Source organism: Pelobates fuscus, chromosome 2 (genome assembly GCF_036172605.1).
Source record: "Pelobates fuscus isolate aPelFus1 chromosome 2, aPelFus1.pri, whole genome shotgun sequence".
Classification (NCBI taxonomy): domain Eukaryota; kingdom Metazoa; phylum Chordata; class Amphibia; order Anura; family Pelobatidae; genus Pelobates; species Pelobates fuscus.
The window spans coordinates 97,734,571-97,878,749 of record NC_086318.1 but is presented as its reverse complement, the minus strand read 5'-3'; the positions used below and the strand labels follow the sequence as shown (position 1 = coordinate 97,878,749).

At 42.4% G+C, this 144,179-nt stretch overlaps 1 protein-coding gene and 1 pseudogene across 1 annotated transcript; both read right to left on the bottom strand.

The window, feature by feature from the left end:
- Positions 1-23,365: 23,365 nt before the first annotated feature.
- On the bottom strand, positions 23,366-23,894 carry LOC134585565 (small ribosomal subunit protein eS24-like; annotated as a pseudogene).
- Positions 23,895-60,298: 36,404 nt separating this feature from the next.
- LOC134585564 (phospholipid scramblase family member 5-like) lies at positions 60,299-124,609 on the bottom strand. Its single transcript, XM_063441002.1, has 7 exons — positions 124,542-124,609; positions 115,944-116,105; positions 114,642-114,684; positions 110,684-110,904; positions 109,522-109,683; positions 64,641-64,802; positions 60,299-60,441 (listed from the first exon to the last, which is right to left on the bottom strand). Exons 2-7 carry the CDS (start codon positions 116,082-116,084, stop codon positions 60,403-60,405), a joined length of 768 nt encoding a protein of 255 aa, XP_063297072.1. The 5' UTR covers positions 116,085-116,105; positions 124,542-124,609; the 3' UTR covers positions 60,299-60,402.
- Between the last annotated feature and the right edge of the window lie 19,570 nt (positions 124,610-144,179).

Here is a 144,179-nt window from a genome sequence, read left to right as displayed (position 1 = left end):
GATAGTGGTATGTTGAATCTTTCTAACGTTCTCCATAAATATCCCCAATGTATCCTGTCAAACGCCTTCTCTGCATCTAGAGATAGAAGCAATGAAGGCGTTTTGGTCATATTGATGTGCTGAATCAAGTTTATGAATCTTCTAGTCCCATCGGGCGCCTGTCTATCCTTTACAAAACCCACTTGATCCTTATTTATTAGCAATGGGATTAATTTGGTTAATCTATTTGCGAGAACTTTAGAATAAATCTTTGAGTCATTATTGATTAGAGAAATGGGTCTAAAATTGTGGCATCTATCAGGAGTTTTTCCTGGTTTTGGCAAGGTGACTATTCGTGCGCACAAGGACTCCTCTGGCATCGTTCCCCCGGACTTATAGGAATTGAATATTTTGGTCATGTGGGGAATCAAAATTTCTTGAAAAGTTTTATAATATAAAATAGTGAATCCATCGGGACCAGGGGCTTTTCCGGACGGCATAAGTTTAATCGCCTCAGCTATCTCTTTTGCTGATATTTCACATTCTAAACTCTCCAAGTGTTCTGGAGACAACCGAGGCAATGTCACTCTGTCTAAGAATTTATCAATGGTTGTTGCAGAAGGCTGGGTAAGGTTCGAATCGCGTTCTAAATTATAAAGTTTACTATAATACTCTGCAAACATGTCACTTATTTTAGTAGGATGAAACACTTTTCGCCCCTGATCATCAAGTAAATACGCTATTTTGATTGTGCATTCACATGCCGGAGTTTGGATGCCAAAAGAGTAGAGGCCCTGTTGCCTTTTAAGTAAAACGTTTTCCTGAGACGTCTCACCATAAGAGATGTACGATCTAAATTAATTTTGTTAATTTTAGCCTTAATTTCTCCTATCATTGCTGATATGGAAGACGAGGGACCACATTTATTGGCCTGGTTCAAATTGTACAGTTCTTTTTCCAATGTTCTTAAATTATTGCTATTAAGTTTCTTCAGGTGAGACGCTCTAGAAATAAAATGACCTCTTAACACAGCCTTATGCGCATTCCAAGACACCTCGCCAGGAACCTCGGGTGAGGCATTTTCCAAAAAATAATCTCTCAAAGCTTTCTCCGTCAATGATCTGTTCACAACATCGTTTAATAAATAATCGCCTAATTTCCAGGATCTATTCGGGGCTGAAGAAACAGTTTCGTCAATATGCATTATGATTGGAGCATGGTCAGACCAGTTAATGTCTAAGATATCAGATTTCAAGATGTGCGGAATTAAAGCGTTCTGGACCATAAACCTGTCCAGCCTGGAATACATATTTTTAGAAACAGAATAATACGTAAAATCTCTTTCATTCTCATGCATCAGTCTCCAGGAATCATATAAACCACATTCAATCATGTATTTGGAACATTTGTTTGCCAATCTGTCGCTGTCCCCTCTATGTTGTTGATCATTGTCTTCTCTAGCGTTATCCAATTCACCGTCCATAACAAAATTCGTATCGCCACACATTACCAAGCTGCCTCTCACATTCTCATTCACTAAGTCCATCAATTTCCTGAAGAACTGCAACTGACCGGTGTTGGGAAAATACACGTTCACTATGGTATATTCAATAGTGTTAAGTGAACCTATCCATATTAAATACCTCCCTTCATCATCCGTCATGACTTTGTTCGTCAAACATGCTACATTCCTGTGGAAGAAAATCGATGTACCTCTAGACTTGGATTTATAAGTGCTATGATATTGGACTGGGAAAAGCTTTGACATAATCTTATGTGTTCTATCATTTTTTAAAATGCGTTTCCTGTACACAGATGACATCTGATTTGTTGGATTTTGCTTCTTTGAATAGTAAGTGTCTTTTGTGGGCGGTGTTCAGGCCTCTCACATTAAATGACATATATTTTAAAACCATAATTTATGGAACAGCAATGCTTGATAAAGAGTAAAAGGACATTCAACTTTGTGAGAGTCCGAACAACCGCCTTCCAATAAAGAAACATCCAACAATACCGTCACAACAAACTCAAGATGTGTACATGTGTGTACGGGAATAAATGAACGAATTTGTGCAAGTCGCTGATGCCACATAATATGCATTTTTGTATGAGGTATTTCTGTGATTCGTGGTCTGTAAACATTTCTACCAAATTTTAAAGGATGGATGGTCAAAGAAAATATAAAAATAAAAATATCAACGGGGTACAAAAAACTTGGGTATATACCCCTATCAGGGGAAATAAACAAACAGTGAAAAAGGGCCATGAGGGAGAGCAAAAAAAGTCTCTCCATCTCAGGGTATTAGGCCCAGGTTGGGGGGAGAGAAGGCTGCTGGATACAAGGGGAGCAATATTAATAAACAAAAAAAAATAAAAAAATAAAAAAATAAAACAAAGAGGCAGCTGTAAAATATGACATTTTGAAATGACAAAAATCACAGAACAATAAAAAAAAAATTAATAAAATGAAATATGTAATGATATACAAAAAAAACAAGGGACCATAAAATAATATTGATTGTAAAAGTTTGGAAAGTGGTCAAATCGGTTTCTGAAATAAACCGTTAAGTCTTATGTCAAATAGTCATTGGTGTGCAAACTCTAAGGACAGTCATAACCAGGAGTAACAAGACAAAATCAAAAGTAATCCCGCTAAAACTCCAGACTGGAGCAGGACTCGAAAGCCTGTTGCAGAGATAAAGTTTTCTCAGAACCAGGCCATAAAAATCAATAGAGAATAGAGAAAAATCATGAAGATAAACGTGTATATATAAAAATAAAAATAAATAAAAAATCCTTATTGAAAATAGGAAGAACACCTGAACTTGAAGTGTCGAACGATTTACAACTGTGGAAAATGGAGACTGTAGCCCTATGAACTGGAAACTCAGGAAGTGTCCGATTTGCTTCTCTTGCTGGCCTGCAGAGGAGTAGATGGCGACAGTCTATGAGGCGATACCTGACTCCTATTCATGGATTGGATGAGTTCCATTCCTTCCTCAGGCGACGTGATTATGAAATTCCTGCCATCCATGCGGAAAAGGACTTTAACCGGGAATCCCCATCTATATCTTATCCCTCTTCGTCTTAGTTCCGCGGTAAAAAGTTGAAATTCTCTGCGTCGCCTCATTGTTTGGGCAGAGAAGTCTTGGAAGACCTTCATGCCACTATAGTCCCCCGTGAGACCTGACGTGCGTACTGCACCCAGAAATTCCTCTTTAATGTGGTAATAGTGAAATCTCACTATCACATCTTTGGGTGCAGCTGCAGGTGCATTACCGGGTTTAGGCAATCTATGGATGCGGTCCAGTAGTAGATCCGTATTTTTAGCAGTTGGTAGAGCTGACTTCACCATTGCCTGGAAATAACTTTGTAATTCCAGAGAGTCTATATTTTCAGGGATCCCCCTGATCCTTAGGTTATTACGCCTACTTCTATCCTCGGCGTCCGCTAATTTTTCCGCCTGTTGGTATACTTGTTTCTGAAGCTCTTTTACAGTTTCAACCAGATCCAGGTGAGATTGCTCTTGAGAGTGCAATCTATTCTCTATTATCTCCGTCCGTTGATTAATGCCCTCCATGGCTCCATACAAAGTGTCAAAGTCTTTCTTAAAGTCGTTTTTCAGATCGACTCTCAAATCTTTAATGAGTTGTATTATCATGCCAGCCGATGGTGGCAGATCATCTGCCAGTTCAGGTGGCATATTAGGATTGTAAGTTGCTGCTATAAACGTAGTGGTAGCCATATTGGAGGTGGCAGTGGCCATCTTGGGAGTGGAATACACACTGTCTGGTCTGGCAGCCATCTTTGTTGTGGCATCATGACCTTTTCTCTGTGGTAGTGCAGAGAAAGTACTTGTTTGGAGCATTTCAGCTCCTATTTCCATATTTTGGTCCTCTGGGCTTTCCATAGCCCTTACTGTGCCTTTAAGAGTTTGGGGTCGGATAGCAGAGCCCCCCCCCACCGGGACCGACAACCTGGAGGCCGAGGATCCCGATGGGGAGCGAGACCTCACACTACCCTCCCCTTTACTTGCAGCCCGGTCACTTTTGTAAGTGAGTGACCGGGCTGCTCTATGCTGAGACCGCGAGCGGCTTGCTGGGTGGTCCTTGCCGCTCGCGGGAGACACAGCTTTGTGCTCCGAGCATGCTGAGTGCTCGGAGCACTCTGAGCCGCACACAGAGGTGTCGGCTAGTGCGGCCGCGGTCCCGCCGCTCTCTGGATGCCGCGAGCGGGTCGCGACCGCACAGGCATACGATTTGGCATGGGAGACCGGGAGGGAGGTGGGGAGGGATTTCCCCGGCGCCACCAACGATATTTTAAGCGGCGAAACAAGCCGCGAGACGGATTTTGAAGCAGGGGAGTGAGCCTGGGCACCCTTACTCACCACAGCAGCTCCTGCTCCCGTTTTCTTCGTGACAGGTGCGGATTTTTCAACCTTCTTAAGCTTCTCCATGTTAGGAATTGTATTAGTTATTAGTATTTATATGTAGAATTTCTTCATTGAAATTAAATAGGTGCTTTATGGACGAAATTGCCCCCCTTGTCCAGGAGCCTCTCTAAAACGTGGCCATCTAAGATGGTGGCCAAGACACGCCCCCCTCATTATTCTATTCTGTTAATTGTTCTCTTGTTCTTCAGCCCCAAGTAAAAATTCATAATTCCTGACACAACTAATGAAAAAAGCGCTAGGACCCCAAATTCAAGACTACCCTGTCTTACCTGTGAGTTTTGGGAAATATGCAATTTAGATGTGCATGCAGTGCACTGGCCATATTGGTGAGGGAATGCTATCTCCATGTATATACACATCTTTTAATCTAAACATCCTGTAGTGATTTTGCTGCAACAAAATACTTATTTAATTTGGATACCTAATCAGCTGTTTTGGTCATCCATATTTCTGTGTTAAATGATTCACAATAACATAGTAGTGCTTTTTAGATTAACAGATATATAACAAAAAGGGAGAAAGACCACGAAAAATCAAAATAGATAATTGTTTGTACAGATATATAGGTATATTGTGTAATGCAACACAAATACATTATCTTGCTTGGGCCACTGCAAACACATAGTGGGTTGGTCTGACATGTATGAAATACATTTAGACATTTAGAATGTGATCTGTACTCAGTTATAAAGGCCGTAAAGGTATTATGGCATCATTAAATTGTATTCAATGCAGGGTAATAATATTTTACAGTACTCTGTGGATGTGTGACAGGGCCTATCTCAAAGAACATGAACAACTGACCTCAGAAGGGTTAGCCCCCTAAAAAAGACGTGCTAAACCATCTTCAGTCCCCCATCAAGTATTTTTTTTTATGAGGGATTGAAGATGATTTAGCACCCCAAACAATAATTGCTACTATCTCCCATTACATGTTAGAACTAGAGGAAAAAAAAATATATATATATATACTTGGTCACATCTGATCTAACCAAGTTAATGATTTATTTATTTATTATTAATTAAATTAGGAGGAAGGTAACCTATCTGAGGTGATGGGGATCTGAATACTGTAAAACTCTAGAATCAAGACTCTCTTAAGTTCTGTTTATGGCTCCCACCACCATTAAAACCATGGGAGGATTAACCAGTCAGGCAGTTACTCAGTTATGGAGCCATGCCCAGTTTGCCACCGGATACAGGCCCCCTCCAAGCTGTCTGCCTACTTTCACGACAGGTGTCTATTTTGCCTAAATATACTGGCTGTGAAGGGAAGCGTGCAGCGTTCTCATTGTGCTCTTGCTACACAGCTCCCTGGTGAGCCAAGATGTGACATCACTTTGGCTTTGGTATTACTACAAGGTGCGCATGAGAGCTAGATTGTGCAGGAAGAGCGCAGTGATTCCAGCCATCAGGGAGAGGATACGATCCAGCCCTCCCAGGAAAAGCTAGATATATGTCAAGGGCTAGGGACGTAAATTGCTAGGGCTTGTGTGTTTGTGTGAATAAGAAGAAGGCTTGGCTGCTTGTATTTAGATATATGTCTGCTCGCTTTGTGAGTCTATATGTAGAAGTTGTGTGGATATATATATATATATATATATATATATATATGTGTGTGTGTGTGTATATATGAAAATAAATTGGATGCATAGACCCATAAAAAATATACGTACTGTATATAGTAACTGTTCCTCCCAATAACCATTCCTACTTACACAGGGATTGTGGTGGAATCTCGGTAAAAATAAATTTAGTAGGCCGAGATTACCACGTGGCATGTGTACGTGCATATGCTGACGTATCGATCAGTTGGTTGCACGAGGCAAGATACGATCAGTAGTGTACGGAGCATGTGCAAGAATACAGGATATAGTATTCCCCCTCCTCCATTGTGCTGGACAAGCCATGCGGTCAAACAGGAAGTTAATTCTTATTTGGGTTGATTGGTTAAGAGAATGTGCGGGTGGAGCTTAATATGGGAGGAGTTATATGCCTATATAAGGAGCCTGCACTATTGTCCGGGGCTCAGACTTTGCTGTATTTTGGTGACGCTAGTCCCTCTGAGTCCCGATCGGTGATCCAATAAAGAATCTCTTCCTTCCTGAAGAAACCTGTGTCCATCTCTCTGTGCTTCGCTTCCGTCAGTTTCTCCGGTATCATTTGGTGCATTGGCCGGGAAGCTCATCGTTCAACGGTAGCTGAGAGGCAGAGGCGTGAGACGGTCTATCTTTGCCCACGTTCTCTACGGCTGCACCCCTGAACTTCTGCGTGGACCTCCCTTCGTCTCGGCGCCACTGGGCCGTTGTCCAGGAGATCATCGGCCTCTACGTGAGAAGTGCTGGGGTGTCCCCGTCGATGAGTGTGAACTCAGGTTCAGGAACGAGGAGGTAAGACAACTGCTGTTTTAGACGGCAGGACCCACTAGGGGTATACCGATTGTGCGGTAGGCCCAAAGGGGTTTTGAATCTGTGTATCTGCCCCCTCTGTCGGAGGGAAGGAGCGAAGGCGCACCGCTCGATCGAACGCTCTTTAGTCAGACCGTTTGATTTGGTTAGTCAGGCGGGGCGCTCTGGTGTAAAATAAGCCCTAGCCGGACACCGGTGTCTTGTCTAGACTAGCGTTCTAGGGTGTATATTTTGTTCGCTAGGTCGGAGGGACCGGGAGACTAAGCGGCGTCTGTGTAAATCCGGTTCGCTAGTTCTCATCCTATCTGGGCTAAGTGGGAAGGCGTGTAAATTTGGAACCCACTAGACTTTTGATAGTACGACTAAGAGGCGTCTGTGTAAATTCGGTCCTCTAGCTCGTTGTATAGTGCGACTAAGAGGCGTCTGTGTAAATTCGGTTCTCTAGCTCGCTATATATGTGGTGATTGGGCAGTGTGGCTAACCAAAACGTATGTAGATTGTTTTTAGGTAGTCCATTCAAGGTACTGGCCAATAGTTTAGTTGGGAATTGTAAATGTGTTAGCGATTGTTTAGTAGCGTGTATATCTTGTTAGATAGCGCGAGCTCAGCCGTCTAGCGAGAGTGTTAATAGTGTGTTGCTGTATTATAGTGCACGGTACCATAACCCTGTATATTTACTGACATTGTATAATAAGTACTAATCATTGTCGTCCATTGCATGTTTAACACCATAACCACTAATAATTGTATTGTGACCTTAACTTGTGCTTTGACCTATGCTAACCGTACTGTAACCGCTATTTGTAAAAGACAATGTTACTGGGGTGTGTTATAGACGGGTAATTCGTATATAGAGAATTATAGCGTGGGTGACTGTATAGTTACGCCAAAGGGCATAATATTGATTATATAGTGACTGGTGTAACAGCTGTGTGTGTACGTGAATTCCCTGAGTGTTTATTGTTATTGTGTACGTTTCACTTGGTAACCGTACCACGTGGTGCTGTTGCCAGAGGAAACGGGTGTGACTGTTGAATAGTACGCGTGTATAGTATTCGTTGTCGACGACGTTCCATTGTTAAGTATGGGTGCGTCGCAGTCAACGATTCCGGATCCCTTAGGTTGTATGGTGAAGAATTTTAAAAAGGGATTCAAAACTTGTGATTTTGGGGTTAAGATGTCTCCTGTGCGTTTAGTTACTTTGTGTACTAGGGAGTGGCCTACTTTGGTTGCGGCATGGCCGCCACGTGGCAGTTTGGATCCAACTCTGGTACAGCGCTTACACGTGGCTGTATCAGGTAGGCCTGAACTTTACGGCCAGTTTCCTTATATTGACTGTTGGAGACAGGCCGTAAATGACTCGCCAAAATGGCTCCAGACATGCCACGAGGAGCAGTGTCGCCTCATGGTAGCTAGGACTTGTTCGTCCACTAGGACTGGTGTTAGGCCCATTTTGGACACGCCCCCTGAGTCCGAGATCCCTTTGCCGCCCCCTTACTTTCCGTTAAGAAGAAGTGACGCAAACGCAGGAAGTCCTGCACCCCTCCCCTCATTACCCTCATCCACTTCCGCTTCCTCCTCCAGTACAGGATCCACCCCCCCTCGTACTAAATCTCCCCTTCCGGAACCAGAACCCACCCCCATTAAAAACGAATATCCTGATTTGGCGCCACTTCAGACTTCCGGTCAAGCTTCATCTAGCTCGGCCCGAAGTGTTCTATTTACCACCTTTTCCCAAAACCAAACTCCCACATCCCCACACCCTATTTCTCCCCGACTGGAACCCATGACTGACGCCTCTCTACGTAGCCCTATCCAAACCCGACAGTTGACTGGTGCCCAACAATTAAAGCACTATCAGATGCCTCTTCGCCTAAATCCCGGGTCAGCTTATATCGATGCCGCAGGTCAAATGGCACACGCTGACCCAGTCTTCGTATATGTCCCATTTACCACTACCGACCTTTTAAACTGGAAGACCCATAATTCCTCGTATACTGAGAAACCACAAGCCATGACTGATCTGTTCACCTCAATAGTACAGACGCATAATCCGACATGGGCTGATTGCCAGCAGTTACTAATGACTTTATTTAACAATGAGGAAAGGACAAGAATAAATCAAGCAGCCATTAAAGCACTAGAGGATAGAGCCCGTGCTTTGAACCAAGCTAATCCAGCAGCATGGGCCGCAACACATTATCCCAACACTGATCCCGATTGGAACGTAAATGGTGCTGATATGGTTCAACTCAGAGCCTATAGAGACGCTATAATTGCTGGCATGAAAGCAGGAGGAAAGAAAGCCATTAACATGTCGAAGACAGTTGAGGTGATCCAGAAAAGCGATGAAGCGCCCAGTGTCTTTTATGACCGATTATTGGAGGCATACCGCTTGTATACCCCCTTTAATCCGGAAGACGCAGACAATTCCCGAATGGTTAACTCCGCCTTTGTCAGCCAAGCATACGGAGATATTAAGCGCAAGTTACAAAAGTTAGAAGGGTTTGCAGGTATGTCCATCACCCAACTAATGGAGGTAGCTAATAAGGTTTATATGAACAGGGATACAGAAAATAAGAAAGAGGAAGAGCGCAAGATGCGTAAAAAGGCTGATATGCTAGCGGTAGCGATCGCAGGCGTAGATAGACGGGGCCCAGATAGAGGCGATAGTAAGTGGAATGAGGAACCTCTAAGTAGGAATCAGTGCGCTTACTGTAGGGAAGAAGGGCATTGGAGAAATGAGTGTCCGCGAAGAGAACAGTCTGAGAGAGACAGACCTAGGTCAGGTTACGGAAACTTTAGAGGCAGAGCGAGAGGTAGAGGAGGCCCCGGAGGGAGTAATGGGTATAGAGGGAGTAATGGGAACAGAGGAAGTGTTAGGGAAGACAGGTATATTCCAGCAGCGCAAAGGTCCCGCGATAGAGAAGGTAGGGACTTCGTAGGATTGGCTGACACGGTCATGGAGGACTATTGATACCGACCGGGCTCCATCCCCCTTGGTCGAGCGGAGCCTATGGTCGATGTATCAATAGGGGGGAAAAGGAGTGCGTTCATGATCGACACTGGTGCTGAACATTCAGTGGTGACTAATCTAGTTGCTCCTCCATCTGGAAGGACTATTACTGTGATAGGAGCAACTGGAAGAAGTGCTGAAAAACCGGTTCTTAAAAGTCGACTCTGTACATTGGGAGGCCACGTAGTAAAACACCAATTCCTTTATATGCCTGAATGTCCAGTCCAATTGCTGGGACGTGATATGCTATCAAAATTACAAGCGCAGATTACGTTCCTACCAAATGGAACAACATCCTTAAAGTTTAATGGACCCTCAGGTATTATGACTTTATCCGTACCAAAAGAAGAAGAGTGGCGACTTTATACAGCGTTGACTAGCCAAAACCCTAGGAGTGATGAGACATTGTTTAACATACCAGGAGTTTGGGCAGAGAACAACCCACCAGGACTGGCCCGCAATATTCCACCTATAAAAATTGAACTGAAACTTGGGGTTTATCCAGTGAGCCTAAGACAATACCACATCCCACAGAAGGCTAAGAAGAACATCCAATCCTATCTGGATAAGTTCATACGGTATGGTATCCTAAAATTCTGTACTTCCCCCTGGAACACCCCATTGCTGCCTGTTCAAAAGCCCGGTACAGATGAGTATCGACCTGTGCAGGACTTAAGAGCAGTCAATGATGCGGTTGTTAGTATACATCCAGTTGTACCCAATCCATATAACCTGCTTGCTTTAATTCCGGGCGGGGCTACTTACTTCACAGTCTTAGATCTCAAAGATGCCTTCTTTTGCCTCCGAATTGCCGCAGAAAGTCAATGTATTTTCGCTTTCCAATGGGAGAATGCTGTAACGGGCTCAAAACGCCAAATGACTTGGACAAGACTACCCCAAGGGTTTAAAAATTCACCTACCCTATTTGGTTCAGCCCTAAGTCAAGATCTATTGGATTTCGAGTCCATCCCAGGAGAGTGTGTCTTGTTACAATATGTAGATGACTTGTTGATAGCAGCAGTTACAAAAGAAATCTGTCAGCAAGCAACGCACGATCTACTACACATTCTCTGGAAGGCAGGATACAAGGTGTCTAGAAAGAAGGCTCAGTTGTGTTTGCCAACTGTCAAGTATCTGGGATTCCATATCTCTGAAGGTCAAAGGATTATGGGGCCAGAGAGAAAAGAAGCTGTCTGCCAAATACCAATACCCAAGAATAGAAGACAAGTGCGAGAATTCTTGGGGGCAGCAGGCTTCTGTAGGATATGGATTCCCAGCTATGCGATACTAGCAAAACCTCTGTACGCAGCCATCAAAGGTACAGAGCACGACCCCTTCTTATGGACCCAAGAACAGCAAACGGCATTTGAAGATGTGAAGAAGGCTTTGATGAGTGCCCCAGCATTAGGTCTACCTGATCACACACGACCATTCTACTTATATGTACACGAGCAGAGAAGAATGGCTGTGGGAGTATTGACACAGTACTTGGGATCATGGCAAAGACCTGTTGCCTACATGTCTAAGCAACTGGATGCAGTGGCCAGCGGACTTCCACCTTGTCTAAGAGCCGTAGCTGCAGCCGCCCTGCTAGTAGCTGAAGCCGATAAACTCACTCTGGGTCAAGAACTTTATGTACGAGTCCCACATGCAGTACAGACGTTGTTGGATTACAAAGGAAATCATTGGTTTAGTAACAGCCGTATGACCAAGTATCAAGCAATGTTGTGTGAAAACCCAAGAGTGCATTTAGAGACTGTAAACACCTTAAATCCAGCTACCCTTTTGCCACAACCTACTGAAAGTCAACATGATTGTTTGGAAGTAATGGATGAAGTATTTTCAAGTAGACCAGATCTTCGTGATTTTCCCACCCCGATGTTCAATATTATACCGACGGCAGTAGTTATGTGAAAGAAGGGATCCGCTATGCAGGATATGCAGTGACAACAATAGACAAGGTGATAGAAGCTCGGCCACTGGCAAAAGGAACATCAGCACAAAAGGCAGAATTAATAGCACTAACACGAGCGTTACAATTGGCTGAAGGTTTAAGAGTAAATATCTATACGGACTCTAAGTATGCGTTTTTAACCACTCATGCCCACGGAGCTTTGTATAAAGAAAGAGGACTACTGAATTCAGAAGGCAAAGAAATCAAGTACGCAGCTGAAATCCTACAACTATTGGAAGCAGTGTGGGAGCCGAAAGAAGTCGGTATTATACATTGTCGAGCGCATCTGAGAGGAGATGGTGATGTAACCAAGGGAAATCGGATGGCAGATAGTGCAGCTAAGCGTGCTGCTGAATCAGGAAGACAGGAGTATGTGGGGCATATAGCTGCTCTTATACCAACTCCATTGTCCCAATGGACTCCAGTTTATACAGCTCAAGAAGAGGAGTGGTTAAAGACTGAACCGGGAAAGTATTTTGAGAACAAGTGGTATCAGCTAGAAGATGGAAGAATAGTCATACCAGCATCACTAGCAGTAGAAATTGTCCAAAATTATCATAACGGGACACATTCTGGGAGAGACAGTACTGAAGAATCTCTCAGGAAACATTTCTACATACCAAGATTGTCCAACTTGACTCAGGCCATTGTACGCAGATGTGTAACGTGTGCTAAGAATAATGCAAGACAAGGACCAGTAAAACCACCAGGAGTCCAGTTTATGGGGGGACTCCCCATGTCCGATCTACAAATAGACTTTACAGTGATGCCTAAATCGGGTGGACATCGTTACCTGCTGGTAATTGTGTGCACCTATTCAGGCTGGGTAGAAGCATGTCCTACTCGTACAGAGAAAGCAGGAGAAGTTGTGAGATTCCTGCTACGAGAAATAATACCCCGATATGGACTACCCTGTTCTATAGGATCGGACAATGGTCCAGCTTTTGTTCACCAGTGCCTACAACAACTGACTCATATGCTTGGTATAAAGTGGAGGCTTCATACTGCATATAGACCCCAGAGTTCTGGTAAGGTAGAGAGAATGAATAGAACTATAAAGAACCAGTTGGCTAAAATGTGTCAGGAAACCCAACTTAAGTGGAACGTTCTCTTACCTATAGCTCTATTGCGAATCCGCAGTACCCCTACCAGAAGGATGGGCCTCTCTCCTTTTGAAATTATGTATGGGCGACCACCTCCCGTACTTGGTAACTTAAGGGGGGATTTGAGTCAGTTGGGAGAAGGAATTACCCGGCAGCAGGTTGTAGAGTTGGGTAAGACTATGGAGGAGGTACAGAAATGGGTACAAGATAGATTACCTGTGAATATTTATCCCCCTGTTCATAGTTATCATCCAGGAGACCAAGTGTGGATTAAAGAGTGGAATAATGTACCGTTAGGGCCCAAGTGGAGAGGTCCTTATGTTGTTCTTTTGTCTACCCCTACAGCGATAAAAGTAGCAGAAGTGACTCCGTGGATACATCACTCCAGGGTTAAGCCAGCAGCAGTTGATTCTTGGCAAGTTACAGCAGATCCAGAGAATCCCTGCAAGATCCGGTTGAAACGCACTACTCAGTCGGAGTAACGAGGAATTATTGTGGATTACAAATTTTATTGTTACAGGTGTGAGTGAGAAGGCCATAATAAAGCCTGTCCGCTTACCATCACATAGTGTATAAGCCAGGAAAGTCTCGAAGGGACACCTGTGAAGACGAGCAGAACTCCATTCCCTGCAGCCCTCACATCCTGGAAGCTGAGGTTCCATCGCACGGACGAAGACTGAGGATGACGGCGAAAGATGTGCTTTTGATTGTGTTTATTTATATGTGTTTTTATATTCAGGAAGGTAGAGGTACCGACACTCCTAGCTGTGAGGTATGCATTAAGACTACGAGAACAGGTAACCATATTTCCCAAACCCTAATTTGGCATTCACAATACGAGTGTAAAGGAGATGTATCGAGATGTAGATACTTAAATATAGACTATAGTGTGTGCCATTTAGGAGTAGGAGAACCTAAGTGCTTCAGTCCAGAGTATCAACCTCGTACAATTTGGTTGACTCTCAGGAATGGAGATCCTCAGGGGACCCTAATTAATAAGACGGTGTTAGAATCCGTACATTCTTCGGGTGTTCTGCTATTTGATGCGTGTAAAGCGATATCGAGTGGTAGAAAGCCGTGGAATGTATGTGGGGATCTTAGATGGGAGAGGACGTATGGGTCTAACGATAAATACATTTGTCCCAGTAGCAAAAATAAATATGTGAGTCCTAGATGCCCAAATAAAGACTATAACTTTTGTCCATATTGGTCTTGTGTGGGGTGGGCGACTTGGGGACAGACAGTAGACAAAGACATGATAGTGACTAAGTTGCCGACTAGCCCTTATTGTAAGTCTATGGAATGCAACCCAGTCCATATACTCATTAATAACCCCGACAAGTTCTTAGATAAGTATGGAAATTTATTTGGGTTTCAGATATACGGGACGGGTTTAGATCCTGGGACATTATTGTTTATAGGAATAGAGACTGATACGGTATCCTCCCAGACTCATCAAGTATACCATTCCTTTTACGAAGAGATGAGTATAGATAATAAGATCCCCCATAATGCTAAAAACCTGTTTATCGATCTAGCTGAAAGTATTGCCGGTAGTCTTAATGTTACCAACTGCTATGTGTGTGGAGGTACTAACATGGGAGACCAATGGCCTTGGGAAGCAAAGGAGGTAATGTCCGGTTCTGAGGCAGTTGACCAATTAATATCTACACAAGCCGATTATCATATGAGTGTTAGAGGTAAATCTGAGTGGAGATTAAAGACCTCCATCATAGGTTATGTTTGCATAGCAAGGAAAGGAATAATGTATAACACTTCTGTAGGAGAATTAACTTGTCTAGGGCAAAAAGCTTATGATGATGATACAAAGAATACAACTTGGTGGTCGGCTTCAAATGTCTCAGAACCATCAAACCCGTTTGCTAGATACGCCAATTTAAAGGATGTGTGGTTTGATTTATCCATCACATCTACCTGGAGAGCCCCAGCAAATTTGTACTGGATCTGTGGTAAGAAAGCCTATTCGGAGCTGCCACAGGACTGGGAAGGGGCATGTGTGTTGGGTATGCTCAAACCATCCTTCTTCTTGTTACCGATTGAAACAGGTGAGACTTTAGGTGTTAAAGTGTATGATGTGAATCATAGGAAGAAAAGGGGACCCATAGAGATAGGCACCTGGGAAGATAATGAATGGCCTCCCCAGCGTATCATAGACTATTATGGGCCAGCCACGTGGGCTGAGGATGGTACCTTTGGTTATAGAACCCCTATTTATATGCTCAACCGTATTATAAGATTACAGGCGGTGGTTGAGATTATCACAAATGAGACATCACAAGCGCTCAATCTTCTAGCGAAGCATAACACCAGGATGAGGACAGCAGTCTACCAAAATAGATTAGCCTTGGATTACCTTTTGGCAGTAGAGGGAGGTGTATGTGGGAAGTTTAACCTAAGCAATTGCTGTCTTCAAATAGACGACGAAGGGCAAGCAATAGCTGAGCTTACTAGCCATATGGTTAAACTAGCGCATGTGCCTACTCAGGTATGGAAAGGGTACAATCCAAGTAGTTGGTTTGGTAGCTGGTATGAATGGTTTGGAGGGCTTAAGGCAGTGGTAGGTGGAGTCCTACTGATTTTACTGTTGTGTCTACTCCTACCGTGTCTTATACCCTTAGTAGTTAGGTCTGTGCAAAGCCTGATAGGAAGTATAGCAGAGAGGAAGGCTGCTGCACAGATAATGGCGATTTATAAGTATAAGGCTTTAGATCAAGGAGAATCAATGCAGGAAGATGAGTGTTAAAAGATTCACATCATAAGATAAGTCTGGTCTGGTTCAAGGTAACTTGCGGTGTAAGCAAACCAAGGTTAAGTGATGCCTCAAGTAATTGTAAAATATCAAGAGGCATCAAAGGGGGGAATGTGGTGGAATCTCGGTAAAAATAAATTTAGTAGGCCGAGATTACCACGTGGCATGTGTACGTGCATATGCTGACGTATCGATCAGTTGGTTGCACGAGGCAAGATACGATCAGTAGTGTACGGAGCATGTGCAAGAATACAGGATATAGTATTCCCCCTCCTCCATTGTGCTGGACAAGCCATGCGGTCAAACAGGAAGTTAATTCTTATTTGGGTTGATTGGTTAAGAGAATGTGCGGGTGGAGCTTAATATGGGAGGAGTTATATGCCTATATAAGGAGCCTGCACTATTGTCCGGGGCTCAGACTTTGCTGTATTTTGGTGACGCTAGTCCCTCTGAGTCCCGATCGGTGATCCAATAAAGAATCTCTTCCTTCCTGAAGAAACCTGTGTCCATCTCTCTGTGCTTCGCTTCCGTCAGTTTCTCCGGTATCAGGATAGCTCCTCCTGCTTTTGATGAAGATAACTTGAGCTGGGTTGATTTGTATCAATTTTCAGCTCTTCCCAGCCAGTGCAGGAGCAAGGTTGTTGCCTCTCTTTCCCTGCACAATCTCTATTCACCATTAGATTCCAGGGCAGAAGGAAAAGCAGGGAGAGGGAGGGTTTCAGGTGTAGCATGGCAGCCTGCACTATTTAATGACTGTGTATATGGGCTCCATGTGCCGCACTAGGACATAGTACAGGCAGACAGGCCTAGCATTGGTTGCTCAGTCTGTCCCATTTCAGATCTACTCCTTCTGCTGATCAGACGGAGGAAGAGAGGGTGGATCACCTGAGATAACGGTGATCAGGAAACATAGTAACCCCCATTCTGCTCTGCTGTGAGGGTCTGGGCTTGATGACACAGTCTGTACCTGTCCCTCATAGAAGAAGCATGTCCCCTGATAGAAATACATTTAAATTTTTTACATATACTTCATTAACAAATCTATTTCCTTTCAAAACTTGATGAAATTGTTATTACAAATAGTTTTGAGGTGCCTGTTGTCCTTTAACACATTCAGTTTTTGAAAATCTCCATGTTTAGCACCATCACTGACTGGACTCAGTATTTGATTGGCAGTGATTTCTGCTCATATGCCATGGGTCTCCAATGCTCTGCAAGAGGAGACAGTCATAGGTAAACTTACAGGTAAGTTTAAAGCAGTACTGTCACTTCACCTCAGTATTAAAACTCAGCTACTGGTTAAAGGACCACTATAGTGCCAGGAAAACACTTGTCGGGCTCTAGGGTGAGGAAGGGGTTAAATCACTTACCTTTTCTCCAGCGCTGGGCTCCCTCGGCGCTGGGGACTCTCCTCCTCCTTTCCCGTCATCGGCTGAATGCACATGCGCGGCATGACGCGCATTCAGCCAGTCTCATAGGAAATAATTCTCAATGCTTTCCTATGGACGGTGGCGTCGTGAGAAGAGACAGCCACTAGAGGCTGGATTAACCCATATGTAAACATAGCAGTTTCTCTGAAACTGCTATGTTTAAAGCAGAAAGGGTTAATCCTAGATGGACCTGGCACCCAAGTGGTTTGGGTGCCTATAGTGGTCCTTTAAGCTTACATACTTATATTCAGCTAACGCCTAGCAAAATATGTACAGTATTTAAGCTAACTCTTGCAGTGCCATACTCACTGCAAATGTGCATGTACAGCTCTGCTGCAGAGGCCTCTAAAAATGCAATACCTGCAAAAATAAGCCTCTTAAAAAGGAAATGCCACTTCCAAAGAAGTGTAAAGCAAAGAGAAAAGAAAACCCTTCACAACACCAGGAATTAGCCATGGTTGCTCATTTATTTAATTCACAAAGTAGACCAGGCAATGTTTTGACTTACGATGATGGTTTTGACCATTACAGGTCAAAACACCACCAGGCCCACTTCGTGGAATTCTAGTGTTGCAGAGCTCATTTCGTTTCTCCTTGCTTTACACTTCTTTTTAAGTGACAGCCTCTTTAAAAAACACCTTTTTGCAGTTAGTTTTTTCCTGTTTTTTTTTAAGGAAATCCCCATACTCTACAGCAGTAGAGTATCACTATAAGGTTAAAAATAAATATATTTATTTTCAGACAATGTTCTAACACACAACCATCACTATAAGGTTTTTACACCAAACTCTAAATTGTAGGTATATTTTGGTACTGATAATGCAGTCCTCCTTGGCACATAAGAAAGTACCCCTCAGAAACATATTAGCCAGACAAACTGTATAGCAGGCATCTCAAACTGCAGGTGTCGTTGAACTACAACTTCCTTGATTCTGTTGCCATCTATTGCATTCGAAGAATTCTGGGAGTTGTAGGCCATCAACATTCAGGATTTGGGGACAGAATGTGAGTTCCCTGTTTACAGTAGATCAATGAGTTTGGGTGTGCTCATGCAGTGATTTTCTAAAAATAAATGTTATTTATTAACAATAAAAAAAAATACCTGCAACATTTGTGTATAAACACTAGAGTTGAGCGAACCCGGACTGTAAAGTTCGGGTTCGTACCGAACATTAAGTTTTTTGGACCCCGGACCCGAACACGGACTTATCACTGTATGTTCGGGTTGGAGTTCAGTGTTCGGTGATTTAATGATGCATTTGAAAGGCTGCAGGGCAGCCAATCAACAACCGTTTGACTCGTTTGCCCTTAGAAGCCATCACAACCATGCCTACTAATAGCATGGCTGTGATTGGCCAGTGCAGCATGTGACACAGCCTCTATATAAGCTGGTTACGTAGTATTATTAAATTATGCCCCTACTCGCTATACCGCGAGTAGGGGCATGTCTATTAAACAGTGAGCAGCCTGTGGCATTTCTTTGGGGTCAACCGCACCAGCATATGGTCTCACAAGGGATCTGAGGATCTCATCTCGGTACCTAATGGCAGTCAGGCTACCTCTGGTGAGCACATGAAGGGCTGTGCGGCCCCCCAAAGAAATGCCACCGCACACCATTACTGACCCACTGCCAAACCGGTCATGCTGGAGGATGTTGCAGAACGTTCTCCACGGCGTCTCCAGACTCTGTCACGTCTGTCACATGTGCTCAGTGTGAACCTGCTTTCCTCTGTGAAGAGCACAGGGCGCCAGTGGCGAATTTGCCAATCTTGGTGTTCTCTGGCAAATGCCAAACATCCTGCACGGTGTTGGGCTGTAAGCACAACCCCCACCTGTGGACGTCGGGCCCTCATACCACCCTCATGGAGTCTGTTTCTGACCGTTTGAGCAGACACATGCACATTTGTGGCCTGCTGGAGGTCATTTTGCAGGGCTCTGGCAGTGCTCCTCCTGTTCCTCCTTGCACAAAGGCAGAGGTAGCGGTCCTGCTGCTGGGTTGTTGCCCTCCTACGGCCCCCTCCACGTCTCCTGATGTACTGGCCTGTCTCTTGGTAGTACCTCCATGCTCTGGAAACTACGCTGACAGACACAGCAAACCTTCTTGCCACAGCTTGCATTGATGTGCCATCCTGGATGAGCTGCACTACCTGAGCCACTTGTGTGGGTTGTAGACTCCGTCTCATGCTACCACTAGAGTGAAAGCACCGCCAGCATTCAGAAGTGACCAAAACATCAGCCAGGAAGCATAGGAAATGAGAAGTGGTCTGTGGTCACCACCTGCAGAACCACTCCTTTATTGGGGGTGTATTGCTAATTGGCTATAATTTCCACCTGTTGTCTATCCCATTTGCGCAACAGCATGTGAAATTGATTGTCACTCAGTGTTGCTTCCTAAGTGGACAGTTTGATTTCACAGAAGTGTGATTGACTTGGAGTTACATTGTGTTGTTTAAGTGTTCCCTTTATTTTTTTGACCTGTGTATATCTATATATATACACACACACATACATACATACATACATTACTCTGTGTGTGTGTGTGTGTGTGAGGGTGCTACTACTAGTGTGTTGTGTGTGTGAGGGTGCCGTGTGTGTGTGTGTGAGGGTGCTGTGTGTGAGGGTGCTGTGTGTGCATGTAAGAGTGCTGTGTGTGTGTATGTAAGGGTGCTGTGTGTGTGACGGTGCTGTGTGTGTGAATTTGTTTGGAGGGATCGTGTGTGGGTGTAGGGGGACAGATTAGGAAATAGCCCCCCTCCCTTCTTACCTTTTGCCCTGGAGGGGGGATCCTTGCTGCCATCCCTGTTCCCTGGTGGTCCTAGCGGTGAGTGAACTCTAGCCTGCAGGGCTGGAGTTCATTCTCGCAAGATCTGAGTATTGCCGCAGCAACGCTCCGACCTCGCGAGAGGAACCCCGGGGTGCTGTTGGCTAGAGCTCCCCATGTCCTCTCCTGCCTCCCCCTGCCTGTGGTCCAGCGAAGGAGATCTTTGATCTCCCTCACCGGCAAATGGAGGCAATCAGCGCGGGCTGCAGGGATTAAGGTTTGCACAGGCACACCCGGCACACCCCGTGCGCACGCCATGATTCCTCCATAGACAGAGCCCTCTCCCCTCTGTTGTCTCTAGTGATTGCTGAGGACTTGACAAGCCGTAACACATGGTATCACTGCTTTTTTTCAAGCTTATAAAATGTAGGAAAATATATGAGATAAAGTAGTACCTGGCTATCATGCTAAGCCACATAAAAGGCATCCAGATATTGTTTAACCCCTTAAAACCGGAGGGCGTACTATTACGCCCTATTCTAAGTGGCTCCAAACGCCGCAGGGCGTAATAGTACACCCTCCGTTTCTTTTTTACTTACCAGGTCGCCGGCCATCCCACCCCGGCGATCGCGGTTGGGGGGACTCCCAGGGAGCCCCCCGCGACACATCCGACGTCCTGCAGCCCCCCCCCCCCCGGTCATGTGAGAGTGAGGTCCTTGCGAGGACCTCACAATCACATGGCCGGGTTAGCTGCCTGCTGCATTGCCAGCAGGGGGACTGACTGTAATGACAGGTAGTCCCCCTACTGGCTGGAAATAAAATCAAATTAAATTAAATAAGTGTAAAAAAAATATAAATATATACTTAGATCATATATATATATATATATATAATATATATGATCTAAGTATATATATATATACATATACATACACACACATACACTGTCTAGGTGTATTTTACTATAAATATATTCATAATTATATATATTAATATCAAATTACACGTAGACTGATACTGATTAAATATATATATAATTATTGTTATATATATATTTATATATAAAATAAAAAAATATGTAAATACGTTAAAAAATAAAATAAAATAAAAATTAAAGGGGGCGGAGCCTGACCGCCAATCAGCACGGACGTGCGGGGAAAGAGCTCCCGCCGGGCGGACAGCAAAAAAGCCGATACCGGAGGCCACAGAGCTCATACACCCATCGGGGTGTGCCACCCGAGACGGGGGTGCACCATAGCACCGGAGGAGCCTTCTCCTGAGCCTGTCGGAGCTGGTGACCCGACACACGAATTGCGGCCTGCGGGAGTGGATGCCGGGGAGAGGCGGCCGCTCTCCTCGACGCCGGAACCCCCATAATAAATACCGGTCTCCTACCCCCCCCCTCTGGACCGGTGGGGGTCATCCCGGTCCATAGCAGAAAAGCGGACACAATTTGCAGCTGAGAAATAAGGCTAACTAGCCGACAAAGACAAAGGGTGCCTGAGCATGCCTAAAATGGCCGCCCAGCAAGAGCCAGAGCAGGAGCACGCAGACAGCTACCCACACTCACAGCACCTAGAAGCACTGGACCGACTTTGCTCAAAGTTCTACATGATGCTATGCAACAGAGGGGTGCTGTACCTTCAAGCGGCTAAGATGGTCTCCTCATGGATCCGTCCTGACACCCGCCGACGCCACTACGGAGCTCCACTGCGGGCCTTCGGAGGGGACAAGCAGACCAAAACGCAATGGCAGCGGACGAAAGTTCGGAGCACATTGGGTGCAGGCCACCACTCACACACAAGTAAGAGCAAAACAGCCAGGCAGCCACAAAGCCCCGGCACAGCACCTAGACATAGCACCTTAGACCAGCAAGCCACTACTCTGCAATCGTGGAATACAACCACCGACCAAGCCACAGCACAGCTAACTGCCGCACACGATCAAGCCAAAGAGGAACCCTGGCCCTCCCCAGCTGCAGAGACTGTCTATCCCAAATGGCCCATGTGCAGGGTCGGCTGATCTGGGACTGGTCCATATACATGCCAAGAGAACTGCATTAATGACCACCAGCAGGTTTATAATTAAGGCTATGCAACGCCAACACTGGGTTAGGTTAAGGTGGTTACACAATCTGGCATACTTGTTCTACTAGCCTTTGACTAATACCACAGTTTCTCCTGTTTAGCCACGTAGTTAACCCGGTGGGTGCCTGTCATTTAAAGCGAAATCATTTTATATGTTGTTTTTCCATAAGCTTCTACTTATAAATAAGCGGTTATATTTCGCATGCACTTCACCTAGACGCAGAAAGGCGTAAACCAACAATATAGAAGTGCAGTCTATTTTCTCGCATTGAAGCCTCTTAACATATGAAGCGTTTACCGTTTTTCTTGGTTTTGGTGTTAATCCTACACTTTTATGTCAAACGCGATCTTTACTAAATCACTATATGCCAGGCAAACTTCAAGGCGTATTCTCAGCATATTTTAAGCGACTTTAAGCATAACAAGCGCTGAAGCGCGATCTTCACTATATTACTATATGCCAGGCAAATTTCAAAGCGTATTTTAAGCATATTCTTTAAGCAACTTTAAGCATATAAAGCGTCTGAGCGCGATCTTTACTTTTGACACTGTTTTAAGTCTATGTACCTATCGAGCACTGTAAGCTTATACATTCTAATTACACGAGTTTGTTTCTTGTATGTCATTCAAAAAAAAAATGTGCCGTTTACGCTGCCACGTATATGTCAAACTATGCAAATGCCTGCAGATGCTGTCGTGGCTCTGCATGACTACTGTTATCTGATGCACAAATAAAATAAAGAATTTAAAATTGTAAAAAAAAAAAAAATTAAAATTAAAAAAATTTAAAAAATATATAGATGTGTGTTATTTAGTTCTAACTGTATTGTGCTATTAATATATATATATATATATATATATATATATATATATTTATATCAAAATACACGTAGAACGAAATAATATATATATCTATATACATAAAAATACGTATATATCACTATATATATACCTATATATAAATAAAAATCTTAACTTTTTTATATATATATATATATATATATACATATATATACACATACGTGTATATATATATATATATATATATATATATACATATATTAATTCTACATATATATTTATGTAATATGCCGAAAGTATAGGGAATTTAATTTGCTAGCACTATATTTAACCCTATAACTTTCTAAGACACCATAAAACCTGTACATGGGGGGTACTGTTTTACTCGGGAGACTTCGCTGAACACAAATATTAGTGTTTCAAAACAGTAAAATGTATTACAACGATAATATCGCCAGTAAAAGTGAAGTTTTTTGCATTTTTCACGCACAAACAGCACTTACACGGACAATATTATTGCTGTGATACTTTCTACTGTTTTGAAACACAAATATTTGTGTTTAGCGAAGTCTCCCAAGTACAACAGTACCCCTCATGTACAGGTTTTTTTTTTTTTCGGTTTTTATAAGTTTTTATTACAAGCCCCAAGATCAATGTACAATCTTCAGTTTCGTCATCCTGGTATCCTTTATTCTTTCTTTTTGCCAGCTCCCACAGCTGCTTTGGCTGTACCCCGGACTTTCTTCATTCTGTTCTTCTTTCTTGCGTTCTTTACGTTGTTTTCTGGAAGTCTTTTTCTTTTCATATAGGCCATGCCTTGCAAGTCTGTGTTTTGGCTCATTCTTCTTTGCATAGTCTAACGAGTCATAGATCATGCCAAAACCTGTGGTTTTGCCACCACCAAAGTGAGTTCTAAACCCGAAGACAAAGATGACATCTGGAGTAGTCTTGTACATCTTTGCCAACTTCTCCCTAATTTCTGTTTTAGGGACAGTGGCCTTCCCAGGGTGAAGGACATCAATGACCATCTGCTTACGCTGCAGAAGTCTGTTTGTCATGAACTTCCTAGTTCTAATGGTCACTGTGTCGTTCATCTTGGCTGCTGTCTCTCTAAGGGACGACGGAAAGTCATGTACAGGTTGTATGGTGTTTTCAAAAGTTACAGCGTCAAATATAAGGCTTGTGTTTCATTTTTTTTAAATTAAAATTTGCCAGATTGGTTACGTTGCCTTTGAGACCCTATGGTAGCCCAAGATCAAAAATTACGCCTATGATGGCATACCATACCATTTGCAATAGTAGACAACCCAAGGTATTGCAAATGGGGTATGTCCAGTCTTTTTTAGTAGCCACTTAGTCACAAACACTGGCCAAAATTGGCGTTTTTGCATTTTTCACACACAATCAAATACTAACGCTAACTTTGGCCAGTGTTTGTGACCAAATGACTACTAAAAAACACTGGACATACCCCATTTGCAATACCTCTACTATTGCAAATGGTATGCCATTATGGGTGTAAATGTAATTCCTGGGCTACTATACAGTCTCAAAGGCAACGTAACCAATCTGGCGAATTTCAATTTCAACTGTGACATGCTATATTTGACCCTGTAACTTCTCAAAACACCATAAAACCTGTACATAGGGGGTACTGTTTTACACGTGAGACTTTGCTGAATACAAATATGTGTATTTTATTGCAGTAAAAGCAAACAGTATTATGACATTGACAGTTAAAATGTCATGTAGAACTAAAAAAAATAACATTTCTTATTTTCTCCTATTTTTTTCATATTAAATTATGTTTCATAGCTAAATATTAGATATTAAATGAAAGCCCTTTTTCCCCTGAATAAAATTATATATAATAAGGGTGGGTGCATTTAATATGAAAGAGGTGAATTACGGTTGGATAGACATATAGCGCAAATGCCAGGTTTTGTTTGCGTTTTGTTTTGTTCACAACGTGTACATTTGGCTCAGTCCTTAAGGGGTTAAAGATGTCTAGTAAACATGCTATGCAAGCGCTCCAGGCAGAGAATCTCATATCTCACTCTCTGCTGTAGGTTACATTTTCTATCCTTAATTATTATTAGATGGTCTCCTGTCATTTGTATAGCTATGAACGAGCTGCTTATAAAGCTGTTTCACACTTTCACATTGGATTGGACAAGTTAAAGGCCAAAGGCCTGTATTTGTGGGAGGAGTTAGCGTTCCTATAAAAACGCTACTCCCCCTTCCTACCATTGCCGTAAACGCACGCTGTTCACCTCGTCTCCGTGACAACCGAACTTCCGGTCCGCCGCTCTTCCGGTCCCGGCGTCCTCTCGGCATATGTAGTTCTACCAACTGCGGATTGCTTCACATATGCTCCATATGCCTCGGGGCTCATATCAAAACCATCTGCCCATATATGTTATATCAAAGGTTATGAGTACAGAGGGAAATAAGCTTTGACGTTATACGTGAGTCACGTCCGCCCCCGCACTTGGTGGTTTAATCATCACACATGGGTTCCACACTGGGTTGGGGTCACTCCAGTAGGCACCCTAGATGTTCCACTCTCCTCTGCTAGACACGTATCATATACTGTAAACTACCAGCAATACTCTAATAAACAACATCTCATCATTGATCTGCCTGCTTCTCATTCAGTCGCAGCCTATGCCTTAACTCCCTCATATGATCCACATAATTCTCTCGCAGTCTTGATGTCATAAGTCCATACCAATTACGGTACCATGCAGTCAAGTCTCCTGAGGATAAGATTGTGTGCGTTCATGAAGACGAATAGGTCCCTTCAGCGGGGAACTTGTAATTGAAAGACCTGCAATCATTGCTGGGTTCTTGTACGGCACTATGTGCTCTATCCCGCTGGGCAGTTCATTCATTTACTGTTACACTCGTTACCAGGTCTGCCTGATGGAGATAGTATTATTAGATCCTTGGTCAAGGCAGACCTGGTCATGTGGTGGGAGTCATTAGAGCTCTGAACTGGGTTTCTGTGTTCATCCCGCCAGGATCTGACCAATTCCCAGTTCTTTTTACAGATGAAACCACTATCCTGGGTTGCAGCATCTACAAACCATTAGGGATTGCTGATCAAAGAGACACTCAGTCTCGTACCTCACCCAACTGCCAAAACACCCGACCATAAATCCGCATTTCAACATCCTCATCTGGTAGCCCGACTATTGGCACACAACAACAAGTTATCACCTATAGCCTTATTCGCTTTCACCAAGAGTACATATGACAGAGCCGTGACATTCTCCGAGGACTCTCAGTGAAATACAACATCCACAAGTATACCGTTCAAACTATGGTCCAATATGCCGCATTTTGCCACCTTTCATTCAAACTTTCTCACTATACCAATCAGACATACAACAACACATTCTGACAAACCTTTCAAACCATACCCCTTCTTCTTAAATGCTTACCATAAGGATATATTACATAGTTACATAGTTACATAGTTACATAGCTGAAAAGAGACTTGCGTACATCAAGTTCAGCCTTCCTCACATATGTTTGTTTTTGCTGTTGCTCCAAAAGAAGGCAAAAAACCCAGTCTGAAGCGCTTCCAATTTTGCAACAAACTAGGAAAAAATTCCTTCTTGACCCCAAAATAGCAGTCAGATGTCTCCTTGGATCAAGCAGCTATTACCCCACTAATTAGAAATTATATCCCTGTATCTTTTGTTTTTGCAAGTATTTTTCCAATTGCAGTTTAAACATCTGTATAGACTCTGACAAAACCACCTCTTCAGGCAAAGAATTCCATATGCTTATTGCTCTTACTGTAAAAAAACCTTTTCTTTGCCTTAGATGAAATCTCCTTTCTTCAAGCCTAAATGTGTGACCTTGTGTCCTATGTATAGCCCTGTTTATGAATAGATTTCCAGATAATGGTTTGTACTGGCCCCAAATATATTTGTATAATGCTTATCATATCCCCTCTCAGGCACCGTTTTTCCAAACTAAAGAGATTTAAATTTTTTAACCTTTCTTCATAACTAAAATGCTCCATTCCTTTTATCAATTTTGTAGCTCGTCTCTGCACTTTTTCTAGTGCCATGATATCTTTCTTTAGAACAGGTGCCCAAAATTGCACAGCATATTCAAGGTGTGGTCTTACCAGCGATTTATAAAGAGGCAAAATTATATTTTCATCTCGAGAATTTATGCCCCTATTTATACATGACAAAACCTTACTGGCCTTAGCAACGGCAGATTGACATTGCATATTGCTGCCTAATTTGTTGTCTATAACAATTCCCAAATCCTTCTTGTGTGTGGTTATCCCTAGTTCACTACCATTTAGGGTGTAAATTGCTTGTGCATTCTTAACCCCGAAGTGCATAACTTTGCATTTCTCTACATTAAATTTCATCTGCCATTTTAGTGCCCAGTCCCCCAATCTATCCAAATCCCTCTGCAGCAAGGCAATATCCTGCTCACATTTTATTACTTTACAAAGTTTTGTGTTATCTGCAAACACTGATACATGGCTTTCAATGCCCATTTCAAGATCATTTATAAATATGTTAAATAGAAGCAGTCCCAAAACAGAACCCTGAGGGACACCACTTACCACTTTTGTCCAGCTTGAGAATTTACCATTAATGACAACTCGTTGTACTCTATACTTAAGCCCAAGAACAAGAACATTCATCTAGACCAATTTCTTTTAGTTTGAAGACTAACCTATTGTGAGGAACCGTATCAAATGCCTTGGCAAAATCCAAGTAGATCACATCCACTGCAACATCCTGATCTATACTTCTACTTACTTCTTCGTAGAATGCAATTAGGTTAGTTTGACATGACCTATGTTTCATAAAACCATGCTGATTATTGCTAATAACACAGTTGTATTAAGGTATAAGTAATTGGTTCATCACTCCACAATAACATACACACATAGATGGGAAATCCAGGCATTAGCAGACTCCCTAGACAGCATCCGTACCACACAAACCCGGTCATAAACCTCTGTGCCTTTATCCTTCCAAGGATTCTGGAGCCCTAGAACTTCTCGATTACAGCTAATCAGATCACGATTACAGCTAACCAGGCTAATCATGTCTCCTTAAGGAAGACTTAAGAAGGTACAGACACCACCTCATGCCACACCGACATTCAAACCAGACAATTAAGACACTTGCTCTACTAAACAATCCCCTACTTCTTCTAAATGTGGTTCTACATTTGTACTCCTTGCATTAGATTAGGCTGGGACCCTGACACTTATTTAGGACATCAGTTCAATATAAGTACCGCATCCAGTAGCAGTACGTCGGTACACATGATAAATTAGGTTCACTGGAAATCAGCGATGCTATACAGAGACATTCCACAGGTAAGAGGTAAGGCAAGCGACTCTTATGTGATAATTATGTTGCAAATAAGTGTGTTTTTCTTGCATTTCCTTTTGCCCTCTTTTTACAGGCCTACTCCTACATCGGTTTCGGCACACCACACCAACTTAATTCCAATCACAAGGTACTTCACGGTAACGATATTAACCGACCACAAGTTAAAGGCCGAAGGCCTGTATTTGTGGGAGCAGTTAGCGTTCCTATAAAAACGCTACTCCCCCTTCCTACCTTTGCTGTAAACGCACGATGTTCACACTACCCACCTCGCCCTCTTAATTATACAATCCTTCGGGGGGCCCTCTTTTTACAGGCCTACTCCTACGTCGGTTTCGGCACACCACACCGACTTAATTCCAATCACAAGGTACTTCACGGTAACAATATTAACCGACCACAAATATGTTTTAAACCCATAGCTATATTGTTGCTATCAAAGGAAAGAATACACATAATTGATGACACCAGTTATACATGCTTTCTTCGAAATTGGATTTTTAAACATATTAACTTAAACTGCATTAAACTGATGTACCGGTATATACAATTTTATTTATTTTAACTAGCAAGCACTAATTGTAAAGTAATGGAATTCTAGGATTCACTTGGTAATAGTGGCATACAGTAGCACATGTGACAAAGTATTTTTTTGTCATCAGTTGCCACATGGGTGTAGCTGTAGGATAGGGGCAGTGGTCAAATTCCTACCAATGCATTTGAGTAGAAATGAGAATAGACTGAATTTTTCAGTCATGTTTATCTACCTGTTAAAAATGCATACTTTACTATTTCAACAAAGCAATGCAAAAATGCAAAATACATACGTGCATATGAACATGGAAATGCTTTCTCTCTAAGGAAAAGCACCAGAGAAGAGACAGAGGCACAATTGGACTGCACCCATCATAATGCTCTCCACCAGTCGGCTTTTAACTCGGTGGGGACACGTCCAACCTGGTACCCCTTAAGGTTCACCATAAGAGACAGGGGGAGGATGAGACCCATATTCATCAAACCTGCAAACCATCTCTCCTTTATTTGGCAAGGACATGCCCCGCCACAAACCCCGCTGTTTTAAGCCTAAAATCAGCAGGGGCCCCACCCAAACAAACCAGGGCCTGTTCCACCGCCTCCTGGATCACCAGATTAAAGAGGTCGAGCCCGACCTCCGTCAGATGCACCCCATCTGGTCGAAACAAATTCGCCGCATCCTTCTCAAAGAACTGATGCCAAATGGATATCCCCCCAACCCCCACAACAAACAATCCGCCTAATAAACTTTTTGCGGCAGTGCTCCAGCGCACTCTGGCTGTGGGCCTGCCACCAATAGTTCCTCACCACTACCTCCGACCAAATTAGGCAGATCTCAGGGAACAGGATCAAGATCTGGGACAAGTCCCTCCTGACCATGTCTGCCAAGCCCCCGACCGGCACGGTCCCCAGGTTGTTGCCCCCCAAATGGATGACCAACACAGACGGTGCCCCTAGCAAGCAAGAGATGCCACCACTACGCAGCCAATCCTCTTTGTCCTGAGGCAAACGGCACTCCATGGCCACCGAATCTATCTCAATACCCAAGAAGCTAAGGCACATCACCGGTTCCACTGTCTTATCATGCGCAAGGGGGACCCCAAAGTGCCCAAACACCCTTTCCACAGTGTTGAGCAAGCTCCTACAAGCCTGAGAATGTGCCTGGCCCACGCACAGAAAGTCGTCAAGATAGTGCAGCAGCGAGTCGATCCCCGACTCCTGCCGCACCACCCACTCCAGGAAAGTGCTGAAGCACTCGAAGTAAAAACAGGATATGGAGCAACCCATCGGAAGGCACATATCCACGTAATACTGGCCCTCGAAACTACAACCCTCGAAACGCCGATTCCACGTCCGCCTTTGCCAGCAATGCCCCAGGGCCCGCTGCCTTGACCATGTGAACGGCTGCATCAAATGAAGCACAAGACACCCGACACACCTCAGCAGATATATCATCATTCACTGAACCCCTGTGAGGGTACGACAAATGATGAATTAGGCGAAATATCCCCGCCTCCTTCTTGGGCACCACGCCCAAGGGAGACACCCGCAAATTGGGTAGCGGAGGGACATCAAACGGCTCCGCCACCCACCCCAGCGATACCTCGTTCCGGAGCTTGTCCAGGACCACTTGAGGAAAATCAAACACAGATTTCAAGTTCTGAACCGCCCCGGAGGGGGTGCGCACTGAGAAGGGAATCCAGAACCCATGGACAAACCTCTGCAGCAGCAACCCCGCCACCCGGCGGTTCCTATAACGGGGAAGCCATGGGTGCATCTCGTCCATGACCACCGGCATCTTCGCCCTTAGCCCCCATGTCCCCTTTGTCCCCTGACTTATCCCACTTATAGAAGCGCGATGCAGAGTGGGCAACCCCACAATGGGAGCATTCATGCTTAAAACGTCATGACACACCCCACCCCACAGAGCCGCCCTCCCTACCAGCCCCCCCAAGAAAGGAAGACGTCCCCCCTTGGTGTGCCGCTGGGCGAGTCATGATGGAAAGCCATAGGCCAATGTCCATCTGATCCCAAGAGATAGAGGGACGGACCGCAAGCCGTTGATTACATTTTTCCTCGTAGCGCCACCAACCCAGGCCACCATAGGTCTGACAAGCATTCCAAATGGTGTCCTAATAGCAAACCAGCGCTGAGCAATGCTGGAGAGCCTTCTTCCCAATCACGCTCGCCAACATGGAGAACACCAGAACCCAGTTCCCAAAAGTTTTCGGAATCTTCCTATAGCGAAACTTCTGCTTATCCTTGTCTGACTCCTTCCCATCTTTGTCCCCCCTCGTCTTACAAGGGCAACAGGGAAAACATCTCTACAAATTCCCCTTTCCAGAACTTTTCACTAATTTCGGGCTTCAGATGCAAGCCCAAGGGTCCCGACCAGCACTTATATGCTGCCCCCTTTGCCACGTTAGCGACACTTGCCGTACCATCCAGAACCCCTAGGTCGCTCCCCCCCCCATGATCGAGCAGGGAAAAGGATGCACAGCCAAAACACCACTAATCGCCGCGCCGGGAACAGAACTTGCCCCCCCTCCCATTGACGAACCCGCCATGGGAAGAGGAGGGGACCACACCAAACGCAGCTGACCATCCAACCCCTGGGACCCCTGCGCTAGCGCACCCCACTCCCACTGGGAAAGAAGATCCCGCAAACCCGACATGAACCCACCCAGCATGGACCCAGCAAGCACAGGAACAATGGACTCACCTGACACTGCCCCAGGACCAGTTGGCGGCACCAGAGCGGAAGCAGAAACCTGGGAAGTGGATTCCAGAGCTTGCACTGCAGTTTCCATATGCACAGGAGCTCCAGACGCCATCTGGTGGACAGATCCGGTAACTGCACCCAAAGCCTGAGTAAGCAGTGGAGAGATGGTGAGCCCGCGCCCCAGGACAGGAGGCTGCCAAGACAGGTAAGGATAGGGGGGAAGAGGGGACCCCAGGGACAGGTGAGGCCAAGTGGGCAGTGCAGGAGAGGAAAGGGGGGGAGCAGTGCAGGAGCGGAAAGGGAGGGGGAGGCAGAAAACACCGGGAGAGACTCCAGCCAACAAAACCCCAGAGGGGGACCTCAAAAACGCAGGGAGAAGGGCAGCTGGGGGGAGAGGAGAACAGACCCAGCCCATGGACGGATGGGAGGGAAAGGGGATGGGAGGGGAAGAGTGGAGGAAAGGGGGATGGCAGCAGGGGAGCCTAGAGGCCCAGGAACCCTGGAGGACACCCCCCACCCGACAGCCTGGGGACACACACCAGGCCCACGGACCCCCTAGGGGACAAAAAGGGTGGATGAGAGAAAGAGGGCAGGGAAGCAGGGGAGGCAAGTTTCCAAAAGAGGGGGATGAGGCTCTTAGCTGCATTAAGGATTCATTTTGTCAAGGGCTTTTTGTAGACTGAAGTCCGGGTTTTGGTGTGGTGGAGTAGCAACAATGCTGGGCTGAAGGAGAGTGGGGCATCAGTGAATTTTTAAATAATTTTATAGATCTTTTTCCAGAATGGTCGTATCCTGGCACAGCTTCAGCACAGGTGTAGGAGGGTGCCCACCTCCCTTCCGCACCTCCAGCAGCGCACATCAATGGATGGGATGATAGTATGTAGGACCTGTGGGCTTTTGTACCAGAGGGACAGTAGTTTATAGGTGGATTCTTGGATCCTGCTTGAGATCGCACAGTGGTGCATTAGATCACATATTTTTTGCCACTGCGAAGGGGTGAAGTTTTCCCCCTGGGCCGTCTCCCATTTTCCCATGAAACCAGGATGTGGTGGCCTCCTCTACGTCATGAGCAGTTTGTACAGGAGAGAGGCGATAGAGGGCATCACCCCCTCCCTCTCACATCACCCCCTCCCTCAACATCACCCCCACTCCCTCACCATCACCCCCACTTCCTCACCATCACCCCCCTACCTCACCATCACCCCCCCTCACTCACCATCACCCCCTCACTCACCATCAACCCCCCTGCCTCCACATCACCCCCCCTTACTCACCATCAACCCCCATAACTCAGCATCAACCCCCCTCCCTCAACATCACCCTCCCTCAACATCACCCCACCTCACCATCACCCCCCTCCCTCTTACATCAACCCCCTCCCTCTCACATCGCCTTCCTCCCTCACCATCACCCTCCCTCCCTCTCACATCACCCCTGTCCCTCACACCATCACCCCCTCCCTCTCACCATCACCCACCTCTCCCTCTTACCATCATCCCCCCACACCATCACCCCCACACCATCACCCCCTCCCTCTCACCATCACCCCCACACCATTAGCTCCTCTCCCTGTCACCATCACCCCCTCTCATCATCACCCCTCTCCCTCTCACCATCACACCCTCTCCCTCTCACCATCACCCGCTCTCCCCATCACTCCCCTCTCATCACCCCCTCTCCCTCTCACCATCACACCCCCTCTCTCTCACCATCACCCCCTCCCTCTCTCTCATCATCATGCCCCTTTCTCTCATCATCACCTCCCTCCCGCACACCATCACCCTTTCACACACAGTATCACCCCCTCACACACACAGCCTCCCCAGATACATTGTTAACATCCCCTCACACTGTCACCCCTCCCTTCACTGTCATCACCCCCCACACTGTCAGCCTCTTCATGCATCCACACTCACATTAACCACTCCTAATCCTGCTAATCTCACCCCCTCCAAACTCACCTGCCCTCACTCTGCCACACTCACCCTGTCACATTAAACCCCCTTAACCCTGTCACACTTGTCCCTCCTACCATGCCACAATTGCCCTGTTACACTCCCTCATCAAACCATGTCATAGTCCCTGTCCCTCATTCTCTCTCACAACCTCCCCTGTCCATTGTGAGGGGGGGTTGTGAGATTAAAGCCATGTCACACTTTCCCTGCCACTGGTACCCCTTTACTCACCTTGTCACAGTCACCAGCTGAAGACATTCATCATTCACACACAGTCAGGAAACATAGCTTTGCCATAAACACAATGCACAAAGGGTACAGGATACTCACACAGAACCCTAACACTCACACAGCACCCTAACTCACACAGCACCCTAACACACACAGCACCCTCACTCACACATCACCCTAACACACATAGCACCCTAACTCACACAGCACCCTAACACACACAGCACCGTAACACACACACAGCACCGTAACACACACACAGCACCGTAACACACACAGCACCCTAACTCACACAGCACCCTAACTCACACAGCACCCTAACACACACAGCACCCTAACTCTGGTATGAGGCCCTGGAGGACGTTCAGGTATGGTGGAGAGAGAAACTCCCAAGCCAAGAGCAGCATTTACAGGTACAAGTGGCTCTGCGGATGTCTTTCCTGGGAGAGCAACCCCTGAAGGAGTGGGTGACGGAACTTGAGGACCTAGTCTGGAAGGAACTGTGGCTGGACCAGGCTTACCGGGCGCTAGAGTGGTACACAGCCCGACTTACCAGCGGATGGCTGAGGATGATGTACCAGAGGGTGAGGACTTTAATGGCCCTGGTCTGTTATAAGAGGCCTTTGGGGATGGCATTGATTTTGGGAGTCCTGCAGAGTTTCGGCTCTGGGACATCCGCAGAACTAGGGAAGTCCTGATGGATCTTCATGGAGCTGACGACCTTGGGCCAGATCTGACCCATGTGGCCACACTGGAATGGGAACTGGAGCATGATTACCGACGACTGTTCAGCTCGATACAGCAACACGCCGTGAAAACAGATGATTTCCTGGACTTTACAACTATGGGAGAGGAGACAACCTGTCTCTCTCCTTAGCAGCAGGGTATGTTACAGGGAGTGGAGACAGTCAGTCTCACTCCCCAGCGGCAGTGTACCCTGCAGGATGTGGAGACAACTGATCCCTCTCCCCAACAGCAACAGGCATCACTGGGAGTGGGGACAACCGGTCTCATTCCCCAGCAGCAGCAGAGTATGTTCCAGGTAGTGGAGACAGTCAGTTTCCCTATCTAGCTGCAGTGTGCTCTGCAGGGAGAGAAGACAACCGGTCCCTCTCCCCAACCACAGCCAGAACTGGTCTCACTCCCCAGTGGCAAGAGACATCACTAGGAGTGGAGACAATCGGTCTGACTCCCAAGCAGCAGGCATCACTGGGAGTGGAGACAGCCAGTCTCAGTCCCCAGCAGAAGCAGGAGTCACGGTGGGAGTGGAGACAGCCAGTTGCAGTCTCAGTCCCCAGCACCAGCAGGAGTCACAGTGGGAGTGGAGACATCCAGTTGCACTCCTCAGCAGCAGCAGGCATCAATGGGAGTGGAGACAAGCGGTCTCACTCCCCAGTGGCAGTGCCTGTATCAGGAGACACCGGGGTTGCCAGATGTTGCACACACTGAAAAGTGAAACTACCAGGGCAGAGCATGGCACAGGAGGCTACCAGGTTAGCTGGGTGTTTTTGGGTGGGCTTCTCAACTAACTCAGGTACAGACCGACGGAAGGTCTGATACCTGGTTAGTCTTTCCTTGGGGGGAGATGTGTGGCAAAGGTGCCTATGCCACGAGCTCCTGGAGGAGCCTGCTTGCTAGCCTCCTGCCCAAGGACTATGGGCTGTATCCAAAGACCCTGTTTGGGAGTTAAACCTCCCCAGCCTCCATTAGCAGCTTTCCCTGGGTGCCCCTGGTTCAGCACTTTCCCTTCATTGGAATGGAACTAAACACTAGCTCCCTGGTGGCCGTGCGCATGAAGAAATCCACAAATTGTCCTCAGCGGTACTTAGCCACGATCGTCATGGAACTAAATTCGGCATCTCAGCGGGACTTAGCCGTGAATGTTATGGAACTGTTTTCAGCATGAGGTGACCGTGTGGCTTCCGGACAACTTAGTCCGGGATTTTTAACGGCTTTGCAACCCTCCAGGAGAGTGCTTTTTGGAGGGAAGGTCCCTGAGACTAAGGGGAAGAAACGCTACCTGAGAACCAGGCGGTCCTCCACAGACTGTGTTTGAATGTCACTGAAATGCCAACACAGTCAAGAGATATAGAGACAAAGTAGGAACTACTTTGTGTCTGTATTTCTTCTCTGCCTGCTTTTTCCTTGACACAACTCAGAGCTCAAGTGTCAATCCTTGCTGCCATCACCAGTATCTGCATGGGTCAGTGAGTGTCTGCATGGACGAATGTGTGTATGCATGGTCAGTGTGAGTGTGTCTGCATGGGTTAGTGTGTGTATTTGTCTGTGCATCTGTATGAGTCAGTGAGTCTTCAAAAAGGTCAAAGATTTCATTTTAAAAAAATCAATATTTTTAAATTGCGGTAGAGTATCATGCATGTTTAGATATGTAGGCATGTATATTAGTATATGTGTACTGTATGTATATATATATAATTTTATAAGCTGAATATAAAATTATTATAACACACATGCATTAATATACATGTATAAATGAAGAAACTGTGGGGGTAGTGGACGTATTGAAGAAACTGGCCTTGGGACAGCAAGGAGGGTAAATCCAGCCCTGTATACATGCTAACAAGCAAAGAAACCTTTGAATACTCAACATGGTTCTCAGCGGAGGTGATAGCGAAATGAGACCCTCTATTGACTGTATCTCATGATAACAAATAATCTAACGTCACTTTTACCTGGAGTGGTGAGATCTTGGGAGACTGCAACACTTTTACGTTTCTAGTTCTTGTTTAATGAGCTTCTAATCATTGGTTCACAAATTGATAACGTATCTCCAAGTTCTTATGTTCAGGCTTAACCATAGGGACACAGGGTACCAAATATCTTAGCAGAAAAGACCCTTTATCCTTGTTTAATATTGGGGGAACCTTCTCTCCCTGGCAGAGGCTGAGGCATTTGGATGGAGTAGCAGGCAATGGGTCAGTTGTTCAAAACAATGCATGTGTTTTTTTTGTTAGTTCCTTTGTGTTTCAAGGTTTTGTAAAACTGTAAAATGGATATGGAATGTCTATTGTCAAATTTTCCAACACACTTTGCCCTTGTTATAATTTATATATATATATATATATATATATATATATATATATATATATATATATACGTATATAAAATTGCATACATACCCTATGACTAATGAAACAATACTGCATAACTGAATACAACCCGAAAAAACAAACTTAACAATTAAAAAAAAAGTTGTTTTCATTTGAATGGAATGACTAGGAAAAACAACGGCCAAAGACCGAGTAGAAAAATAGGTTTTAAACACCGAAAGGTTTATCAAAATTTCTTAAAGAGCACTAGTTGCCTTAATGCAGCATTCTTTTTTAAGTTTTAGTTTTTTTAAGAATGTGTTAATAATTTTGTAGCTATTTGATATGAATATGATGTTCTTAGAATCAATGCATCTCTAATAGGAAAGTTCAGTGTCTGCACGCAGAGGGAGGAGACATTGAATAGCAGCGCTGCACATGCTCCCCAGGAAGCACCTCTAACAGCCATCTGAAGAGTGGCCAGTGAAATTATCACTAGGCTGTAATGTAAACACTGCATTTTCTCTGAAAAGACAATGTTTACTGCAAAACGTTCGAAGGGAATGATTATACCCACCAGAACAAATACAATACGATGTAGTTGTTCTGGTGACTATAGTGTCCCTTTAATGTTATTAACAATGCATTGGAGCCCGACTTTGCAAGGTAGCAAATAGAGCTCATTTATAAAAAATAATTTTCCGTACGTGGTCAAATAAATCTCCATACGTTCATTCATTGTACATGATATCATTGTAATTGGTTCATTATTGAAAAAGTTATTGACTCCTCAAACCCTACTCTGAATTTAGGCCCACCCTGTGCAAAGAACATGTGATAACTAAATAAACAGAAGAGACAGAAAAAATGCCACTCCTTTCAGGTTATTTCTACATTTAGAGGATGTAGCCTGTGTGTTTGCTTACAGAGAATCTAGTGTGTTTATGGGATCCAGAGTGTGTGTAGGTGTGCAGTGTGTGTGTGTGTAGGCGTGCAGTGTGTGTGTGTAGGGGTGCAGTGTGTGTGTGTGAGGGATGCAATGTGTGAGAGAAGGATGCAGTTGTCACGTCTAAACATTTGTTATGAAGGAACACAACTGCAGATTTCTTATAGTTTGAATATTTATTATAAAAAGTAAAAGGTATTGACGTTAAGTCCAATTTACAGGTACTGTAGCTTTAATTAGTAAACGATAACTGAAGTCCACAATTACAGGCACTGTAGCTTTAAGTAGTAAACGATAACTGAAGTCCACAATTACAGGCACTGTAGCTTTAAGTAGTAAACGATAACTGAAGTCCACAATTACAGGCACTGTAGCTTTAAGTAGTAAACGATAGCTGAAGTCCACAATTACAGGCACTGTAGCTTTAAGTAGTAAACGATAACTGAAGTCCACAATTACAGGCACTGTAGCTTTAAGTAGTAAACGATAACTGAAGTCCCCAATTACAGGCACTGTAGCTTAAGTAGTAAACGATAACTGAAGTCCACAATTACAGGCACTGTAGCTTAAGTAGTAAACGATAACAAAAGTCCACAATTACAGGCACTATAGCTTTAAGTAGTAAACGGTAGTAATTAGCAGGCACTGAATCAGAAAGAGTCTTTTAGTAGTATTAATGAATTAGGTGATAAGAAGTTACAATAGCTGTTCCATAGCATTTAACTGAAGCAAGACAGATGCAGCTAACTTATATAGAGTATGAGTTGAAGTTAGCTGTAACTGGTTTGTTTTATCGAAGGACCTTGGAGACAGGAAATAACGGCTTTGAGATGTAACGCTTATCACAGAGGTTTTACTTAGCTTCCGGCACATAGAACACTGGTTCCCGAGATCTCCTCAGAGGCGGTTATCATGAGTGAAGAGAGTTCAGCTTTAGTCGTGGATGAGGAGAGGTGAAGGGAACTTGAAGTCTTCCAGTCCGGTTCGATAACAGAGGGCTTTCACAACGAAGTTGTAGCCGGTTCGTGAGTACGGAACGTAGTTCAATAATCCAGCGTCGATCAGCTGGTGCGGTCGGATTAAATAAGGAGACCGTGTCATAAAGGGGTGTGGCTAGGCTCCATGGAACCAGGAAGTAAGAGGATACCATAGTTAAGGCATGACAGTACCCTCTCCTTAATGAGCAACCTCTGGGTGCTATTGACTTGGTTTAGAAGGGTAACGCTTGTGAAATTTGGAAATCAATTTGTCAGCATGAACGACAGAGGAGTTTTCCCATGTATCTTCATCAATTCCATATCCTTTCCATCTGATGAGGTATTGTAAAGAGCCACGATGGATCCTTGAATCCAGTATACTTTGAATTTCATATTCTTCTTCACCCTGGACCAATATGGGATCAGGAGAAGTAGTGACATTTCTTTGGAAAGGGTCAGGATGATGAGGTTTTAGCAAGGACACATGAAAAACAGGTTGTAGTTTCAGAGTAGGTGGAAGTTTCAATTTAACAACATTACGGTTGATAACCGATATTATTGGAAAAGGACCAAGAAAAAGGGAACTTAACTTCTTTGATGGACGGTTTGTAGAGATGTTCTTTGAGGAAAGCCAGACAAGATCACCGATTTCATAAGAGGGTGAAGGTTGTCTTTTTGTATCAAAAAACTTCTTTTGATTGGAGGAGGCCAATTCTAGATTTTCATGCAATTTCTTGAATAAAGAGGACATATGAGAGATTTGATTCGAATCGGAGAGGTTAGATGAAGAAACCGTCTGAGCAGGAAATGAGGAGGGATGAAATCCATAATTGGATAAAAATTGAGTCATTTTGCTGCTGGTATGAAAAGAGTTATTGTATGCGAATTCTGCCATGGGTAACCATGTTATCCAATCGTCTTGTAAGTGAGAACAATAACATCGTAGATATTGCTCTAAGCATTGGTTGACTCTTTCAGTTTGTCCATCTGTTTGAGGATGATATGCAGATGATAGTTTACGTTGGATATGAAGAGTAGCACATAATGCATTCCAGAATTTGGAGGTAAACTGAGTTCCTCGGTCTGAAATGATTTCGTCTGGCAGTCCATGAAGTTTAACTATGTTGTCAAGGAATATTTTTGAAAGTTCAGAGGATGAGGGCAACTTCTTTAAAGGAATAAAATGAGACATTTTCGTGAAGCGGTCTACTACCACTAAAATGGTGGTATGATGGTGAGAAGGAGGTAGTTCCACCAAGAAGTCCATAGAAATGGATTGCCAAGGTCGTTCAGGAATTGGTAAATTCAACAATTGACCGAATGGTTGATGATGGACATGTTTGGATCTTTGACATATAGAACAAGATTTGACATAAGATTCAATAGTTTGGTCTTGACGAGGCCACCAATAGTATCTCTTAGACAATTCAAGGGTCTTTTTTATACCTGGATGACCTGCCAGAGGAGAATCATGAATAAATTCAAGTACTTTAATTCTGAAAGAGGGAGGTACATAAATCCGGTCTTTAAAATAGTAGAGACCGTTTTTCTTGGATAATTTAATTGATTTAGGAAGTTCAAGAGCATCTTCACTGAGATCTTTAATGTCGTCAATAAGAGAAGATAAGATTCCAATGACTGTAGGCGGAGGAGGTTCAATTATAGTGTCTTTATGGATCCTGGAAAGGGCATCAGCCTTTTTGTTTCTAGACCCAGATCTAAAGACGATTTGGAAATTGAACCGGGAAAAAAAAAGATTCCATCTTACTTGTCGAGCAGACAGTGCTTTATTGGAGTGAAGATATTCGAGATTTTTATGGTCAGTATATACGATTAAAGGGGTCTGAGCACCTTCAAGAAGGTGTCTCCAGGTTTCTAAAGCCACTTTGATACTTAATAATTATTTTTCCCCTATAGGATAATTCTTTTCGGCAGGAGATAATGATCGTGAGAAGAAGGCGACTGGATGAAGAGGTTCCTGAGGAGTTTTATGTTGAGAAAGGACAGCTCCAATTGCAATTTCCGAAGCATCCGTTTCAAGGACATAAAGATATGAAGGATTTGGAAGTTGAAGAACAGGAGCTGTTATAAACTTTCTCTTTAATTCATTGAAGGCAGTTTGAGCCTTCTCGTTCCAATTGAAGGGATGTTTTTTACTGTTAAGTTGATTGAGTGGGTGAGCTATCTCAGAGTAGTTTTTAATAAATTTTCTGTAGAAGTTGGCGAACCCTAGAAATCGCTGCAATTCTTTTACTGTAGAGGGAACAGGCCAGTTGATGATACAATCGACTTTTGAATTATCCATACTTATTGAATGAGGGGAAATAACATAACCTAAGAAGGTTATTTCATTGACGTGAAAAATACATTTTTCGGGTTAAGCGAATAGTTTGTGAGTTCTGAGTCTGGATAACACCCATCTGACATGTTTTCTATGTTCATCAGGAGTGTTGGAGTATATGAGAATATCATCTAAATAAATGATAACACAGACGTCCAATAGGTCTCTAAAGATATCATTTATGAAATGTTGAAATGTTGCAGGGGCGTTGCAGAGTCCAAAAGGCATCACCAGATATTCGAAGAGGCCATATCTTGTTCGGAAAGCAGTTTTCCATTCATCATTAGCCTTTATCCTGATGAGATTATATGCCCCGCGAAGGTCAAGCTTAGTGTAGATGGTAGCAGTTTTTAATTGTTCAACCAGTTCATTGATGAGGGGAAGAGGATAACGATTTTTAACTGTTATTTTGTTTAAAGCTCTGTAATCAATGATAGGACGTATAGTCTGGTCTTTGTTTCTCACAAAAAACATACTTGAGGCAGCAGGTGAACTAGAGGGTCTAATGAACCCTTTCCGTAGGTTTTCATCCAGATATTCTTTGAGAATTTGCAATTCAGCCTCAGAGAGAGGGTAGATGTGCCCAAAAGGTACTGGGGCACCAGGTATGAGGTCTATAGGACAATCGTAGGAACGATGAGGTGGGAGCGTTTCAGCTTCTTTTTTTACTGAATACGTCTGAAAAGTCTGAATAACAAGAAGGTATAGTTGGTTCTTTGGAGATCTGAAGAATGGGAATTTGTTGTAAACATGTTTCTTTACAATAATGGGAGTTAAAGGTGAGAGAGAAAGGAGACCAAGAAATTTGAGGGTTGTGGTTCCTTAACCAGTTGATCCCTATTATAACGGGATAGAGAGGTGATGGAATAACATCAAATACTAGAAATTCAGTATGAATATGATTGGTGGTTACCTTTAGAGGGATGGTTTCATGAAGAATCGGTCCCGAGGAGATAAGGGAGCCGTCAATCACTCTAATAGGAACAGAAGTGTTTTTTCGAACACAAGGAATTTTATTCTTTGTTACAAAGGTTGAATCGATGAATACTCCATTTGCACCAGAATCGATGATAGCTTCAGTCATAATTCTCACCTTATTCCACTGTAGTATGAGAGATATAGGAGTGAACTGAGTGGTTGGTGTAGAAGGGAGTGCACTTAAGATAGCAGAGGCATAGGCTTGCCTACCGGCCTTTGTCCGTTTCAATAAGGGACAATCAGGAACCAAATGATCTTGAGAAGCACAATACATGCATAGGTTTAATTGACGTCTTCGGTTCTTCTCTTCAGGAGTGAGAGGACTTCTTATTACCCCTATTTCCATAGGTTCGCTTGGTAAGGAAGTCTTTTCAGGAGCTTTTGAGGGAGTGAAAGGTTTTCGGTCTTTAGAATGTAAGAGGGCTTTTTCGGCCTTTCTTTCTCTTAATCTTCTGTCAATGCTGATTGATAGGTGAATTAGAGCGTTCAAAGTAGTAGGGAGTTCTGTTCTAGATAGTTCATCTTTTACAGCTTCAGATAAACCAATTCGAAATTGGTTGCGCAATGTGATGTCATTCCGTTGCGTTTCTACTGCCCATCTTTTAAATTCAGCAATGTAATCTTCAACGGGTCTATGTCTTTGCTGTAGAGTTCTGATTGTTAAATCAGCTGTTGCTTGTTTGTTAAGATCTTCATAGAGAAGAGACATGGCTTCAAAAAATTCATCCAGTGAGTCTAAGATGGGGTCATCGTTTTCCAGAAAGGAATGGGCCCATGACATGGGTTCACCTCTTAAAAAGGAAATAACCGAACAAACCTTAGTTCTTTCTGTAGGATAAGATCTAGGTTTCAAAGCAATTAATAGTTTGCAAGAGTTAAGGAACTCCCTGTATTTAGAACGATCTCCAGAGAACTTTTCAGGGTTACATACAGCAGGATCACTAGCCGAGTGCAGAATAGTATGAGGAGTATGAGTTTGTAAATCTCTGACATAAGAGTGAATTATTTCGTTAGTAACTTGCAGGTCTTGCACACCTTGGGCTAGTGTATCAACTCTTTGATTCAGCGTAGTTATCGTAGAATCGAAATCTGCTGGATCCATTACAAGGGCTGGATTATTCTGTCACGTCTAAACATTTGTTATGAAGGAACACAACTGCAGATTTCTTATAGTTTGAATATTTATTATAAAAAGTAAAAGGTATTGACGTTAAGTCCAATTTACAGGTACTGTAGCTTTAATTAGTAAACGATAACTGAAGTCCACAATTACAGGCACTGTAGCTTTAAGTAGTAAACGATAACTGAAGTCCACAATTACAGGCACTGTAGCTTTAAGTAGTAAACGATAACTGAAGTCCACAATTACAGGCACTGTAGCTTTAAGTAGTAAACGATAACTGAAGTCCACAATTACAGGCACTGTAGCTTTAAGTAGTAAACGATAACTGAAGTCCACAATTACAGGCACTGTAGCTTTAAGTAGTAAACGATAACTGAAGTCCACAATTACAGGCACTGTAGCTTAAGTAGTAAACGATAACTGAAGTCCACAATTACAGGCACTGTAGCTTAAGTAGTAAACGATAACTGAAGTCCACAATTACAGGCACTGTAGCTTTAAGTAGTAAACGGTAGTAATTAGCAGACACTGAATCAGAAAGAGACTTTTAGTAGTATTAATGAATTAGGTGATAAGAAGTTACAATAGCTGTTCCATAGCATTTAACTGAAGCAAGACAGATGCAGCTAACTTATATAGAGTATGAGTTGAAGTTAGCTGTAACTGGTTTGTTTTATCGAAGGACCTTGGAGACAGGAAATAACGGCTTTGAGATGTAACGCTTATCACAGAGGTTTTACTTAGCTTCCGGCACATAGAACACTGGTTCCCGAGATCTCCTCAGAGGCGGTTATCATGAGTGAAGAGAGTTCAGCTTTAGTCGTGGATGAGGAGAGGTGAAGGGAACTTGAAGTCTTCCAGTCCGGTCCGATAACAGAGGGCTTTCACAACGAAGTTGTAGCCGGTTCGTGAGTACGGAACGTAGTTCAATAATCCAGCGTCGATCAGCTGGTGCGGTCGGATTAAATAAGGAGACCGTGTCATAAAGGGGTGTGGCTAGGCTCCGTGGAACCAGGAAGTAAGAGGATACCATAGTTAAGGCATGACAGCAGTGTGTGTGTGTGAGGGGTGGTATAAAGTCTATTATGTGATGGTGGGAAAGAAGCAATTATATTTCTATAGAAAAAAAAAAGAGAGAGTCAAAATAACTTTATATCCCCCCTTACAAGTCCTGGTGGTCCAGTGGTGTTGTGAGACACTTGCGAGCTCGGGCTATGTATATCCTTTTGCGAGCTCCATGGCCCATGCTTGTGAGAGCTCTGTTCAGCCTCTCCTCAAGAAGTGCCAGAGGACCACTGAGGCAGAGCTTTGATCTCCCCACCGACCCTAGAAGATAGGCTGGAGAGATACTGTCCAAACTGGGCATTGCCAATGGCCCGTCCGGGACTGGATATCTGTTTAACATGTTTCACTATCACGTGTTATATTTATATTTCTGGAAAATGTTATAGGCATTTCTTATTTCTGAAAAATCTGTGAATGGACCCAAAAAAATAAATATAACAAGATCATGTACTGCGACAGATTATGTACAGCAATTACGGCTATCATGGCTATGAAATCAGCAAATATCCAATTATTACATGAATTGAATTAGCTAATGTGCTTTTTGCTTTGACAGATCAGTTTCCACCTAATTCAGACATTTTCCGTTCACCTCAGTTCTAATTCTTCGATTCACTTTAGTTTGCTGCTGTATTTACACCCTTAACATAACAAAGCACTAATTATTTCTATTGTGTAACAGCCTAGGTTAGCCAGGCTTGTGATTTGTTATATTCACCATTGGTAATGAGGATGAGTCATAGAAAGATTGTTCTCGGAACTACTTTGAATAACAAGATTGTATTCCCAGGACAGATCATATTTTCAGTATATATATATATATATATATAGAATGTGTGTTCACTGCACTGACGAAACACATTATGCTCACGGCATCAACATGAGCGTTTCATCATATACCTAACTAACAATGTAAATACTTACATATAACACACACACCATTAGCGACAGATAACAAATACCACATATGATGTTTTACGCATGATTTTTATTTTACTCACAAAATAAGCTTTGCATGTACCATATTTCACAGCAAAGATTATAATAACATACCACAGGGCTCAACAAATCAGACTAGAAATTTCACCCTGGCGCCTGGGATTTGCCAGTTCTCTAGTTAGTGTGGCTGCCAAAGAAGCTTTGACGGTAGCCGTCACCAGGGCCGTCTTTCCGCGTGGGCACCCTGGGCACTTGTCCAGGTGCCCCACCAGCATAAGAGCCCACAGTGTTGCCCATGTGCTTCGGCCGACAGGGGAGAACCTTTGATCTCCCCTGCCGGCCCACAGAGAGCCTGCCCTGCTCCCTTGCTTTGGGCCCTCTTGGGCCGGTGGGGAGATCAAAGTACTCCCTCACTGGCCCAAAGGTCCTTCAGTAATGAGGTAGGTCCTGGGAGGCAATTTTTCCCTAGAGCATGCTGTCTGTGCACCCCTCACATACACACAGAGCACCCTTCACCCCTTTAGTGGTCCTCCCTCTCCCAAACCCCTTTGTAGACCTTCCCCTCCACCTCCCACCCCCTTAGTGGTAATCTCCCTCCCCTCAGTGGTCATTACCCTCCTCCCCTCTCTTTAGTGGTCCTCCCTCCTTACCCCCCTTTGGTGGTCCTTCCCCCCCTTAGTGGTTCTCCCTCTCCCAAACCCCTTAGTAGACCTCCCCGCCTCCTCCCACAGTGGTCCTCCCTCCTTACCACCCCTCCCCCCTTTTGGTGGTCCTCCCCTCTTCCCTGCCTTAGTGGTCCTCCCTTTGCCAAACTGCTTAGTGGACCTTCCCCCCTCCTCCCTCAAGGGTCCTTACCCCCCATGGTCCTTACTCCCCTCCCCCTCTCCCTCAGTGGTCCTTACTCCCCCCTCCCTCTCCCTCAGTGGTCCTTACTCCCCCCTCCCTCTCCCTCAGTGGTCCTTACTCCCCCCACCCCAGTGGTCTTTACTTCCCACCAGGAAACAGGAGGGTGACTAAAATATTTTGTGTGTGTTTGTATGTATGTCTTGTGTGTGTGTGTGTGTGTGTTTTTGTATGCATGTCTTGTATGTATGTGTCTGTATGTATGTGTGTGTATGTGTCTTTGTATGTATGTGTGTCTTATGTATGTGTGTGTCTTTGTATGTATGTCTTGTGTGTGTCTGTCTGTATGTATGTGTGTCTTGTCTTTGTATGTATGTGTTGTGTGTGTATGTGTCTTTTTATGTATGTGTGTCTTATGTATGTGTATTTGTATGTATGTGTGTCTGTCTGTATGTGTGTGTATGTGTATGTGTGCATGTCTGTGTGTGTCTGTATGTGTGCCTGTCTGTTTGTGTGTATGTATGTGTTGTGTGTGTGTCTGTCTGTTTGTATGTATGTGTCTTTGTATGTGTGTATGTGTGTCTTGTGTGTGTATGTGTGTCGTGTGTGTGTGTCTGTATGTATGTGTGCCTGTCTGTTATAGTGGGCTATAGTAAGTAATAGTAAGTAGGCTACCTAGCTCAGCCTTCCTACTGGGCATTGCTATAAGTAAGGTTAAAACATAGAAAAAAGGAAAAAAGGTGGAGAGGGGAATTGAGGAGGTAGAGGAGGGGAGCTGACGCATAGATGAGAAATCATATTATACGCAAACAGAGAAGTCATCTGAATATCACCGAAAGAGGACACCTTAGTTTGTTCCTTACGAAAATCGAACCAGATATCAAATATTTAGTCTCGCAGCATCAACCTCAAGGATCTCATTAATCACTAGTAAAGGTAATTTCAATTTACTTTATTGTTTTCTCATTAAACTTTATAAAGTTAAAAACATTATAAACATGGATTAAGTAGAAATAAAAAGATAAATGTACGTACATTTTTTTTTTTTTAAAACACCCTTCTTTCTAAAAAATATTCTGCACTTGCGCGAAAACTGGTGGGGGGGTAAGGAAATGTTTCCATCAAGAAAGATGCATTAGTGGGCGGTAGGTAGAAAAAGGTTGACTACCACTGATCTAGAACCTTTGACCCAGAGTTTGTGGAAGTAATTCTGTCTTTTTTTTTTTAGATGCTTTGCTAGTAATTTTCCGTTTCCCCCCATTTTACATCCATGCTCTCTAAGTTGGGACTACTTTCCCAATGCAGAATCATCAAGTTGTCAAAACCTAATGAAGGGCAGAGATTAAGTCAAGCGTAATTTTCTTTGGCAAGCCCGTTACCACAGCTCTGATTATTTTAAATAATGTCACCTCTTTGACTTCTCTCACAAGAATTTGACATTCATTGAACAACTGAATTTAGTGTTGCATTTGCACATACGTGCCTACTCATTGCATTTCATTGAGAGAGAAAGAGAGTTGGAGGAGAGTTAAAAGATGACACAGATATCACCATAAATGGCAAAAAAGCATGACAACAGAAACCGGTGTCTTGTCTAGACTAGCGTTCTAGGGTGTATATTACGTTCGCTAGGTCGGAGGGACCGGGAGACTAAGCGGCGCCTGTGTAAATTCGGTTCGCTAGTTCTCATCCTATCTGGGCTAAGTGGGAAGGCGTGTAAATTTGGAACCCACTAGACTTTTGATAGTGCGACTAAGAGGCGCCTGTGTAAATTCGGTTCTCTAGCTCGCTATATATGTGGTGATTGGGCAGTGTGGCTAACCAAAACGGGTGTATATAGTTTTAGGTAGTCCATTCAAGGTACTGGCCAATAGTTTAGTTGGGAATTGTAAATGTGTTAACGATTGTTTAGTAAAGTGTATATCTTGTTAGATAGCGCGAGCTCAGCCGTCTAGCGAGAGTGTTAATAGTGTGTTGCTGTATTATAGTGCACGGTACCATAACCCTGTATATTTACTGACACTGTATATAAGTACTAATCATTATCGTCCATTGCATGTTTAACACCATAACCACTAATAATTGTATTGTGACCTTAACTTGTGCTTTGACCTATGCTAACCGTACTGTAACCGCTAATTGTAAAAGACGATGTTACTGGGGTGTGTTATAGACGGGTCATTCGTATATAGAGAATTATAGCGTGGGTGACTGTATAGTTACGCCAAAGGGCATAATATTGATTATATAGTGACTGGTGTAACAGCTGTGTGTGTACGGGAATTCCCTGAGTGTTTATTGTTATTGTGTACGTTTCACTTGGTAACCGTACCACGTGGTGCTGTTGCCAGAGGAAACGGGTGTGACTGTTGAATAGTACGCGTGCATAGTATTCGTTGTCGACGACGTTCCATTGTTAAGTATGGGTGCGTCGCAGTCAACGATTCCGGATCCCTTAGGTTGTATGGTGAAGAATTTTAAAAAGGGATTCAAAACTTGTGATTTTGGGGTTAAAATGTCTCCTGTACGTTTAGTTACTTTGTGCACTAGGGAGTGGCCTACTTTGGTTGCGGCATGGCCGCCACGTGGCAGTTTGGATCTAACTCTGGTACAGCGCTTACACGTGGCTGTATCAGGTAGGCCTGAACTTTACGGCCAGTTTCCTTATATTGACTGTTGGAGACAGGCCGTAAATGACTCGCCAAAATGGCTCCAGACATGCCACGAGGAGCAGTGTCGCCTCATGGTAGCTAGGACTTGTTCGTCCACTAGGACTGGTGTTAGGCCCATTTTGGACACGCCCCCTGAGTCCGAGATCCCTTTGCCGCCCCCTTACTTTCCGTTAAGAAGAAGTGACGTAAACGCAGGAAGTCCTGCAGCCCTCCCCTCATTACCCCCATCCACTTCCGCTTCCTCCTCCAGTACAGGATCCACCCCCCCTCGTACTAAATCTCCCCTTCCGGAACCAGAACCCACCCCCATTAGAAACGAATATCCTGATTTGGCGCCACTTCAGACTTCCGGTCAAGCTTCATCTAGCTCGGCTCGAAGTGTTTTATTTACGACCTTTTCCCAAAACCAACCTCCCACATCCCCATACCCTATCTCTCCCCGACCGGAACCCATGACTGACGCCTCTCTACGTAGCCCCATCCAAACCCGACAGTTGACTGGTGCCCAACAATTAAAGCACTATCAGATGCCTCTTCGTCTGAATCCCGGGTCAGCTTATATCGATGCCGCAGGTCAAATGGCACACGCTGACCCAGTTTTCGTATATGTCCCATTTACCACAACCGATCTTTTAAACTGGAAGACCCATAATTCCTCGTATACTGAGAAACCACAAGCTATGACTGATCTGTTCACCTCAATAGTACAGACGCATAATCCGACATGGGCTGATTGCCAGCAGTTACTAATGACTTTATTTAACAATGAGGAAAGGACAAGAATAAATCAAGCAGCCATAAAAGCACTAGAGGATAGAGCCCGTGTTTTGAACCAAGCTAATCCAGCAGCATGGGCCGCAACACATTATCCCAACACTGATCCCGATTGGAACGTAAATGGTGCTGATATGGTTCAACTCAGGGCCTATAGAGACGCTATAATTGCTGGCATGAAAGCAGGAGGAAAGAAAGCCATTAACATGTCGAAGACAGTTGAGGTGATCCAGAAAAGCGATGAAGCGCCCAGTGTCTTTTATGACCGATTATTGGAGGCATACCGCTTGTATACCCCCTTTAATCCGGAAGACGCAGACAATTCCCGAATGGTTAACTCCGCCTTTGTCAGCCAAGCATACGGAGATATTAAGCGCAAGCTACAAAAGTTAGAAGGGTTTGCAGGTATGTCCATCACCCAACTAATGGAGGTAGCAAATAAGGTCTATATGAACAGGGATACAGAAAGTAAGAAAGAGGAAGAGCGCAAGATGCGTAAAAAGGCTGATATGCTAGCGGTAGCGATCGCAGGCGTAGATAAACGGGGCCCAGATAGAGGCAATAATAGATGGAGTAGAGAGCCTTTGAGTAGGGATCAATGCGCGTATTGCAAGGAAGAAGGGCATTGGAGGAACGAATGTCCGCAAAGAGAGCAGTACGAGAGAGACCTACCCAGGGCAGGCTACGGAAACTTTAGAGGCAGAGCGAGAGGTAGAGGAGGCCCCGGAGGGAGTAATGGTTATAGAGGGAGTAATGGAAACAGAGGAAGTGTTAGGGAAGACAGGTATATTCCAGCAGCGCAAAGGTCCCGCGATAGAGAAGGTAGGGACTTTGTAGGATTGGCTGACACGGTCATGGAGGACTATTGATACCGACCGGGCTCCATCCCCCTTGGTCGAGCGGAGCCTATGGTCGATGTATCAATAGGGGGAAAAAGGAGTGCGTTCATGATCGACACTGGTGCTGAACATTCAGTGGTGACTAATCTAGTTGCTCCTCCATCTGGAAGGACTATTACTGTGATAGGAGCAACTGGAAGAAGTGCTGAAAAACCGGTTCTTAAAAGTCGACTCTGTACATTGGGAGGCCACGTAGTAAAACACCAATTCCTTTATATGCCTGAATGTCCAGTCCAATTGCTGGGACGTGATATGCTATCAAAATTACAAGCGCAGATTACGTTCCTACCAAATGGAACAACATCCTTAAAGTTTAATGGACCTTCAGGTATTATGACTTTATCCGTACCAAAGGAAGAAGAGTGGCGACTTTATACAGTGTTGACTAGCCAAAACCCTAGGAGTGATGAGACATTGTTTAACATACCAGGAGTTTGGGCAGAGAACAACCCACCAGGACTGGCCCGCAATATTCCACCTATAAAAATTGAACTGAAACTTGGGGTTTATCCAGTAAGCCTAAGACAATACCACATCCCACAGAAGGCTAAGAAGAACATCCAATCCTATCTGGATAAGTTCATACGGTATGGTATCCTAAAATTCTGTACTTCCCCCTGGAACACCCCATTGCTGCCTGTTCAAAAGCCCGGTACAGATGAGTATCGACCTGTGCAGGACTTGAGAGCAGTCAATGATGCGGTTGTTAGTATACATCCAGTTGTACCCAATCCATATAACCTGCTTGCTTTAATTCCGGGCGGGGCTACTTACTTCACAGTCTTAGATCTCAAAGATGCCTTCTTTTGCCTCCGAATTGCCGCAGAAAGTCAATGTATTTTCGCTTTCCAATGGGAGAACGCTGTAACGGGCTCAAAACGCCAAATGACTTGGACAAGACTGCCCCAAGGGTTTAAAAATTCACCTACCCTATTTGGTTCAGCTCTAAGTCAAGATCTACTGGATTTCGAGTCTATCCCAGGAGAATGTGTATTGTTACAATATGTAGATGACTTGTTGATAGCAGCAGTTACAAAAGAAAAATGTCAGCAAGCAACGCACGATCTACTACATATTCTCTGGAAGGCAGGATACAAGGTGTCCAGGAAGAAGGCTCAGTTGTGTTTGCCAACTGTCAAGTATCTGGGATTCCATATCTCTGAAGGTCAAAGGATTATGGGGCCAGAGAGAAAAGAAGCTGTCTGCCAAATACCAATACCCAAGAATAGAAGACAAGTGCGAGAATTCTTGGGGGCAGCAGGCTTCTGTAGGATATGGATTCCCAGCTATGCGATACTGGCAAAACCTCTGTACGCAGCTATCAAAGGTACAGAGCACGACCCCTTCTTATGGACCCAAGAACAGCAAACGGCATTTGAAGATGTGAAGAAGGCTTTGATGAGTGCCCCAGCATTAGGTCTACCTGATCACACACGACCATTCTACTTATATGTACACGAGCAAAGAAGAATGGCTGTGGGAGTATTGACACAGTACTTGGGATCATGGCAAAGACCTGTTGCCTACATGTCTAAGCAACTGGATGCAGTGGCCAGCGGACTTCCACCTTGTCTAAGAGCCGTAGCTGCAGCCGCCCTGCTAGTAGCTGAAGCCGATAAACTCACTCTGGGTCAAGAACTTTATGTACGAGTCCCACATGCAGTACAGACGTTGTTGGATTACAAAGGAAATCATTGGTTTAGTAACAGCCGTATGACCAAGTATCAAGCAATGTTGTGTGAAAACCCAAGAGTGCATTTAGAGACTGTAAACACCTTAAATCCTGCTACCCTTTTGCCGCAACCTACTGAAAGTCAACATGATTGTTTGGAAGTAATGGATGAAGTATTTTCAAGTAGACCAGATCTTCGTGATTTTCCCATCCAGAACCCCGATGTTCAATATTATACCGACGGCAGTAGTTATGTGAAAGAAGGGATCCGCTATGCAGGATATGCAGTAACAACAATAGACAAGGTGATAGAAGCTCGGCCACTGGCGAAAGGAACATCAGCACAAAAGGCAGAATTAATAGCACTAACACGAGCGTTACAATTGGCTGAAGGTTTAAGAGTGAATATCTATACGGACTCTAAGTATGCGTTCTTAACCACTCATGCCCACGGAGCTTTGTATAAAGAAAGAGGACTACTGAATTCAGAAGGCAAAGAAATCAAATACGCAGCCGAAATCCTACAACTATTGGAAGCAGTGTGGGAGCCGAAAGAAGTCGGTATCATACATTGTCGAGCGCATCTGAGAGGAGATGGTGATGTAACCAAGGGAAATCGGATGGCAGATAGTGCAGCTAAGCGTGCTGCTGAATCAGGAAGACAGGAGTATGTGGGGCATATAGCTGCTCTTATACCAACTCCACTGTCCCAATGGACTCCAGTTTATACAGCTCAAGAAGAGGAGTGGTTAAAGACTGAACCGGGAAAGTATTTGGAGAACAAGTGGTATCAGCTAGAAGATGGAAGAATAGTTATACCAGCATCACTAGCGGTAGAAATTGTCCAAAATTATCACAACGGGACACATTCTGGGAGAGACAGTACTGAAGAATCTCTCAGGAAACATTTCTACATACCAAGATTGTCCAACTTGACTCAGGCCATTGTACGCAGATGTGTAACGTGTGCTAAGAATAATGCAAGACAAGGACCAGTAAAGCCACCAGGAGTCCAGTTTATGGGGGGACTCCCCATGTCCGATCTACAAATAGACTTTACAGTGATGCCTAAATCGGGTGGACATCGTTACCTGTTGGTAATTGTGTGCACCTATTCAGGCTGGGTAGAAGCATGTCCTACTCGTACAGAGAAAGCAGGAGAAGTTGTAAGATTCCTGCTACGAGAAATAATACCCCGATATGGACTACCCTGTTCTATAGGATCGGACAATGGTCCAGCTTTTGTTCACCAGTGCCTACAACAACTGACTCATATGCTTGGTATAAAGTGGAGGCTTCATACTGCATATAGACCCCAGAGTTCTGGTAAGGTAGAGAGAATGAATAGAACTATTAAGAACCAGTTGGCTAAAATGTGTCAGGAAACCCAACTTAAGTGGAACGTTCTCTTACCCATAGCTCTATTGCGAATCCGCAGTACCCCTACCAGAAGGATGGGCCTCTCTCCTTTTGAAATCATGTATGGGCGATCACCTCCCGTACTTGGTAACTTAAGGGGGGATTTGAGTCAGTTGGGAGAAGGAATTACCCGGCAGCAGGTTGTAGAGTTGGGTAAGACTATGGAGGAGGTACAGAAATGGGTACAAGATAGATTACCTGTGAATATTTATCCCCCTGTTCATAGTTATCATCCAGGAGACCAAGTGTGGATTAAAGAGTGGAATAATGTACCGTTAGGGCCCAAGTGGAGAGGTCCTTATGTTGTTCTTTTGTCTACCCCTACAGCGATAAAAGTAGCCGAAGTAACTCCGTGGATACATCACTCCAGGGTTAAACCAGCAGCAGTCGATTCTTGGCAAGTTACAGCAGATCCAGAGAATCCCTGCAAGATCCGGTTGAAACGCACTACTCAGTCGGAGTAACGAGGAATTATTGTGGATTACAAATTTTATTGTTACAGGTGTGAGTGAGAAGGCCATAATAAAGCCTGTCCGCTTACCAACACATAGTGTATAAGCCAGGAAAGTCTCGAAGGGACACCTGTGAAGACGAGCAGAACTCCATTCCCTGCAGCCCTCACATCCTGGAAGCTGAGGTTCCATCGCACGGACGAAGACTGAGGATGACGGCGAAAGATGTGCTTTTGATTGTGTTTATTTATATGTGTTTTTATATTCAGGAAGGTAGAGGTACCGACACTCCTAGCTGTGAGGTATGCATTAAGACTACGAGAACAGGTAACCATATTTCCCAAACCCTAATTTGGCATTCACAATACGAATGTAAAGGAGAGGTATCAAGATGTAGATACCTAAATATAGACTATAGTGTGTGCCATTTAGGAGTAGGAGAACCTAAGTGCTTCAGTCCAGAGTATCAACCTCGTACAATTTGGTTGACTCTCAGGAATGGAGATCCTCAGGGGACCCTAATTAATAAGACGGTGTTAGAATCCGTATATTCTTCGGGTGTTCTGCTATTTGATGCATGTAAGGCGATATCAAGTGGTAGAAAGCCGTGGAATGTATGTGGGGATCTTAGATGGGAGAGGACGTATGGGTCTAATGATAAATATATTTGTCCCAGTAGTAAAAATAAATATGTAAGTCCTAGATGCCCAAATAAAGACTATAACTTTTGCCCATATTGGTCTTGTGTGGGGTGGGCGACTTGGGGACAGACAGTAGATAAAGACATGATAGTGACTAAGTTGCCGACTAGCCCATATTGTAAGTCTATGGAATGCAACCCAGTCCATATACTTATTAATAACCCCGACAAGTTCTTAGACAAATATGGCAATTTATTTGGGTTTCAGATATACGGGACGGGTTTAGATCCTGGGACATTATTGTTTATAGGAATAGAGACTGATACGGTATCCTCCCAGACTCATCAAGTATACCATTCCTTTTATGAAGAGATGAGTATAGATAATAAGATCCCCCATAACGCTAAAAACCTGTTCATTGACCTAGCTGAAAGTATTGCCGGTAGTCTTAATGTTACCAACTGCTATGTGTGTGGAGGTACTAACATGGGAGACCAATGGCCTTGGGAAGCAAAGGAGGTAATGTCCGGTTCTGAGGCAGTTGACCAACTAATATCTACACAAGCCGATTATCATTTGAGTGTTAGAGGTAAATCTGAGTGGAGATTAAAGACCTCCATCATAGGTTATGTTTGCATAGCAAGGAAAGGAATAATGTATAATACTTCTGTAGGAGAATTAACTTGTCTAGGGCAAAAAGCTTATGATGATGATACTAAAAATACAACTTGGTGGTCGGCCTCAAATGTCTCAGAACCATCTAACCCGTTTGCTAGATATGCCAGTTTAAAGGATGTGTGGTTTGATCTATCTATCACATCTACCTGGAGAGCCCCAGCAAATTTGTACTGGATCTGTGGTAAGAAAGCCTATTCGGAGTTGCCACAGGACTGGGAAGGGGCATGTGTGTTGGGTATGCTCAAACCATCCTTCTTCTTGTTACCGATTGAAACAGGTGAGACTTTAGGTGTTAAAGTGTATGATGTGAATCATAGGAAGAAAAGGGGACCCATAGAGATAGGCGCCTGGGAAGATAATGAATGGCCTCCCCAGCGTATCATAGATTATTATGGGCCAGCCACGTGGGCAGAAGATGGTACCTTTGGTTATAGAACCCCTATTTATATGCTCAACCGCATTATAAGATTACAGGCGGTGGTTGAGATTATCACCAACGAGACGTCACAAGCGCTCAATCTTCTAGCGAAGCATAACACCAGGATGAGGACAGCAGTATACCAGAATAGATTAGCCTTGGATTACCTTTTGGCAGTAGAGGGAGGTGTATGTGGGAAGTTTAACCTAAGCAATTGCTGTCTTCAAATAGATGACGAAGGGCAAGCAATAGCTGAGCTTACTAGCCATATGGTTAAACTAGCGCATGTGCCTACTCAGGTATGGAAAGGGTACAATCCAAGTAGTTGGTTTGGTAGCTGGTATGAGTGGTTTGGAGGGCTTAAGGCAGTGGTAGGTGGAGTCCTACTGATTTTACTGTTGTGTCTACTCCTACCGTGTCTTATACCCTTAGTAGTTAGGTCTGTGCAAAGCCTGATAGGAAGTATAGCAGAGAGGAAGGCTGCTGCACAGATAATGGCGATATATAAGTATAGGGCTCTAGATCAGGGAGAACCAATGCAGGAAGATGAATGTTGAAGATTCACATCATAAGATAAGTCTGGTCTGGTTCAAGGTAACTTGCGGTGTAAGCAAAACTAAGGTTATGTGATGCCTCAAGTAATTGTAAAATATCAAGAGGCATCAAAGGGGGGAATGTGGTGGAATCTCGGTAAAAATAAATTTAGTAGGCCGAGATTACCACGTGGCATGTGTACGTGCATATGCTGACGTATCGATCAGTTGGTTGCACGAGGCAAGATACGATCAGTAGTGTACGGAGCATGTGCAAGAATACAGGATATAGTATTCCCCCTCCTACATTGTGCTGGACAAGCCATGCGGTCAAACAGGAAGTTAATTCTTATTTGTGTTGATTGGTTAAGAGAATGTGCGGGTGGAGCTTAATACGGGAGGAGTTATATGCCTATATAAGGAGCCTGCACTATTGTCCGGGGCTCAGAATTTGCTGTATTTTGGTGACGCTAGTCCCTCTGAGTCCCGATCGGTGATCCAATAAAGAATCTCTTCCTTCCTGAAGAAACCTGTGTCCATCTCTCTGTGCTTGGCTTCCGTCAGTTTCTCCGGTATCAGCCTCAATAATGCATCTCGGTCAAAAATAGTGACAGCGTCAGTTTAAGTGTCAGTTAAAAGGAACACTCCGGTGTTTGAAATAAATATATTTATTTATAACGTTCGAGTGTTGAGGAATCTCCTGGGCCCACTCCCTACTAGTACCTGTAAATAAAGGGTTACATTACCACTAATCTAGTGGCAGAATGGTCTTTCTCTACATCTCAGGAAGAGTACCATCTCGGATTCTCTGATTGACAACTGAGAGTGTGCAACTTTGTCACTTCATAAAATTGTGGATATGTTTTAAAATCTGCATTTTTATAAAGTGAAAAAGAGGGAAATTTTTGTTGACCCAAAAAAACACATCAACAAGATGAAGAGTTTTAGGCGTTTGGGGTGTTATGTCAATTGCACTTATTACTTATTGTAATGTTGTGTATTTGTTTATTTTAAATAAGAATATGTCTTCAAATATATATTTTTGAAACTTTGAAAAACACCTTAATACAGATTACTTACAGTAGACAGAGGACGTTCTTGAGTAGTACTTAGAGAAGCAGAATGATTTTTGGCAGCTTGACAGCAGACCTGCATTCCTGTTCTGCACAAGCAACATGACATCAAACAATGCCAGTTCTTCTTGAGAAATTAACAACAGTAAAGAAAATACGCACCAACAGGCAAAAAAACAACAACAACAACAAATAGATGAACTAATGATTATATATTCTCAAGGTTTACAAGACACAGCAAGAAAACCGAGTTTTGCAATATATGCATTTTTATTCTGCATGTCTTCTTGAGTACATGACACACTGCACTGTATTTTGTTTCTGTGCCAAACAGTGGCCTTTTCAGACCATAAACTAGAAAACCCTAAAATAGCCAGCAAAAAATATAAAGGACATGTGTGCTTGTAGTAATGAATAGTCTGGTGTAATCAGACATAAACATATGAAATGGACTAACAGAATAAGTTCAGTTTAACAGTAACGCATACATTGGAATGAACAGCAAACATTTTGTTGCACAAACTATAGAGACATTCTTAGAGTTCTTAGCATACCTTGATGCTACTTTGAACTAAATTTAGAAATGTGAAATTTTACTCACTACTCATTGAGTTGTGATTTTTTTTAATATATATATATATATATATATATATATATATATATATATATATTTACTTTGTCCAGAATGTTCATCACATTTACAAAATTATAATGAAGTGCCTGTTTGGTGTCTTAGTTTGCCAGTATACATGTCCACTCTGTTATGCATTTCCTGTGCAGTAGGGATAGTGCTGAACTCTGCGGCTAGCAGAATCATCACATCAACATCGGCTCACTGCTTCATGAATAGCACTAGTAGAAGTAGCTGGGAGGACTACCTTCAAATTAGAATGCTGTTTTCACTTTGCGTCTATTTGCGTAGAAAGGTGTGACTGTATGTTATATCTATGGTGTGTGTTTTTACTATCTGTACTTTCAGATACTCTACCTTTCAGAGTTAAGTATATTAAAAGGTACATGAAATAGCACTATGCAATTACAACAATCTTAGAACAAAGTCCGTTACCTGTCTTTACTCTAATAGATTATAGTTTTATAAAAAGATTGTCCCCGACAAAGGTCCGTGATTGCTTATAAACACTCGTCCGGCATGTTGTTTTTGTTTATGTAGCAGGGACACTGAGCACTTTATGGGATTCTATCAGATTTAGATTTGATCCAGATTTAGTTCCTTTAGTTGTACCAGATGGGGGCAGTTTGACATTCATGACTAGAGACAGTAGTTTAAAATAAATTAGGTCCAGGCACTCAGTATTGCTGCAGAAAGGCAGGTTTATTGGAACAAATAAAAAGTGCAACGTTTTCGGCCTACCGAGGCCTTTACCACGCTTATTTTCTCTTCATTTCACTTGTTTCACCAGACTAGGTATTGCTGATTTTTGTTTATTTATTTATTTATTTATTTTTTCTCAGGGATATTTAGTTATTCATTTTAATTTTATGATTGCTAACTATTAAGGGTTAAGACAGTTCTGGTGAGATCTTGCTGGTAGTAGCCTCCGTGAATCCGTTTTTTCTAAGATTCTGTTTTATAAATATCCTTAACGGGTTAGGAATTAGTAAAACAATGAATATTATTATATAGCGTTTGAGTTTATTTTTTATTTTTCATCTTTATCCTTTTATCATATTTTAATTGACATAAAAAACTGTGGCTCTGTTATTTATATCTTTAACTTTTGTACATTTAATATAAGCTTTTTTTCTTACATGGATGCCAGACCTAAGCACTTAATTGTCAGTTTAATGATTTTAGGAAGAGACTAACTTTACAAATACATATATTATTTTGAAATATACCATATTTTTCTATGTATAAGACGCCCTCTATTTTTTAAACCTAAAATTAAGAAACACATATTTTATACATCTATAGCACTGAAGTCCAGTTTCACATTCCGGTAGGCTACTCCTCGAGGTCCGGCCAGTGGTTCCCTGGACCGCCATCCTGCTGTTGGCAACGCTGCCCTCTGCCCACGGGGGATGTCTGGGCAAGTCCTCATCCTGCGGCATCTATCTGTAGTCTGGAGCCATGATGTCTTGACGTGGTCCAGAGTGAAGCAAGGAAGCATGCAGTTGCACAAGATCTCCCAGATCTGTGCACATAATCAATCAAATTCACGGAGAAGCACCTCCTCTGCTTCAAGTATGTCAGCAGGCCGCAGAGGTGTACAACATAGCCTATGCCAGCAGGAACGTTACAGTAGTAAACCCAGCAGTCAGTTTAGTGTTCTGTCAGTGAGTAGCCATGTTTTGTGCCCAAATTGAGTGGAATAAGTACCGTAAGTATTTGGCTTAATAACTAGATTTTTGAAGGAGCTCCAGCCACATGTGACTAGCTTGCAATGAAATTCCATGTATAAGACGACCCCCAATTTTAGACTTAAAATGTAGAAAAAAACAAAAAACAGTCTTCTACATTGGAAAAATATAGTAATTTGAAGTCACAGGACAAATAGTGCTGATACCATCTGGAAAATCAAGAATGTTATTGTGTAAATGATGAATAATTTGTTTTTCCACTTGCATAGAGCGTAAGAGCTCTATGCATGCACTACTGAAAACACAAGCTCACTTTACTGAATAACATTGAAGATTTATTTGTTTAAAGTTTACTATTTGCATATTGTGAATTTGTGAAAGACGTATGTTTGTACAAGACTAAATTTTGCAAAATGAGTGGCAGAAAAGTGCTTGTTACCCCCGGCACCACGTCATTATAAAGCTCTAAGATGCCATTTGTTAATATCTAAATACATTTTAAGTTTCAGTGATTTATTTCTTTTTTCTTTTTTTGGAAATACTGAGCCTGAGCTGCAACAATAAAATAAAACTGTCCTGCATTGTAGAAAATTAAAAAAATAATTATAACATTGAAGTGTTTTTTGGGGGGGTTCATCAAAGTTTAAAACCCATGGGGTGCTCAGAAGAGGATGCTTCCATATAGAAAGGGTAATAATATATAATTACATCTTTCCCTGCTTGAGTGATATGTATCCAGGCAGCAATATTGAGTTTTTTTAAATTAAACTTTAATGCATAAAACACATTTAATTCACATGATGTTTATCAAGGTAGTTTATTAATTAATAAAAAATACCAAGGTGAGTTTATTTCTTAAATTCAAATAAATGTTTTTTGACCTTAATCAATCTTTTATTACTGTGTATTTCAATGACACAAATTATGTATATTTACATGTAATGCATTGGATTCCATTCATTTGAAGTATCAATTTGAAGGAGCTGATAATGTTTACCGTCCTTAGAATCTGTCTGAAGATTGCTCGAAATACATAAGATCCTAAAAAAAAATAAAACATCAGAGGTGTTAAATATGTTATCACATAATCTTCATAGCTTCCTGTAAGTAGAAAGACAAGTCTAAACTCCATAAAGAGTTAACAGGAACCTTTATCTGTTTCTGCATGAATATTTTGAGGTTAGTTTTGCCTTGCAAATAATATGACATCAAAACCTTAGCTATTAAAATAAGTTTACATTCCAAAGAAATGAACATGAATTTTATTTGTTTAGATAAAAATTAAATCTGAACATTTTCAGTGAAATCATATGGTGCCATCTTGTGGTGAAAAAAAATGAATGCACCCATAGGCATATTTTCTGGTTTTAATAATTTTAGAACACAGAATAAGCTATTTTATTGTTGGCCTGTCATCTGTCTACCTTTCATCCACATATTTATACATTTTGTACAACCTATGAAATTCAGCGCACTGCACTTCTAACGAACTTTAAAGTCTACAAAGAATTAAGAAACACCTGACTTAAAAATAATATTTCTGTAAATAAAATATATGAATATTTACAGTAACTGAATCCCCATTATTTATCACCTACGTTAAGTTATTCTAAAATAATTTGTGGGCTTTAAATATATTATGCATGTATTGATCACCAACAGCACCCTTGTAAAGCATGCATATTTAGGTGAGTGCAGCCTTTCTAATCTGTAAATGCACTAGATCCAAACTGGGGCAAACATTCTGAGAGAATTACTAGAGGTAGCCAGAAATCCCCATGGGGCAAAATGGCGATGTGAGAAGATGAATCCTCCTGCTTCTCAGAGGACATTTCTTCAGACCCGGGTGAGGTCGCTTCAGGTCAACTACTGCAGGTGTCTAATGCCCCACCTCCCATGGGGGAACCGGTCACGAGAAACCAACTGAAGGTAATTCTGGCAGAGCTGCGGACAAATATTGCGGCTGACATGGCCTTTATTAAAGACGCCATTGAAAGCGCTACCTCTTGGCTAATCCTTCTGGAGGCCTCCTCGACCACTCAGGACTCTATAATAACCTCCTTAGAGAACCAAATTGCAGCACTCCAAACACAGCAATGGGCCATACCCGACAGGATAGATACCACCGAAAATAAATTTTATGTTACAACTTTATTAAGTCCCTAATTGGGTATACATATATAAGACAAAACTAAATAAAGAAAAAAGGTGTGTGATTTGCAAAGTGCAAAAAAAGAATAAAGTACAAATGTGGCTAAGTTAAAATAGGACCATACACTGTAGCCATTTGTAACAGGTTTGATTCTACCTGATACAATATTGCTAAAAAAGTAGCCGATCTAACCACTAGTTGGATCGGATGTTTTATCGGGGAGATGTGGTAAAAATGTAACTGAAGGTAATGGTATCCTATGCATACAGTTACAAATAAGCACCTTGATGTATGGATATCCGAGTAATAGGAGTGACCCAAAAGCGTCCGATCTATATATAAATCGCTTAGAGTAAGGCGATGGGTGTTGCGAGAAAAGTGGAAGTGAAAGAATACATGGGGAGAACCAAAATAGCGAGCCCCAGGTGTCAAACACTTGCTATCAGGAATCTAATAGTGGTGAGGAAGATGTATGAAAGAAATCCCCTATTACTGTATCCTTTACTAAATAATGCTGCTGGAAGTTGTTATGAGTCAACTATAGAATGTTAGTGGGGACCCGCTCAATATCATACGGATGAGCGAGTACTCATTTATATATACAGCATATAGATCCAGGTATCGCAAATCCCTTGTCTTAATTGATTGCTCTGGTCTACAGTTGCAAACGAAATACATTTTGCTCAGTGGTGTGCAACTAAGACAGCTAAGACAGGAGGCAATCTTGTGAATATTGGGGACCCGCTCAATATAATGCGGATGAGCGAGTACTCATTCATATATACAGATATCTCAATTCCTGTGTCTTAATTAATTGCTCTGGTCTACAGTTGCAAACAAGATACATTTTTGCTCAGTGGTGTGCAACTAAGACAGCTAAGACAGGAGGCAATCTTGTGTATATTGGGGACCCGCTCAATATCATGCGGATAAGCGAGTACTCATTCATATATACAGCATATAGATCCAGGTATCTCAATTCCCATGTCTTAATTGATTGCTCTGGTCTACAGTTGCAAAATAAAGTTTGCTTAGTGACATGCAGCTAAGACTGCTAAGACAGGAGGCAATCTTGTGAATAATGGGGATTTGCGATACCTGGATCTATATGCTGTATATATGAATGAGTACTAGCTCATCCGTATGATATTGAGCGGGTCCCCACTAACATTCTATAGTTGACTCATAACAACTTCCAGCAGCATTATTTAGTAAAGGATACAGTAATAAGGGATTTCTTTCATACATCTTCCTCACCACTATTAGGTTCCCCGCAAGTGACACCTGGGGCTCGCTATTTTGGTTCTCCCAGTGTATCCCTTCACTTCCACTTTTCCCGCAACACCCATCTCCTTACTCTAAGAGATTTATATATACATCGGACGCTTTTGGGTCACTCCTATTACTTGGATATCCATACATCAAGGTGCTTATTTGTAACTGTATGCATAGGATACCATTACCTTCAGTTACATTTTTACCACATCTCGCTGACAAAACATCCGATCCAACTAGTGGTTAGATCGGCTACTTTTTTTTAGTAACATTGTATCAGGTAGAATCAAACCTGTTACAAATGGCTACAGTGTATGGAAATCACACACCTTTTTTCTTTCTTTATATTTGTCTTATATAAGTATACCCAATTAGGGACTCTATAAAGTTGTGACATAAAATTTATTTTCTTTGGGTTTTACAATTTCAGGCAATTCTTCGCTTTCTATTAAAACCTCTATCAGGGTATTAGGACTGTTTTTGGGCTTGCCTCTTTTGTGTAAGTCCTCCTCAGCCATTCTTATTATAAGAAGATCAGACGGCATTACAATCTGAAGATCCATGGCATACCGGATACTGTAAGCCTACCCAACTTATCACGTTTTAACCGCTGGCTGCTCAACATGCTGTTACCATCAAAGCAGTAAAATCTGACAGCATGTGCCGTTTGCCGAGGCCAGTTACAGCACCACCAGCGACACAAACTGACCTGATCATTCACTTCCAGTCTCTCCAAGACAGAGCCCTCCTTCTCGCAGTAATCAGGGGGCAGGCTCCCCTCCTGTTTGAAGGCCCCTCACTCTCTATCTTCCCATACCTAACTCAAAGCACCCACACATGGCACAGGACCCTACAAATGTCCAATACGAATTGGGGCTTTTGAGAATACTCCTCTTTATGCATCAGGGCACCTCGTATTGGGTAAAGACTCTTCAGGAGATGGATTCTAAACTACAATAGCTAGGCTTAACTGAACTATCAATAATGGACGGAATGTGCTTATCGCAGCTAGACCCCTCCATCAAAGCGGAATTCATCCCCGCACATCTCAGCGCCAAAAATCTGTAAGGGGGGCAACTTGAATGGACATGAACTCAAGTCCTGCATCCCATACTCTCCTAAGGTCACCTAGAAAGCGAACCTGTGAGGTAGAGCTAATGGCAGTGCCATTGACTTGTGGGGAGACAGACATGGGGATAGCTATGCTTGTGGGAGGAAACATAGAGTTTCTGTTTTGGAGAGGCTGAGTTTTAGGAAGTGATCAACCATCCAGTTAGAAATGGCAGAGAGGCAGATTAAAGCACGAATCAAGAGAGACAGTGAGAGATCAGGAGAAGACAGATTTGTGTGTAATCTGCATAGAAGAGATATTGGAAGCTAAAGTAGCTGATGACTTTACCAAGGGATACAGAATAGACGGAGAAAAGTAGGGGACCAAGAACAGAACCTTGGGGAACACCACATGGACAGATCAGATAGAGTGCTGGTGTCAATTCTATAAATGTCCACCCATTTATTAGAAAGGACTGTCTTAACCCCTTAAGGACCAAACTTCTGGAATAAAAGGTAATCATGACATGTCAGACATGTCATGTGTCCTTAAGGGATTAAACATTACATAATAAGTGCATCTAAACTTTACAAGTTCAGTGCATCTCTGGACACTATAAGGCAAATTTGTTTAGGTTGCATAATTACCTTCTAAGCTGAAGACTGCCAAGGGTGGAAAAGTAAATAACCGTATTAGTTCTAGTTTTTTATAACAGATCTAAAGAAGAATATAATGAATATCAATTAAGAATAGATTACTTACAATAAGAAAACAGGTGCCAATCAAAGCAGCTTTCATTTTCACATCAAGGTTAACCGGAAAGTGAATTCCAAAATTATCCGCATTGGTAAAAACGTCATTAACAAAACCTGACCAGTACTTTGAAATCAATCCAACTGTTAAATTTTCACTTGGAGTTTTCACCTGTAGACGGTGGGAAAACAATGTTTAGCAGTAAATAATTAATTTATTAATGTCATTTATAAATCAAAATCATGCTTATAGTCATGGGGAAAAGAAAGAACACCCTTTTTGAATTCTATGGTTTTATATATCAACACATAATATCAATCTGTTCATTAGAAGGTCTTAAAATTAGGTAAATGTAACCTGAGATGAACGTACCATGATTTATTTAACAAAAATAAAGCTCAAATGGAGAAGACGTGTGAAAAACTAAGTACACTTTATGATTCAATAGCTTGTGAAACCACCTTTAGCAGAAATAACTTGACGTAATCGTTTTCTGTATGACATAACGGTCTCTCACATCATTGTGGAAGAATTTTGTCTCACTCTACTTTGTAACATTGAGGTTTGCTGGCATGTGTTTATGCATAGCTCTCTTCAGGTCCCGCCACAGCACAGTCATTCTGTTGTATATTTGCTGGTTTGCTTGTGATCGTTGTCCTGTTGCATGACCCGATTTCGGCCAAATTTTAGCTGTCAGTCAGGTAACCTCACATTTGACTCTAGATTACTTTGGTATACAGAGGAGTTCATGGTTGACTAAATGACTGCAAGGTTCACAGGTCATGTGACTGCAAAACAAACCCAAATCATCACCCCTCCACCATCATGCTTGACAGTTGGTATGAGGTGATTATGCTGACGTCAGTGACATCTTAAACGCAGGGCAAACGGGGCACCTGCCCTGTGGGCCATCGGGTGGCCCATTCATTTCAAGTCACCCGGTGGGCATTTCACAGCAGGGTCCCGGTAATGCGCTAATGTAGTGGTTCTGGTTCAAAGAGACCGTTAACGAGATAAATAGTCTGGTGCAAAGAGGTAATGCAAACACTGCCATTTTCAAGAAAAGGCAATGTTTACATTTATGACTAAAACAACCTTCATCAGCTATCCTGATGTGATCCTACAATCTTTGCAGGACTGATGCAACATATTCATGTACTGTGTAAAGATGCCAAATGCGCCACACATAGATGCATTGATTTAAGGCAGTGTTTTCCAAACCAGTCATCAAGACCCACCAACAGTCCAGGTTTTGTCAGTATCTTTATTGTAACAAAACAGGGAAATATATAAAACCTGGAATGTTGGTGGGACATGAGGACTGTTTGGGAACCACTGATCCAAGGCCACTAATCTATGATGAAATGCGTACTGGCACATCATGACAGTTGCTACTAATGTGTGCTAGCTTCCAATGTTTACCCTACAGGAAGGCACTACATTTGCTGAGATTATCTGTAATGAAAATCTCAGCCAGGCAAGGAGCATCAGCTGTGGCGAGGCCAGGATTACGGGACTACAGGTGAGTTAAATTATTTATTTTATTTGTTAAGGAGTGCCCATATTTCTAAACATATAGGAAAACACTCGAACGACAGACATATACGTTTATGTTCCTAACGTTAGAATGTTTCTGCTGACACGAGAGGGGGGAGGAGCGATGGCGTGACGACGCACGCCAGTCATGTCCCGCGGATGGTGAGGGGGGTATAGCCGTGGCTGCATGGACTAAGAGATGAGGGACACCGCGAGTAAAGTAGACATGGCGGCTGAAAACTAACTGCAATAACAGCGTGGAGGTGCAAGCCTGCAGTTCACTAAGGACGGACGAAAAATATCTAGTAATAAATATTAACATATGAACATATGAAGAATCAAAATCATTAAACAGCAGAACGCAAGTACAATTAATACAAGGGGATAAAGCTTCTTTTTTGGCCGATGCTATTTGTGTTTGTATATAACCCCATATAAACGCTGATATTCAAATTGTTTCTGGCAAAATTACATCTATGCTAGTGGTATACTGATACATATTGTGACAAAAAAGGCTAAAAAAGCTAAATACTGATTATAATGAATGTGGATACAAAAAGAAATGAGATACGTGTATAATCTAAAACAGGAAAAAAAGAAAGCACATAGTGTGATACAGTAAAACAAGTGCTAGTGTGCTCAGATTATAATGCACTCACGAGATCAAGGTGAATAATGCGCCCAAAAGGTGCCTGCCCCGATGAACTTGGACGGCTTAACGCCTCCACTCTCCACTGGAAATCCAAGCGGACCAAAATATGGAATGAGACTCCGGTAGGTATAGGTAAAATAAATATGCATTTTATTATAGAAAAAAGGCCATATACATTAGCCACACAAATTAAGAATAGAAAATAGGTCCTACGCGTTTCGTTCCTATAGTTAGGAACTTCCTCAGGGACCAAAAACAAATTTCTAGAGAAACCCAACAGAAATTGGAAATCGATTTAAATATTCTAGAAACCAATCCCTCCATAGATCCAGAGAGCAGAGAATATAAAAAACGGGGAGAATCCTTACAGAGTAATATAAAAAAATTGGATGAAAGAATAAGTGATACCAAGAATAAAAAATATATTAGAGACGAGGATAAAAAATTAAATACCTTTTCCACCATAAATAGATTATCTTGTAAAAAGATACGCTCTACTTCAAACAGAGGAGTTGGACCTAAAATTCCCCATAATAGGGGAAGGTCTGGATCATCAACAAGAGAGCGTATACGTTTCCGAGATTCTCATCCCACCTATCAGGGAACAACTAATAGAAGGTTTAGAACACCCCCTAAGGAGTAACCCCAACAACAAGTCTCAGGGAGAACATCCCTAGAAGGAAATGGGGCTGTGAAATCCCATACCCAGAACACAAGGAATTATGTAGACAATTGGGGTAACAATTCACAACCTAACGAGAGGGAACAAAATTTTCAGGGACGTTTAAAAGGTCCCAAAGAAAAAACCATCACAAATTATTTCCAACCAAGGGCAGCCCCCATGGGAACACCCAAACAGGTTCTCCGTTCTACATCAAGACACCCCCTCCAAGAGGGTGAGAATGGAGGACTAGATGGGGTTTCCCAGATGTCATGTAACCTTAGGTAAAAGGAAAGAGAGAAAGGTATTTTTAATTTGACTGATGTACCATTGTCTGAGAAGGAGATTAATTTGCTTTCCAAAGGAATGAAATTTGCCCCAAATCAGATTGCTAATGATTTTAATCTATATATTGACCTTAAGAAATATATACGTTCTATGACGGTTAAAAGACATTTCCTTCTAAATCCTTCCCTTCCAGGCACTGATGTTGATACGATTGAAAAAAATGCAATACACTATAAGTTCAAACCTAAATCACATTTTTTTCCTGTTCAGAGCAAGGGACCTTTTTTAGAAACATTTGAACGCATGGTCGAACAGGATTTTCAAACCTTTACAACAAAACATAAATCACGTGACTATAATCTCACTCTAAGGGAAAATAGGGTTCTAAAGAAACTTATGGAAAGAGACAACATTGTCATCAAAGAGGCCGATAAAGGGGGGGGGGGGGGGGTTGTCCTTATGACAACTGCCTATTACCTAGAGGAGTCATCTAATATCCTGGGAGATAGAGAAACTTATACCATTCTTAATGGCAACCCTACTTTAAAGTTCAATCAAAAACTTAGAAGTATATTAGAAGAGAACAATGATATTAAATCACAAACATTTTTTGATTTTTTGTTTCAGAAGAATCCTGTTATTCCTATTTTTTTATTTCCTTCCCAAAACACACAAAAGGTTACCTAATCCACCTGGACGCCCGATTATTAGCGGTGTAAACTCACTTACTGCTAATTTGTCAGCCTTTGCGGATTCATTTCTGCAGAAATATGCTCAAGAAGCTTTGTCCTATATTAAGGACACAAAATCTTTCCTGCAGGAACTGGAATCCTTAGAGTGGCATGCGGAGTACAGTTGGGCTACGCTGGATGTTACATCCCTATATACTGTTATTAATCATGAACTAGGGGTGGAAGCACTAAATCATTTTATGACACAAGATAAAAATTTAGCAGCGAATCTTAAACAATTTCTTTTGACCTCAGTTAATTTTATTTTGCAACACAATTATTTTTACTTTAACGGTGAATTTTATTTACAGACCACTGGGATTGACATGGGCACCAGGTTCGCCCCCAGTTATGCCAATACCTAAGTGAGACGTTAGGAGGATTTGTTCGTGTGGTCTGGTCATGACTGGGGGGAGAGCCTGGTGCTCTGGCGGCATTATATAGACGATATTATTATAATTTGGAAAGGTTCTTTTTCTTTGTTTCAGGAGTTTGTTAATTTTCTTAATTCAAATTCTTATAACTTTTCTCTCCAGTCTGGAAAAAGGGAGAAATCAACTTTTTGGATTTGACCCTGTTCATTGACAAAGGAGAGATTAGAACCAAGTGCTTTTTCAAACCCACTGATGGAAACGGGTTTGTTCACCAACATAGTTGCCATCACAAACCCTGGCTTAGGGGCATTGCAAAGAGCCTATTTACATGCTTGAGGCGCAATTGCTCGGACAACCAGGACTTTCATATTCAATCTTCATATGTCAAAAATAAATTGTTAGAGAAAGGTTATAAGAAGAACACTTTGAAGAGGGAGATCAGGCTAGTTAAACAGACCAAAATAAACCAATTATTAGTTGACAAACCTCAGATTAAAACTTCTAATGAAAACTTTACATCAGCCTTTATAACACAATTTAACACGGATCATAATAAGATAAAAAAATGTCTACAACAGTATTGGCCAATTTTATTACAGGACCCAGTTTTGGGGACTTCATTATCGAATCAACCTAGAGTCATTTATAAAAAAATAAAAATTTTAAAAACATGCTAGCTCCTAGCTATGCTATTAAGTCCATACCAATTGATGCTCCCGAGTCCCAATACATCGGGATGTTTTAGAGGATGCAATTTATGTAAAGCCTGTACCACTAGCCTTGTACTCAAAACCAATTCTTTCTCCAGTTTTAATACAGGAGAGAGGTTCAACATTAAATCAGATATAGGCTGCCACACGGACTATGTGGTTTATTTGCTGCAATGTCCGTGTGGCAAGCAATATGTATGGCGCACGAAAAGGGTTCTGAAAATACGATGTATGGAACATCTTAATAACATAAAAAAAAAGCTTACAACTCACTGTGTACCCACTCACTGTAATGTTTTTCACTGTAAAGTTTTCCTTTTTTATATTTAAGTGTGTGGGAATAGAGAGAGTATTACCCTATTGGAGGGTAGGTGATAGATTGAAGAAATTAGCACAATGCGAAACATTCTGGATACATAAACTTCAGACCCCCCATCCAAGAGGACTCAATATTGATATAGACCTTATGTGTTTCTTTGACTAGTTTTTTTTTTTGTTCTACAGCGGTGCCTTTTAGGGAAGGATTTTTATTTCATTTGATTTTATTCTATTTTATTTCATTTAATTATTTTTTATGAGGGAAATTAGATGTCTTTTTGCTACTACTCTGTATTTATGGAAGTTTTGAAATGTATACTTTGTTTTGGCTTTTGCCATTAAATGAGGATAGGATATCTGTATACTATTTGATAGATCTATATCATTATAATCTTTCAGGAACAATATACAAAAAGAAAGTACAACATGGACACTATTAAATTATTAAGAAATAAAGTTTGTAATGTCTCACAATATAATTATATAATCCTATATTAAAAAAAAAAAATATATATATATAATAAAAAATAAAAATAAAAAATCCATTAGATTGTATTACTTATGATTGGATGTTAATAAGAATAGGCCTTTAAATAGATAAAGGCAAAAATGTGTGGTATCCTATTTGATCGTTGAAGGTTTATTAATTAAGCACATAAATTAGTAATATTATGAATTATCAACTTAAAAAGGACACTTAACACAAATATTTTGAAGGTTATATAGGAATCCACATATTGGACTCATACAGCTTCATACTCATTGCTTTGTTCAAAAATGCACAGTAAGATAATTATTTGTGGGATTTATCCATGATTATAATGAAATATATTGAAATAAGAGGGGTTAACTGAGAAGGTTATATGTATTTTTTCGATACATTCTTTAATTCTTTAATTCCAATTACCGGTATATAATTGAGGTGTGAGGGAAACAATACTGTTTTTTTTTTCAAGTATAGGTATATCAGTTTGTTCATATCTATCACTAACCCTCTCTTTATTAGGAGATCCACTTCCACACTAGGTTCATATTATCATTAGAAATGCTATACATTGGGCGACCTCTAGGTGGCAACATGTGCATTATTTTGATCTAGCTGGAACGCATATGGAATGCGGAAGTACGGGATGTTACTTCCGGTTTCCGGTTCCATCTCTTCGCGCCAAGAACGGTCGACGAAACACCCACTCTACACCTGAACAGGATCACAGGATATTCCACACCTGAACAGGACCACAGGATCATCGGTAATTCCCACAGGATCCACCAATGAACTGAGGGCTTTACACTATTTATAGAGACTCGGGGGGGGGGGGAGGGGGGAAACATTGTATGCAATTTTGTGTTGTATTGATTTTTTTAACTGCCATATTATTTGTTTTTGGTCCCTGAGGAAGTTCCTAACAATAGGAACGAAACGCCTATTTTCTATTCTTAATTTGTGTGGCTAATGTATATGGCCTTTTTTCTATAATAAATTTGCATATTTATTTTACCTATACCTACCGGAGTCTCATTCCATATTTTGGTCCGCTTGGATTTCCAGTGGAGCGTGGAGGCGTTAAGCCGCCCAAGTTCATCGGGGCAGGCACCTTTTGGGCGCATTATTCACCTTGATCTCGTGAGTGCATTATAATCTGAGCACACTATCACTTGTTTTACTATATCACACTATGTGCTTTCTTTTTTTCCTGTTTTAGATTATACACGTATCTCATTTCTTTTTGTATCTACATATATGTTGTAAAAGGTCGGGAACTGCGCCACTGTAACGAAAATATACCCCAACTCGCAGGATTCAACTTGACAAAAGACAACACAGAGGAGAGATACGTCTACCGGACCTTAGAATGGCCGGACGCGACGTATATGAGGAGACAGAGTCAGGAACGATCCGAGGTCAAGGGCACAGAGAGACAGCGTAAACTAGGACTAGCCTGGATCTGGTACACAGTAAACAGCAAGCTGGCAAACAGAACAGATAAGGATAAAAAGATAATGAAGTCAGGAACAAAGCCAAGGTCAATACGAAGGAACACAACTGAACACAACAAGTGCTAAAGGGAACTGCAACAGAAACCACGATAGGGCTCCTGTCATATCGACACCCCCAAAAGGTAAGTGTATGGGTAGTGTGGCATAACAGGGGCCAATGGGAGCCTTTTGGCAATTTAGGCTCCCACTGTCTCTTTAGATTCAGGCGGGACACGTGACCGCTTCTCGCGGTCACTGCCCGCCTTCCTATTGAAGCCATCGGATGAGCCGCGCACGGCTCGTGCAGCACAGGACCGCGCGCGTCTCGAAGAAAGGACCGCGGCCGGCCCCTGGATAAGGTAAGTAATGCTACAGTACCCCCCCTGAGGACACGCCCTCCGGGTGGGCAGGGCCAGGCCTGGCAGGAAAACGAGAATGGAATGAATGCACAAGGCGGGGAGCATGAACAGCATCAGCTGAAATCCAACTGCGCTCCTCAGGCCCATAGCCCTTCCAATGCACCAAGTACTGAAGTCAACCCCTAAGGAAATGAGAGTCAAGAACAGCAGAAACTTCGAATTCCTCATGACCCTCCACAGAGACAGGAGGGGGAGGGGGAGGGGGAGTATGCCGGGTATAGCGGTTGCGTAGGTAAGGCTTCAACAATGAGGTGTGAAAGACATTAGGAATACGCAGATTTTTAGGAAGATCCAAGGCATATGAAACAGGATTAACCTTATGCAGAATATGATAAGGACCAATGAAGCGGGGAGCCAATTTCATAGAAGGCACCCAGAGGCGAATATTCCGTGTGGAAAGCAAAACCCTGTCCCCCACAACATAAGAAGGAGCCGCTCTGCGATGCTTGTCAGCCTGAGCCTTCTGGCGAGCAGCGGAATCCACCAAAGAACGCTGAACCTGCTCCCAAGTATTACGCAAACCAGTCAGATGCTCATCCAGAACTGGCATGCCCTGTGAGGAGAACGCAGCCGGAAGCACAACGGGATGCTGGCCATAGACAATGTAAAAAGGTCTTTTGCCGGAAGAATCAAGAGTGGTGTTATTCCGAGCAAATAGAACATTCAACGATACAACAAGGGATACAGGAAGAAAAAATCCGGAATATGGAGAAGAAACTTTGCATTAGAAGATAAAATTACTAAAAAGATAAAATTACTGATAGTGAAGACAGAGCGGAAAGAAAAAACATCAGAATAAGAGGAATCCCTGAGGAAGTAAATTCAGAAAGTTTGGATGACTATTTAAACGACTTTTTTTTAAATTCCTGGGTATACAAGACGAAAATAGAATCTTTTGCACCGAAAGGATACATAGAATTCCTAATGCTAAAAATATTCCAGCTCATGTCCCGAGAGACGTTATTGCTGCCCTATATTCTTATAGATTTAAACAGCAAGTTATGACAGCAATGAGAACTAAGTCAATTCTGAACTCAAAGTATGATGCAATAAAAATATTTAATGATCTATCTAAAAACACTAGAATGAGTAAGAGGAATTTTTCACAATGTACCTCCAGATTAAGGAGTCAAGGAATTAATTACATCTGGACATTCCCAATTGGGCTAAGATTTTATTTTAGAGATAAAATGGAAAATTTTAAAGATGTTCAAACTTTACAAAGATGGTTACAAGAGAATACTAAGGGAGAACAGCTTAAGGCTGATATCCGCGCCCCCCTCCCCCCCCTCTCCTAAGCCCCTCATGTAGGACTGGGAATAGGGGAGTCGGATACTCCTCCATGTCTATAGTTTAGGAGTTTTTTGTTTTTTTTTCAAATATGGACATCCTGAGGAGAGATAATCGAATCAATTGTGAATAGATGATTTGGTGTAAGAGAATATAAAAAATAGAGAGAAAGGGGAAAAAAGTTATTTAGGATATCTCAATATATATCTTAAGTTCAATATATAAGAAATTCCAGACTGGATAATTTTATTAATAAAGTTTACATATAGGTGATAATTTGAAACAAAGATAGAATAAATAGATACAATGATATATAATAAAATGGGTGGTAATTAAATAGAAAACAGATCATAAACACACGAGTAATACACTGTTTTGAGAACACAAAAGGGGACTAAAAAGGTGAATTACACTAATAGGAAAATATATATTGAAGAGGTATTAAAATTTGTTGAATAATAAATATTTGGACAAGAAAAGGGAACTGATGGTTACAAATATATTAATAAGTATAAGTAGAAAGATATTATAATCACAATACAATAACACATTTTTGAAGGTTGTCACAAGTTATTAATATAAAAGATAGTAACAAATATATTGAACAAAAGACAACAAATACAGGGTGCACTAGATAAAATAAAGGAGGGTGAGAAAGTCTCTATAGGTACAATGTAGACCTTGAGTGACTGTTCTTGTGTTCTTGCTTTGGAATCTCAGTATTCGAATATGCAAAAGCAGAGAGGGGAGACCAATAGTGCAAAACCGTAATGCTAAAAGGATCACGAACAACACAGACGTGAAGAAGTGCCAACTTACAATTTTAAGAGCTAAGCCCAGCTCTAGGTAAAACAGCATACAGTGGTATTTAATACTCCCCACATGTAGGATATTACTGGACAATTGGAGGTGTCTTCACAAGATTATTTACACCATCTCAGACAAACGTCAGCATTTAAAAGATATAAAAGAGGGAAAAACCCAATGGTGCAATAACTTTGGTAATACTGCAACAACAGACAACACTGGAGGCATCATGGTGGGGGAGAATTAATATGATAAAATCTTACTTGTACCCAAAGTGGGTGTATCTTTTCAGTATGGTGCCCCTTCATTGCCCAGAAAGCTGGCTATCTCTAATACAATCGATTTTTAATACATTTATATGGGACGGGAAACGTCCAAGACTTAATAGAGAACACTCAAGGTTAAAAACTAAAGTAGGGGGTTTGGGTATCCCACAGATACAGCAAACCTGGAAAGTTTGTAATATAGCACATGCAATAATAACCCAATCAGATAAGGTAAAAAATCAAATGTGGTATAAAATTGAACAAAATTTACTTAATGTTGATGGAAAGGAAGACGTACAGTCTCTTTTCTGGGAAACAAGTAAAAAATTTAAATATAGACAGAAATTTTACTCTAAGTCTCTAATTTTGAATAATATTATACCTATCTAGAATAAACTGAGGAAAGATCTGGACCTACAGGATAAAATAATTACTAGTAGTATTGATTTAAGACAACTACAGAAGAATATGATAGATTTGAATATACAAAGTTGGCTTAATAGAGGGATTGCAAAAATTGATAATTTGCTGGAAAAGGGAAACATTTGAGATTTCAATAGTTTAATGGAAGAAAATAAGTTAGAGAATAAAGAGATATTTAATTACATAAAAATAAAGGGTTATCTTAAAGAATATTTACTCAAAGAAATTTCTAATAAACAAAGATCTCTTGAACAAATGATAAAAAACTAATACAGTTAAAGGATTGGTCTCAAAATTTTTGACTTAATTGAAAAGGAACCAGAAAACATTATAAACTTAACTATTAACACATGGAATAAGGATTTAAGTACTAGTATAAACTATGAAGAATGGAAAAAAACTTTAAACATGCTAGTGAAGAATGTACACTGTCTTAATTTAGGGGAATTACAATACAAAATTATGAATAGGTGGTACCTAACTCCAAGTAGGTTAGCAAAAATGTATGTAGGAACTTCAGATAAATGCTGGCGATGTGAGGCTCATGCAGCAGATTTGAAATATGGTGGGAGTGTGCAACAATCTGTCTATATTGGAAAATGATAACCTCCAAGATTAAAAAACGGATCAACATAAATCTTGACATAAGCCCAGATATTTTATTGCTGCAAATACATATAAACCGAGACTTTGGGCATTATAATGTATTGATTCAACATCTGTTACTAGCAGCAAAGATATTAGTAGCCAGAAACAGGAAATCCGGTTTGGACAAAAGTTAACCCCTTCAGGACGGAGTCAATAGTGCACGTTCTGATCAAAACAAAACGTAAACAAAAACTAGAATTTGCGCTATATGTTCACCCGTAGTTCCCCTCTTTCAAATTTCAAATTATATGGACCCACACTTATTATATATCATATTGTTCAGGAGAAACAGGGCTTTAATTTATCATTAACTATTCATATATGGAACATAATTTATTATGAATAAAATAAAAAAAAATTGAGAAAATAAGATTTTTTTTAAAAATTTGCATTTCTGTCTGACATTTTAACTGTGAATGTCATAATACTGTTAGGTTTTACTGCAAAAAAATGCACATATTTGTAATCAGCAATGTGTCATGAGTACAACAGTACCCCCCATTAACAGGTTTTATGTTGTTTTGGAAAGTTACAGGGTCAAATATAGAACATTCCATTTTCAAATTGAAATTTTCCAGATTAGTAATGTTACTTTGAGACGGTGTGGTAGCTAGGAATGAGAATTACCCCCATAATGGCATAGCATTTGAAAAAGTAGACAAGCCAAGGTATTAAAAGTGGGGTATGGTTAGTCTTTTTTAGTAGCCACTTAGTCACAAACACTGGCCAAAGTTAGCGTTCATATTTGTTTTTGTGTGAAAAAAGCAAAAAACGAATATTTGGCCAGTGTTTGTGACTAAGTGGCTACTAAGAAAGATTGGACATACCCCACTTGCAATACCTCGGGTTGTCTACTTTTGCAAATGGTATGCCATCATGGGGGTAATTCTCATTCCTGGGCTACCATACGCTCTCAAAGGCAACATAACCAATCTGGCAAATTTCAATGTGAAAAAAATGAAGCCTTATATGTGACTCTCTAACTTTCCAAAACACCATAAAACCTGTACATGGGGGGTACTGTTATTCTCGGGAGATTTCACTAAACACAAATATTAGTGTTTTAAAACAGTAAAACATATTACAACAATAATATAGACCATAAAAGTGCCGTTCGCTTGTAAAAAATATGAAAAACGTCACTTTTACTTAAAATATCATCGTTGTAATACAATTTACCAGTTTGAAACACTAATATTTGAGTTCAGCGAAGTCTCCCGAGTAAAACAGTACCCCCTATGTACAGGTTTTATGGTGTCTTGGAGAGTTACAGGGTCAAATATAGTGCTTGCGAATTAAATTCTCTGCACTTTCTCCCTGTGTTGTCAGGCATGTCAATCAAATGTTAATTAATCAAATCACATAATTACGTTAAGATAGATTATTTAAATATACACGTAGAATTTTAATATATATGCATTTATAGGTATTTAAATTCTACGTGTATACTAATGTAATCTTTTATGTAATTATGTATTTATCTATATATATATATATATATATATATATATATATATATTTGCGGTTATTTGTATTTTATATATAGATAGACAAATATAGAATGTCATTCTAAGTGTATTTTGTTACCGATATATATATATTAATAACAAAATACAGTTAGAATGAAATTACATATGCATATATAATTTATATTAAATTTTGTTTCAATATTTTATTCATTTATTTTATTATTTTATTTATTTATTATTTTAATTATACGTATTTATATATAATATATATATGTACATCTATTATATATAATATATATACATATTATATATATGTAACGTCATTCTAAGTGTATTTTAATATTAATATATATACTTATATTAATATTAAAATACACTTTGTATGACGTTACATATATATAATATGCATATATATTATATATATATATATATATATATATATATATATATATATATATAATATATACATATTATATATATATAAAAATATTTTAAATTAATTTTTACACATGTTTAATTTTTTTCTTTTTTACTTTCCCACCAGCAGGGGGACTGTCTGATATTTCAAACAGTCCCCCTGCTGGCAGATCCATAGCCAGCTGTAGGGGGCCATGTGATCACTCTCTGAGAGCGATCACATGGCCCCCGGGGGCCTCATTTGCCGGAGGGGGGCTGCCGGGGCTGTCAGGCAGCCCCCCAGAAGAGGATCGCGGCGGAGGTGAGTACACCTCTCCAACAGGGGATCAAAGCCGTTACGACGTACCATGCCGCCGCAACGGCTTTAAAGCCCATTTAATGCGGGACGGCATGGTACGTCGTAACGGCGTTAAGGGGTTAAAGAACAACTTATTTATCAATTAAAAATGGAAATGGGTATTGTTAAAGAAAGAAACAGATTTTAAACTGGCTGAGAGAGATTGAACAATTATAGACTATATAGTAACATATAAAATTATAAGAGATTACAACAGTAATATTTCCCTCTTACAAAAAAAAAGAAAGGTAAAATTAATGTATAGCTATTTATAAAGTCTAAAAGGAATCTCCATTATCTTTTTCATTTATCTCACAGAAAACAATGTTATTTGTCTATTTTGTATGTTTGAGAGGTAGAGATATCTCTGAGAAGTAGAGATATGTTATGACCAGGGCCGTCTGAAGAAATTTGGGGGCCCCAAGTAAAATGGACATGGAGGCCCCCCAATCCCCAAACCCCAACCCTCCCCCCACACACACGCAAAGCCTACAGGAACCACAGCATAGCCATACAGTGTAAGTTCACCCACACTATATAAATAAAAAAAAGTTTATAGTGCAAATACTGCTTAGAGCTCTGCCCTGCCCCTTTTATTATTATTATTATTATTATTATTATGATATTTATATAGCGCCATCAAATTCCGCAGCGCTTTACAATTCTGCAGCGCTTTACCCTTAGTGGTCTTTCCTCTCCCCCCCACCTTCCCCTACCAGTCTCTTCTCACCCCCCCGTATTCTCATCACCCCCTCCCTGTGTTTTCCTCATCTCCGCTTCTCCTCACCCCCTCCCTGTGTTCTCCTCATCTCCTCTTCTCCTCACCTCCTCCCTGTGTTCTCCTCATCTCCTCTTCTCCTCACCTCCCCCCTCCCTGTGTTCTTCTTACTCCTCCCCCTCCCTATGTTCTTCTTACTACTGCCCTCCCCCTCCCTATGCTCTTCTTACTCCCCTCCCACCCTCCCTGTGTCCTTCTTACTCCCCTCCCCCTCCCTGTGTCCTTCTTACTCCCCCGTGTCCTTCTTACTCCCCTCCCACCCTCCCTATGTCCTTCTTACTCCCCCCTCCTCCTCCCTGTGTCCTTCTTACTCCCCCTCCCCTTCCCCCTCTCTGTGTCCTTCTTACTCCCCCCTCCCCCTACCTGTGTCCTTCCTACTCCCCACTCCCTCTCCCCCTCCCCTCTTTTGAATACTCCGCCATGTTTTTTTTACTCCCCCTCCCTATGTTTTTTTACTCCCCCTATGTTCTTTTTACTCCCCCCTCCCCTCCCTCCCTATGTTCTTTTCACCTCCCCTTCTCTGTGTCAGGGTGGCGGTCCGATGCCCGGGACCCAGACACTGTCCGGGCGGCGGTGCAGGAACGGGACCCAGTATGCCTGATGTTCAGAGTAGGAGTCACAGTGTGGAGGTGGATTAGCAGGGTCTGGTGCAGGGTAACCGCACGCCCCCTGGTGTTGAACACCAGCGTTTGTGCAGGCACATACCAAGACCCTGATTTAGCTTCAGCGGATACCAGGAACTAGGAGCTTGGAAATTAAGCAGACCTCCCAGGGGCTGAATAGGGAGGCTCTGCAGCAAGATTGTATCCAGTACTAGAAACAAGGCAAGACTAGAGATAGGCACCAAACATAAAAACAAGACAGAACTAGGAGAAACCAGAACCAGAGAAGGATAGTAAGCTAAACCCAGAACATTTACACAAGACATGAGGAAAACAAACATAACATGGGCATGACTGTACAGGACTGTACCTGGACTGGGTATACAAACTAAAACAAGACAGGATAACATAGGCAAAACAAGAGGAGAAATAACTAAGTACTACATATGGAAATTATGGGGATTTAGTCACACTATATGATCATACATTGCATAAGCCTGCCAACAACGCCAATGTACCCCATATCTGGCAGGCCCTACACTGCCTAATGTATGCTAAAACAACCACAGATTCAGAACACATATATAGCACTTACCTGCAAGAAAGGACAGAAGCAGTGAGCAGCTGCCTGAAAGAACACTGAAACATAATGAAAGATGGAAACAAATGGGTGTGGCAAATAAAACAAACATTTAAAGGAAACCTGGAGACTGGGAAATCCAGGGACGAACTATAGGAATGAACCCAAAAATCCCAGCATAAAGAAAACCAGACATAGAATAGAAAACCAAAAACCAAGACAACTAAGCAAGAATAGCAAAAAGAGTACTGGATACCAGAAGCCAAGTCATGACATCAGAACAGAGCAGAGCAGATCATGACACTCTGGCTGTAGCGTGGCCGAGCTCCTCTTCCTCCTGGCTGTCAGTCCGGCACTTCCTGTCAGTGTGCACTTCCTGTCAGTCCGGCCGGGAACAGGAAACTTAATCTCCTGTACCGCACAGTACCCGGACGGACTGACAGCCAGGAGGAAGAGAAGAGGAGCTCGGCCACGCTACAGGGAAAGGGAGGTGATGACGAGGAGTGCTGCAGCCACCTGAGGCTCTCTATAGATCGCTCAGGTGGCTGCAGCCTTATAGGTTTGCCTGCCCGCTAGCGACGGGCCTGGTTATGACATATCCCTGCCTATGCATGTTATATACCTTCATCTGTACCCATAAATACCTCTCTGTTAATGCTCTCCAGGATCTATGTGAAATCATAGACAGATCAAATTTTATTATCTGTAAGGATATTAGGTATATTATTCAAATCTTTTTATAATCATGATACATTAGATGGATTGTCATCATAATGATTTTTAATAGACATGTCAACAGGGCTGGACTGGCCCACCGGATACCGGGTGAGCAGGGGGCCTTTCAGAGGCCTTCTGGCTGGAAGTGAGAGGGGTAAACAGGGGGCCTGTCAAAATCCTGCTGGCTGGGAGTGAGAGGGGTAAGCAGGGGGCCTATCAAAAACATGCTGGCTGGGAGTGAGAGGGGTAAGCAGGGGACCTATCAAAAACATGCTGGCTATGAGTGAGAGGGGTAAGCAGGGGACCTGTCAGAGACTTGTCAGAGAGCTGCTAACTAGGAGTGAGAGGGGTGAGCAGGGAACCTGTCAAAAGCCTGCTGGCTGGGATTGAGAGGGGTAAGCAGGGGACCTGTCAGAGAGCTGCTGGCTGGGAGTGAGCGAGGTGAGCAGGGTGGCCTATCAGAGAGCTGCTAGGATTGTGCCTCCTTTTATTTCATCAGCATGCTTTCCGAGGATTTTAGCAGGATCCTTAACCCACTACAATTTATCACTGTGCTTTGGATTTCCCCTTTCTGCTGGATATAAGCTCTCAGCCAGGAGCTAAGTACAGACCATCTTAAGGAGCAAGGTCATTTTACTGATACGAATTGGCACTTGTTACTACAGGATCCTATATTAGGTTTGGCTTTACCCCCCAAGATAGTGTTCAGAGGAGCACCCACCATTAAACAAAAACTGGTACACAGCTATAAGGCTCCAGACCCTGAGAGACACTTTTTGAATGATCAAAAAGGTTTTTTCAAATGCAGGAAGGGCAATGTTTGTAAAACCATAGGACCACCGTTTGGAAAGACTACTAAAACAAATAAAATATATGATATTAGGGACTGCATCACGTCACTCCAAACAAGTGATTTACTTGTTGGAATGCGGATGCAATCTTTAGTATGTGGGACAAACAAAAAGAATGTTGGAAACAAGATTGAGGGAACATGTATATAATACAAGAAAGGAAATTTGTCAAACATACAACGTATTAATGTCCCATGGAGAGGTGGAGATTTAAGTAAATATTGACAAATCGAGAAATGTTCTGGATATATAACTGGAAGACATTTATTCCTTTTGGTCTGAATGCGGAATTAGAATTAATAAATATTATTTAACATCTGATCAATAATTAATAACTCCACACTGATAATACTTAATTCCTTAATGCTGGGAATTTTATAACCTGTAAGAATATTAGGTCTATTATTCTAGTCTGGAATTTTTTATAATCATGATACATTAGATGTATTGTCATCATGATGTTTTTTAATAGACATGTCAAGATTTAAGAATTTTTATTTGAGGTTGTAATTTAGAATTTTAAGTGTTTTTGCAACATCTTCTGTTTACACTGGTCCCTAATTACGAAGTTTTCTCTATTTAAAAGAATTCTTTAAAAAAAAAAAGATTTTTATGTGAACTTTATTTCATGTTTAGTATCATGCTATATAACATATTATTTTTCTATTGGTACTATTATGAATCATTGCATGTCCTTATATACCTGGAAATAAGTAAATTGGAACAATTTAAGATAAGTTTGAAAAGACACAGGAAATGTCTGCCACAGCAGCAACTATCCCTTTAAGACAGCCCTGATTTAAAATTGAACCGTTATGGATATATCAGGACCTATGAGCACGGCGAACCTCCCCATCTTGAAAAAGCCTGCTGAGCTCAGGTGAAACGCGTAGAACCGAGCTTTTTGCCGGCATCCATCACAGAATATACAGACTATCCGAGCGGTTTTTCATCTTGGCGTCCCTCTGGTTCGGCGGACTTCTGTACAGCTTGGTTTCTAGGACTTGAACTGAACCAGCTGCCCAACGGAGTGGTAACATATCCTGGTGAATTTATTATTATTTATTTATTTATTTATTAAAAATTCTTAAGAAACGCAGTCTTATTACCCATAGGGTCTCGATGCGCATACCAGCAATAAAACAGACAAAACAATATCCAGCAAACAACAGCATTATAATCACATGCATTTGAACCAGGTTAAAAGTTTCATGTCATCCCATACGCCTGAGCAAATAAAACTGTTTTTAAGCTCCGGCGAAACTTCAGTAGATCATTCTCAAGTCTTAATGTCAGAGGCAGGGAGTTCAAAAATTGCGCTCCCTGAACATCACTCGTTCTCCCTCCGCACTTTTTCTTTTTAAAATTTGGAATCTTCAATAAGGCTAAATCAGCCGATCTCAAGGATCGACTGGGAGTATAGCGTGTGAATTTATCCTTCAGATAGTCTGGTCCCATACCATGGACTGCCTTATATACCAAACAACCATTTTTAAACAGAACCCGTTCACGAACGGGCAACCAGTGCAAGGCTCTTAATGATTGAGTGATATGGTCATTACGGGCCACACCCGTAAGTAGCCTTGCAGCTGCGTTCTGTATCAACTGTAGCTTGTGTATGATGTTCTGAGGCAGTCCAATGTACAGAGCATTGCAGTAGTCCAATCGGCTACTGATGATGGCGTTGACCACCGAGATTTGATCGGAGGGGGCAATGAATCTGAAAATAGACCTCAGAAGCTTCAGGTGGTAGTGGCAAGAGCTTACCACCTGATTAATCTGAGGCTTCAGTGTCAACCTGGAATCGAGAATGACTCCCAGATCTCTGACCTTAGTGGCAGGACTCGGAGATGGAGAAAACGAGTCCGGCCATGAGGGAAAGATACTATTCACCTCCTGGTTACTGAAGATGATGCATTCAGTTTTGGAGCCATTAAGTTTTAAATAATTGGCTCCCATCCACGACTGGATATCCTGTAGGCATGAAGAAAGATTGATTTGATCCTCCTTTTTCTTGGCCAGGCGAAAGTACAACTGGGTATCGTCGGCATAGATATGATAGGGAAGCATGTGGCGGCGGATGATATGGGTCAGTGGCCTCATATAGATGTTAAACAGGATTGGAGATAAAGCCGAACCCTGGGGGACTCCACACGTCAGGGAGATGTTAGAGGAGTAAAATGTCCCCAATTTTACCCTTTGAACCCTGTCGTGGAGAAACGAGGTCACCCAAGCTAGCGCCCTGTCATCCACACCAGCCACAGTAAGTAGCCTCTCTGTCAATCTATCATGATCGATGGTATCGAAGGCCGCCGATAAATCCAGGAGTACCAGGGCAATTTCCTCCCCTCTGTCCAAAGCCCACAGGAGATCGTCGTGGACTTTAACCAGGGCAGTTTCTGTCCCTCTACCAGGTCGAAATCCCGATTGGAAGTCATCCAGAATGTGATTAGATTCCAGGTGAGGCTGAATTTGCCATACCGCCGCTCTCTCGATGATCTTGGCCAAAAAAGGCAAGGTGGAAATAGGTCGATTGTTGCTCAACTCGGAGCATGGCACAGTTGGTGTCTTCAGCAGAGGGATAACCACAGCCTGCTTCAGAATGCCAGGAACAACTCCGGTGGCAAATGACATACTAACAATGTCTGCAATATAGGGGGCCAAAGCATCAGCGGCATCCTTCACCAGCTGAGCAGTGCAGGGATCCAGCGATGAGGACGATGCCCTGAGAGACTTGAGGATGAACAGAATCTCAGATGAACTAACGGGTTTAAAATTCGAGAACATCGAGCCATCATAGGGTGTAAAAGTTTCTGCATCAGGTTCCACCACTATGTTGCTCCTGATTAGATCAATTTTTTGTTTAAAAAAGTGAGAAGGGGATTCACAAAACTTTTGAGATGTTTCTTCTTGAGGAAGCGAACAGTTAGGATTTGCTAGGAGGTTTGTTGTGCGAAAAAGCTCTGCCGCTGAGTTTTTCGCTTTTGTAATCTTATCTGTGAAATATTGTTTTTTCGTATTTTTAATACTAGATTTATATAATTTTAAAGATTTTAAATATTCCAATTTAAGGTCGGTATTGTAATCTTTTCTCCACCGTTTTTCAGCTGCTCGACATCGCCATTTCATCTCCCTGGTCGCCTGATTAAACCAGGGAGGGTTTTTATCTGCTTGTCTTACTAGACAAGTTTTTTTCAAGGGGGCTAGAAGTTCTATTGATTCTACGATCACTGAATTAAACAGTAAGATTTTCTCTTCTACTGTGTGGGAATCATGAAATTTAATAGGGTCAATTTTGCTGGAAAAGGTTGTGCTAAGAAGAGGTCCGGTGACTTTGGAAATGTCTCGAACCCATGAGCATATATTATATCTTTTTGGGATGTGGGGGATTTTCTTCATTTCAACACCTACTGCCTCAAACTTGATCAAATTATGATCACTCCAGGCCGTGGGTTGAGGAGTGGCAGTCGAGGAAATCAACCCATTGTGGAAAATCCAATCTAGTGTATGTCCGGTTCTATGTGTAGGGCCGGATACTGCTTGGTTATACCCTATGGTTTTAGCGTAGAGTATTAAACTCTGGGCATGAGAGTCCATAGGAGAATCAGCCCATAAGTTAAAGTCTCCCAAAATGATGGAAGAGGTAAACTTAAGACTTATAGTAGTTAGCAGTTCAGATATCTCCTCCATAAAGACAGGGGTACTAGTATTAGGCGGATGATAAATAAGAGCTAGGCCTGCCGTTTCCCTCTCAGTGCGCTGCCATAGGAGAGAGAGATATTCAAATGTGGTGGGGGATGTCACCTCCATCTCAATTTCACTGATTTTAAGGTGTTCTTTAAAAATAATCGCAATCCCCCCGCCTCTTCTTGTGGCCCGATTACACATAAGTATGTGATATCCAGGGGGGGCCAGTTCATCAAGACGAGGTGGGGTTGAGGGAGAAAACCATGTTTCTGTTAAATAGCAGCAAATAAGGGGATACCAAGCCCCTCCTCCTGGTAACAGGATTGGCTCCGCCCACAGTGGTGCTGTCAATCAAGATGGCCACCAAAGTGAAAAAATAGGTGGTTTTGAAAATATAAACAGTGATGCCTGCGGTCTTCCCCGCCTGGGCAGAGTGCAAGTTCAAAGTGCAAAATGATGATAAAAGTGCTGAGGTGCAGTGGTCACGGACACGTTTGAAAAGCTGGAGCTGGAGCTAATGTTCATGTGCAGCGCGCGGCAGCAAATAAGGGGATACCAAGCCCCTCCTCCTGGTAACAGGATTGGCTCCGCCCACAGTGGTGCTGTCAATCAAGATGGCCACCAAAGTGAAAAAATAGGTGGTTTTGAAAATATAAACAGTGATGCCTGCGGTCTTCCCCGCCTGGGCAGAGTGCAAGTTCAAAGTGCAAAATGATGATAAAAGTGCTGAGGTGCAGTGGTCACGGCCACGTTTGAAAAGCTGGAGCTGGAGCTAATGTTCATGTGCAGCGCGCGGCAGCAAATAAGGGGATACCAAGCCCCTCCTCCTGGTAACAGGATTGGCTCCGCCCACAGTGGTGCTGTCAATCAAGATGGCCACCAAAGTGAAAAAATAGGTGGTTTTGAAAATATAAACAGTGATGCCTGCGGTCTTCCCCGCCTGGGCAGAGTGCAAGTTCAAAGTGCAAAATGATGATAAAAGTGCTGAGGTGCAGTGGTCACGGCCACGTTTGAAAAGCTGGAGCTGGAGCTAATGTTCATGTGCAGCACGCGGCAGCAAATAAGGGGATACCAAGCCCCTCCTCCTGGTAACAGGATTGGCTCCGCCCACAGTGGTGCTGCCAATCAAGATGGCCACCAAAGTGAAAAAATAGGTGGTTTTGAAAATATAAACAGTGATGCCTGCGGTCTTCCCCGCCTGGGCAGAGTGCAAGTTCAAAGTGCAAAATGATGATAAAAGTGCTGAGGTGCAGTGGTCACGGCCACGTTTGAAAAGCTGGAGCTGGAGCTAATGTTCATGTGCAGCGCGCGGCAGCAAATAAGGGGATACCAAGCCCCTCCTCCTGGTAACAGGATTGGCTCCGCCCACAGTGGTGCTGTCAATCAAGATGGCCACCAAAGTGAAAAAATAGGTGGTTTTGAAAATATAAACAGTGATGCCTGCGGTCTTCCCCGCCTGGGCAGAGTGCAAGTTCAAAGTGCAAAATGATGATAAAAGTGCTGAGGTGCAGTGGTCACGGCCACGTTTGAAAAGCTGGAGCTGGAGCTAATGTTCATGTGCAGCGCGCGGCAGCAAATAAGGGGATACCAAGCCCCTCCTCCTGGTAACAGGATTGGCTCCGCCCACAGTGGTGCTGTCAATCAAGATGGCCACCAAAGTGAAAAAATAGGTGGTTTTGAAAATATAAACAGTGATGCCTGCGGTCTTCCCCGCCTGGGCAGAGTGCAAGTTCAAAGTGCAAAATGATGATAAAAGTGCTGAGGTGCAGTGGTCACGGCCACGTTTGAAAAGCTGGAGCTGGAGCTAATGTTCATGTGCAGCACGCGGCAGCAAATAAGGGGATACCAAGCCCCTCCTCCTGGTAACAGGATTGGCTCCGCCCACAGTGGTGCTGCCAATCAAGATGGCCACCAAAGTGAAAAAATAGGTGGTTTTGAAAATATAAACAGTGATGCCTGCGGTCTTCCCCGCCTGGGCAGAGTGCAAGTTCAAAGTGCAAAATGATGATAAAAGTGCTGAGGTGCAGTGGTCACGGCCACGTTTGAAAAGCTGGAGCTGGAGCTAATGTTCATGTGCAGCGCGCAGCAGCAAATAAGGGGATACCAAGCCCCTCCTCCTGGTAACAGGATTGGCTCCGCCCACAGTGGTGCTGCCAATCAAGATGGCCACCAAAGTGAAAAAATAGGTGGTTTTGAAAATATAAACAGTGATGCCTGCGGTCTTCCCCGCCTGGGCAGAGTGCAAGTTCAAAGTGCAAAATGATGATAAAAGTGCTGAGGTGCAGTGGTCACGGCCACGTTTGAAAAGCTGGAGCTGGAGCTAATGAACTGCTTGTCTGTTTTCTATTGGATACATGCTATTTTGAGTGGTTATTCAAAGATATACACCACTATATTTTACTGTGTAAGAGTTCTCATAAAGGGGTTTTTTTTTATTTTTTATTTGTCAATAAATTTACAGTGTTACACTATATTTTGCTTTTTGGTACATTGGGATACTATAATACATTGAATACAAGTGTTCTATTAATTGGATAACATGAAGACGAATACAGACTATCAAATACCTCTAATATCCACTGCTGTGGAGGTGGAAAATAAATTTTGGAACTCTGCACTATACTAATGTGATGAAATTAAGACTACCCTGAGACACTGTTTTCTGGGACTATTGACCAAGCGCTGTCACTTTATTTTTGTTAACATTTGCTTTTAAGTGTATAGCAGCAATTTTTAATGAATTTTATATTTGAATAATTTACATTTTTAATGTTGTAGCGTTCTTTTGTTTTATATATTTTTACATAGACAGATCAAGCATATGTTACACAGCCAGGTATTCAATGTCCCACAACCTAACCAACCAAGCTCTGTTCCCCAGCACCTCCTCCTGACATTCTTGGAAGGAGCTCGTAAGTAGCCTGACGGAGCACTTTGCCAATGAGGCTTCTTTTTATAATTGGTGGCTGCATTGAGAGGTGACTGCCTGATGTAAAATTTTAAATAATAAATGAACTGACACTCACTGTAGATATTGGGGGCTAAAAAAAAAAAACACATCTAGGGCATCAGCCTCTAAAGCCCCTTGTTCCAAAAAAATTAAAAATCTGTATTGATTATGTGTAGCAAACATACTTTATACCAGCCTTTAATAAATGAAAACAAAAACTAGATTAGGAGAACTGATGAATGTCAGAAAATAATAATTGTTGTGCTGAAACACTTTTGAAAAACATAGTCTGCATGTTCATGTTCTTGTAATGCAGGATACATTTATCTGAACCTCTGTGAACATAATATTTCTGACAACACTGTGTTCATCATAATGCTAACTGTGAAAAAGAGAATTTATAATGTGTTTTTTTTAGTCAAGTCTTCAAAGCTCAAAGCATATGTCTTTGCCTTGTAGGCTGCTTTTTGTGTCAGATTTATTTCACTTTAGCAATAACAAATGCTGGTGTCTGTGATTTCAGAGAGAATGTTGATACGTGAGGACATCATTTCAATTAAGACAATGCCATTTCTACGCTTGCATTAATAGCTTACATATACACACGTTGCCAAATAAATACAAAAAGTGTTAGAATGCCCCTAGATGGCCAACCAGCTAATTCACACATGGTTGGCAAAGGTGACTTTTAAACAACCAACCAATAATGTCTCTCATAGTTTTTTTTTAATGTTATAGACCAAGCAAATGGGCAGGTCCTGTAAATTCATACATTTTGGCTACACACTTTGCCGTATTGATATACCCTGAACAAAATTATAAACTCAACACTTTTGTTTTTGCCCCCATTTTTCGTGAGGTGAACACAAAGATCTGACTTTTTCTATGTACACAAAAGGCCTATTTCACTCAAATATTGTTCTCAAATCTGTCTAAATCTGTGTCAGTGAGCACTTCTCCTTTGCCGAAATAATCCATCCACCTCACAGGTGTGGTATATCAAGATGCTGATTAGAAAGCATGATTATAGCACAAATGTGCCTTTGGCTGGCAACAATAAAAGGCCACTCTAAAATGTGCAGTTTTACTGTATTGAGGAGGGGGTCCAAAAAACAGTCAGTATCTGGTGTGACCACCATTTGCTTCACACAGTGCAACACATCTCCTTTGCATAGAGTTGATTAGGTTGTTGATTGTGGCCTGTGGAAAGTTGGTCCACTCCTCTTCAATGGCTGTTTGAAGTTTCTGGCTATTGACAGGACCTGGAACATGCTGTCGTATACGCCGATCCAGAGCATCCCAAACATGCTCAGTGGGTGACATGTCCGGTGAGTATGCTGGCCATGCAAGAACTGGGATGTTTTCAGCTTCCATGAATTGTGCACAGATCCTTGCAACATGGGGCCGTGCATTATCATGCTGCAGCATGAGGTAATGGTCGTGGATGAATTGCACAACAATGGGCCTCAGGATCTCATCACGGTATCTCTGTGCATTCAAAATGCCATCAATAAAATGCACCTGTGTACATTATCCCTACCATAACCCCATCGCCACCATGGGCCACTTCATCCACAATGTTGACATCAGCAAACCACTCACCCACACAACGCCATACACGCTGTCTGCCGTCTGCCATCTGCCCTGTACAGGGAAAACCGGGATTCATCCATGAAGAGAACACCTCTCCAAAGTGCCAGATGCCATCGAATGTGAGCATTTGCCCACTGAAGTCGGTTACGCCGAAAAATTGCAGTCAGGTTGAGACGCCGATGAGGATGACGAGCATGCAGATGAACTTCCCTGAGACGGTTTCTGACAGTTTGTGCAGAAATTCTTTGGTTATGCAAACCGATTGTTGCAGCAGCTGTCTGGGTGGCTGATTTTAGACAGTCTTGGAGGTGAATATGCTTTGATGTGGAGGTCCTGGGCTGGTGTGGTTACACATGGTCTGTGGTCGTGAGGTCGGTTGGATGTACTGCCAAATTCTCTGAAACGCCTTTGGAGACAGCTTATGGCAGAGAAATGAACATTCATTCAATTCAAGGGCAGCATCTCTCGTGGACATATCTGCAGTCAGCATGCCCGCTGGACAAACAAGCTGTGACAAACAAACATGAAACAAATAAAGGGAGGGCGGGAAGCTGTTCCCAACTGATAATTAAGATGGCTGCTGTGCTGTAAGATGGCAACCTATTTATACTAGCCCACCCATCCAACCCAAACTACTCCACCCACATTCCATCCTCTGTATACACTGCCCTCACACATCCCTGTTCCTGCCTACGCCCTGCCTGGCTTCTCAGGGTCTTGTGCGTAAGTAGAGGGTAACTGTGCTCCAATGAAAACACACCAGACTTGCTTTGGATTCAAAAAGGCAGCAGCTTTATTAATAATATATAAATCTTTAAACATCACTGAATACCACCATGCCAACCAACCAACCATACCTTAAGGGCAGCTGCCCCCTCCCCCCTCTTTCCAACCGGTACAAGGTCTTTTCTCGGGCCTACCATTGCATAATGCGGGTAGTTGGCTCATTGGGCACGTCCGTTATCCATCACTGTACCTGAGGTTAGGGGAGGGACAGCCCTACCCATCCACTGTCCATGGATTGTTGATCCAACCCCTGGTTGACCAGGGCCATATGCCATCACAAGACCCGCTGGTTTACCCCCTAAATCAGCAGGGACCACAGCCATGGCCTCCTCCAAAGCCTCATGCAGAGCTAAGTTAAATAAATCCATCAGGTGGACCCCATTACTACGAAAATAAATAGAAACATTCTTCTCAAAAAAGCGATGATGCACCGTGAGCCACCCCATTCCCTTCATAAAATGTGAGACCCTTTTATAAGGCTAAACTCTGCCCCGTTCCAGAGCACCTCGGACCATATTAAAAACACCCTCGGAAAATGGAGCCAGAGCTCCCCCAAATCCTTCTGGATCTTCTCCCTCAGATCCCACACCGAAACAGTGCCAAGATCGTTTCCCCCAGCATGTAGTAAAACGCCCGCTCAGTGAATCTACCAGAAAGCATGAAGGCATGCCACAGGACAAACCATAGAGCCAGGGATGCTCTATAACGTGACCCAAGTACCCCATCCCAGAACAACCGTCTTAGATCTGTTCGACCCAAGGAATATCAGACACCCACGATCAGAAGATTGGACACCCCCAGAGCATTTGTCCAAATTTATGCACCTATGGCTACACAAGCTTTTAGACAAGGTGGTGCATAACCAACTGCAGTCGGAATGCCCACGTCCTTTCCTACCTGATCACGTTGCCCAGACACCAAAATTCGACCAGGTCATGACTACATTAATGAAACGGGGCGGTTGCGAATCCCATAAAAGGAGTGGAGAGAGGATTCCGAGGGGTTCAGGACAAACTATTGGATTCCATTGGTCCCCTCTCTAGAATCATGTATCTGGCGGACGCCGTTTTCGTGAGAGCAGCTCAATTTCGGCACAAGCACAGTTCGGGAATGGGCACATGACATACTGGAATGGGCACAAAGGTGCTTCTGTTTTGTGGGAAACACAAACATTGCCCTCTCTTCCGAGAGGCGCAAGGCAGCACTACCCCACATAGACAGAAAGTTGGTGGAATTGAGTACCAAAGAGCTTGCACCTCTGGCACCGGGCAAGCAGTTCGGGGATGCATTCCTCAAAGAATTGAAGAGACATGTAAATGTCTTCACGTCATTAAATAAGGTGCAGAGTTCCATGAGGAAAGTCTTCAGGAGCAACCCCACAAGGAGTCTTTTCGGAAGGGCTGGCCATCCAAGGGGCAGTGTAGTCACCTGGTTCTGGCCACCAGGCCCCCCGTTCATCAAAACCCCAAACGTTCTACCCAGAGGTGGGGTACAGGCAACCATTCTCCATTCAGAAGAAGCGGATAAAGGTTGCGGACCATGTGGTCTTGGCAGAGCACTTTATCCCACAGGTAAGCAACCGTTTAACTCAATTTCCCTTACACCATTGTACTTCAGGCCATATTGCTTTGTTCTTTCAGACCTGTACGGCCATTTCCACAGATGCGTGGATACTGCAAACGGTGTGCGGTTACATCGACCTCGTCAACCTTGCGCTTCAAGACCTGCCCGACCCATCAACTGCCCCACAGAGGACTCCAGAATCATCGACACCAAACTACAGGAACTACGTGCGAAGGGCGCGATCGAAGACGCTCTGGAACCCAGGGGTTTCTTCAGCAATATATTCCTGGTAAAAAAGAAAACTCCAAAGACTCAACGCTTACGTGATGTATCGCCACTTCAAAATGGAGGGCATCCATCTCTTTTTTTCAATGTCTAGATTTTTATTGACATTTTTCCTCATATTCAACATAAAATGGGAGATATTGGGGTACAGAAAGAAAGAAGGGAGGGGGGGGAGGGGATACAGCCATATATTAAGACCAACATTGATTCTTGATAACGCAGATCAAGTATTCAGAGTGTGTGCGAACCGTTGCAGGAGGCACCAATCGAGCCCAAAACATGTAAATATATTACAAGACAAATATTGTAACAGTAACAGATATTGTGACAATAATCCTTAAATCTGTGGGCAGATCAATACATGCAGTTAAGACTTAAACAACATATTCTGTAAGTGAAGGAGATTCGTCTGCCCAGTTCGGGGTAGAGATCCACCTGTAGAGCGACTAGCTACTGGTGTGTGGTGGTATGCCCTCGGAAGGCTCCTGTTGAGCTCTGAATTGGACCCATCTGTGCCAACGTGCAGAGTATGTATGTTCCCTATTGTCAAGGCGGCTGGCCATCTGTTCATACCTACTCGTCGTATCGATGCGAGTGATTACCTCTGAGAGGTTAGGGCTTTGTGGTGTTTTCCATCTATAGGCTACCGCTATTTTTGCCGCTATGAGGCAATGGGTGAATATGTGTATTTCGTCTTCCCTAAGAGAGTGTGGGAGGATATGTAGGAGGTAGCTTTCCGGTGACTTTGGGACAGTTATGTGTAACTTCTGTACTAGAAGTATTTCCACCTCTGACCAGAATTTCTCTATGATCGAGCAGGACCAGAACATATGGAGGAGCGTGCCTATTTCAGTGTGACACCTCCAACAAGTTGGGGAGGCACTCTGGTAGATATGTGCTAAGCGTGCGGGCACTAGATACCACCTCATCGCTAGTTTGCAGAACGCTTCCCTGTGGATTATGCTATGTGTAGCTCTCTTTACCTGGCCCAGTGTTGTCGTCCAAGCAGCTTGGTCTACCTGTATGTTCAGGTCTTTCTCCCAAGCTTTCATGTAGGAGGGCGTATCTTTAATCCCTGCGTTCATGAGGGAGTTATAACATAGGGAAAGTGTTTTGGCGTTTTGTAGTTTGCCTAGGCATTTGAGAACAAATGGTGGTGTTTGTGTGGACCTGACTCTATGCAATTTGTGAAGTTGTAGGATATTCTTTATGCGAAGGAATGTAAATAGTTCCCTAGATGGTAGGTTAAAGGATTGCTGTAGTATTGGATATGGTATTATGCCCTCCTTGTTAAAAAGGGTGCTGATACGGTAGATGCCGTGCCTTGTCCACAAATCAAGATTCAAGTCTGGTGTGTGGTGAGTGAGTATCTTTAGGGGCGCTACGTACAGAAGGTCTTTCCTGATGTCTAGGTGGAGCAGTGCCTGATCCCATATGCGGAGTAAATTCGCCGTTGGTGGTAGTAATGGGGCTGTTTTTCATTTGTTGTTCTTGGAGCGCCCATAGGGCATCGGCCACCGTTTTTCTTGGCATGCAGGCGTTTTCCAATGCTAACCATAAGGGAGGTGTTTTATTTTCTAGAATCGATATGCCCTGTGCCAGGATTGCTGCCCTATAGTATAGCTGTATGTTTGGTATGCCAAGACCCCCGTCTGAGAATGGCCTCCATGTTAATCTTTGTGTGATTCGTGGAGGTTTCCTCTTCTATATGTGAGCGTTAATTGTGGATTGGAGTCTTTTTATGATCATGTTTGGGATCGCTATTGGGAGGGTGCGGAAGAGGTATAGGATATGTGGTAATATCATCATTTTAACTGTGCTTATGCGACCCAGCCATGAGGCTCCTTTGTCGTCCCACTGTTTGAGTTGGAGGTCCAATTTTTGCATAAGGGGGTTGTGATTTACTTTAGTGACTAAGGAGAGTGAAGTGGGCAACTGGATGCCCAGGTATGAGATTGAGGATTTACGCCAGTCGAAGGGGTATTTGGCTCGGAGGGATAGCAGTTCGTTGTGTGGCATACGAATCGCTAAAGCCTGCGATTTCTTTGCGTTGTTTTTGTAGTATGACACTTTGCCGTAGTTGTCTAATAAGTTTAGGAGATGAGGGAGGGAGTGAGATGGTTCAGTAATAAACAGTAAAATGTCATCTGCAAACAGTGCAATTTTCATGGGTCCTAAGGGGGTATGGATCCCTTTGATGTCGTTCATTCGTTTTATGTGTGTGATCAGCGGTTCCAAGCATAATATAAAGATCAACGGGGAGAGGGGGCAGCCTTGTCTTGTGCCATTGGTTATTGGGAACGGCCTTGAGAGAAACCCGGTGTTATAAACTTTGGCTGTGGGGTTTGAGTATAGAGCTAATATGCTTTTTTGAAATGGTTCAGGAAACCCTAGTCTGGTCAGTACTGCTGTCATGTATCCCCAATGTAGGCGGTCGAACGCTTTCTCAGCGTCAAGTGCCAGCAGTAAGCCCTGTTGTTGGGAAGTATGCGCCCATTGAATTAAATTCAGGAAGTGTCGCGTGTTATCACCTGGCTGTCGAGATGGGACAAATCCTGCCTGTTCAGAGGAGACTAGATCTTGTAGCATTGGCTTTATACGTGTCGCCAGGAGTTTCGCATACAATTTGGTGTCTGCGTTTAATAATGAGATTGGCCTCAGGTTTGCACATTCTGTGGGGGGTTTCCCAGGTTTTGGCAAAGTGACGACATGAGCTAGGAGCATCTCAGTCGGGATGTTCCCCGTGTCTTTGATGTGGTTGAATAGGGTTGTAAGATGGGGTATGAGGTGTGTGGCCATTATAATGTAGAAGGAGTTTGAGAAACCGTCAGGTCCCGGTGCTTTGTGTTTGGGAAGTGTTTTAATGGTTTGGAGTATTTCATCTTCCGTGAATGGTGCCAGCAGGGAGGCTTTTTGTGTGTCTGTTAGGGAGGGGAGGTCTACTAGTCCGAGGAAATCTCGGATTTCCGAGCTAGAGGGCTGGTGGGTGTTCTCTGCACTACCAAGGTTATAAAGTGAATCGTAGTAGGATGCCAGTTCCTCCACTATGTCTTGAGGGTTATAGAGTTTTGTGTTGCTTGATGAAGTCATGTATGGGAGTTTGGATTGTAGGCTGCGGGACTTCAGTCGGCGTGCCAATAGTTTGCCGGCCTTGTTGCCCTGCATGTAGTGAGTTAAGTTTAATTTGCGCATGGTCTGTTCCATAGCGTGTAGGGACATGGCATGTAGTTCTGTTTTTTTTCGGTTACTTAAGGCGGTTAATTTTTTAGAGGGGTTATGTTTGTTTTTAGTCTCGGTTTGTTTGAGTTCCTCTAACAGGCGCTCCCTGGTTTGGTTGGTTCTCTTTTTGCGTGTTGCCCCCGCTTGTATGAGTAGACCTCTCACTACCGCTTTGAGGGCCAGCCATTGTGTTGGGACATCCGTCCCATCTGTAGCATGGTCTTCGTAGAATAGTTTGATAGTATTGGTTATTTTGCACGATAGTGGGACATCGTTTAGAAGGGAGTCATTTAACCTCCACGTACTCCTGCCTCTCGCTGGGTATAAGGTTTTGAACGTGGTGATGACTGGGGCATGGTCCGACCATGTTCTAGTGCCAATCTCTACATCTACTACGTTTTGAAGTGTTATGTTGTCTACTATACACATGTCAATACGCGAATATGCGTGGTGTACGTGTGAGAAATATGTGTAGTCTTTTCCGCTCGGGAATAAATTGCGCCAAGTGTCATAAAGGTTGTGCGTGTGGACAATTTGCGGCTAAGGGATGTGGCTTGGTGTGAAGGCTGCTTGTTGTGAGTTCTTTGGATATCCAATTTGGGGTCTAAAGTGCAGTTAAAATCCCCGCAAATAATGGTATGGCCTTGCCTGAGGCTTTCCACTTTGTTGAGCGCCTTGTGCAGGAAGGGGGTTTGAGCTTCATTGGGGGCATAAAGGGAGGCTATTGTCACCATAATCCCATTCAGTGTACCTACTAAAATTAAAAGTCTGCCTTGTGTATCCTGATATATTGCAGACTGTTGAAATACCCAGTCTTGGTGGAATAGTATAGAGACACCCCTAGACTTGTGGGGCGAGAGCGCATGGTATATTTGTGGATAACAAGGAGGGCTGAATTTCGGAGGCTTTCTTGTACAAAGGTGAGTTTCCTGAAGACAAACAATGGCTGCTTTGGAATTGTGTATTTCTCTCATCGCCGAGTGTCTCTTGAACGGGCTATTTAAGCCATTGACGTTCATGGAGAGACATTTGAATTGGTGTGCCATTAGTCGGGAAATGGGGGGTCGATGTATTGGTGTTGTTGCTGTGAGACTTGTGGTGCCGTGTGTTGGGTCCAGCATAGGCTGTGGAGTGGTGTGAGACCTGTGTGATGTCGAGCGTATGTGATTCTCCAAGAACCAGTTGGTATTTGACTACCAGGGAAGTAAATCGAGTGCAGGCTGTGGGAGGTAAAGAGGAGGGAATAACATAGGGAAGCATAAACAAAAACATACATTATACAAATAAAGAATAAACCAAACTCTCTTCCATGAGAGTTTACCCATGGATGGGCTGGAATATTAACCTGTTCAATTCCAGTGACCATCCTGTTATGGGAACGTGTGGGGTAGACTCGCTCCAGAGCCATAGTGGTGGTGGAGGATGAAATTTCAGCACATTTGTATGTGCAGGGGAGGTATTAGATCGATATTGTAAAGCCTTGTAGTTCGGCACCAGGATATTAGGAGGACTATCATGGTCACCTCTTTAATATATGGTAGGGTGTTGGGGCGTAACTGCGTATACTAGTGGGAGATATTCATGTAACGTTTCTGCATAGGTTTTTTTTTTTTTTTGTGTGTTTTTTTTTTTTTCTTTTTTTTTTTTTCCCCATTCCTTATTGCAGTGGACGCTTGTCCATGAAAAGCTGGAGTCTAGCCGGTCCCCTCCCGCCAAATTACATACCACGACCTATGGAGCTTTAAACACCAATATGTCTGTATTCAATATGCTTGGCCTGATTTATTGATCTTAAGAGTACCCTCATTTGGTTGAGAGTGTCACCAACCATTGGGTATGGTAGAGTAAACTTAAGGGCGTGCGGTCCTTATTCATTGTCGTACCTTCAACTGGGCCCCCTAGGGCAACAATCGTAGCATATCGTAACATACTCCAGTGTGCTATGTACAGGAGTTCGGGGGAAGGTGCGACATTTCGGTAATACGCTCTGTACTTTAAACCTAGAGGTAGCATTTTTCATTATACCATATAACAACCCCTGAGATCGTGGCATCAATCTTTTCGTATGAATAGGCCCATTGCAGGTGATTACAGGCTATGCCCTATTGAGCTATCGCTAAATACTGTGGTAGTGCCGGACTCTACGTGTCATTTATGGAAGGGGACAGGTTACGGTCAGGTACCGGACAGGGGTGCCCCGTGGTGCATCAATGGGGTCCAGAGGGTGTGCAACCTGGTGGGGTGGTAGTGTGTCCACCTATGGGAACTTTAGGTCCCGATAAACACCTTTTTGTGATGTGGTTGTTGGAGTGGGGTGGATGGGTCGGTGCCAGCTCCCAGCTACCGCTGCGGTACCATACATGCATGTATTCGTGTAATGGTGCGGGGAGTGGGGTGACACGCCATTAATTGACGGTTTATATAAACATCATTGAGTGCGTTTTCTTATTACAACCCATGTTAGGATGTGTAGCTGCAGGGATCAGCCTTACGTTTGAGGAGCCTATTGCCGGCGGACGGCCCAGTGAGCGTTAGATAACTAAAATGATTGCACCCAAAATTGCATAACAGTAACTTAAAGAGACAGGTACAAACAGGTATTGATCGGGGATCTCGTGGAGTGATTGTGTGACCCATACGTGACATATGGTGTGCATTCTGTTGGGGCGATGGTGTGAACGCAGACACGGGCACTCTTTGGGCACTATGTTCCCCACTAGCATTGCTATGGGTGGATGGGGGTTGGTGCCTGCATTTAAGTTCTTCCGCCCTTTCCCCACATTAGTGTTGTGGTTATGGTTGCGGGAGGGGGGTGGGCATGACAGTGATGTCTAACATACAATAAATCATTACTAAACATTGCAGATACTTATACCATCATAGTAGACCGCCATTTGTCAGCATGTGATAATAGTCCTTAAATCAGTCCATCTGTCCTGGTGCCTCATGGCGGGTTAGTGTTGGTGTTGTCCCACCATCTTCCATTCCGGTTGAAATCGTTGTGGAGCTGGTTCTGTTGTTTTGGTCGGGCTTTGTGGGTCCCAAAGGCCCCAGTCTTTCAAAACGGACATTCCCTGATCCGGGTCTGCCATGACATGTTGCTTGCCGTTGCGCCACACTAGAAGTTTTGTGGGGAAACCCCACTTGTATGCCACTTTATGATTCCGCAGTGTCTTAGTAATCGAGACGAAGTCTCTTCTACGTGCCATAGTCAGGGCTGAGAGGTCCGCATACAATTGAATACCTTCGTATGGCGGAGGTAAGTTTTTCATTGTTCTCGTCGCTTGAAGGAGGGCCTCTTTGGATTTGTAGTGGTGAAACCGGGCGATTACGTCTCGTGGAGTATCCGCCGTGAGGCGCGAAGGCCGTGGTAGACGGTGTATTCTATCTAGCTCCCATGCTGTGCCAGTTAGCGTCGGCACCATCTCTGCGCACATGGCGACGACGTATTGGGTAAGTTGGTCTGTTGTGACAGACTCTGCTATTCCCCGGAATCTCACGTTGTTCCTTCTCGACCTATCTTCTATGTCTGCTAGTTTCTGCCATATTTTTGCGTTGTCAGCTTCCAGCGCATGAAGTTTATCTGCTGCTATGTTGTGGGCTGAGCAGAGCTCTTCGGTCTTTTGTTCCAGGTGATCCGTCCGGTCGCCTAGCTCCGCTATTTCTTGATGGATACCAGAAATAATGGTGGTAAAATCTTCCCGGATAGTAGCTCTTAATTCTTGCAGCATGGATTTAAGATAGAGCTTAGTAACTTGCCCTTCCAGTTCAGGGACTAGTAGTTGGTCGGGGTTTGTATCAGGTTCCTCAGATATAGTGGCGGGAACTGTCCCCGCGCCATCTTGGGACGGCTTGTGCTTATCTTTTCTCGGCGGTCGGGACGGGTCCGTTAGTTTTGTTTGTTTCGAGGGGGACATCGTTGTGATGGTGTGATCGCCCTCACTGTTCTACCTCCGGTAGGGGTCTTTTTTAGTTGATTTGGTGCTTTTAAAGTGGCTTTATGGCTCGTTATGGAGAGGAGCTCTTACCCCATGCGACCGCTCTAGCCGGAAGTCAGGCACGCCCCCCCGGGCATCCATCTCTTAAGGGACCTCCTTCAGGACTGAAACTGGTTCACAAGGTTAGATATCAAGGATTCATACCTATCACCACTCCTGTCGTCAGTTCCTTATATTCAAGTGGCGAGACCTCCCCTGGCAGTTCACATGCCTCCCCTTCGGCCTCAGCTCGGCCCCATGGTGCTTCACCAAACTGCTGTAGCCGGTAGTTACTCATCTTCGAGCAAAAGGAATTCAATGCATTATCTACCAGGACGACCTACTGCTCTGACAGGTCCAGACTGACGCTACACCCACGATATACCGTGGATTTCCTGGAATAACTGGGTTTTGCAATGAAGTCAGCAATGGCCCGATCCCAAAAAATACAATTCTTGGGCTTCGAGATTGATTCGACATCCAGCACGCTAAAATTACCAGCGTCAAAGATCTCGGCTATTCACAAGGAACCCTGCAGAATCATCAGTTGCCAATGCATTGCACTCCGCAGGCTCGCGCCCATAGTGGGTCTGCTGTCCGCATCCATACAGAGCATCTTCCCGGGGCCACTCCACTACAGGGTGATGCAGCACCTCAAAGCCTCATTCCTTCGCCAGAATCCTACTTACGACCAACCAGTACCAGTGACGGAGGAAGTCAGGGAAGAACGCAGATGGTGGCTGGACAGCATGCAGGCATGGAACTGACGGGTCATCTTCGGGCCCGACTTCGCACTGGAATCAGACTGCCAGCCTCTGGGGATGGGGTGCGACGAGCGAAGGCATATTGGAGCTTGCTTTTTATGTTTTTTATATTCATTGTACATCGCATTATAATCGGAATATCAGAGACATCTGCTTCTACATATATCCTTAGACAGGGATTGCTCCATCCATGCGAATTACGGTAGAACTCCCAGTTAGCTCTACCAAATGTGAGTGTATATTCATTTAAATATTTTAGCATCTCACCCATTGACCATACCATATTGCACTATTGTATTTCCTCTCTGTTTTTATCTTTGAGGTCGATTGTGTGTTTAATTTTAAACAGATTTGTGTAAGGATACAATTTTACAGTTACTATTTGGGGCACGGTCTCCTTCCTTTTTCTGACACTTTCTTATCTACAAGGCTGGGAATCCTTGTATTGGTTACCACTGCCCACAATCATCCTGTATCTAATATTGTAGTGAGCACCTATTGCACCTCTTTCCAATGTTACCTCTCGGCATTGGTGTGTGGAACGGAGCCTCGATCCGTTTACTGCTCCTAAACCATCCATTCTAAACTTCCTATCCTCCCTATTTTCCACAGGTCGATCTTACCGGTCGATTAATGTAGTTTGTTCAGCGATGTCGGTGGCTCGCGTCCCTATTCAGGGGATCCTGGTAGGGAAGGATCCACTGGTGTGTCGGCTTCTGAGAGGCATTCGCCTGCAACGACCCCCGGGGCCCAAATACTTGCGTTTGTGGGATGTAGAAGTCGTCCTCCATTTTTTGAGAGGCTTGCCTCCCAATGACAGGCTTTCTCTCTGTCAATTTTCGGCAAAATTCCCAGTCCTTCTTTGCCTCGTTTCTTTCCATTGGGTGTCGGATGTTCGGGTGTTTAACATACCCCAGAAGGGAATACAAATACAGAAAGATAAGTCCTGCGCTCACGCCTGGGTGGCAGCAATGACTACAGTACACATCAGCAACAATATATAGTAAAAACCAAAGAAAAACAAGTTACCTGTGCTCTCTCCTTAATCCCTATGTATATTTAAACAAATGGAGGTCATCTAGTTACTCCAATGGCCACTGGAGGGAATGCCCGCCTGCCAACGTCAAGGCAGACCCCCCTAAGCGGGTCCTACACTGACCCTTCACCTTGCTTCCTTGAGCTTCTGGCAAAGACATCTCTAATGATACAGAGAGGGGTATTTTTTTATATACACCCCTATATATTTATTAACCCTTTACAGGGAACACATGGGATGGGCGGCAGCATTGTAACAAAGCTGTGTGATACAAAAAGTGAATACAAATACAGAAAGATAAGTCCTGCGCTCACTCCCATGGGAGTGAGCGCAGGACTTATCTTTCTGTATTTTTATTCATTTTTTGTATTTGGTTTGTATCCCAGAAGGGGTCACCTTTCAGGTCTCCCGTTGCACGAAATCGGATTCGACGTCAGTTTTTTACCCCTTTTTTGTTGCGGACCCTCAGTTACGTGGAAGTGACGTCCCCACTCTGAGCCGACAATTCGGGTCAGTTATTAATGTCCTATGTTAGGCTGCATGACCCCGTCTAGGTTACAACGCTAGCCAGATGGATACGTTGGGTTTTGTCCATGGCGGGCATAGAGACTTCATTTGGGGCTCACTCTGACAGAGGGGCGGCGGCTTCATTGGCTTTCTCGGCTGGAGCGTCACTATCTGATATCCTCTGCAGATGTTTTACTTTCAGCCGAGTTCGTGTGCGGCCCTGTCTTTTCTGCATCAGCGTTAAAAAATGCAAAATAGGAAGCCTCTTGTCATGTGGTAAAATTGAAGGTTATGCTTGCTTTATTGTACTTATAATCTTAATTTTAGTAATGACAGGAGAAGAGTATTTTCCCACCCTACTCCCTCTCTTAGTGGGACGATTGGGATCTCTTGGGGGTATACTACAGGGACCTTTGTGTCTTCTGTCCTTCTTACATGGCTTTCCTTCCTTGGACCTTTCCTTTTTCTCGGGTATACACTACCGGCCAGTATCTCATTCTTATACTAAGTCTACCATATTAGTAATGGTTTCAGATAGGTTAGTTTACCTAGAATTTATGTAATTCAGTTTTATTGTTAGTTCAGTATTTATAATTTATTTCATATGAGTATATTATATGCAATTAGTTGACAGATTACTTCCATTGCTTCCCTAAGTTTCGAGAATAGTGCCTAACCTATTTCACGTTCTCTTTTCAGTCTAAATTCGTTGTGGGATTCTAGTTCATTTTCAGATTTGGCCCGATTGGATTATCGTCCATTTCATAATGGCTATCGTCTAGATGGATTGTCGCCCGGTGGTGATAGATACCTGATGTTCCGGTTATGGTTTTGAACTTTATCCTTCTGTGATGTCGCTTTCAGAAAGAGGAGGAGGACCCTATTCACTGTGGATACTATACTTCCTATTGCATTTTGATTGGTTCTGGTCATACTTTTCTTTGCTGCTGTGGAGTTAGTAAAAATACATGCCTCCTGTCATTACTAAAAATTAAGATTATAAGTACACTAAAGCTAGCATAATCTTCAATTACTCACTAACTAGTATCACATTCTATCAACTAGACTTCTCTACCATCCGATGATTATTTTGGCATTTATACTCATCAGGCATGTAAAGGACACTGTCAAGGCAGACATTTAATTAACAATGTGGGTAGTAGTTTCATTCCAATGAGCCTCCAAATTAACCAATTTCGGTGGGTAAGGATCTGAAGTAGTATTTTTAATTATTATATTAGGTCTTATTGTCACATCTTTGTAAACCAACTAATGAGTTATTTGAGAGATAAACCTATTATTTCTCTCTGTGATACTTTTAGTGAGGATTCAATTGCCATCTAGGGGTTTACAACACCATTACTATCTCAATTTAAACAATCCTTTGTTTTTAATTATAATAGTATATTTTATAGCTTTCTGTTTGTCAAAGCAATCAATTACAAATGATTTGTCTCTAGGGTCTATATCATTTTAGAATTGTTTAAAAGTCATTGCAAATATTGTCACTGCAATCGTCAGTCACCAGTCTTTTATTATTGTAAACAGCCGCGCTTGCTCACCGTTTAGCAGATATACCCTCACTCATGACATGGTACAGTGGGGGAGGGGGGATGAGGGGGAGGGAAGGAGGGAGGAAGGCATGGAGTTAGTATAAAACTGCCAGGGTCATAATGATTCCACAGGCAGTTTTTAACTATTTGTCTGCTGGCCGCTTGTATTATTTATTTGGAGACCCACTTATTAAAAGATAAAATTCTACATATCTACAGTAACATACATAATAGAGAAAATATTCATAGTAACATATATGGATGAATAGAAGGACACCAACCTACAGATCTATATGTTACGCTATGGATATTTTCTCATTTATGTATTTTACTTTAGATATATATATTTTTTTTTTTGCAGTGCATGAGATGTTACAGCTTTACACGGGGTACCCCAAAGGCATTCCTCGTGTTAGTCAGACAATAGGTACATTGGGGTATACGTTTGTACTTGCACATTTTTGTGTTAAGATCGCTTTTTTCTGTGCTTAGTGTAACAGACAGGCTCGTAACGCCACAACAGGTACAAGTTTAAAAGAACAATTTGAATTAAACTGAATCACGGCATTCGATAGATCAGCACAATTGGTGGGGTAAATAAACATGCTTCACAATAATTGTAGATAACATTCAAGACCTTAAACACCACCGGGCTAGCAAGATTATATTCAACAGGAAAAGTTGCCTAATGGTAGAAAATGTCTAGAATATAGCACTTTTTGTGAAATGAATTAAAAAGGTGTGTGTCAAGCGAGATACAGAATACTATTGCCAAAAGAGACTGGGAACTGTGCCACCTAACACCACTATGCATATTACACAATGAGAGCACCACCTAGTAACTATATGAACATAGACAAGGGGTATACACATTCTAGAATTGCAGGAACAGCCACCTGAGAAGCAAAAAGATGAGACCTATATTCAGAGGCAGCTAAAGTATAGTATTAGGTGGCATAGCGTGTGGCTGAACTTTGTGATAGAGGAGACCAAAGTACATATCCAGAGCATGCAATATTTCAGTAAGTGCGAGTCTGCTTCCTTGCAGTGCTCCGAAAGGAACAGTGACCAGGGGTTCGTCGCAGGTGCCATGTCTCTCACTTTGAGGGCCCTCACTTTGTGTGCTTGAGTGGTAGGTCTCCGGTGTCTGTCTCTGCTAACCGCTTGTGCTGCTGCTATCATGCGAGCAGTGACTTGAGGCAGAAGTTTCCTATCTCGTGGGTAGGGCTGGAGCGGTTCGCTCATGTGTGGCATGGTCACTCTCCAGCTGCTCCCCCCAGTGTCAACATGGGGTTGGTGATTGCTGCCATTGCTGTTGTGCACACTGACCTCCTGGGGGGCATCCAGCCTCCCCTCAGGCACTGCGGTCACTCTGCTCCGTCGTGCAGTTTATGCGGCGGCCATCTTAGCTCGTGCCATGCGGTCCCAGACTGGTCTCGCCGTTGTCCAGCTCCCTGGAGCGTGCTCTGCCTCCCCGGTGGGGGGGCCGGGATAACCCCCACCGGCCCACAGGGGGGGGGTACGGGGCCTGTGATGGGCCCGAGGGAGGCCCCGCCGGACCAAGCACGGGAGATCGGCCGTTTCTCCCGCCAGAGCCTCACAGCAGGCCCGAACTCAGCGGCCCATACCGTGTCGTCGGCGGTCGGACAGGAGCTGATTTTGTACATGCAGGTGTCGCTTGGGTCCCCCTGCCAGTTGGCATCTGTTTGGTGTGATTTCCAGAGGGACCTGGGCATATTTAGCCAGTTTAGCAAGGGTTTGTGGAGGAGCTGATGTGCTCCATGTCCTTCCAGCTCGGCGGCCAGGCCCCGCCCCCCTTTAGATATATTTTAATACTTTAGAAAAAGAGTGTCTAAGAATTTAAAAGGGAAGTATTGTTTTATATCTATGTGTGTAGGTACACATTTTCTATGTATATTCATTGAATTTTGCACACTTGAAATGAATTCTCATCTTCTTTTTTCTGGGGGGAGGGGGGTGGCTTAAAAAAATAAAATAAATAAATCAGGAACAACAAAATACATCCACTTAAGGCTTACTTATCCCCCAAATGCATCTGAACTGCAACTCCTATAATGCTCTGGCCATCTATTTAAAACTTGTAGGGCCATGAACATCAGAGGTGGAGGGGGGACAGGGTTTGAGAGCCCTGCTTTAAAGGATTGTACTTGCTGCAATAGAAACGTTTTATGAAGTTTACTTCTAAGGCATATTTTGTGTTTATGTTTATCGGAGAGTGTTTTGATAAATTCATCAAAGTAACTTGCCTAAGGCCTTAAACTGCAATGACGCAGGTTATTAAAATTGAGCTATGACTATTGTATTATACTAATTTATATGTCTGATTTCACAACCTATTTATTTCCTTTAGAGAGCAGCAGTACAATGAAATCTTCACCAGTTAATACAACAGCAGAACTGAACTCAAATAATGAGATAAAGTGAACTGTTAGAACAATACTAATATTCATACTTTAATGCGTAAAGCCGTGCACATTTGTGTGTGTGATCATTGAACTTTACTGTTCCTAATAAAACATTTTACTACCTTGGAAATGGGTATGAACAGGGATATGATAGAAAGGTTAACTTGTAGTGACTGAGCGAATGTAGAGATAGGATTTTTCCACTGACATTTCATTCACCTTTACCAAAAAATATCATTAAAAGCAAATAAAATAAAGAAAGAAAGGTCATTTCAATCACTCTAGCCCGCAGAATCCATATGTCCATTGTTATAATGGTGTATTGAAATAAAGTCATTAAAAACATGGCAGGATATATTTTATATATATTTTTAAAGACACTGACTTCTTTGCTTTTGTCACTAGTCATATTTGAAATGCTTAGTCATAGTCAATATGAAAATTGAGGTGCTTGGCTTGCAATTTCCTTTTTGTTTCCTTGTAATTGTGTAGATTATAATAGTTTACATGGAATTTTCTTTGAACATATATTAGTTTGCTAGTTAGTTTTTCTTTGCTTGTTTTATATATATATATATTAGTTTATTATATTAGTTCAGAGAAAAGGCAGTGTTTACATTGCCTCCTAGGTACACCTCCGGTCAGGGCCGGCCTTAGGCATTTAGACGCCCTGTGCGAAAAATCTTCACAGCGCCCCCCCCCCTCCCCGTCATCCATGTATGCTGTTATGTTTGTGTTGTCTGTGTATGTAATAGTACGTGTGATGACTGTGTGTGATATGTATGCTATGTGTGATATTTGTAATGGGTATATTAACAGTGTGTGATATGCGTGTATTGGTTGTATGTGACACACACACACACACACACACACAGAGTCAGACGGCCATACACACACAGGAAGACATCCACACACACACAAGCAGACAGTCATACACACACACACAGGCAGACAGTCACACACACACACACACACACACACACAGGCAGACAGTCAGTCATACACACAGACACACACAGACAGTAATACACACAGACACACACAGAGGCAGACAGTAATACACACAGACACACACACAGTCATACACACAGAGGCAGACAGTCATACACACACACACACACGCAGACAGTCATACACACAGACATACAGAGGCAGACAGTCATACACACACACACAGAGGCAGACAGTCACACACACACACACACACACACACACACACCGAGGCAGACAGTCATACACACAGACACACAGAGGCAGACAGTCATACACACTCACCTGACAATCACACAGTTACCTGTGGAGTTCATTGTTGAGGCAGTGCAGCTCCTGGTGACTGTTTGGTGGGGAAGCAGGGACTCCTTCCTGCTTCCCCTGCAGCCGTTTTCCGGCGCTTTTAGCTCCGCCCCCGCCGCACGGTAAGCTCCGCCCCCGCCGCACGGTAAGCTCCGCCCCCGCTGCAATTTTTTTTTTTTTTTTTTTTAATATTTTTTTTTTAATCGGCTGTGCGGCCGCACGGCGCCCCCTGCTCCATGGCGCCCTGTGCGGCCGCACAGCTCGCACACCCCTAAGGCCGGCCCTGCCTCCGGTGGCTTCCTGGGGCAGTGCGGCAAACTCTGCGCTTTGCATGGAGACGCTGAATTTTCCTCATAGCGATGCATTGATTCAGTGCATCTCTATGAAGATGTACTGACTGGCCAAGTTGCCGTTTGGCCCCGCCCTGCCTCCTTGTGGATTTCAGGATTGGCTGAAATTATCATTTTGATGACGTCAGCAAGGAGGGAGGCCAGGGGCGGGGGCATAAGGTAAGTTTTAACCCTTTCTAAGAGGGCTAGGGGGGGAGGCAAGCCACCTAAATGGTGATTTTAACACTATGGGTCAGGAACGCAAATATGTATTCCTGACTCTAATAGTGTTCCTTTAATTATGATTCCACAGACATGGCTGCATTATATATAAAACAAACATTTTGGAATTCATAAGAAACCACATGGTTAAAGAATACCATAATCCAATAGTTTTATTTCCATCTGTGTATTATATAAATTTCCCATTTATAGAATTATCTTGGATGTTTTGCTTATTCTTGCTATACTTCCTTTTCTTGAGATAGCTGCCAGTCCAGAAACTCCTCTGAGTTGTCTTTTTTAATTTTACATTGTCTATAACATCTCAAGAAACCATTTTTTACTTCATTAGTTTCAAACGCCTATTCTGGGCTCTTCATGTTTTTTTTTGTTATTTTTTTAAATGCATTATTTATATATTTTATTTAACATCCAACTTCTGCAGCTCTGCCTGCATGTCACCCAGCATTAGAGGGGGCGCTTACAAAATGATTTGCCTCTTTATCATGGAATGGCACTCAAGTATTCCTTGCATCATAACCACTACAGCAGTCTGTAGTGGTTATGATGCTTTGAGTAACCCTTTAAGAATTATATTTTTCACTCGTATTGTTTCTTCTCTTTATCATCAATCTCTGTTTAGCCTGGGAGCCATAATGGCTAATTAGATTTTTTCTTTAGGACAGAACAGCAATGCATATCTTTCTATTAATACTGTTTCATTTCTACACAATTAAATTAATGAATTGTGGATTATTTGTATACTTTTCAACATAAAATTTTCTTTTGATGCAATACTTTAACTTTTAGCAACAAACAATTGTAACAATGCTGCCTAGTATGGATAGAAGATGCTGACTGACATCATATCACTACATAATCACAATAGCTCTAAATATTATTACAGTTCATGTATTTTTTTAAATTAGTAAGTAGAGATGTAAGCATATGTTATTATTGCTATTTCAAATAATACATGTTGGGTGAGTTTTTCTCTGTATTTTTATTTTTCATACTTATGTATTGGGGATGAACTAGACACTCTATTTAAAAAAGACAAGTGGACCTATGGTATTTGGTACCTCTTGGCCTTTTGCTATGTTGATGTGGGAAGCATACAGAACACAACACCGGGCACCAATTATTCTGTTAACTGATTAAACCATTTGAATTTTTCATGTGAAGTGTAGTGGTGCTTACTTACCTAGCAGCTTACACATGGAATTAAAGGGATATGCATCACTTAAAGACAACTGCCTCATTTAAAAGCTCAAGCTTGGACTGAGACAGCTGTCTCATTCCACATGCAGAAAAAGCAAGTAAATGTAATTTTTGTTTCAAAATTGCATTGTGTACACGTTACTTGGTGGTGTATTCAAAATTGAAATACCTTGTGACATCATCAGTGACTTTGTGAGATCATATGGCGCACAGACTGTGGATGCACTTTATACAGGTTCTCTGCCGACACCTCTGCTAGACATTTATCAGTATCCCTCTGAGTTATCCAGATGTCAAGAGAGCTTCGAAAATATATTTCTATTTATTTAATGGAGATGAATTTATTTATGTGGGCCATTGCAGCATTTCACAGTCAGGTTTTAAACAGGTGCCAAAACTGAGGTTATCTGCAGCTTAGCTTAACCATAATGTGTCAATAGACTTTTCAATATTTATTTTCAATTAAATCAGTGTTTGCATTTACATTTTCTTAATTGTCCCCTTTTAATGTGTTTGTGTGCAAAACACCATATGATGTCAGTGTCACCTTGTTTGCACTCGTTGAGACGTGTAGAATGTAGAACTCCTTTCAGTGCTACAACCAGAATACAGATATCAGGTATCATACCTCAAAATCCACATCTCCTAGACAGCTGAATGTGAAATATGGGCCAACAATATTCAGTACATCTTCCTTGTTTTCATTTTGGACTGTGAACTTTGGCACGAGGGGATCCCATTTCTGGACTAGGAAAGCAACAGTTGAATCAGGTGGAGCCTGTATTTCTAACTGGAAAGAAAACAGTTGAATTAAATTTGCTGGAGCCTTGAGCAAACAACCAATTATGTATCATTTAAATTGGTGTTGAAATAGATATATTTCAATTAACTTCATATTACAGGCACATTTCACCCACATTTGCACTAATAAGGAGGAGTATTTTGTCTGTTATATGTCATGCATCGCAGATGTGGAATAAAATGTAAAATTACGCACAAACATTAATCTCTAAAAGCTATGGTAAAGTATGTTAGTATAAGAGAGCAGGGCCGCCATCAGGGGGTGACAACCATGGGCAGATTGAGATATTCAGGATGCTTGTTTCTAACATGATTTTCCTCCTATTAAGACAAATCAAGCCTAAATTCCCTTTTATCACAATTTTAAAATGATTGGAGGCTACGTCTTACAATTTACTAACAATGCTAAAACCATGTAAAATCATATCTTAATTCTTAAATTAATCTAGCAAAATCAGATGAGGTCCTTGTCTCCTCATAGTCTGTCCTTGAAAATACATTCCCCAATACATAACCCCACTTCTCTGTAGATGGCAAAAACATTTATATTATTCACTAGGTCATCCCATCTAGAGTAACTTCTGGAGTTTTCAACATAAAATGCAGAAGAATTCAGCACTTGGTATCGTACTCACGCCACTGGCTTCAGTGCTTTTGTTTCCCTTAGAGATAATTAAGTGGTTTATTCTTACCCTATCACAACAACATAACTCAAGAAGTTTTGCCAAGCAAAAAAAATCAAAAGTGAAAAATGTAAGTTAAGCATATTTAAAAAACTGTATTTGCCTCTTCATAAGCTACGACAAAAAATTCTACTTCCCCCATCTTGTGAACTCTCTTTCCCCTCACTTAATGGCTCATTTGAAAGCTACATTCCGGCTAGTTACATGTTTATTTTTAAAGTATATGAAATTTAATGAAGAATGCTCATTGTTTATCAGAAAAGAATTTACGGTAATAATAACAGCAATCAACTCAAATATACTAACCTCTTGCAAATAGCAGGGAAAACAGCAACTAATGCACCTTAAGGGTCTAATAACAGTGATTACGTTCTGTCCTCTGTTATTACAAATCCGGATGGTAAAAGGCCTCACTGGCCCACAGAAGTTTTTATTAAGGTAGATATTTTCCTCTTTGGCGAAATAAAGTCTTTGCCCAAATCTGTCCTTTATTTCATACTTGTTGCTCTTCTCAGTTCCAAGAAAAACTGGAGACGAGAAGCATAATGAATATCAGGTAGTGTGTAACATTCATTTTCATATAAAAATCCCAAGTGTATGAACATGGAAAATGTGATCTTATCTAGAACTGGATCTGACCATACACAATTTTGTGCAATTAGTATGACTCGCACTCTAAACCTTGACTCACACCAAGAATGAGCGCATTGGAGACCATACCATGTTGCAAAAATACAACAACTTTTTTTTGAATACCAACCCAACAAGGTTCCTCAACAATAGCCCACTCCAATTAGCTTAATAGAAGCATGGTCTGCAAATGTTAATACAATCGATGGTATCAGGGAAAAAATGGAATATTAAGGAACAGTTTTGTTTAGCTCTACAGCTAGGATCCAATCTATCTCATAAAATAGCAATTTCTAACCCTGTATCACCATACATTAAACAAACACATAAAACACAAAAATAAACTGTGATTAATATACATTTATTTTAATAGAGAAATGTTTTGTGACTGACTTTTAGACATAGCGCTGAACTTGTTTTATTTAATGGTTTAAAACATGTTTTTTTAATGACTACATAATTTAACATTGAGCTACTGGTTAAATCATCAAACAATATTTAAATTCGGTATGAGTCGCTAAAAGCAACAAAGTGAGTGATGAGCAGTGCATTTAAAAAGCCTGAGGGTTGCGCAGAGCTTTTATCATCCAGAATCCATAAATGAATGTTAAATTAGATATTAAAATCCAGCTGTGTATCCCACAGTGGTCAATCAAGCTTGAACAGTGCTTTAACCACACCTCCTAAATACCTGGACTCCTGTGCTCACATTGTTAAAGAGGTCAACCTACTACAATGTTCTAGTTATTGAGAAAAATAAAGAATAGAAGTTTGTATATCCTCAGGCAAACTGATCTGCATGATGCCTTATTCCAGCTGGACAAATTATCGTGTAGCATCCCTCAGTCAAGTTGCTTAATGCCTAAGTCTTCTATCCAGACAGGAGTCTTAATTGAATTCAGGGCTAAATGCCCTTTTGTTAACTCTCACTATGCACACTGCAATATCAGAGAAATTGTGAGAACAACTGGAGCTAATTTGTGACATTTTCTTGGAAATACTGGTTTGATCTTGAATTATTAAATTGATTGAATGGCATGAAACAGTTTAGTCATGAGTTATCTGTTTCAAATATTTTTTTTTTTTACTAGGTTGGTATTATTTATGTGCCTCGGGAGAGGGAAGGAATCTATGGATCTTCAGCTCTTGCAGAAGCAATTCATGAAGCTACAATGCTTTGGCTCACATCGTGGATCTGTTTGTTCAGCAGCACTACAGGTTGGCTAACACTATCCTACAGAGCCACAAACTTTTATTATACTAAATGAACTGTGTTGGGTTCATAAAATCCATGCACACAATACGCCACATTGTACTTGGAGCACCACAATCACATTTAATATCTAATACATTGAAATGGTGATTTAAGTGATGACAAAATATTGTTTTTATCCATTTTTCTTTGTTCTGCGTTTTATCCATTTCATTTCCTTATTTACTTTTAGTAAACTCTTAACAATATCTACAATGTGGGAGACTATAACACAATTATAACTACAATAAAACAACGCATAAATATTTAAGAAGAAGGAACCGAGGTCCTTAAATGAAATTATAGATAAGAAAATCCATTGGGAAATTGAGATTGAAGACTGAAATGTGTGAAAAGTGAAGTAGTTGAATTGGTCACTTTCAAAAATACCACAAATTATTATGGCACAGAAAATAGAGTTAATGATAGTTTTATAAATTTGATTCTTGAATTAATTGTTAAGGTACACTCCAAGCAATGGAGTGCTTAGTTCATTGACTGCTGCTCAGGGCTTAGCACTTTGGCTGAGAGAGGTCAGCTGACACTCTAAGCAAATGAGCTAGCCCTGTACTTTCAGGAGATCTAATGGAAGAGCCAACCCAAAAGCTTACAGCTCTCTTAGCTGCTGAAAGTAGGAGGGAAGTGGTGCCTTGAGGACCCCATGTAAGAAGTCAAACAGTTTTAAAAGGTTTTAGTACTTACAGTAGGGGAATGTAAGGGCTCTTGTGGGACAATAACCACTACAGTGAGCTATAGTGTATAGTGTTTAGAGTGTTCCTTTAACCAAGAGGTAGAGGAGGTTCTAAGGCAACTGGTATTGAACAGTAGAGGACGTAGATGAGTCAGGGATTTTGGGGGGAGTAAGATTGAATAAACTGGTTTCACAGATGTGTGTAGGTAGTTCTTTCTTTTATAAGACATCTGAGATATCTGCAGATGAAGTAACGATACACATACTTCCCTTCCATAGCCAGAAATAAGATATGTACATCTAAAGTATTTGGTTATAAATATATATATCAATATATATCTAAGCTGTACTGTTATTGCTGAAATGGTATCGGCCAATATACCTATACAAATCAATTTAATATCTCACGTACGCACAACAGATTACTGGAAATATCAGGAGAAACTCCCATTTATAAAAGAAAAAAAAATGGGGATTGAGATACCTGTTCTATACATATTTACTGCATACTCATTCAGGAGTTCAGTTTATTTTCTTTACCATATTTTATTTCTCAACATCTACATCTCTATCCTCTTTTTCCATTCTGTTTTATTTTATTATTATTATTTTTTCTCTTTATATATATTTTTTCCCCTCTTTTTTCCTGTTCTTTTTCCTATCTCACTTTATTCATTTCCTCTTTCCATTTATTTGTTTTTTTTTATCCATGATCCCTTATTGCATTTAAAGGGGCACCACACGTATTGAACATTTAAAGGCACAGCACATATTACATTTTAGATTTTTTTATTCACTTATTTTATCTCACAAATTGTATTCTATTGTGATTATCCATACTTAATACTTTAGCCATTAGTTTTGTACTCTGCATTCTAGAGTGTTTCAAACTTCCCATTTATAAAAGGCTGCAAAGTATAATCTCATCACCACTCCATCATTCATTGCTTTTATAGAAGACTTTATACATAAATGTAATTTATATCACCTTAAGGAAGACACACCAACTAAAGAAGCATTGCTTACATATCCAATCTTGAAAGTTTTGAAGAGCAATACTGACTGAAGGGCACCCGATTCATATCTGTCTTTTAAAAGTCAAACAGACACTATAGGCACCATTACCAGTCCATCACACTAAAGTAGTTTAGATACCTGTAATCCATACTGCTGTTTAGTGATACCAGGGTACTGCAGGTACCATGAGATGTAATAGTTTTGGTGCCTAGAGTGTCCCTTTAAGTCCTCACTTTATATTTCATGACATTCTGGACACTGTGTTCACAGAAAAGTGTATTAATTTGTTGAGAGTATTGGTGTAAACCATTTTAACAGAAACATAAAGCTACAGGAAACGTGTAAACAATATGCATGTAAATATATGAGGGGCAATGAGTGGATACACCAAGTTAAGAAATATGATTTTTAAAGGGGGGATAAAAAATAATAAAAAAGTAGTTGCCTAAGAAGAATATAAAATGGGTAAAACAAGACTCATATAATAATATATAATGTGTCTAAGTTGAACTGTTAAAATATTTGACATAAAAATTTAACGTTCAAACACCTATTTTATCTTATGAGAAATGTCCTCGAGACTGACAACAAGACTTTGAGTACGAACCCCTAACTTCTTATTGTCTTCATCCATCACCCGCTCAAGTCTCAATAGATTAGTTTGCTGTACTCACCTCCTAAGAGCTCCACTTGCTGATGAATTATGACATGTTGTACCTACAATTAAGTGAAAATTACTATTAATTATGATACTATTCTGTACTGACATTGGAAATTGCTCGTAAACCATCATCTAACATTTAGCAAATCCCTGTTGGTCACTTTTAATCAATGAAGCAAGTTTTAATTTGAATGAAAACTAAACAATGGTTAAAACTGTAACAATTCAAAGATGATCAACTCCATGCTGAAAAACTGTCAGATCTTGCTTGCCTTTTAGATGAGATGGAAATTAATATTAATATTCCATTTGTTGAGAAATATTGTTTTAAACTGATTTATTTGAGAATGTTTTATTGACACAAAACATTAAAGGAACACTCCAAGCATAATAACCACAGCAACTCAATACAGTACTGCCGCCCCCTATAGTGAGTTATGGTGCCAAGTGCGCCCTGGTGCCATCCCTGCATGACCTATATAACACCATAACCATTACAGCCCACTATAATACCACAGCCTAGTATAGTGATGGTGGCCAGGCCCTGTCAACATTTCTTTTTGTAGCAAGGTTTGATTTTAATATTTTTTAATTATTTAATATATATTTTAAATATTTTAATTTTTGTAATATATTGATATATTTTTTTATTAATTGATATTTTACTATTTTGAAAAAAAAAAAAAAAAAGTTTATCCGGCAATATTAAATAATTTGGAAAACAGTCTGCAATGCATCTGATCTTCTTAGATCTAGAAAAGCTTGTTATCATTTTGTAAATTAAAAGAATTTATTGGCTGATGGCACTCTGGTGACTCAGCCAATGAATGGAAGCCTACATCGGAACTTGCACAGTCCTGCTTGTGAAGACTGGAAGCAGTGCAGGTGCCCATTGAGACCAAGGTAAGTAGCAAACCATCCTAAAATGATTTGACGGATGAGCATTGTAGTTATGATGCATGGAGTGATCCTTTAATTCTTTCAACACTGTAGCCCTTATACATATAGAAGCCCCAGCATGTCAGGTAACTTTCAACATTTTGTTAGATGTAAAGATGTGATGTTAGTTGCATTATGGACATGCACACCCACTAACCTGTTCTAAAAATACATGGCAGGTCTGGAAGTAGATTTCCAGAAAATGAGTTGAATAATGTAAATCTCCATATATTTCTTTGTCTTGTAGACATTCCTGTGCATCCTTGTTGAAAACTTACAAATTACTCATGTGCATATCCCATTGTATCGTTGTATCAAGCCTATCACCATGACAGAAAGAAAAAAGAATATTGGCATAAATCTTAAGGTAAAATACCTTGCTCAAATGTTCCAAACCAGGTGGTACTGTGAATTCCGGAGGCTTTGTTTCTGGAGGGGATTTAGGTTCTACCTTCTCATCTTGCTCATCTTGTTGTGGAGGATGTGGTGTGCCGGGCAAAACATTTTGAAAATCCATCTTTAATTTATCTTATAAATCCTAATAAAATAAAAAGAATTGCATATGCTGAATAATTCAGTATACAGTACATCATTTTGTTTGTAGGTTCACTGTAAAACAGAGGTATTTCAGAATAGAGATTATTTATTTAATTATTAGTGGTATTTATAAAGCACCAACAGATTCCGCAGCGCTGTACAATATACACAGACAAATAAAAGAGGTAGTTGATAACTACTGCCCGTAAGTTGATAACTAGCTCTTTTATACAAAGTGCTACACTAGATAGCCCGTGAGCTTACAATCTAAAGGATAACATTTTATTTCATTCTGTATCTTTGCAAACCTCTATGGCACATTTTTAAGTCGATATATGTAATCAGGGATTCATATTATTCAAATTAGCTTGCTTACAAAATCCCAGGAAATGCACTCATTACACTCAAAACAGATTTGTTTTTATAAGAGATGAGCATATTTATGGAATTTATTAGAAATATATTTTTGTTGATATGAATTGGAGAATCAGAATTAACTTTTTCTTTGGATCTAGTTTTGTAAACAGTGGTGGAACAAACATAGAAAGGCCATGGTGCAATAATTAATTGGTCCCCCATATTGCAAGGGTGGCCAAAATGTAGAGCCCTATCATCGTACAAGTTCCAAAATCCTTTGCCGGCTGAGAATCTACCAATTGCCCATCCTTGTAGGGTTGTTTTTAGCAGTGAATAGCGTTTTGGTGTTTGAATGTAAGCTTGTTTTTGTACGGAGTGTGTGTCTGTGACTGTAGTGTTGAATTTATGTGTACTGTTGCCATTTGACAGCAGTGGTGTACTTGTGTGCAGTGTTGGTTTTTGAATGCAAGGGTGTGTTTAAATATAATGTTGGCATTTTAAGAAAGAGGTGTGTTTGTATGTAGTGTTGACATTTGAATGCAGAGGTGTATTTGTGTGTAGTGTTCGTTTTTGAATGCTGAGATGTATGTACATATACACATACACTATCATGCACACATACACAGATACACACTGACAAACATGCAGATACACATACACACTATCACATGCAAATACACAGATACAAACACTGACATACATTCAGATACACAGACACACAGATAGTGGTATATTTTATTTTGTGCTGCCCTAGGCAAGTCTAAACTTGGGCACTGCTCTAATCTAAATCTGCCCCACCCGTCACTGTCAAGGCCCCACCTCTTCCTCTTTAAGTATATGCATAGGGATTTGGGAAGTGCGCAGGTAACTTTTTTCTTTGGTTTTCACTGTATGTATTGGGGCCTGTATGCTAGCCTCCTACCCTGGGACTATGGGCCCTGTGGTAACCCATGTTCAAAAGTACTGTTTCTGCCCCTTAGACTTTTAACTGGAACAGATTCAAACATGTGGCGGTGGCCATCTTGAATTGTCCAGCGGTGTTTTGTCATTGAGTGTATGGAACTGTTTTGGGCATGGGACCATGTACACGGTGGGGCAAAAATAAGACTTCCAGGAAATTCATGAAGCCTTGAACCGATCTGGGTGATTTATGGATATGTTTTTCACCCAGATCGGGGCTATCAGGGGATGTGACTTTTGTGGGGATATGTTGTATTTTGGGGTACTTTTTGGGCTTTGTAAAAATGTATGTTTTCTCTGTTTAGAGTTAATTGAGTTAGCCCATTGTCTTTGTTCATTATATCACAGGCAGAGGAGAGGGATTGTGTGCTGTAAATGGGAGTGTCAGACATTGTTGTATTGTTCTGATTGGTTTGTGTCCTTTTTGTGCCTTTGTTCCATCAGGTCCAGGGGGTGTGCCTCTGGCCTGAGGAATTGTATATAAGCAAACCTGTACCAATAAAGCCTCAGGCTTGTTCTACCCTTCATGAAGTCTTGGCTCATGTTTGGGGGATTGGAGAACTACACTCTGGGGATTGCTATAATCACTATACTCCCCAGAGTATAATCACTAGCTCTTGTAAGAGCTGTTCCTGCACTCTGGATTTAAGAGAGGTCTACCTACTCTAAGCTGGATCCTGGTCTTGGGTCCAGAGTAGGTAAAAGAAGGGGAGACCCCGCAGTTCGTGGGGTCTGCGGTGGTTATGCTGTCTAGTGGAGTGCTTGGAGCCCTCGGGAAGCACTAGGAGCATCCGTCAATGGAAGGTACCCAGTCGGCGTGCCAGGAGATCCAATACATATACTTTAGCTTAGCAAGATTTAATGTGTCTCCCACATTTGAATTAGTGAAGGATCCTTCTGTAATGGGGTACTGTGAAGCAGTGGTGGGATTAACACAATATGGCCGTATGTAGGAACTGAATCACAGTATTTGTTTGCTGAGATAGGTGATTTTAGGTAGCCTTATAAAATGTAAAAAAATATTTTTATGTGTGCATTGCTCCTTAGTGTGTTTTATGTATGAATTTTGGTCACTATGTCAGGAACATTCCTGCAAAATGCATGTTCTTTGTGTGTGTCCTCAAATCCTTTTTGTCTATACACTCACTGACAGACACACAGTCATTGGCTCACACACTATTTAACCAACACACCACTTCACAGAGACTTACTGACGCAACCACTCACTGACAGAAACACACTCTCACATACATATACACTCACTGACAGACACAAACCCTTACTGATTTCATACACTCTGACAGACACACACACATTCACTGACACACTCACTGACAGAAACACACTCTCACATACATATACACTCACTGGCAGACACAAACCCTTACTGATTTGATACACTCTGACAGACACACACACATTCACTGACACACTCACTGACAGAAACCCACACTCTCACACTGACCCATAAACGCACTTACAGAGAAGCATTGGATGACAAGTACACAGCAAAACTTCCAAACTGCATCAATCAAATGCAGCTCTAAGAGCAGCTTTTGACTCGGTTCTCACGGGGATGCACCTCTAGTAGATGTGAAGAAGATAAGAAGTGTATTTAACCTTGCAATAGAAACGTAGTTTCTACCAAAATGCAATGTTTTACATTGCTGAGTTAAAACCAAAGAGCCACTGCACCCAGACCACTTCATTGAAATGAAATGGTGTGGGCGACTTTAATGTTCCTTTAATTAGTACTGCCACCAATGACTTGGTTTGAGTCTAACGTTTCAATAAAGTTTCTCAACATCTCTGTGTAACATTGTTGCTTTTTTCCCACTGTTTTATGTCTGACCACCAGGAAACATTTCCCACTACCCTTTTGTGTTGCTATTTAAAAATGTATTAGCATGCTTTAAATTATTTATGCACTGAGCTGCACTTAATTTCACAGTATATAATCATTTGTTACACCATCTTCATGTGATGCAAATGTATGAGTTCAATTAAATAAAAAACATAATATAATGCAACCGAAAAAATGAATGTCTTATAACCAAATTTTATATAGAAAGGTTGGCAATTATTATTTAACAATCTTCTAGAATGTCGTGTTATTTCTTGATTTTTTAGGTCATTGTTTATCCCACGTTTATGTAATTTGAGTAAATTGTTTCATAGAAAGTTTCCTGATTCATAGGTAATTGTTTAAAATATGTGCATGGAGTGTGAGTAAATTAAATCTATTTGTCAAATATATGTTTAACTGGTTTAATTAAAAAATATCCAACTAGTATATATGCTGACATTTCAGGAATTTGGTAGTATATGTGTAATTACTATACTTTTCTATATAGGATGCAGATTTTTACCCCAAAATGTGGTGTAAAAATCTGCCTGTGTCCTATATTCTGAATTCATGCTGTATATATACATAATGAGTATATAATGAGTATCGCTATATATAAATATATACAGCTGCAATCAAGCTTGGTGAGGGAGATCAACGTTCTTCCCCTACCATGCAATAGCAGATGTGTAAAACAGGATGGAGGGACTGGGAGGCTCTCTGTCTGCTCCTCAGCGAGGTCGTTTCTCTCTCTCAAGCCTGACCTGTCAAAGCATTACCACGGCAATGCACCAACACTGCACTAGTCCGGGATTTGCGAGAAATGACTAAACCCAACAGAGGTGTAGAGAGCCACCAAGTACCCCCAGACTAGTAGGGAATGGCCAAAGGTAAGAGGAGAGGGTGGGGGAGACCAAAATAAAATAAATAATAATTGCTCCAGTACCCACAGACCCTATCCCACCCCACAAAAGCACACACACAAACAATCTGTATCTCTTACACACACTGCTTCCAATGTATACACACACAACATGCCCTAAACACACACACTTCCTCTTTTACACAAGCACAGATACATATACGCTGCATCCCCTACAAACACATACATTACATTTCCTAAACCCACACACTACATCCCTACACAAATACGCTATATCCCCTATACACACATATATTTGCTACATTTCCTTATACCCATACATGCTACATCCCCTATACACATAAGTTAAGAATTAATGTAACTATAGTACAGGTTTTTTCCCCCTACATTTCTGGTTAAAATATATGGGTGCGTTTTATATTCTGGTGTTTAAAATCGTTTACTAATTCAGAAGTCGTGGCCTCAATTTTCCACTGCTTGTGAACTTCCCCAGTAACTCATTGCTTAGTAAATATGCAACTTAGTCACATATACAGGATTGTTTTGTGAAGTACTACAGGCTAATTATTGAAATTGTGAAAGTCTATCAATAAATAATAAACGTGTTGTATCACAATACAACACATTTCAGGAATTGACCAGTGTGAATTTAAAATGCTAGGCCAATATAGTCAAAACGTAAAAGTTCCCCAACACTATTTTTCTATCTCTAAGATTTTGGCCTAACATTTGAAATTCCTTGTTCTGTTCCCAACCAGAGACACCATCAGCAAGCAACAGGCATTACTCCGGTAAGTGGTTTGTTAAAACTGGGGGCCTAGTTGGATGGGATCACGGGAGGCTTTGCTGGATAGGACCACATAGTTGGATAGGACCACCAGCATGCAACATATGTATGTAAATATTTGTAAGTGTGTATGTGTCTGGAAAAGATTGCATATATTTGGCAATGGCTATGTGTCTGGGAGTGACAGTATGTCTGAGGGTTAGTGGGGGATCTGGATGTGTGTGTGTACCTGGAATGAGTACAGGGAGTGCAGAATTATTAGGCAAATGAGTATTTTGACCACATCATCCTCTTTATGCATGTTGTCTTACTCCAAGCTGTATAGGCTCGAAAGCCTACTACCAATTAAGCATATTAGGTGATGTGCATCTCTGTAATGAGAAGGGGTGTGGTCTAATGACATCAACACCCTATATCAGGTGTGCATAATTATTAGGCAACTTCCTTTCCTTTGGCAAAATGGGTCAAAAGAAGGACTTGACAGGCTCAGAAAAGTCAAAAATAGTGAGATATCTTGCAGAGGGATGCAGCACTCTTAAAATTGCAAAGCTTCTGAAGCGTGATCATCGAACAATCAAGCGTTTCATTCAAAATAGTCAACAGGGTCGCAAGAAGCGTGTGGAGAAACCAAGGCGCAAAATAACTGCCCATGAACTGAGAAAAGTCAAGCGTGCAGCTGTCAAGATGCCACTTGCCACCAGTTTGGCCATATTTCAGAGCTGCAACATCACTGGAGTGCCCAAAAGCACAAGGTGTGCAATACTCAGAGACATGGCCACGGTAAGAAAGGCTGAAAGACGACCACCACTGAACAAGACACACAAGCTGAAACGTCAAGACTGGGCCAAGAAATATCTCAAGACTGATTTTTCTAAGGTTTTATGGACTGATGAAATGAGAGTGAGTCTTGATGGGCCAGATGGATGGGCCCATGGCTGGATTGGTAAAGGGCAGAGAGCTCCAGTCCGACTCAGACGCCAGCAAGGTGGAGGTGGAGTACTGGTTTGGGCTAGTATCATCAAAGATGAGCTTGTGGGGCCTTTTCGGGTTGAGGATGAAGTCAAGCTCAACTCCCAGTCCTACTGCCAGTTTCTGGAAGACACCTTCTTCAAGCAGTGGTACAGGAAGAAGTCTGCATCCTTCAAGAAAAACATGATTTTCATGCAGGACAATGCTCCATCACACGCGTCCAAGTACTCCACAGCGTGGCTGGCAAGAAAGGGTATAAAAGAAGAAAATCTAATGACATGGCCTCCTTGTTCACCTGATCTGAACCCCATTGAGAACCTGTGGTCCATCATCAAATGTGAGATTTACAAGGAGGGAAAACAGTACACCTCTCTGAACAGTGTCTGGGAGGCTGTGGTTGCTGCTGCACGCAATGTTGATGGTGAACAGATCAAAACACTGTCAGAATCCATGGATGGCAGGCTTTTGAGTGTCCTTGCAAAGAAAGGTGGCTATATTGGTCACTGATTTGTTTTTGTCATGTTTTTGAATGTCAGAAATGTATATTTGTGAATGTTGAGATGTTATATTGGTTTCACTGGTAAAAATAAATAATTGAAATGGGTATATATTTGTTTTTTGTTAAGTTGCCTAATAATTATGCACAGTAATAGTCACCTGCACACACAGATATCCCCCTAAAATAGCTATAACTAAAAACAAACTAAAAACTACTTCCAAAAATATTCAGCTTTGATAGTAATGAGTTTTTTGGGTTCATTGAGAACATGGTTGTTGTTCAATAATAAAATTAATCCTCAAAAATACAACTTGCCTAATAATTCTGCACTCCCTGTATATCTGTTTGTCTTGCTGCATGTGCGTTTGTGCATGTATGTGTATGGCAATGCCTGTGTGTGTCTATATGGAATGCATATCTATATCTGCTTGTTCCTGGAAATGTGCATTGGTTTATGCATGTGTGTGCCTCTGTGAGTACGTGTCGGAGCCTGTGTACACGAGACTGGGACAGTATAACTGGGGGCCCCAGCTAGTGATTTGGTACATTTCTGATGGTAATTCCAAACAATTGGCTGTTAAATGTTCAATCCAGTGCAGGGTCAACTTACTAATTTGAGCTTCTGTAATGAGTTCAAAACAGATTTCTGAATATATAACCAACTCTAACCAAAACATTTGATAACACATACATTATCTGAAACATAGAAACATAGAAACATAGAATGTGACGGCAGATAAGAACCATTCTGCCCATCTAGTCTTCCCAGTTTTCTAAATACTTTCATTAGTCCCTGGCCTTATCTTATAGTTAGGATAGCCTTATGCCGATCCCATGTATGCTTAAACTCCCTCACTGTGTTAACCTCTCCCACTTCAGCTGGAAGGCTATTCCATGCATCCACTACCCTCTCAGTAAAGTAATACTTCCTGATATTATTTTTAAACCTTTGTCCCTCTAATTTAAGACTATGTCCTCTTGTTGTGGTAGTTTTTCTTCTTTTAAATATAGTCTCCTCCTTTACTGTGTTGATTCCCTTTATGTATTTAAATGTTTCTATCATATCCCCCCTGTCTCGTCTTTCCTCCAAGCTATACATGTTAAGATACTTTAACCTTTCCTGGTAAGTTTTATCCTGCAATCCATGAACCATCTGAGGTACTTTTGTAAATCCCATTTTCTGGGATAATTTCTGTGTTTTAACCCCATAAACCCCATATTGCGGATTTGATGTATTACATTAAATAGTAAGAATACTGTTATGTACAATACTGAACAAAAACATGTTCTTTTAAGAATTCCAATGTAAAAAAAAAATATCACATTAGGGCATGTTCTCTAAGAATTAAAAAGTAGCACTTACTGAATGGTAAGAGTAATTCCATTTGTTAAACAGTAACAGTAATTCTATAAATAATTGGAAACACATGAAAATAATTTTATAGAAACTGTCACTCTGGAGGTAATGACAAATTCTAATAGCTAACTAAAAGCCAGCAATTAGTTGTTCTTTTTTCATAACCCTTTGTTTTTGTTTTGTTTTTAGCATTTTTAATCAAATGTAAGGCTTTTCTGGCACAGCATGGCATTCAATGCAAATTTGAAATGTCCCATTATTTCCTGCATGTAGCCTGTGTAAGTACATGTGCAAATATGATTTCAGGTGATAATAATGCTTGGCGTTTATGCATGCAGGGACATCTTGATAAGATGGCAGCTTTGATCATTTGACAGGAGTACAGCACAGGCAATGATTATTTCCCAATCATCATAAATGCATATCACGGTTTTGGTTGATTTATTTGATCCAATAATTCTTGATTGATGATAATATTGTTTGTAGAAATATAGATCTTTTTACTATAGATATTGGGGAAGATTTATAAACGTTTAACTATTAAAATTGTTAGTCAAAATTCTAAAAGTGAAGCAATCACCATGGCAACCCATGGAAGATTTCTGATGATTTCACTGGTTTACACGGAGACTGCTCTATTCGTCGAACTTTGTCCCTCTTCCAAAGTCATTATGAATTCCTGTTAACTGCTACAAACAGATATTTTAATAGAGTGACCAAGGTTTTTGGAAACATGATAAATAGAACGTTAGAATTAAAACCACGGTTTATTGACTTACCTTGTGAGGACATGAAACTGCCTGAACTGTTTCTTCAAAGAAAACCAGGTTAAAAGCGAAGAGTTTTCTTTTTACATTGTGGAAGGCTGTTCTCAGCATGCACAGTAACTTCACAGGCTTCCAACTTGGTGTTAGGTTCCACAGGAACAGGCAGGGAATTACTTTACCTATCTCATGTTGCAAGCTCATGCATATTGTGGTTTCAGATAAGGAAGTGAGACCATCAATTATAAGGGAAATTAATATAAATTATACAACCTATTAAATGAAACATGTTGTACACACAAAGAAGAATTTGAGCATTTCTTAAAGTATGATAATGGTCTAATAAACCTACTCCTGTTGTATTTGTTTGGGTTATGCATGATTATTCACTCATGCATAATAAAAGGGCCTCACAAGGTAAGAATTACATTCTTCTGCTTTAATAATAAAACAAGGGAGCTGTGTTTCATAACACAAAAAATACACACTGATACGTCCAAACTCTGCAAAATTATATATTTCTGTTAAAATTATGCATGATGTAGAGCAGAGCTATTTTTTATTTTAAATCCTTCTAATGACAATTAATCTTCTATAGCCTGGCTGGAAAACAGATGGGCTTTATGTGAGTGTTCGCTAAATAAATAAATACATACATGCAATGTGAATTGCTGTATTATATTCTGTGTGTTTCCCCGTTAGTTTCATATGAATGTGCCTGCTCCTTATTCAGGATGTCCTACACGAAGGGAATGCATTCACCTCCCGAACCACCCAGACAACTAATTTAGAATGGTGGGTTTAGAACGTTCGCACCTCGTAATGAGGTGCCAAAACCACAAACTGCAAAGGGAAGCCTCTGCGCGTGCTTTCCCTGGGTGGCGGTCCATTCGTTATACGAACGCCATCCAGGTGGAGTATTCGCGGATTGCTTTCCACCTTGTTCGGTTCCTGAATGAGGACCTCTACAGTGCCCCTTGGAATGTTCGCACCAATCAACAACATAGTGTGAAACCGCGAGGGAAGTAAGTAATGAGTGCTCCCCTGTGTGGCCGCCATTCGTAGAGACAGGCGGCGGCCAGGGTGAGCATTTGTGTCCTGAAAGGAGAAGCTTCCCTTGCCTGGTTTCACCCAGGGACCCTGCGAACGGTGGTGGTTCGTGGCGGTTACCGTTCCTCCCCTTATCTTGTCACACCAACACATTTATTCTCATTCCACTAATATAACTTAAATTTAGCAATGTGGCTCAATACTCCCCTTAAGGTCTATGTTGAAAAACATATATTGAACATAATAATATAGATTGTGAAAACACACTTGCAAAACATTCAAATGTTTAGCTTCAGTAGCGCACATTTACTGTTGGGTGGAGTCAGGGATGTACCTAGATCATTTGGCACCCGGGCGGGTCCTATTTTTAACAACAACATAACTAATAAAGATATATTGGCGCCACAGAAACGACAACCACTGCAGCACAATTTCATCCAAGTGTTATGTCACAAAAAACACTTATACATACAAAGTCTCGGAGTACAGGATAAGGTGATAGCGCATGTATAATAATTGTAAATCATAGGAGTATGGATATGGAGAGATCTATTAAAAGAGACATACAAATGACATATCACAGACTGTATAATGTGGTATCCACAAAAGAGATACATAGGACACTCACACATTTAAGAGCCCTCAAGGTTGGCTCTGGACTGTTGGTATTTTCAACACTCTCATGTTGATGAAGTGTGTCAAGTTTCCTTAGTGTGTTCCCTCAGGACGCAGGATCAGATAATGTAAGATCAGGAACCAAAATAAATATAAAATACACTTTATGATAAACACAACAAAAAGAGAAGTGGCAAAATATAAAATAAAAGCACTAAGCGTTTCAACCCATGACAGGTCTTCCTCAGGTGCATCTACCAACAGAGGTAAAGACATACTATTTATATATAACTTAATAGCAAGCAAAGGAAACATATGTGTAGATCTAATGCCCATATATGGTACTTCCAGGTATTTATTTCTGGTTTCCAAACACAAAGATGGAGAATGAATCACAGCTGCCCTTCCCACCCCAGGATGGACGTCATCAGAATGCTGCTGCTGGATATTGTGTGTGACAAAAATGGACAGAATCTAAAATGGCGGCACTTCCGTTTCCGGTTTTGACGGCATGTCCTTTTTTAATAAAACTGTATTAGTATCGGTGATGTTCTTTCATGGGCATAGTTCCCTCCCACAGAGAGGTGTGGTGTGTATAAGAAAGTCCATAGGATGCCATATTAAGTAATGGAAAGAATAAGGGCAAAAAGAGGACGGTTATTCAAAATGTGTGACGATAGTCAATATGGATAAGAGACATATATATATAAATAAACAAAATACAAATTAGAAAGAGGTAGTTTATATATTTGGTGAAAAATAGCTGCAAAGTGCACATATGTATAAATCTTATGATAACTAGAGGCATACATCAAAAAAATGTGCGATAAAAATGAAAACTAAATATAAAAATATTAATAAAAATAGATATAAAGATAGAGGCATTCTTTGTTTGAATGGGAACTAGCGATGAGATGCATGCAAAATGTATTCATAATTTGTTTCCAAACATTTGTAACAAACATAAGAATCATAAAAGGGTGCCAATATCAAAATCGATATTGAGTCCTCTAGGGCAGGGGTGGCCAATCTTTGGCCCTCCAGATGTTTTGTACTACATGTCCCATAATGCTCTTAGGGCCATAATGCTAGCAAAGCATCAAGGGAGATGTAGTCCATAACATCTGGAGGGCCGCAGATTGCCCACCCCTGCTCTAGGGCAAAGAGTTTGCAATTCAAAAATCCTTTTTTAATTCTTGTCTATAGAGATGTCCCGAACAGTTCGCCGGGAACTGTTCGCCGGCGAACATAGCTTGTTCGCGGTCGCCGCGGTGGGCGAACATATGCGATGTTTGGTCCGCCCCCTATTTGTCATGGAGGTGGGAGGGTCTGGCAGGGAGGGTCTGCTGCTGATTGGCTGGAATGTGTCTGCTGACTGTGAGGTACAGGGTCAAAGTTTACTCAATGATGACGAATAGGGGGCGGACCGAACATCGCATATGTTCGCCCGCCGCGGCGACCGCGAACAAGCTATGTTCGCCGGCGAACAGTTCCCGGCGAACTGTTCGGGACTGTAGCGGTACTTACCCTTTCCAGGGGCCGGCCGGGGTCCTCTGTTCGAGCCGCGCGCGGTCCTGCTGCTGCACGAGCCGTGCGCGGCTCATCCGACGGCTGGAACAGGAGGGCGGGCAGTGACCGCGAGAAGCGGTCACGTGTCCCGCCTGACTCTAAGAGCGCACCGCGGGTCTCGGGCGTGCTCTTAAAGGGACAGTGGGAGCCTAAATTGGAAAAGGCCTCCTATTGGTCCCTCTCATGCCACACTCCGCATACACTTACCTTTTGGGAGCGTGGATATGACAGGGGCCAATCAAAATAGGTGTTTAGTTATTTATACTCACCTTTTTCCCTTAGTTACTTGCCCTATTGTGGTTTCTGTTTCAGTTCCCTTTAGCGCTTGTTGTGTTCAGTTGTGTTCCTTCGTACTTGACCTTGGCTTTGTTTTCTGACTACGTTATCCCTTTATCCTTATCTGTTCTGTTTGCCGGCTTGCTGTTTTCTCTGTACCAGACCCCGGCTAGTCCTAGTTTACGCTATCTCTTTGTGCCCTTGACCTCGGATCGTTCCTGACTCTATACTTCTCCTATATACGTCGAGTCCAGCCACTCTAAGGTCCGGTAGACGTATCTCCCCTCTGTGTTGTCTTCTGTTTAGCTGAATCCTGCGTGTTGGGGTATATTTTCATTACAGGGACATCTCTACTTGTCTATCAAGATTCTTAGCAATAACACCACCCCTCCAGTGATTTTGTACTTTATCTATGCCCATAAATTCTAGTTCAATAGGGTTAGGACGGTGATATTCTAAAAAGTGTTAAGACACACTATGGAGTTCAAAGCCCTTCTTGATGTTTCTAATATGTTCATGTGGCGGGACCGCTGCCCAACTGTGAATTGCCCTTTTTCTATGTCTGGATGTGCACTTCTAGAATGTGTGTTCCCCCTTTTAAATGTTCCCCTTTCTGTAATTTTGACCGTAAAATCCTGCAAAATACCTTTTGACCACCCAAAGGCGCTTTGGTGCACGGAGCCCTGTGCACCGGAACACCCCGGCACTCCATTTAGAATGTTTACTTAGAATGTTCACACCTTGCTAACGAGACCACAGACCGCAAGGGAACAAGTGGTGCGTGCTTCCCCTGGGTGGCCGCCAGTTCATATAGCCAAAGGCCCACCAGGGGGAGCATTTGACTCCCGAAACAGCCTGCGTACATTGCCTTCAATCCCTGTGTCAGAGATCATCCTACCTGCTACTAACAGAGCTATAATCACTCATCACCCTCAAACCTGGGAGCTACGAGACTAGGCTCGTAGCTGCCCAGGCGAATGCTCTCTCTGGTGGATACCTGAGTGTGTGTATCCACCGGAGAGAGGGACACGCACCAGCTGTGAGTCGGTCTCGCAGCTGCAGGCCTCCGCTGACTGCGTGGAAGTCTGTGCTGAACAATGGGAGAAGGAGCGCCCATTCAAACTGGGTTTGCGCCATTCTCCTGGTTGGTCGGCACGAGGGAGCGCTGATTGGTCGCTGAAGGGTGCCTGCGACCAATCAGAGCAGGAGCACTCGTTTAAACAGTGCCCTTTCTTATGATTGGGCGGCGAAACCCCTCTCGTTTTACCCCCTTCCCTTCCCAGGGTGCCGAGCCTCAAAGCTCACCCCCCCTGTGTGTAATGTGTATTCATGTGTCCCACTGTGTCCAGTTATTATCTCCCAGAGCGGGAGATGGTTATCTGTCACCCAGCCCCCTCCTGCCTGGGATTGTGTTGTGTTGGATGGAGACCCCCTGCGGGGGTCTGTGCATAAAAAGCTGTGTGCCCAAATAAATATTGTCAAAGTTGTACCCTGGAACTGTGTGCCGTCCAGTTACTGGGGATATGGGTCTGACCTATTATTACTAAAAGGGAATAACCAGCCAGGCTATCCAGGTCCCGCTACAACTGGTGGCAAGCAGTGGGACCCCATGTCCCTGCCAACAGACCCATTGACTATAGTACGCTAAAACAACCAACGTTGCAAGACTTGTGTGCAGCTAGAGGAATAATGCCTGGTGGTCGTAACAAGGCTGAATTGACTGCTGCGCTCATGGAAGACGGCCATGCAAGTAGTGAGGCAACTACTCCCCAGCCAGGGGCCGGAGAACAGGAGGAAGTGCGCAAGGAGGTGGGCCGGCGCCTGACATATTACAGAGATCCACCATCAGAGAAGACCGTCAGCAGGATCTTTTCTCTACGTCTCTGCTAATAGAAGTAGGGTGACCACGACAAATCCAGATGGAAGAAGGATGGAAGGAAGGGCGCCGGGAAGCACAACTGCCCCGACCCGCAAACTACCGTACAATGCCTTCAAAGAATTCAAGGAAGCAGAAGAAGGCATTGATGAGTTCCTGCAGGATTTTGAGCGCCTACTGCAAGCAGTCGACCCCACCGACTGGGTCACCATCCTGGCCAGCAAATTATCAGGGAAGGCAGCGGAAGCCTACCGAGCTGTACCAGAGGACCAGATCTGGTACTATCCCTTTATCAAACAGATCCTCCTGGCCAGGTATGCTGTCACCCCTGAGCAATACCACCGAAGGATCAGAGAGACCAGGAAAGGGGAGAAGGACTCCCATGCGGAGTGGGCATGCCACATCACAAGGGCCACCCAGAACTGGCTCAACTCCCATGAAGCCAAGTCCCCGGAGGAGATCACACAGCTCTTCATGCTGGAGCATTTTTTCAATGAGCCCCCCAACGACATACAAGAATGGGTGAGAGACAGACAGCCCAAAACCCTCACTGAGGTGGCTCAGCGGGCCGATGAATATACCGACAACCGGCGGCCCCAGCGCCCATTGGCCCCTGTTTCCTACCGACCACCCATCCGACCTTCCAGCCCAACCCCGTGGCCACAACCCCCCTTCGTGGACTCCCGGTCCGAGCATCCTCACAGCGAGTATATATTGGGGAGGAACGGCGCTGCTTCCAGTGCAAACAGCTTGGCCACATCAAAATGAAGTGCCCCCAAAACTAGGGCGGATCGCAGTGGGTCACCCCTGTAGTCCCTACCAACCCAGAGCCGCAGCACTCTGCTACCACAACGACCCCACAGAGTTCCAGAATCCATATGAAGGAGCCTGGACCATCCTACATGAGGCAAACCCCGTCCAGGCCGCCCATGATAACTGGGACCACCACAGACAGGCAGTGTGGCTGAATGGACACAAGGTCCAGGGACTCTGAGACACAGCATTCACCGCTTGTGCTGGAAGAAGAACAGACGGGGGTACCGTAGCTTTCCGAGTGGCCGGAGGGAACGTCCACTATATACCCACTGCCCATGTCCACCTGGATTGGGGCACTGGAGCCCAGAGAATTGAAGTGGGCCTCATGGACCGACTACCCACCAAGGTACTTCTCGGCAATGACCTGGGACACCTTGCCTCTGCTTTTGTCTCCGTTCCGACCTAGGAAGAAGTCTACCCGGTAATGACCCGCCAGCAAGCCCGCACCACCCCGATCAGCTCACACTCTGAGGCTCAGGTAGGCACCCATTCCCCTTTTTCACCCCCCAAGGGCCCTTAGAAAGCCACATCCGCAAGCCCCCTGATTCCGCCCCCTTCCCTGTGGTAGCCCCATACCCACTACCTAAAAGCCGAGTCCCGGAAGCCTACCCCTGACCTGGTCTCACTACCCTGGGATACCCCTGCTGAGTTAAAAAAGGAGGTAGCCTCCGACCTGACCCTACAAGATTACAGGGAAAAAGCCACCACAGGGGAGGTAGGGAAAGAGGTACACCTGGGAAGGAGGGCGGTTATATCGCATAGCAGTAAGGAAGGAACCTGCTACAGCTCCTACTACCACTAAACAGCTGGTGGCACCCAAGAAGTATCGGTATGAGCTTCTGAAGCTAGCTCATGATATCCCCTTGGCAGGGCATTTGGGCAAGAGCCAGACAGCGTCTTGACACACTCAAATTTCTTCTGGTCAGGCATCTCCCAGGATCTGAGGCAGTACTGCCAGACCTGCGATGTGTGCCAGAGAGTGGGGAAGTGGGGGGACCGGCACAGGGCCCCCTCCATCCCCTACCAATTATCAAAGATCCGTTCGGCAGAGTAGCTGTCAACATCATATAGGTGAGCAATATCCGAGCAGAGACAGTGGCCGAAGCCCTGATGCGAGTGTTCTCCCGGATGGGTTTTCCCCGGGAGATTCTCTCAGACCAGGTCACCCAGTTTACTGCCAAAATGACCCACCAATTGTGGAGGTTATGCGGCATTAAACCGATACTGAGCTCCCCTTGCCACCCTGCAGACCAATGGCCGATATGAGCGCTTCAACGGTACATTGAAGCAAATGCTCCGTATCTTTGCGACAACTCACAAGGATTGGGAGAAATTCCTACCCAATCTCCCGTTCGCTTACCGGGAGGTGCCGCAGGAATCAACTGGGTTCTCCCCGTTCTAACAAATGTTCGGGCGGAGAGTGAGGGGACCCTTAGACCTCGTGCGGGAGCACTGGGTGGGAGCTGGGGAGCAGGAAGGGACCCCCATTATTCCATATGTGCTGGAGTTTATGGACCGGCTGAAGGAACTCACCCATCTGGTGCGTGGGAACCTCCAGGCAGCCCAGAGGCGCCAGTGCACATGGTATGATCGGGCACCAGGAGCTGTAGCTTTCAAGTCGGGCAGAAACCCCTCCGACATGACAGGCTACAGGCTGCCTGGCAGGGCCCATACCGGGTAGTGGAACGGAAATAGGACACTACCTATGTGATCGGACCATGCTCGGGTACCGGAGTGCGACGCCTGTTACATGTGAACATGCTCAAGCCCTATCACGAGCAGACAGAGGATATTGCCGCCATTTGCACGCCAGCCTCAGAAGATTAGGGCAGTCTTCCCATGCCTGACCTCCTGGAGGCAGGGTCCATAGAAGAGGTCCAGTTAGGGGGCCGACTAAACGAAAGCGAACGCAGTCAGGAGAAACAGATGTTGTTCGCCAAGCGTATGACCTTCCCCAACCTACCAGGGTATACAGCCTCTACGGCAGACCCCCTACCGGGTACCAGAGGCTGTGCGGGGGAGCATGCTACAGGGGGTCCATGAGATACTCCAGCTAGAGGTCATCGAACCATCCACGAGCCCTTGGACCTTCCCAGTAGTCCTAGTCCAGAAGAAAGATGGGGCTACCAGGTTCTGCGTGGACTACAGGAGGCTCAATGTCAATATGATCTCCGATGCCTACACCATGCCCCTCATAGATTAGCTGCTCGATAGGATGGCTCGGGGCCGATACCTCAGCACCATTGACCTATGTAAAGGATACTGGCAGATCCCGTTAGCAGCGCATGCTGTCCCCAAGTCAGCCTTCGTCACTCGCTTTGGCCTGTATCAGTTTAAGGTCATGCCATTTGTGATGAAGAATGCCCCGGCCACTTTCCAACGGATGGTGGACCGGCTGTTAGATGGCCTCCAGGATTATGCCTGTGCATACCAGGACGACATCGCCATATACAGCGATACTTGGGAGGAACACCTAGTTCTTATGAGGTGGGAGGTGCCAGTGTTGAATTTGTGCTAGGTGGCCCGTGCATAGGTAGTTCAAAAAGTTTGGTAGGCCTAGGCTGCCAAATTTCTTGGGGACGTAAAGTGTGTCCCTTCTGACTCTAGGTTTGGAGCCATTCCAGACAACTTTTTTGACTGCTGCTTGCCGGGATACTATGTCTCATTTGCGAACCGGAGAGAGAGTGCTTGAAAAATATACAAAAATCTAGGAAGGAGGTTCATCTTGATGGAGGTGACACGGCCCATCCACGAGAGGTTCAGTTTGTCCCAGAACACAAGGTCTGCATATGCATTTTCCAGTAAAGGGGAGTAGTTAGCCTAATATAGCGTGGTCAGTGAGTCTAATGCCTAAATAGAAATGAAAGGCTTGCAGATGCGTAGAGGGAATTTATTGTGTAGTTGAGTGAGGGTAACATCATCTCTATGAATCGGGAGGAGTTCCTGATTTTGCTAAGTTCCATTTGTATCCTGAGATCACTGAATATGTGTGAATCAAGCGCAATAGGGCCCAATAGGGCTCTTGAAGTAATAAGCTTTGTCAATGTCAGAGGGACATTGTCAGTGCATGGTGAGACCTTATAGGGTCCTCTAACAGTGACCCCCTCCACCTCAGGGCATGAATGTATCTCCATCAGCAACAGTTCTAAGGACAGAGCAAATAAAAGAGGTGATAATGGGCATCCCTGTCTAGTTCTGTTTGTGATGGCAAATGAGCAGGGAGTTTTGTTGTCACTTAGTCTACAATGTGTCTTGAAGCAACCAGCAGGGCATAGTGCTCTCTATTATCAATGTTCTTTGTACTTAAATGTTCCCTAGAAATGTTGATAGTGGAGAGCTATTGCTACTGCTGGACTCCTCACTAGCAAGAGTGTCCTTTAATATCCCCATCAAGGGCTGTCCAATCCAGCAACTCATTGTGGCCCCATGCTGAAAGCTGAAAGCAGTGTGTTGACTTGATGTGGTGCCTAAAATCATATAGAGTTAGTTCTAGCTGGGGTTATTTAGTATAGGGTTAGCTAGAGTTAGTGACATTTAATTAGGATTAACCGAGGTTAGGATTAGTTACAGTTCATTGAGGTTAGTAATAAGTAGGACCTATAGTTAGTGTTAGTGTGGTGAAGCTACTGGCAGTGCAAGCTGGTGCAACCATCCCAGAGGGATGGGAGGTTGATTGCCTACCTTCTACCAGGTTTGAATCTTTTTGCCTTTGCTGGCACCATGTATAGCTCTTGCCATGAGTGCCACAGGGAATCATTAGCTAGATTCACTGAAGCCCTGGGAGGCATATGCAATGCGCAACGTGGCTTGTGAAACTGGGCACAAGAGGGAGAGCTAGATTTGGAGAGAGGCTGATACTTGGTGTGTGGTGTCAGTACATGGATGTCAGTATGTGAATTTGTGTTAGTATGAGTACAGCTGTGTGAATGTCTGTGTGCATCTATTTTAGCAAAGAATACCAAGAGATGACAATCACCAGATGGGTAGGGATGTGCATCACATGGTGCATAGAACCGGAATGGCAATCTGGAAATGTAACTTAATTATGAACCCTTCAGCAATGTTTCACTCTCAATAAGGGAGACCAGGTGACCAGCGCTGTTTCTATCCTGAGGCAAACAGAGCACTTGGGCAGCACTTTCCAGGGCAAAAAATAGCTGCCCCCAAGTGTCTGCTCAGATGCCCCCACAACTTTCACAGGTCCCCATGTTCCACTTGTCATATGGGGCCCAAAACCCCCCAAAGGTGGAGCTGTAATCTCCCTACTCTATTAGCTTTGCTCCCTTGTGCACCTTGCAGTGATGCCAGAAGCCAGACGTCTCGCCGGCCCAGTCATCACTAAATGGCGTGCGAGGGAGCAGAGCAAGATGATGACATAACAGCGACAATGGATACCAAAGACAGGATCCACACCAAACCCAAGGGACATGATGCAAACTGGAATACATGGAAAAGATCCACTCCAGCACCCCCAAAGGTAGGAAGGCTAAGTGGACAAATTAAGATAAAAACAGAAAAAAAATATAGTTTGTGAGTGTGTGTTAAATCAGTGATGGTCACATGTCATTGACATGTGTGTGTGTTTGTCATTGAGTGTGTGTGTGTGACTGTTAGTTTGTGTCTATCAGTGAGTGTGTGTGTCAGTCTGCCAGTGAATTAATGTGTGTGTGTGTGTGTATGTATGTGAGTGTGTATCTGCCAGTAAGTGTGTGTATGTGTCTGCGAGTGTTTGTCTGTCAGTGTGTGTCAAATTAAAATAAAAACAGAAAAAATAATTTATGAATGTGTGTGTCAAAGAATGTAAGTGTTTATGTATGTCAGTGAATGTTTGTGTGTCTGTCAATGTATGTGTGTGTCTGTCAGTGGGTGTGTCTGAGAGTGTGTGTGTGTCTGTCTGTCAGTGAATGTGAGTGTATGTCTGGGAGGGTCTGTCAGTATGTGTCAAATCAGTGAGAGTCTGTGCCTGTCAGTAGCGTGCGTGTATGTTTGTCATTAAGTGTGAAGGTGACTGTCATTTTGTGTCTGTCAGTAAGTTGTGCATGGCAGTGAGTGTTTGTGTGTAACTGGCAGTGTATGTCTGTCAGTGTTTGTGTGTTTGTGAGTTGTGCGTGTCAGTGTGTCTGGCAGTGTGTGTTTGTGTGTGTCTGTCAATTGTGTCTGGCAGTGTTTGTGAGTCTGCAGTGTGTGTCAGTGAGTATGTGTGTGTCTGTCTGTGAATGAGTATATGTGTCTGTAAGTGTTTGTGTGTCTGTCAGTGCATTTGTGTGCCTGTGAGTGTCAGTCAGTGTGTGCAAGATTGGTAAGAGTATGACTGTGAGTGTGTATGTCTGTCAGTGAATGTCAATCAGTGAGCGTGCCCGTCAATGAGAGTGTCAGTGAATGTGTGTTTCTTTTAGAGTGTCTCAAATCAGTGAGGATATATGTGTCTGTCAGTGAGTGTATTTGTGTAAGGAAACCTAGGATATCCAATCCACATTCGGTAGTTTCCTCCCAAACCGCCAGAGCATCAGTGATTATAGCTCTCCGCTCGGTAGATGAAATAAACAAAATCCATACGAATACAATAGCTTTACAAGATGATTTTCTCAATAAAGCATACAAATTCCCAAACATCAGCCGAAGTCTAGAAGAAGGGTGCAACAGAACTGGCTTTTAATGATCAAACACTAGCTTTTTTGCAAGTCCCCATGCAAGACATCCCACAGGGAGGGACAAAATACAACCAATCATTTACAGAATAAACGTAAAACACTCCCAGCACAAACATACAATTCCCTCTCCTAGTCCTGGAGATAATCAAGTCTGATAAAGTAATAACTTGATTATTTCCAGGCAGAAAAATTACAGTTTTCCCCAATATTCAGAACACTCATTTAGGCATATGGTATCCGCACAAACAATATGTCCCTTGATCTGGGTGACCAACATATTCAAATTTCACCCAGATCGGTTCAGGGGTTCTCAAAAAATATGGAAGTCTTTTGTGACCGGCTAACCGCGAGGGGGCTGCCCAAAATAGTTCCATGAGTTTGGCTAGTTTTGCCGGTCTATTTAGTTAAGTTGCAAAAACCGAATAATCCCACAAATGGTTCCCCCTGGCTCTTAGCAGCGATTGTTCCCCTCATTCGAATGAACAAAAGTACCGAACAGTGCTCTTCTATCTGTTCGGGAAATAAAGATCCAGCTTTTGTTTTTTGAGACCCGTGTTCGGGAAGTCGAGTGTCCGATTTTAGTTCCAGACACTCGATGACCAAGTCCCGCTGCTTTTGTTCGCATAAAAAAGATGGCCGCCGTTTTCTCAGCCACGTGGCGTTCGGTAGTACGAACGCCGGCCGCACAGGTAGAGGGTTCAATTGAGGCATTCTTTGAAGTTTAACGAGCCAGGGGGGTGGTCTTTGTTCAGTAGTTACATCTACCGAATGTACAGGGAAGAAATATTGAACATAAAAAAGGGATTTCTTCACAATTTGTATCTGAGAGTGTGTGTCGTCTGTCAGTGAAAGTATGTGTTAGTTAAACAGTGTGTGAGCCAATGACTGTGTGTCTGTCAGTGAGTGTATGTCAATGTATGTGTATCAGTGAGGGCGTGTGTCTGTCAGTTAAAGTGTGTGCTGGTTAAACAATGTGTGCTCGAATTATTGGATCAGTGAGAGGGTGTGTGCTTAAAAGGAGAGGTGTAACTTTGAGGAAAAAGTGGAGGCTAAAGAGGAAGCTTTGGAGTTTACAAAGGAAAGGGTGGTGCAAATCTAGATTAGGGGTGGGCCTGGGTTTAGTCATACTTAGGGCAGCACATAACCACAATACACTACTGCACATGACACACCCACAGAGGAGTGTAAAAAATTGTCATGATGACATCGGAAGGGAGCTCACAAAATCAGCAAAAGTATGCTTCACAATATATATAATGATTGTACATTAGTAAAATAATACAATAATAAATATAGCAAAAAAAACCCCAAAAACTAATAAATGTAATGATGGTGTGCCAGAAAGACTGATACAAGAATCAAGGGGTCACATGATCACAATCATCGGACAGAGAACACAGAGGGTGGAGTCACATCATCTAGAAACTCCATTCATGTGACTTCACAACTGACCAGATAATAAAGATGAAAATATGTCTTAAAGAAGAAAGAAAATGATGGGACAAGGACAAAATAAACAAAAGCAGATCACCAAATGAAAACAAATCTACAAAAGCAAGGCTTGAATCATAAAATCACTGTTGATCTGTGGTCAAATGAACACAAAAAGTATCTTGGTCTCAAAGTCACGTGATCTTTTAAATTTCTGAGGTTGTTTCCCCCGAGGCATATTCTATGATGCCCCAGACTCTATATGATGACACATATAGAATGATTTCATCAGATACCATCTCTGAGAAGATTTTCCCATCAGTCATTTCTTTTTTGGCGGTACAGACAGAATTCAGAATCACAAAAAAAAATATGTCTGATGTCAATGCACACAGCTCACTGGTGACAGGCATAAAAAACCCTTACATGTAGAACATTAATCTCTATCCCTTTATTATTATGTTTTTTTTTCCTTTACTTTCTCCCCCTGCCATTCCCTCCCTCCCCTAAAATCCCTCCCCTTAGAATGCGCGAATAGTGAAGCCTTTGATTGTACTTTGGGACATCTACTGTGATGTCAAACAGGGGGTGGGAAGTAGTGCCTGTAGCTTTGCCTGGCATTGGCTTTCAGCTAAAAAACAAACAAAAACATTTTACCAAGTTATTTTAGCATTTATGAGGGAGGGGCTAAACAATAATGCTCCCCAAAAAGCAGGCAAAAAAGGTTGGAGTAACCCTTTAACTACCATTGTCTCGTTTCCATCATCCTGTTGCTTACTTCATTAACCCAAACACTACAATACATACAGATGTCAGCTATAAAGACATAAGCTGGGCTAACATCAGGAGCAGAGAATCACATACAACAAACATCAAAGCTCAAATTTTTTTTTGAGTATGCTGTTTTGACATTTTGTTAGAGGTTGCTTTTAGCTGTTTGCTCTAACACTTGAAACTGGTTTCTTGACTGGTATACAAGATAACCATGCGTTCATATTATCGTATAAAAAACATAATGACTCTATATAATGGTATAATCACTCTATTGTTTCAGTTTCTGGTATTTAATGTGTGTCAGAGAAATCGATTTCTCTTGAAACATTTTTTTTTCACTTTCTTTTTTTAAGCAACTTTTTCCGTAGTGTGCAGGCATACAATGAAAATAAATAATTGATAAATGTGTTTATTATTGTGTGCCTCTACAAACTGAGAAAACTCTACATGCAAAATATTTACAGCACCCCGGGTAAATAAACATGTTTACAAAAATTACACTTTGCAATCCATTGTGTTGTGTTTTGTGTTTTGCTTCCTTTCACAATACTGCTACCATAGTCTGTCGACAAAATGTTTTTGATAGCTGCGTAGTTTGCTACTGGTTGATTTGCTAGTTGCTAAAGAAGTGCTAGCTGTCAAAATGATTTCCTAACATTGTGTTTTCCTATCAGATCAGTTTAATGGTTTGGAACCTGCTGTCATTTTTTTTTAATTCAGATACAGAAAAAGATTGCTAGTGTTGAGCTAATCTAGGTCCCTAAACTAGATTTTAAAGCATTTGCAACCAACACAAGTTTTAACATTACCTGTCATATTTTATGAACACATTTTATATTTGCTTTTTAGTTTAATAGCTTCTAGGATTTTTCCCATCAAGCAAATCACAACCATTGAAAATGCAAGACGGAAACATTATTATCATCTTTGCTTTGTTATGCATTGATCTTGCACAATGGTCGTCAAAATGACAACTATTGTCAGAATAATGCTGAAAATGTTATATCATAAAGTGTGTGATCATTTCCTGATTAGGTTCTTACCTTGTTAATCTGATCTGTCCTAGGCTCGCTCAATCTTTCCGCTACAAAGCATACTTTCAGAATAACAATCTTAAAACTGTTATATATTGTTACCATTATATATGAAATAGAGGCTTGGTCGGGTGGCCAAAAAAATGAAATAATAGTAAGGTCAGTACTGAATTTAGAGAATGCATTTATTTTCATGAATAACAAAAAATAAATAATTAAAAATCACTTATTCCAGAAAACCATTGCTTTCAGCATGTTCGTGCATGTGAATTCCACACTGTCCTGGTATTTGTGTATGATATTTTTTTGTTCACATTAGAACCAGTGGTGGCATGCATTTCAACACTCTCCTGACAATCAGTATCCAGATACATTGTAGTCATGTCAATTAATCCCTGGACAGTGACCTCAAGGGTGCTAACTATAGCTTTTGTTTCAAAAATGGGTGGTGACTCCTAGACTACCATTACATATCTAAGATATGAAATGAGATCTGATCATTAAACCCCTAAGATGGTATATTATATATGATGACGTATACAGTGTATCAGTAATTGGTCTTCTGTAATGTAGCTCAGATGTGTATTGCTTCCACATTTGGTGTAGATAGAGGGAATTACAAACAGAGATTGACAGACAGACAAACTGATATAAATAGACAGACAGACAGAGACACAGGCATACAGAAAAAAAGATAGATGGACCGATGGATGGATAAAGGTTGTCGGTTTATCTATCTTATCTATCTATCTATCTATCTATTTATCTATCTATCTATCTATCTATCTATCTATCTATCTATCTATCTATCTATCTATCCATCATCATCTATCTATCTATCTATCTATCTATCCATCATCATCTCTCTCTATCTTTATATCCATCTATCATTTCAACCCTAGATGCAGTGGTTAATATTACACAAACTGCTTCGTTATTTTAGTTACTTATCTGTTTTTTGAACAGCAGTACACCCTGCAGTTAACAATGGAGAGTATCTCCACACACTGGGAAGAAATGAAAAATAAAAGTAGAATATACAAAGAAAGGATCTAAGCCACAGCTGGCATTTAAATCAAACATTTTCTCGGAGGTCAGTTTGCTGGTTTCTTTCGATGTTAGTAGCTGATGTAAAAAATACTTTTAAAGCTGTAATTCTCTGAGTGTACATAGAAAGAATTCAAGCTTTTAAAAATGTTGACTTTGAAGCTTTACAGTATCACATCAAAGTATTTTCAAAGCAGTGTTTCTTACAAAATAATTTAATAATTTTTTTTCCATAGGATATGAATTTGATTTCTCTTTGAATTATATAAGGCCATAATCATTAGGTTTCTTGATTATAAGGCTGAGTTGCAATTTAAAATATTTCTGTGTTGGTCATAAATGTGCAAAATGACTTATGGAATGACTCATAACTAACAGATATAATACATGTCTGTACCTTTTCAGAAATATAGGAATGAAATTCTGTGCTGCTCTGATTATATTTTGTAAGAGTGTGATATAGAAAATATGCTTTCATTCTATTGATAACCATTTAATAATGCAAGGCAACATAAAATAAATAAATATATATATATATATATATATATATATATATATATACGTAGGAAACTTGATTTGGTCAGTGGCATGCATGCATTCAAATACATTGATAGTTTTTTTTGTGTGTCTGTCCCATTTAAATGTTTGGTGTAATCCCATGATCAAGTGTAAGTCATGTATGTAAGAATATACATTATGTAAAGTAATACATTCTTGCATGAATTATATTTGCTAATTTTTTTAAAATCTAAAACTGATGTATACTGTAACCAGAAGTAGTGGGAGTTTGAGTGCGGGACTTAATGTTGTGTATTTAGTTTCTGTATTACACAGCCATGTTAAAGTACTGCTGCCCAACCCATGTGCACCTGATTAAGGGTTACAACATGTGTAGGGGTATGTAAGTATACCCCTTTCTGTCTCATTAGAGATTTTGCCTTTCAGATGAAAACAGCATGGTGAATTGTTAGTGTAGGACTCACCTAAGAGGTTTGTCTTCATGGGGCAGATAAGCTTGCACTTTACAAAATGTAAAAATGCCCTACCATATTGCCCCATTATAAACTCCAACCAGATTACAATAGATATTATATATATATATATATGAATAAATAAATAAAATACCTAGACTACAATGAAATATAACATGCACATGAATCAATGGTGAGAAGATTTGACCAGGGGCTTTGCTAATGCAGGGCACAGGGTTCAGTGGTAACAATGCTTCTGCAATTCTGTAGATAGGGGACACTACTGCTAATTTATTGTCAAGCTTGACCAGGGCCCTGAGCTAAGGAAAAGAGAAGTGGGTACCAGTGGCGGATCCAGAGCCTGATCTCGGGAGGGGCACTTGTAGATTATTTCAATAAATAATCCAGAAATAATCCAGACACAATAACCACTACAGCTCAGCAATAGTGCTGGGACCCCCTCCCAGAGTAAGTAGTCAAACCGTTTAAGAACATTTTGACAACTTACCTGAGGTCTGCTGGGTAATGGGGCTGTACTAGGGCGTAGGAGCAGTGGTGTGTGTGAGTGGTGCAATGTGTGTGTGTCTGAGGGGGACAGTGTGTGAGCAGTGTGTGTGTGTGTGTGAAGGTTGTAGTGTGTGAGTGAGGGCAGCAGTGTATGTTAGGGATGCAGTGTGTGTGTTGGACAGTATGTGTGTGTAACAGTTGCAGTGTGTGTGTGAGTATTGCAGTGTATGTGTGAGTGTGGGCAATGTGTGTGTATGGGGCGGCAGTGTATGGGGGCACTGTGTGTGTATGGGGAGCAGTGTGTGTGTGTATGGGGGGCAGTGTGTGTATGGGGGGCAGTATGTGTGTATGGGGGCAGTGTGTGTGTATGGGGGCAGTGTGTGTGTATGGGGGGGGCAGTGTGTGTGTATGGGGGCAGTATGTGTATGGGGGCAGTGTCTGTGTATGGGGGCAGTGTGTGTATGGGGGCAGTGTGTATATGGAGGCAGTGTCTGTATGGGGAGCAGTAGGTGTATGTGGGCAATGTGTGTATGGGGGGCAGTGTGTGTGTATAGGGGGGTAGTATGGGGGCAGTGTGTGTGTATGGGGGCAGTGTGTGTGTATGGGGGCAGTATGGGGCCAGTGTGTGTGTATGGGGGGCAGTGTGTGTGTATGCGGGGCAGTATGGGGCAGTGTGTGTGTATGGGGGCAGTGTGTGTGTATGGGGGGCAGTATGGGGGCAGTGTGTGTATGGGGTAGTATGTGTATGGGGCAGTATGTGTGTATGGGTGCAGTGTGTGTGTATTGGGGCAGTATGTGTGTATGGGGGCAGTATGTGTGTATGGGGCAGTGTGTGTATGGGGCAGTGTGTGTGTATGGGGGCAGTATGTGTGTATGGGGGCAGTGTGTGTGTATGGGGAGCAGTATGTGTGTATGGGGGGCAGTATGTGTGTATGGGGGCAGTGTGTGTGTATGGGGGCAGTATGTGTGTATGGGGGGCAGTGTGTGTGTATGGGGGCAGTATGTGTGTATAGGGCAGTATGGGGGGCAATGTGTGTGTATGGGGGGAAATGTATGTGTGTAGAGTGTGTGTGTGTGTGATAAGGGTAGGGGGGCTTTTTTTAATAATATATATATTTTTATTTAATTAAAATAAATATTGATGTCCCCCCTCCCTTCTTACCTTTATTGAGGAGGAGGGGGGGCATTTCTTGATCCCTGGTGGTCCCAGTGGGATTCCCTGGTGGTCCAGTGGGGAGAGTGAACTCTAGCCCATAGCTCCAGGGCTAGAGTACACTCTCGCGAGATTTGGAGCGTTGCTGTGGTAACCGCGGCAACACTACGTGCTCACGAGAGGAGGACCCGGAAGAGCTGCAGGCAGAGCTCCTGGGTCCACTCTCCCTCCCTCCCCTGCCGGCTGTCAGCATAGTGCCTGCGGACCGAGGAGGGACATCTCTGATCTCCCCTCCGGTCCACAGGCACATTGCAGGGCTAGCACCTGCATGTGCTGGCAGGGGAGAGATAGACCGCCGGTTTTCTCGGGGGGGGGAGGGGGAGGCGATTGCCCCGTTGCCCCATCCTGGATCCGACACTGGTGGGTACAACTAGCCAACTATTCTGTTCTGGAGTCACCCTGTTTGGAATGAAGTCGCCCCTTTCATACGCAAGATGCTACCAAGGAGCTTGTCTATGCTCTAGACTCTCCCCATGTCTTCAATTGTTTAAGCAGTGCCTTAAAACTGATCTCTTTAGGAAAGCTTATGGCCTCCCAGAGTAACCTCTACCTCACATACCTGTCTCACATACCACCACTTTACTCTCTCCTCCAGCTCTGCTTCTCTCCCACCTTATTTAATTGCTATTTCCTGTCCTAATGTGTTTTATACCCCACCTTCTATAGAATGTAAGCTCGTTTGAGCAGGGTCCTCTTCAACCTATCATTCCTGTAAGTTTTCTTGTAATTATCCTATTTATAGTTAAATCCCCCCGCTCATAATATTTTAATGTGTTTCGGAATCTGTTGGCGCTCTATAAATGGCAATAATAATAAGAAATAA

What these genes read in the sequence shown, in the direction of transcription:
- LOC134585564 (XM_063441002.1), bottom strand. Translation starts at nt 116,084, where the DNA reads ATGGATTTTCAAAATGTTTTGCCCGGCACACCACATCCTCCACAACAA. An exon ending in GTTTGGAACATTTGAGCAAG is followed by an intron (nt 114,685 to 115,943) that starts GTATTTTACCTT and finishes ACTTAATTGTAG; the next exon opens with GTACAACATGTCATAATTCA. An exon ending in GCAAGTGGAGCTCTTAGGAG is followed by an intron (nt 110,905 to 114,641) that starts GTGAGTACAGCA and finishes TCTCGTCTCCAG; the next exon opens with TTTTTCTTGGAACTGAGAAG.